The sequence below is a fragment of the Harpia harpyja genome, chromosome 18, assembly GCF_026419915.1.
Source record: "Harpia harpyja isolate bHarHar1 chromosome 18, bHarHar1 primary haplotype, whole genome shotgun sequence".
NCBI lineage: Eukaryota > Metazoa > Chordata > Aves > Accipitriformes > Accipitridae > Harpia > Harpia harpyja.
The window spans coordinates 13,791,029-13,926,201 of NC_068957.1; positions in this window are offsets into that span (position 1 = coordinate 13,791,029).

Below are 135,173 nucleotides of genomic sequence, written 5' to 3' on the forward strand. Positions count from 1 at the left end.
AGATGTTGCGTCTCTGGGAAAGCACAGATCCCCACTGCTGTTGTGCCTGTAGATAGGGCGCCAAGGCACCGTGAAGAGCAGCAAGAGCTTTCAGGGCTGGGCCCTTCCTTGTGGGAGAAGGAGCTGGACTTTTGCCTTTTCGGCAAGAGGCTCTGCCGCGGCCGAGCGCCATGAGATGTTGCGTCTCTGGGAAAGCACAGATCCCCACTGCTGTTGTGCCTGTAGATTGGGCGCCAAGGGTAGGTGAAGAGCAGCAAGAGCTTTCAGGGCTGGGCCCTTCCTTGTGGGAGAAGGAGCCGGACGTTTGCCTTTTCGGCAAGAGGCTCTGCCGCGGCCGAGCGTCATGAGATGTTGCGTCTCTGGGAAAGCACAGATCCCCACTGCTGTTGTGCCTGTAGATAGGGCGCCAAGGCACCGTGAAGAGCAGCAAGAGCTTTCAGGGCTGGGCCCTTCCTTGTGGGAGAAGGAGCCGGACGTTTGCCTGTTCGGCAAGAGGCTCTGCCGCGGCCGAGCGCCATGAGATGTTGCGTCTCTGGGAAAGCACAGATCCCCACTGCTGTTGTGCCTGTAGATAGGGCGCCAAGGGTAGGTGAAGAGCAGCAAGAGCTTTCAGGGCTGGGCCCTTCCTTGTGGGAGAAGGAGCCGGACGTTTGCCTTTTCGGCAAGAGGCTCTGCCGCGGCCGAGCGCCATGAGATGTTGCGTGTCTTGGAAAGCACAGATCCCCACTGCTGTTGTGCCTGTAGATAGGGCGCCAAGGCACCGTGAAGAGCAGCAAGAGCTTTCAGGGCTGGGCCCTTCCTTGTGGGAGAAGGAGCCGGACGTTTGCCTTTCGGCAAGAGGCTTGCTGCGGCCGAGCGCCATGAGATGTTGCGTCTCTGGGAAAGCACAGATCCCCAGTGCTGTTGTGCCTGTAGATAGGGCGCCAAGGCACCATGAAGAGCAGCAAGAGCTTTCAGGGCTGGGCCCTTCCTTGTGGGAGAAGGAGCCGGACGTTTGCCTTTTCGGCATGAGGCTCTGCCGCGGCCGAGCGCCATGAGATGTTGCGTCTCTGGGAAAGCACAGATCCCCACTGCTGTTGTGCCTGTAGGTAGGGCGCCAAGGCACCGTGAAGAGCAGCAAGAGCTTTCAGGGCTGGGCCCTTCCTTGTGGGAGAAGGAGCCGGACGTTTGCCTTTTCGGCAAGAGGCTCGCTGCGGCCGAGCGCCATGAGATGTTGAGTCTCTGGGAAAGCACAGATCCCCACTGCTGTTGTGCCTGTAGATAGGGCGCCAAGGCACCGTGAAGAGCAGCAAGAGCTTTCAGGGCTGGGCCCTTCCTTGTGGGAGAAGGAGCCGGACGTTTGCCTTTTCGGCAAGAGGCTGTGCCGCGGCCGAGCGCCATGAGATGTTGCGTCTCTGGGAAAGCACAGATCCCCACTGCTGTTGTGCCTGTAGATAGGGCGCCAAGGCACCGTGAAGAGCAGCAAGAGCTTTCAGGGCTGGGCTCTTCCTTGTGGGAGAAGGAGCCGGACGTTTGCCTTTTCGGCAAGAGGCTGTGCCGCGGCCGAGCGCCATGAGATGTTGCGTCTCTGGGAAAGCACAGATCCCCACTGCTGTTGTGCCTGTAGATAGGGCGCCAAGGCACCGTGAAGAGCAGCAAGAGCTTTCAGGGCTGGGCCCTTCCTTGTGGGAGAAGGAGCTGGACTTTTGCCTTTTCGGCAAGAGGCTTTGCCGCGGCCGAGCGCCATGAGATGTTGCGTCTCTGGGAAAGCACAGATCCCCACTGCTGTTGTGCCTGTAGATTGGGCGCCAAGGGTAGGTGAAGAGCAGCAAGAGCTTTCAGGGCTGGGCCCTTCCTTGTGGGAGAAGGAGCCGGACGTTTGCCTTTTCGGCAAGAGGCTCTGCCGCGGCCGAGCGCCATGAGATGTTGCGTCTCTGGGAAAGCACAGATCCCCACTGCTGTTGTGCCTGTAGATAGGGCGCCAAGGCACCGTGAAGAGCAGCAAGAGCTTTCAGGGCTGGGCCCTTCCTTGTGGGAGAAGGAGCCGGACGTTTGCCTTTTCGGCAAGAGGCTCTGCCGCGGCCGAGCGCCATGAGATGTTGCGTCTCTGGGAAAGCACAGATCCCCACTGCTGTTGTGCCTGTAGATAGGGCGCCAAGGGTAGGTGAAGAGCAGCAAGAGCTTTCAGGGCTGGGCCCTTCCTTGTGGGAGAAGGAGCCGGACGTTTGCCTTTTCGGCAAGAGGCTCTGCCGCGGCCGAGCGCCATGAGATGTTGCGTGTCTGGGAAAGCACAGATCCCCACTGCTGTTGTGCCTGTAGATAGGGCGCCAAGGCACCGTGAAGAGCAGCAAGAGCTTTCAGGGCTGGGCCCTTCCTTGTGGGAGAAGGAGCCGGACGTTTGCCTTTTCGGCAAGAGGCTCTGCCGCGGCCGAGCGCCATGAGATGTTGCGTCTCTGGGAAAGCACAGATCCCCACTGCTGTTGTGCCTGTAGATAGGGCGCCAAGGGTAGGTGAAGAGCAGCAAGAGCTTTCAGGGCTGGGCCCTTCCTTGTGGGAGAAGGAGCCGGACGTTTGCCTTTTCGGCAAGAGGCTCTGCCGCGGCCGAGCGCCATGAGATGTTGCGTCTCTGGGAAAGCACAGATCCCCAGTGCTGTTGTGCCTGTAGATAGGGCGCCAAGGCACCATGAAGAGCAGCAAGAGCTTTCAGGGCTGGGCCCTTCCTTGTGGGAGAAGGAGCCGGACGTTTGCCTTTTCGGCATGAGGCTCTGCCGCGGCCGAGCGCCATGAGATGTTGCGTCTCTGGGAAAGCACAGATCCCCACTGCTGTTGTGCCTGTAGATAGGGCGCCAAGGCACCGTGAAGAGCAGCAAGAGCTTTCAGGGCTGGGCCCTTCCTTGTGGGAGAAGGAGCCGGACGTTTGCCTTTTCGGCAAGAGGCTCTGCCGCGGCCGAGCGCCATGAGATGTTGCGTCTCTGGGAAAGCACAGATCCCCACTGCTGTTGTGCCTGTAGATAGGGCGCCAAGGCACCGTGAAGAGCAGCAAGAGCTTTCAGGGCTGGGCCCTTCCTTGTGGGAGAAGGAGCCGGACGTTTGCCTTTTCGGCAAGAGGCTCTGGCGCGGCCGAGCGCCATGAGATGTTGCGTCTCTGGGAAAGCACAGATCCCCACTGCTGTGGTGCCTGTAGGTAGGGCGCCAAGGGTAGGTGAAGAGCAGCAAGAGCTTTCAGGGCTGGGCCCTTCCTTGTGGGAGAAGGAGCCGGACGTTTGCCTTTTTGGCAAGAGGCTCTGCCGCGGCCGAGCGCCATGAGATGTTGCGTCTCTGGGAAAGCACAGATCCCCACTGCTGTTGTGCCTGTAGGTAGGGCGCCAAGGCACCGTGAAGAGCAGCAAGAGCTTTCAGGGCTGGGCCCTTCCTTGTGGGAGAAGGAGCCGGACGTTTGCCTTTTCGGCAAGAGGCTCGCTGCGGGCCGAGCGCCATGAGATGTTGAGTCTCTGGGAAAGCACAGATCCCCACTGCTGTTGTGCCTGTAGATAGGGCGCCAAGGCACCGTGAAGAGCAGCAAGAGCTTTCAGGGCTGGGCCCTTCCTTGTGGGAGAAGGAGCCGGACGTTTGCCTTTTCGGCAAGAGGCTGTGCCGCGGCCGAGCGCCATGAGATGTTGCGTCTCTGGGAAAGCACAGATCCCCACTGCTGTTGTGCCTGTAGATAGGGCGCCAAGGCACCGTGAAGAGCAGCAAGAGCTTTCAGGGCTGGGCCCTTCCTTGTGGGAGAAGGAGCTGGACTTTTGCCTTTTCGGCAAGAGGCTCTGCCGCGGCCGAGCGCCATGAGATGTTGCGTCTCTGGGAAAGCACAGATCCCCACTGCTGTTGTGCCTGTAGATTGGGCGCCAAGGCACCGTGAAGAGCAGCAAGAGCTTTCAGGGCTGGGCCCTTCCTTGTGGGAGAAGGAGCCGGACGTTTGCCTTTTCGGCAAGAGGCTCTGCCGCGGCCGAGCGCCATGAGATGTTGCGTCTCTGGGAAAGCACAGATCCCCACTGCTGTTGTGCCTGTAGATAGGGCGCCAAGGCACCGTGAAGAGCAGCAAGAGCTTTCAGGGCTGGGCCCTTCCTTGTGGGAGAAGGAGCCGGACGTTTGCCTTTTCGGCAAGAGGCTCTGCCGCGGCCGAGCGCCATGAGATGTTGCGTCTCTGGGAAAGCACAGATCCCCACTGCTGTTGTGCCTGTAGATAGGGCGCCAAGGGTAGGTGAAGAGCAGCAAGAGCTTTCAGGGCTGGGCCCTTCCTTGTGGGAGAAGGAGCCGGACGTTTGCCTTTTCGGCAAGAGGCTCTGCCGCGGCCGAGCGCCATGAGATGTTGCGTCTCTGGGAAAGCACAGATCCCCACTGCTGTTGTGCCTGTAGATAGGGCGCCAAGGCACCGTGAAGAGCAGCAAGAGCTTTCAGGGCTGGGCCCTTCCTTGTGGGAGAAGGAGCCGGACGTTTGCCTTTTCGGCAAGAGGCTCTGGCGCGGCCGAGCGCCATGAGATGTTGCGTCTCTGGGAAAGCACAGATCCCCACTGCTGTTGTGCCTGTAGATAGGGCGCCAAGGCACCGTGAAGAGCAGCAAGAGCTTTCAGGGCTGGGCCCTTCCTTGTGGGAGAAGGAGCCGGACGTTTGCCTTTCGGCATGAGGCTCTGCCGCGGCCGAGCGCCATGAGATGTTGCGTCTCTGGGAAAGCACAGATCCCCACTGCTGTTGTGCCTGTAGATAGGGCGCCAAGGCACCGTGAAGAGCAGCAAGAGCTTTCAGGGCTGGGCCCTTCCTTGTGGGAGAAGGAGCCGGACGTTTGCCTTTTCGGCAAGAGGCTGTGCCGCGGCCGAGCGCCATGAGATGTTGCGTCTCTGGGAAAGCACAGATCCCCACTGCTGTTGTGCCTGTAGATAGGGCGCCAAGGCACCGTGAAGAGCAGCAAGAGCTTTCAGGGCTGGGCCCTTCCTTGTGGGAGAAGGAGCCGGACGTTTGCCTTTTCGGCAAGAGGCTCTGGCGCGGGCCGAGCGCCATGAGATGTTGCGTCTCTGGGAAAGCACAGATCCCCACTGCTGTGGTGCCTGTAGGTAGGGCGCCAAGGGTAGGTGAAGAGCAGCAAGAGCTTTCAGGGCTGGGCCCTTCCTTGTGGGAGAAGGAGCCGGACGTTTGCCTTTTTGGCAAGAGGCTCTGCCGCGGCCGAGCGCCATGAGATGTTGCGTCTCTGGGAAAGCACAGATCCCCACTGCTGTTGTGCCTGTAGGTAGGGCGCCAAGGCACCGTGAAGAGCAGCAAGAGCTTTCAGGGCTGGGCCCTTCCTTGTGGGAGAAGGAGCCGGACGTTTGCCTTTTCGGCAAGAGGCTCGCTGCGGCCGAGCGCCATGAGATGTTGAGTCTCTGGGAAAGCACAGATCCCCACTGCTGTTGTGCCTGTAGATAGGGCGCCAAGGCACCGTGAAGAGCAGCAAGAGCTTTCAGGGCTGGGCCCTTCCTTGTGGGAGAAGGAGCCGGACGTTTGCCTTTTCGGCAAGAGGCTGTGCCGCGGCCGAGCGCCATGAGATGTTGCGTCTCTGGGAAAGCACAGATCCCCACTGCTGTTGTGCCTGTAGATAGGGCGCCAAGGCACCGTGAAGAGCAGCAAGAGCTTTCAGGGCTGGGCCCTTCCTTGTGGGAGAAGGAGCTGGACTTTTGCCTTTTCGGCAAGAGGCTCTGCCGCGGCCGAGCGCCATGAGATGTTGCGTCTCTGGGAAAGCACAGATCCCCACTGCTGTTGTGCCTGTAGATTGGGCGCCAAGGCACCGTGAAGAGCAGCAAGAGCTTTCAGGGCTGGGCCCTTCCTTGTGGGAGAAGGAGCCGGACGTTTGCCTTTTCGGCAAGAGGCTCTGCCGCGGCCGAGCGCCATGAGATGTTGCGTCTCTGGGAAAGCACAGATCCCCACTGCTGTTGTGCCTGTAGATAGGGCGCCAAGGCACCGTGAAGAGCAGCAAGAGCTTTCAGGGCTGGGCCCTTCCTTGTGGGAGAAGGAGCCGGACGTTTGCCTTTTCGGCAAGAGGCTCTGCCGCGGCCGAGCGCCATGAGATGTTGCGTCTCTGGGAAAGCACAGATCCCCACTGCTGTTGTGCCTGTAGATAGGGCGCCAAGGGTAGGTGAAGAGCAGCAAGAGCTTTCAGGGCTGGGCCCTTCCTTGTGGGAGAAGGAGCCGGACGTTTGCCTTTTCGGCAAGAGGCTCTGCCGCGGCCGAGCGCCATGAGATGTTGCGTCTCTGGGAAAGCACAGATCCCCACTGCTGTTGTGCCTGTAGATAGGGCGCCAAGGCACCGTGAAGAGCAGCAAGAGCTTTCAGGGCTGGGCCCTTCCTTGTGGGAGAAGGAGCCGGACGTTTGCCTTTTCGGCAAGAGGCTCTGCCGCGGCCGAGCGCCATGAGATGTTGCGTCTCTGGGAAAGCACAGATCCCCACTGCTGTTGTGCCTGTAGATAGGGCGCCAAGGCACCGTGAAGAGCAGCAAGAGCTTTCAGGGCTGGGCCCTTCCTTGTGGGAGAAGGAGCCGGACGTTTGCCTTTCGGCAAGAGGCTTGCTGCGGCCGAGCGCCATGAGATGTTGCGTCTCTGGGAAAGCACAGATCCCCAGTGCTGTTGTGCCTGTAGATAGGGCGCCAAGGCACCGTGAAGAGCAGCAAGAGCTTTCAGGGCTGGGCCCTTCCTTGTGGGAGAAGGAGCCGGACGTTTGCCTTTTCGGCAAGAGGCTCTGCCGCGGCCGAGCGCCATGAGATGTTGCGTCTCTGGGAAAGCACAGATCCCCACTGCTGTTGTGCCTGTAGATAGGGCGCCAAGGCACCGTGAAGAGCAGCAAGAGCTTTCAGGGCTGGGCCCTTCCTTGTGGGAGAAGGAGCCGGACGTTTGCCTTTTCGGCAAGAGGCTCTGCCGCGGCCGAGCGCCATGAGATGTTGCGTCTCTGGGAAAGCACAGATCCCCACTGCTGTTGTGCCTGTAGATAGGGCGCCAAGGCACCGTGAAGAGCAGCAAGAGCTTTCAGGGCTGGGCCCTTCCTTGTGGGAGAAGGAGCCGGACGTTTGCCTTTTCGGCAAGAGGCTCTGGCGCGGCCGAGCGCCATGAGATGTTGCGTCTCTGGGAAAGCACAGATCCCCAGTGCTGTTGTGCCTGTAGATAGGGCGCCAAGGCACCGTGAAGAGCAGCAAGAGCTTTCAGGGCTGGGCCCTTCCTTGTGGGAGAAGGAGCCGGACGTTTGCCTTTCGGCAAGAGGCTTGCTGCGGCCGAGCGCCATGAGATGTTGCGTCTCTGGGAAAGCACAGATCCCCAGTGCTGTTGTGCCTGTAGATAGGGCGCCAAGGCACCATGAAGAGCAGCAAGAGCTTTCAGGGCTGGGCCCTTCCTTGTGGGAGAAGGAGCCGGACGTTTGCCTTTTCGGCATGAGGCTCTGCCGCGGCCGAGCGCCATGAGATGTTGCGTCTCTGGGAAAGCACAGATCCCCACTGCTGTTGTGCCTGTAGATAGGGCGCCAAGGCACCGTGAAGAGCAGCAAGAGCTTTCAGGGCTGGGCCCTTCCTTGTGGGAGAAGGAGCCGGACGTTTGCCTTTTCGGCAAGAGGCTGTGCCGCGGCCGAGCGCCATGAGATGTTGCGTCTCTGGGAAAGCACAGATCCCCACTGCTGTTGTGCCTGTAGATAGGGCGCCAAGGCACTGTGAAGAGCAGCAAGAGCTTTCAGGGCTGGGCCCTTCCTTGTGGGAGAAGGAGCCGGACGTTTGCCTTTTCGGCAAGAGGCTCTGCCGCGGCCGAGCGCCATGAGATGTTGCGTCTCTGGGAAAGCACAGATCCCCATTGCTGTTGTGCCTGTAGATAGGGCGCCAAGGCACCGTGAAGAGCAGCAAGAGCTTTCAGGGCTGGGCCCTTCCTTGTGGGAGAAGGAGCCGGACGTTTGCCTTTTTGGCAAGAGGCTCTGCCGCGGCCGAGCGCCATGAGATGTTGCGTCTCTGGGAAAGCACAGATCCCCACTGCTGTTGTGCCTGTAGATAAGGCGCCAAGGGTAGGTGAAGAGCAGCAAGAGCTTTCAGGGCTGGGCCCTTCCTTGTGGGAGAAGGAGCCGGACGTTTGCCTTTTCGGCAAGAGGCTCTGGCGCGGCCGAGCGCCATGAGATGTTGCGTCTCTGGGAAAGCACAGATCCCCACTGCTGTTGTGCCTGTAGATAGGGCGCCAAGGGTAGGTGAAGAGCAGCAAGAGCTTTCAGGGCTGGGCCCTTCCTTGTGGGAGAAGGAGCCGGACGTTTGCCTTTTCGGCAAGAGGCTCTGCCGCGGCCGAGCGCCATGAGATGTTGCGTCTCTGGGAAAGCACAGATCCCCACTGCTGTTGTGCCTGTAGATAGGGCGCCAAGGGTAGGTGAAGAGCAGCAAGAGCTTTCAGGGCTGGGCCCTTCCTTGTGGGAGAAGGAGCCGGACATTTGCCTTTTCGGCAAGAGGCTCTGCCGCGGCCAAGTGCCATGAGATGTTGCGTCTCTGGGAAAGCACAGATCCCCACTGCTGTTGTGCCTGTAGATTGGGCGCCAAGGCACCGTGAAGAGCAGCAAGAGCTTTCAGGGCTGGGCCCTTCCTTGTGGGAGAAGGAGCCGGACGTTTGCCTTTTCGGCAAGAGGCTCTGGCGCGGCCGAGCGCCATGAGATGTTGCGTCTCTGGGAAAGCACAGATCCCCACTGCTGTTGTGCCTGTAGATAGGGCGCCAAGGCACCGTGAAGAGCAGCAAGAGCTTTCAGGGCTGGGCCCTTCCTTGTGGGAGAAGGAGCCGGACGTTTGCCTTTTCGGCAAGAGGCTGTGCCGCGGCCGAGCGCCATGAGATGTTGCGTCTCTGGGAAAGCACAGATCCCCACTGCTGTTGTGCCTGTAGATAGGGTGCCAAGGCACCGTGAAGAGCAGCAAGAGCTTTCAGGGCTGGGCCCTTCCTTGTGGGAGAAGGAGCCGGACGTTTGCCTTTTCGGCAAGAGGCTCTGCCGCGGCCGAGCGCCATGAGATGTTGCGTCTCTGGGAAAGCACAGATCCCCACTGCTGTTGTGCCTGTAGATAGGGCGCCAAGGCACCGTGAAGAGCAGCAAGAGCTTTCAGGGCTGGGCCCTTCCTTGTGGGAGAAGGAGCTGGACTTTTGCCTTTTCGGCAAGAGGCTCTGGCGCGGCCAAGTGCCATGAGATGTTGCGTCTCTGGGAAAGCACAGATCCCCACTGCTGTTGTGCCTGTAGATTGGGCGCCAAGGCACCGTGAAGAGCAGCAAGAGCTTTCAGGGCTGGGCCCTTCCTTGTGGGAGAAGGAGCCGGACCTTTGCCTTTTCGGCAAGAGGCTCTGCCGCGGCCGAGCGCCATGAGATGTTGCGTCTCTGGGAAAGCACAGATCCCCACTGCTGTTGTGCCTGTAGATAGGGCGCCAAGGCACCGTGAAGAGCAGCAAGAGCTTTCAGGGCTGAGCCCTTCCTTGTGGGAGAAGGAGCCGGACGTTTGCCTTTTCGGCAAGACGCTCTGCCGCGGCCGAGCGCCATGAGATGTTGCGTCTCTGGGAAAGCACAGATCCCCACTGCTGTTGTGCCTGTAGATAGGGCGCCAAGGCACCGTGAAGAGCAGCAAGAGCTTTCAGGGCTGGGCCCTTCCTTGTGGGAGAAGGAGCCGGACGTTTGCCTTTTCGGCAAGACGCTCTGCCGCGGCCGAGCGCCATGAGATGTTGCGTCTCTGGGAAAGCACAGATCCCCACTGCTGTTGTGCCTGTAGATAGGGCGCCAAGGCACCGTGAAGAGCAGCAAGAGCTTTCAGGGCTGGGCCCTTCCTTGTGGGAGAAGGAGCCGGACGTTTGCCTTTTCGGCAAGAGGCTCTGCCGCGGCCGAGCGCCATGAGATGTTGCGTCTCTGGGAAAGCACAGATCCCCACTGCTGTTGTGCCTGTAGATAGGGCGCCAAGGCACCGTGAAGAGCAGCAAGAGCTTTCAGGGCTGGGCCCTTCCTTGTGGGAGAAGGAGCCGGACGTTTGCCTTTTCCGCAAGAGGCTCTGGCGCGGCCGAGCGCCATGAGATGTTGCGTCTCTGGGAAAGCACAGATCCCCACTGCTGTTGTGCCTGTAGGTAGGGCGCCAAGGCACCGTGAAGAGCAGCAAGAGCTTTCAGGGCTGGGCCCTTCCTTGTGGGAGAAGGAGCCGGACGTTTGCCTTTTCGGCAAGAGGCTCTGCCGCGGCCGAGCGCCATGAGATGTTGCGTCTCTGGGAAAGCACAGATCCCCACTGCTGTTGTGCCTGTAGATAGGGCGCCAAGGCACCGTGAAGAGCAGCAAGAGCTTTCAGGGCTGGGCCCTTCCTTGTGGGAGAAGGAGCCGGACGTTTGCCTTTTCGGCAAGAGGCTCTTGCGCGGCCAAGTGCCATGAGATGTTGCGTCTCTGGGAAAGCACAGATCCCCACTGCTGTTGTGCCTGTAGATTGGGCGCCAAGGCACCGTGAAGAGCAGCAAGAGCTTTCAGGGCTGGGCCCTTCCTTGTGGGAGAAGGAGCCGGACGTTTGCCTTTTCGGCAAGAGGCTCTGCCGCGGCCGAGCGCCATGAGATGTTGCGTCTCTGGGAAAGCACAGATCCCAAGTGCTGTTGTGCCTGTAGATAGGGCGCCAAGGCACCGTGAAGAGCAGCAAGAGCTTTCAGGGCTGGGCCCTTCCTTGTGGGAGAAGGAGCCGGACGTTTGCCTTTTGGGCAAGAGGCTCTGGCGCGGCCGAGCGACATGAGATGTTGCGTCTCTGGGAAAGCACAGATCCCCACTGCTGTTGTGCCTGTAGATAGGGCGCCAAGGGTAGGTGAAGAGCAGCAAGAGCTTTCAGGGCTGGGCCCTTCCTTGTGGGAGAAGGAGCCGGACGTTTGCCTTTTCGGCAAGAGGCTCTGCCGCGGCCAAGTGCCATGAGATGTTGCGTCTCTGGGAAAGCACAGATCCCCACTGCTGTTGTGCCTGTAGATTGGGCGCCAAGGCACCGTGAAGAGCAGCAAGAGCTTTCAGGGCTGGGCCCTTCCTTGTGGGAGAAGGAGCCGGACGTTTGCCTTTTCGGCAAGAGGCTCTGGCGCGGCCGAGCGCCATGAGATGTTGCGTCTCTGGGAAAGCACAGATCCCCACTGCTGTTGTGCCTGTAGATAGGGCGCCAAGGCACCTGAAGAGCAGCAAGAGCTTTCAGGGCTGGGCCCTTCCTTGTGGGAGAAGGAGCCGGACGTTTGCCTTTTCGGCAAGAGGCTCTGCCGCGGCCGAGCGCCATGAGATGTTGCGTCTCTGGGAAAGCACAGATCCCCACTGCTATTGTGCCTGTAGATAGGGCGCCAAGGGTAGGTGAAGAGCAGCAAGAGCTTTCAGGGCTGGGCCCTTCCTTGTGGGAGAAGGAGCCGGACGTTTGCCTTTTCGGCAAGAGGCTCTGGCGCGGCCGAGCGCCATGAGATGTTGCGTCTCTGGGAAAGCACAGATCCCCACTGCTGTTGTGCCTGTAGATAGGGCGCCAAGGCACCGTGAAGAGCAGCAAGAGCTTTCAGGACTGGGCCATTCCTTGTGGGAGAAGGAGCCGGACGTTTGCCTTTTCGGCAAGAGGCTCTGCCGCGGCCGAGCGCCATGAGATGTTGCGTCTCTGGGAAAGCACAGATCCCCACTGCTGTTGTGCCTGTAGATAGGGCGCCAAGGCACCGTGAAGAGCAGCAAGAGCTTTCAGGGCTGGGCCCTTCCTTGTGGGAGAAGGAGCCGGACGTTTGCCTTTTCGGCAAGAGGCTCTGCCGCGGCCGAGCGCCATGAGATGTTGCGTCTCTGGGAAAGCACAGATCCCCACTGCTGTTGTGCCTGTAGATAGGGCGCCAAGGGTAGGTGAAGAGCAGCAAGAGCTTTCAGGGCTGGGCCCTTCCTTGTGGGAGAAGGAGCCGGACGTTTGCCTTTTCGGCAAGAGGCTCTGGCGCGGCCGAGCGCCATGAGATGTTGCGTGTCTGGGAAAGCACAGATCCCCACTGCTGTTGTGCCTGTAGATGGGGCACCAAGGCACCGTGAAGAGCAGCAAGAGCTTTCAGGGCTGGGCCCTTCCTTGTGGGAGAAGGAGCCGCACGTTTGCCTTTTCGGCAAGAGGCTGTGCCGCGGCCGAGCGCCATGAGATGTTGCGTCTCTGGGAAAGCACAGATCCCCACTGCTGTTGTGCCTGTAGATAGGGCGCCAAGGCACCGTGAAGAGCAGCAAGAGCTTTCAGGGCTGGGCCCTTCCTTCTGGGAGAAGGAGCCGGACGTTTGCCTTTTCGGCAAGAGGCTCTGCCGCGGCCGAGCGCCATGAGATGTTGCGTCTCTGGGAAAGCACAGGTCCCCACTGCTGTGGTGCCTGTAGGTAGGGCGCCAAGGGTAGGTGAAGAGCAGCAAGAGCTTTCAGGGCTGGGCCCTTCCTTGTGGGAGAAGGAGCCGGACGTTTGCCTTTTCGGCAAGAGGCTCTGCCGCGTCCGAGCGCCATGAGATGTTGCGTCTCTGGGAAAGCACAGATCCCCACTGCTGTTGTGCCTGTAGGTAGGGCGCCAAGGCACCGTGAAGAGCAGCAAGAGCTTTCAGGGCTGGGCCCTTCCTTGTGGGAGAAGGAGCCGGACGTTTGCCTTTTCGGCAAGAGGCTCGCTGCGGCCGAGCGCCATGAGATGTTGAGTCTCTGGGAAAGCACAGATCCCCACTGCTGTTGTGCCTGTAGATAGGGCGCCAAGGCACCGTGAAGAGCAGCAAGAGCTTTCAGGGCTGGGCCCTTCCTTGTGGGAGAAGGAGCCGGACGTTTGCCTTTTCGGCAAGAGGCTCTGCCGCGGCCGAGCGCCATGAGATGTTGCGTCTCTGGGAAATCACAGATCCCCACTGCTGTTGTGCCTGTAGATAGGGCGCCAAGGGTAGGTGAAGAGCAGCAAGAGCTTTCAGGGCTGGGCCCTTCCTTGTGGGAGAAGGAGCCGGACGTTTGCCTTTTGGGCAAGAGGCTGTGGCGCGGCCGAGCGCCATGAGATGTTGCGTCTCTGGGAAAGCACAGATCCCCACTGCTGTTGTGCCTGTAGATAGGGCGCCAAGGGTAGGTGAAGAGCAGCAAGAGCTTTCAGGGCTGGGCCCTTCCTTGTGGGAGAAGGAGCCGGACGTTTGCCTTTTCGGCAAGAGGCTCTGCCGCGGCCGAGCGCCATGAGATGTTGCGTCTCTGGGAAAGCACAGATCCCCACTGCTGTTGTGCCTGTAGATTGGGCGCCAAGGCACCGTGAAGAGCAGCAAGAGCTTTCAGGGCTGGGCCCTTCCTTGTGGGAGAAGGAGCCGGACGTTTGCCTTTTCGGCAAGAGGCTCTGCCGCGGCCGAGCGCCATGAGATGTTGCGTCTCTGGGAAAGCACAGATCCCCACTGCTGTTGTGCCTGTAGATAGGGCGCCAAGGCACCGTGAAGAGCAGCAAGAGCTTTCAGGGCTGGGCCCTTCCTTGTGGGAGAAGGAGCCGGACGTTTGCCTTTTCGGCAAGAGGCTCTGCCGCGGCCGAGCGCCATGAGGTCTTGCGTCTCTGGGAAAGCACAGATCCCCACTGCTGTTGTGCCTGTAGATAGGGCGCCAAGGCACCGTGAAGAGCAGCAAGAGCTTTCAGGGCTGGGCCCTTCCTTGTGGGAGAAGGAGCCGGACGTTTGCCTTTTCGGCAAGAGGCTGTGCCGCGGCCGAGCGCCATGAGATGTTGCGTCTCTGGGAAAGCACAGATCCCCACTGCTGTTGTGCCTGTAGATAGGGCGCCAAGGCACCGTGAAGAGCAGCAAGAGCTTTCAGGGCTGGGCCCTTCCTTGTGGGAGAAGGAGCCGGACGTTTGCCTTTTCGGCAAGAGGCTCTGCCGCGGCCGAGCGCCATGAGATGTTGCGTCTCTGGGAAAGCACAGATCCCCACTGCTGTGGTGCCTGTAGGTAGGGCGCCAAGGGTAGGTGAAGAGCAGCAAGAGCTTTCAGGGCTGGGCCCTTCCTTGTGGGAGAAGGAGCCGGACGTTTGCCTTTTCGGCAAGAGGCTCTGCCGCGGCCGAGCGCCATGAGATGTTGCGTCTCTGGGAAAGCACAGATCCCCACTGCTGTTGTGCCTGTAGGTAGGGCGCCAAGGCACCGTGAAGAGCAGCAAGAGCTTTCAGGGCTGGGCCCTTCCTTGTGGGAGAAGGAGCCGGACGTTTGCCTTTTCGGCAAGAGGCTCGCTGCGGCCGAGCGCCATGAGATGTTGAGTCTCTGGGAAAGCACAGATCCCCACTGCTGTTGTGCCTGTAGATAGGGCGCCAAGGCACCGTGAGAGCAGCAAGAGCTTTCAGGGCTGGGCCCTTCCTTGTGGGAGAAGGAGCCGGACGTTTGCCTTTTCGGCAAGAGGCTCTGCCGCGGCCGAGCGCCATGAGATGTTGCGTCTCTGGGAAAGCACAGATCCCCACTGCTGTTGTGCCTGTAGATAGGGCGCCAAGGCACCGTGAAGAGCAGCAAGAGCTTTCAGGGCTGGGCCCTTCCTTGTGGGAGAAGGAGCTGGACTTTTGCCTTTTCGGCAAGAGGCTCTGCCGCGGCCGAGCGCCATGAGATGTTGCGTCTCTGGGAAAGCACAGATCCCCACTGCTGTTGTGCCTGTAGATTGGGCGCCAAGGCACCGTGAAGAGCAGCAAGAGCTTTCAGGGCTGGGCCCTTCCTTGTGGGAGAAGGAGCCGGACGTTTGCCTTTTGGGCAAGAGGCTCTGCCGCGGCCGAGCGCCATGAGATGTTGCGTCTCTCTGGGAAAGCACAGATCCCCACTGCTGTTGTGCCTGTAGATAGGGCGCCAAGGCACCGTGAAGAGCAGCAAGAGCTTTCAGGGCTGGGCCCTTCCTTGTGGGAGAAGGAGCCGGACGTTTGCCTTTTCGGCAAGAGGCTCTGCCGCGGGCCGAGCGCCATGAGGTCTTGCGTCTCTGGGAAAGCACAGATCCCCACTGCTGTTTGTGCCTGTAGATAGGGCGCCAAGGCACCGTGAAGAGCAGCAAGAGCTTTCAGGGCTGGGCCCTTCCTTGTGGGAGAAGGAGCCGGACGTTTGCCTTTTCGGCAAGAGGCTGTGCCGCGGACCGAGCGCCATGAGATGTTGCGTCTCTGGAAAGCAAGATCCCCACTGCTGTTGTGCCTGTAGATAGGGCGCCAAGGCACGTGAAGAGCAGCAAGAGCTTTCAGGGCTGGGCCCTTCCTTGTGGGAGAAGGAGCCGGACGTTTGCCTTTTCGGCAAGAGGCTCTGCCGCGGCCGAGCGCCATGAGATGTTGCGTCTCTGGGAAAGCACAGATCCCCACTGCTGTGGTGCCTGTAGGTAGGGCGCCAAGGGTAGGTGAAGAGCAGCAAGAGCTTTCAGGGCTGGGCCCTTCCTTGTGGGAGAAGGAGCCGGACGTTGCCTTTTCGGCAAGAGGCTCTGCCGCGGCCGAGCGCCATGAGATGTTGCGTCTCTGGGAAAGCACAGATCCCCACTGCTGTTGTGCCTGTAGGTAGGGGCGCCAAGGCACCGTGAAGAGCAGCAAGAGCTTTCAGGGCTGGGCCCTTCCTTGTGGGAGAAGGAGCCGGACGTTTGCCTTTTCGGCAAGAGGCTCGCTGCGGCCGAGCGCCATGAGATGTTGAGTCTCTGGGAAAGCACAGATCCCCACTGCTGTTGTGCCTGTAGATAGGGCGCCAAGGCACCGTGAAGAGCAGCAAGAGCTTTCAGGGCTGGGCCCTTCCTTGTGGGAGAAGGAGCCGGACGTTTGCCTTTTCGGCAAGAGGCTCTGCCGCGGCCGAGCGCCATGAGATGTTGCGTCTCTGGGAAAGCACAGATCCCCACTGCTGTTGTGCCTGTAGATAGGGCGCCAAGGCACCGTGAAGAGCAGCAAGAGCTTTCAGGGCTGGGCCCTTCCTTGTGGGAGAAGGAGCTGGACTTTTGCCTTTTCGGCAAGAGGCTCTGGCGCGGCCAAGTGCCATGAGATGTTGCGTCTCTGGGAAAGCACAGATCCCCACTGCTGTTGTGCCTGTAGATTGGGCGCCAAGGCACCGTGAAGAGCAGCAAGAGCTTTCAGGGCTGGGCCCTTCCTTGTGGGAGAAGGAGCCGGACGTTTGCCTTTTGGGCAAGAGGCTCTGCCGCGGCCGAGCGCCATGAGATGTTGCGTCTCTGGGAAAGCACAGATCCCCACTGCTGTTGTGCCTGTAGATAGGGCGCCAAGGCACCGTGAAGAGCAGCAAGAGCTTTCAGGGCTGGGCCCTTCCTTGTGGGAGAAGGAGCCGACGTTTGCCTTTTCGGCAAGAGGCTCTGCCGCGGCCGAGCGCCATGAGATGTTGCGTCTCTGGGAAAGCACAGATCCCCACTGCTGTTGTGCCTGTAGATAGGGTGGTAAGGCACCATGAAGAGCAGCAAGAGCTTTCAGGGCTGGGCCCTTCCTTGTGGGAGAAGGAGCCGGACGTTTGCCATTCGGCAAGAGGCTCTGCCGCGGCCGAGCGCCATGAGATGTTGCGTCTCTGGGAAAGCACAGATCCCCACTGCTGTTGTGCCTGTAGATAGGGCGCCAAGGCACCGTGAAGAGCAGCAAGAGCTTTCAGGGCTGGGCCCTTCCTTGTGGGAGAAGGAGCCGGACGTTTGCCATTCGGCAAGAGGCTCTGCCGCGGCCGAGCGCCATGAGATGTTGCGTCTCTGGGAAAGCACAGATCCCCACTGCTGTTGTGCCTGTAGATAGGGCGCCAAGGCACCGTGAAGAGCAGCAAGAGCTTTCAGGGCTGGGCCCTTCCTTGTGGGAGAAGGAGCCGGACGTTTGCCTCTTCGGCACGAGGATCTGCCGCGGCCGAGCGCCATGAGATGTTGCGTCTCTGGGAAAGCACAGATCCCCACTGCTGTTGTGCCTGTAGATAGGGCGCCAAGGGTAGGTGAAGAGCAGCAAGAGCTTTCAGGGCTGGGCCCTTCCTTGTGGGAGAAGGAGCCGGACGGTTGCCTTTTCGGCAAGAGGCTCTGGCGCGGCCGAGCGCCATGAGATGTTGCGTCTCTGGGAAAGCACAGATCCCCACTGCTGTTGTGCCTGTAGATAGGGCGCCAAGGCACCGTGAAGAGCAGCAAGATCTTTCAGGACTGGGCCATTCCTTGTGGGAGAAGGAGCCGGACGTTTGCCTTTTCGGCAAGAGGCTCTGGCGCGGCCGAGCGCCATGAGATGTTGCGTGTCTGGGAAAGCACAGATCCCCACTGCTGTTGTGCCTGTAGATAGGGCGCCAAGGCACCGTGAAGAGCAGCAGAGCTTTCAGGGCTGGGCCCTTCCTTGTGGGAGAAGGAGCCGGACGTTTGCCTTTTCGGCAAGAGGCTCTGCCGCGGCCGAGCGCCATGAGATGTTGCGTCTCTGGGAAAGCACAGATCCCCACTGCTGTTGTGCCTGTAGGTAGGGCGCCAAGGGTAGGTGAAGAGCAGCAAGAGCTTTCAGGGCTGGGCCCTTCCTTGTGGGAGAAGGAGCCGGACGTTTGCCTTTCGGCAAGAGGCTCTGCCGCGGCCGAGCGCCATGAGATGTTGCGTCTCTGGGAAAGCACAGATCCCCAGTGCTGTTGTGCCTGTAGATAGGGCACCAAGGCACCGTGAAGAGCAGCAAGAGCTTTCAGGGCTGGGCCCTTCCTTGTGGGAGAAGGAGCCGGACGTTTGCCTTTTCGGCACGAGGATCTGCCGCGGCCGAGCGCCATGAGATGTTGCGTCTCTGGGAAAGCACAGATCCCCACTGCTGTTGTGCCTGTAGATAGGGCGCCAAGGGTAGGTGAAGAGCAGCAAGAGCTTTTCAGGGCTGGGCCCTTCCTTGTGGGAGAAGGAGCCGGACGTTTGCCTTTTCGGCAAGAGGCTCTGGCACGGCCCGAGCGCCATGAGATGTTGCGTCTCTGGGAAAGCACAGATCCCCACTGCTGTTGTGCCTGTAGATAGGGCGCCAAGGGTAGGTGGAAGAGCAGCAAGAGCTTTCAGGGCTGGGCCATTCCTTGTGGGAGAAGGAGCCGGACGTTTGCCTTTTCGGCAAGAGGCTGTGCCGCGGCCGAGCGCCATGAGATGTTGCGTGTCTGGGAAAGCACAGATCCCCACTGCTGTTGTGCCTGTAGATGGGGCACCAAGGCACCGTGAAGAGCAGCAAGAGCTTTCAGGGCTGGGCCCTTCCTTGTGGGAGAAGGAGCCGGACGTTTGCCTTTTCGGCAAGAGGCTGTGCCGCGGCCCGAGCGCCATGAGATGTTGCGTCTCTGGGAAAGCACAGATCCCCACTGCTGTTGTGCCTGTAGATAGGGCGGCAAGGCACCGTGAAGAGCAGCAAGAGCTTTCAGGGCTGGGCCCTTCCTTGTGGGAGAAGGAGCCGGACGTTTGCCTTTCGGCAAGAGGCTCTGCCGCGGCCGAGCGCCATGAGATGTTGCGTCTCTGGGAAAGCACAGATCCCCACTGCTGTTGTGCCTGTAGATAGGGCGCCAAGGCACCGTTAAGAGCAGCAAGAGCTTTCAGGGCTGGGCCCTCCTTGTGGGAGAAGGAGCCGGACGTTTGCCTTTTCGGCACGAGGATCTGCCGCGGCCGAGCGCCATGAGATGTTGCGTCTCTGGGAAAGCACAGATCCCCACTGCTGTTGTGCCTGTAGATAGGGCGCCAAGGGTAGGTGAAGAGCAGCAAGAGCTTTCAGGGCTGGGCCCTTCCTTGTGGGAGAAGGAGCCGGACGTTTGCCTTTTCGGCAAGAGGCTCTGGCGCGGCCGAGCGCCATGAGATGTTGCGTTCTCTGGGAAAGCACAGATCCCCACTGCTGTTGTGCCTGTAGATAGGGCGCCAAGGTAGGTGAAGAGAAGCAAGAGCTTTCAGGGCTGGGCCCTTCCTTGTGGGAGAAGGAGCCGGACCTTTGCCTTTTCGGCAAGAGGCTCTGCCGCGGTCGAGCGCCATGAGATGTTGCGTCTCTGGGAAAGCACAGATCCCACTGCTGTTGTGCCTGTAGATAGGGTGCCAAGGCACCGTGAAGAGCAGCAAGAGCTTTCAGGGCTGGGCCCTTCCTTGTGGGAGAAGGAGCCGGACGTTTGCCTTTTCGGCAAGAGGCTCTGCCGCGGCCGAGCGCCATGAGATGTTGCGTCTCTGGGAAAGCACAGATCCCCACTGCTGTTGTGCCTGTAGATAGGGCGCCAAGGCACCGTGAAGAGCAGCAAGAGCTTTCAGGGCTGGGCCCTTCCTTCTGGGAGAAGGAGCCGGACGTTTGCCTTTTCGGCAAGAGGCTCTGCCGCGGCCGAGCGCCATGAGATGTTGCGTCTCTGGGAAAGCACAGGTCCCCACTGCTGTGGTGCCTGTAGGTAGGGCGCCAAGGGTAGGTGAAGAGCAGCAAGAGCTTTCAGGGCTGGGCCCTTCCTTGTGGGAGAAGGAGCCGGACGTTTGCCTTTTCGGCAAGAGGCTCTGCCGCGTCCGAGCGCCATGAGATGTTGCGTCTCTGGGAAAGCACAGATCCCCACTGCTGTTGTGCCTGTAGGTAGGGCGCCAAGGCACCGTGAAGAGCAGCAAGAGCTTTCAGGGCTGGGCCCTTCCTTGTGGGAGAAGGAGCCGGACGTTTGCCTTTTCGGCAAGAGGCTCTGCCGCGGCCGAGCGCCATGAGGTCTTGCGTCTCTGGGAAAGCACAGATCCCCACTGCTGTTGTGCCTGTAGATAGGGCGCCAAGGCACCGTGAAGAGCAGCAAGAGCTTTCAGGGCTGGGCCCTTCCTTGTGGGAGAAGGAGCCGGACGTTTGCCTTTTCGGCAAGAGGCTGTGCCGCGGCCGAGCGCCATGAGATGTTGCGTCTCTGGGAAAGCACAGATCCCCACTGCTGTTGTGCCTGTAGATAGGGCGCCAAGGCACCGTGAAGAGCAGCAAGAGCTTTCAGGGCTGGGCCCTTCCTTGTGGGAGAAGGAGCCGGACGTTTGCCTTTTCGGCAAGAGGCTCTGCCGCGGCCGAGCGCCATGAGATGTTGCGTCTCTGGGAAAGCACAGATCCCCACTGCTGTGGTGCCTGTAGGTAGGGCGCCAAGGGTAGGTGAAGAGCAGCAAGAGCTTTCAGGGCTGGGCCCTTCCTTGTGGGAGAAGGAGCCGGACGTTTGCCTTTTCGGCAAGAGGCTCTGCCGCGGCCGAGCGCCATGAGATGTTGCGTCTCTGGGAAAGCACAGATCCCCACTGCTGTTGTGCCTGTAGGTAGGGCGCCAAGGCACCGTGAAGAGCAGCAAGAGCTTTCAGGGCTGGGCCCTTCCTTGTGGGAGAAGGAGCCGGACGTTTGCCTTTTCGGCAAGAGGCTCGCTGCGGCCGAGCGCCATGAGATGTTGAGTCTCTGGGAAAGCACAGATCCCCACTGCTGTTGTGCCTGTAGATAGGGCGCCAAGGCACCGTGAAGAGCAGCAAGAGCTTTCAGGGCTGGGCCCTTCCTTGTGGGAGAAGGAGCCGGACGTTTGCCTTTTCGGCAAGAGGCTCTGCCGCGGCCGAGCGCCATGAGATGTTGCGTCTCTGGGAAAGCACAGATCCCCACTGCTGTTGTGCCTGTAGATAGGGCGCCAAGGCACCGTGAAGAGCAGCAAGAGCTTTTCAGGGCTGGGCCCTTCCTTGTGGGAGAAGGAGCTGGACTTTTGCCTTTTCGGCAAGAGGCTCTGGCGCGGCCAAGTGCCATGAGATGTTGCGTCTCTGGGAAAGCACAGATCCCCACTGCTGTTGTGCCTGTAGATTGGGCGCCAAGGCACCGTGAAGAGCAGCAAGAGCTTTCAGGGCTGGGCCCTTCCTTGTGGGAGAAGGAGCCGGACGTTTGCCTTTTGGGCAAGAGGCTCTGGCGCGGCCGAGCGCCATGAGATGTTGCGTCTCTGGGAAAGCACAGATCCCCAGTGCTGTTGTGCCTGTAGATAGGGCGCCAAGGCAACCGTGAAGAGCAGCAAGAGCTTTCAGGGCTGGGCCCTTCCTTGTGGGAGAAGGAGCCGGACGTTTGCCTTTTCGCAAGAGGCTCTGCCGCGGCCGAGCGCCATGAGATGTTGCGTCTCTGGGAAAGCACAGATCCCCACTGCTGTTGTGCCTGTAGATAGGGTGGTAAGGCACCATGAAGAGCAGCAAGAGCTTTCAGGGCTGGGCCCTTCCTTGTGGGAGAAGGAGCCGGACGTTTGCCATTCGGCAAGAGGCTCTGCCGCGGCCGAGCGCCATGAGATGTTGCGTCTCTGGGAAAGCACAGATCCCCACTGCTGTTGTGCCTGTAGATAGGGCGCCAAGGCACCGTGAAGAGCAGCAAGAGCTTTCAGGGCTGGGCCCTTCCTTGTGGGAGAAGGAGCCGGACGTTTGCCATTCGGCAAGAGGCTCTGCCCGCGGCCCGAGCGCCATGAGATGTTGCGTCTCTGGGAAAGCACAGATCCCCACTGCTGTTGTGCCTGTAGATAGGGCGCCAAGGCACCGTGAAGAGCAGCAAGAGCTTTCAGGGCTGGGCCCTTCCTTGTGGGAGAAGGAGCCGGACGTTTGCCTCTTCGGCACGAGGATCTGCCGCGGCCGAGCGCCATGAGATGTTGCGTCTCTGGGAAAGCACAGATCCCCACTGCTGTTGTGCCTGTAGATAGGGCGCCAAGGGGTAGGTGAAGAGCAGCAAGAGCTTTCAGGGCTGGGCCCTTCCTTGTGGGAGAAGGAGCCGGACGGTTGCCTTTTCGGCAAGAGGCTCTGGCGCGGCCGAGCGCCATGAGATGTTGCGTCTCTGGGAAAGCACAGATCCCCACTGCTGTTGTGCCTGTAGATAGGGCGCCAAGGCACCGTGAAGAGCAGCAAGAGCTTTCAGGACTGGGCCATTCCTTGTGGGAGAAGGAGCCGGACGTTTGCCTTTTCGGCAAGAGGCTCTGGCGCGGCCGAGCGCCATGAGATGTTGCGTGTCTGGGAAAGCACAGATCCCCACTGCTGTTGTGCCTGTAGATAGGGCGCCAAGGCACCGTGAAGAGCAGCAAGAGCTTTCAGGGCTGGGCCCTTCCTTGTGGGAGAAGGAGCCGGACGTTTGCCTTTTCGGCAAGAGGCTCTGCCGCGGCCGAGCGCCATGAGATGTTGCGTCTCTGGGAAAGCACAGATCCCCACTGCTGTTGTGCCTGTAGGTAGGGCGCCAAGGGTAGGTGAAGAGCAGCAAGAGCTTTCAGGGCTGGGCCCTTCCTTGTGGGAGAAGGAGCCGGACGTTTGCCTTTCGGCAAGAGGCTCTGCCGCGGCCGAGCGCCATGAGATGTTGCGTCTCTGGGAAAGCACAGATCCCCAGTGCTGTTGTGCCTGTAGATAGGGCACCAAGGCACCGTGAAGAGCAGCAAGAGCTTTCAGGGCTGGGCCCTTCCTTGTGGGAGAAGGAGCCGGACGTTTGCCTTTTCGGCACGAGGATCTGCCGCGGCCGAGCGCCATGAGATGTTGCGTCTCTGGGAAAGCACAGATCCCCACTGCTGTTGTGCCTGTAGATAGGGCGCCAAGGGTAGGTGAAGAGCAGCAAGAGCTTTCAGGGCTGGGCCCTTCCTTGTGGGAGAAGGAGCCGGACGTTTGCCTTTTCGGCAAGAGGCTCTGGCACGGCCGAGCGCCATGAGATGTTGCGTCTCTGGGAAAGCACAGATCCCCACTGCTGTTGTGCCTGTAGATAGGGCGCCAAGGGTAGGTGAAGAGCAGCAAGAGCTTTCAGGGCTGGGCCATTCCTTGTGGGAGAAGGAGCCGGACGTTTGCCTTTTCGGCAAGAGGCTGTGCCGCGGCCGAGCGCCATGAGATGTTGCGTGTCTGGGAAAGCACAGATCCCCACTGCTGTTGTGCCTGTAGATGGGGCACCAAGGCACCGTGAAGAGCAGCAAGAGCTTTCAGGGCTGGGCCCTTCCTTGTGGGAGAAGGAGCCGGACGTTTGCCTTTTCGGCAAGAGGCTGTGCCGCGGCCGAGCGCCATGAGATGTTGCGTCTCTGGGAAAGCACAGATCCCCACTGCTGTTGTGCCTGTAGATAGGGCGGCAAGGCACCGTGAAGAGCAGCAAGAGCTTTCAGGGCTGGGCCCTTCCTTGTGGGAGAAGGAGCCGGACGTTTGCCTTTCGGCAAGAGGCTCTGCCGCGGCCGAGCGCCATGAGATGTTGCGTCTCTGGGAAAGCACAGATCCCCACTGCTGTTGTGCCTGTAGATAGGGCGCCAAGGCACCGTTAAGAGCAGCAAGAGCTTTCAGGGCTGGGCCCTCCTTGTGGGAGAAGGAGCCGGACGTTTGCCTTTTCGGCACGAGGATCTGCCGCGGCCGAGCGCCATGAGATGTTGCGTCTCTGGGAAAGCACAGATCCCCACTGCTGTTGTGCCTGTAGATAGGGCGCCAAGGGTAGGTGAAGAGCAGCAAGAGCTTTCAGGGCTGGGCCCTTCCTTGTGGGAGAAGGAGCCGGACGTTTGCCTTTTCGGCAAGAGGCTCTGGCGCGGCCGAGCGCCATGAGATGTTGCGTCTCTGGGAAAGCACAGATCCCCACTGCTGTTGTGCCTGTAGATAGGGCGCCAAGGGTAGGTGAAGAGAAGCAAGAGCTTTCAGGGCTGGGCCCTTCCTTGTGGGAGAAGGAGCCGGACCTTTGCCTTTTCGGCAAGAGGCTCTGCCGCGGTCGAGCGCCATGAGATGTTGCGTCTCTGGGAAAGCACAGATCCCCACTGCTGTTGTGCCTGTAGATAGGGTGCCAAGGCACCGTGAAGAGCAGCAAGAGCTTTCAGGGCTGGGCCCTTCCTTGTGGGAGAAGGAGCCGGACGTTTGCCTTTTCGGCAAGAGGCTCTGCCGCGGCCGAGCGCCATGAGATGTTGCGTCTCTGGGAAAGCACAGATCCCCACTGCTGTTGTGCCTGTAGATAGGGCGCCAAGGCACCGTGAAGAGCAGCAAGAGCTTTCAGGGCTGGGCCCTTCCTTGTGGGAGAAGGAGCCGGATGTTTGCCTTTTCGGCATGAGGCTCTGCCGCGGCCGAGCGCCATGAGATGTTGCGTCTCTGGGAAAGCACAGATCCCCACTGCTGTTGTGCCTGTAGATAGGGCGCCAAGGCACCGTGAAGAGCAGCAAGAGCTTTCAGGGCTGGGCCCTTCCTTGTGGGAGAAGGAGCCGGACGTTTGCCTTTTCGGCAAGAGGCTCTGCCGCGGCCGAGCGCTATGAGATGTTGCGTCTCTGGGAAAGCACAGATCCCCACTGCTGTTGTGCCTGTAGATAGGGCGCCAAGGCACCGTGAAGAGCAGCAAGAGCTTTCAGGGCTGGGCCCTTCCTTGTGGGAGAAGGAGCCGGACGTTTGCCTTTTCGGCAAGAGGCTCTGCCGCGGCCGAGCGCCATGAGATGTTGCGTCTCTGGGAAAGCACAGATCCCCACTGCTGTTGTGCCTGTAGATAGGGCGCCAAGGCACCGTGAAGAGCAGCAAGAGCTTTCAGGGCTGGGCCCTTCCTTGTGGGAGAAGGAGCCGGACGTTTGCCTTTTTGGCAAGAGGCTCTGCCGCGGCCGAGCGCCATGAGATGTTGCGTCTCTGGGAAAGCACAGATCCCCACTGCTGTTGTGCCTGTAGATAAGGCGCCAAGGGTAGGTGAAGAGCAGCAAGAGCTTTCAGGGCTGGGCCCTTCCTTGTGGGAGAAGGAGCCGGACGTTTGCCTTTTGGGCAAGAGGCTCTGGCGCGGCCGAGCGCCATGAGATGTTGCGTCTCTGGGAAAGCACAGATCCCCACTGCTGTTGTGCCTGTAGGTAGGGTGCCAAGGCACCGTGAAGAGCAGCAAGAGCTTTCAGGGCTGGGCCCTTCCTTGTGGGAGAAGGAGCCGGACGTTTGCCTTTTCGGCAAGAGGCTCTGCCGCGGCCGAGCGCCATGAGATGTTGCGTCTCCTGGAAAGCACAGATCCCCACTGCTGTTGTGCCTGTATATAGGGCGCCAAGGGTAGGTGAAGAGCAGCAAGAGCTTTCAGGGCTGGGCCCTTCCTTCTGGGAGAAGGAGCCGGACGTTTGCCTTTTCGGCAAGAGGCTCTGGCGCGGCCGAGTGCCATGAGATGTTGCGTCTCTGGGAAAGCACAGATCCCCACTGCTGTTGTGCCTGTAGATTTGGCGCCAAGGCACCGTGAAGAGCAGCAAGAGCTTTCAGGGCTGGGCCCTTCCTTCTGGGAGAAGGAGCCGGACGTTTGCCTTTTCGGCAAGAGGCTCTGCCGCGGCCGAGCGCCATGAGATGTTGCGTCTCTGGGAAAGCACAGATCCCCAGTGCTATTGTGCCTGTAGATAGGGCGCCAAGGCACCGTGAAGAGCAGCAAGAGCTTTCAGGGCTGGGCCCTTCCTTGTGGGAGAAGGAGCCGGACGTTTGCCTTTTCGGCAAGAGGCTCTGGCGCGGCCGAGCGCCATGAGATGTTGCGTGTCTGGGAAAGCACAGATCCCCACTGCTGTTGTGCCTGTAGATAGGGTGCCAAGGCACCGTGAAGAGCAGCAAGAGCTTTCAGGGCTGGGCCCTTCCTTGTGGGAGAAGGAGCCGGACGTTTGCCTTTTCGGCAAGAGGCTCTGGCGCGGCCGAGCGCCATGAGATGTTGCGTCTCTGGGAAAGCACAGATCCCCACTGCTGTTGTGCCTGTAGATAGGGCGCCAAGGGTAGGTGAAGAGCAGCAAGAGCTTTCAGGGCTGGGCCCTTCCTTGTGGGAGAAGGAGCCGGACTTTTGCCTTTTCGGCAAGAGGCTCTGCCGCGGCCAAGTGCCATGAGATGTTGCGTCTCTGGGAAAGCACAGATCCCCACTGCTGTTGTGCCTGTAGATTGGGCGCCAAGGCACCGTGAAGAGCAGCAAGAGCTTTCAGGGCTGGGCCCTTCCTTGTGGGAGAAGGAGCCGGACGTTTGCCTTTTTGGCAAGACGCTCTGCCGCGGCCGAGCGCCATGAGATGTTGCGTCTCTGGGAAAGCACAGATCCCCACTGCTGTTGTGCCTGTAGATAGGGCGCCAAGGCACCGTGAAGAGCAGCAAGAGCTTTCAGGGCTGGGCCCTTCCTTGTGGGAGAAGGAGCCGGACGTTTGCCTTTTGGGCAAGAGGCTCTGGCGCGGCCGAGCGCCATGAGATGTTGCGTCTCTGGGAAAGCACAGATCCCCACTGCTGTTGTGCCTGTAGATAGGGCGCCAAGGCACCGTGAAGAGCAGCAAGAGCTTTCAGGGCTGGGCCCTTCCTTGTGGGAGAAGGAGCCGGACGTTTGCCTTTTCGGCATGAGGCTCTGCCGCGGCCGAGCGCCATGAGATGTTGCGTCTCTGGGAAAGCACAGATCCCCACTGCTGTTGTGCCTGTAGATAGGGCGCCAAGGCACCGTGAAGAGCAGCAAGAGATTTCAGGGCTGGGCCCTTCCTTGTGGGAGAAGGAGCCGGACGTTTGCCTTTTCGGCAAGAGGCTGTGCCGCGGCCGAGCGCCATGAGATGTTGCGTCTCTGGGAAAGCACAGATCCCCACTGCTGTTGTGCCTGTAGATAGGGCGCCAAGGCACCGTGAAGAGCAGCAAGAGCTTTCAGGGCTGGGCCCTTCCTTGTGGGAGAAGGAGCCGGACGTTTGCCTTTTCGGCAAGAGGCTCTGCCGCGGCCGAGCGCCATGAGATGTTGCGTCTCTGGGAAAGCACAGATCCCCACTGCTGTTGTGCCTGTAGATAGGGCGCCAAGGCACCGTGAAGAGCAGCAAGAGCTTTCAGGGCTGGGCCCTTCCTTGTGGGAGAAGGAGCCGGACGTTTGCCTTTTTGGCAAGAGGCTCTGCCGCGGCCGAGCGCCATGAGATGTTGCGTGTCTGGGAAAGCACAGATCCCCACTGCTGTTGTGCCTGTAGATAAGGCGCCAAGGGTAGGTGAAGAGCAGCAAGAGCTTTCAGGGCTGGGCCCTTCCTTGTGGGAGAAGGAGCCGGACGTTTGCCTTTTGGGCAAGAGGCTCTGCCGCGGCCGAGCGCCATGAGATGTTGCGTCTCTGGGAAAGCACAGATCCCCACTGCTGTTGTGCCTGTAGGTAGGGCGCCAAGGCACCGTGAAGAGCAGCAAGAGATTTCAGGGCTGGGCCCTTCCTTGTGGGAGAAGGAGCCGGACGTTTGCCTTTTCGGCAAGAGGCTCTGCCGCGGCCGAGCGCCATGAGATGTTGCGTCTCTGGGAAAGCACAGATCCCCACTGCTGTTGTGCCTGTAGATAGGGCGCCAAGGCACCGTGAAGAGCAGCAAGAGCTTTCAGGGCTGGGCCCTTCCTTGTGGGAGAAGGAGCCGGACGTTTGCCTTTTGGGCAAGAGGCTCTGGCGCGGCCGAGCGCCATGAGATGTTGCGTCTCTGGGAAAGCACAGATCCCCACTGCTGTTGTGCCTGTAGATAGGGTGCCAAGGCACCGTGAAGAGCAGCAAGAGCTTTCAGGGCTGGGCCCTTCCTTGTGGGAGAAGGAGCCGGACGTTTGCCTTTTGGGCAAGAGGCTGTGGCGCGGCCGAGCGCCATGAGATGTTGCGTCTCTGGGAAAGCACAGATCCCCACTGCTGTTGTGCCTGTAGATAGGGCGCCAAGGGTAGGTGAAGAGCAGCAAGAGCTTTCAGGGCTGGGCCCTTCCTTGTGGGAGAAGGAGCCGGACGTTTGCCTTTTCGGCAAGAGGCTCTGCCGCGGCCGAGCGCCATGAGATGTTGCGTCTCTGGGAAAGCACAGATCCCCAGTGCTGTTGTGCCTGTAGATAGGGCGCCAAGGCACCGTGAAGAGCAGCAAGAGCTTTCAGGGCTGGGCCCTTCCTTGTGGGAGAAGGAGCCGGACGTTTGCCTTTTCGGCAAGAGGCTCTGGCGCGGCCGAGCGCCATGAGATGTTGCGTCTCTGGGAAAGCACAGATCCCCACTGCTGTTGTGCCTGTAGATAGGGCGCCAAGGGTAGGTGAAGAGCAGCACGAGCTTTCAGGGCTGGGCCCTTCCTTGTGGGAGAAGGAGCCGTACGTTTGCCTTTTCGGCAAGAGGCTCTGCCGCGGCCGAGCGCCATGAGATGTTGCGTCTCTGGGAAAGCACAGATCCCCACTGCTGTTGTGCCTGTAGATAGGGCGCCAAGGGTAGGTGAAGAGCAGCAAGAGCTTTCAGGGCTGGGCCCTTCCTTGTGGGAGAAGGAGCCGGACGTTTGCCTTTTCGGCAAGAGGCTCTGCCGCGGCCAAGTGCCATGAGATATTGCGTCTCTGGGAAAGCACAGATCCCCACTGCTGTTGTGCCTGTAGATTGGGCGCCAAGGCACCGTGAAGAGCAGCAAGAGCTTTCAGGGCTGGGCCCTTCCTTGTGGGAGAAGGAGCCGGACGTTTGCCTTTTCGGCAAGAGGCTCTGGCGCGGCCCGAGCGCCATGAGATGTTGCGTCTCTGGGAAAGCACAGATCCCCACTGCTGTTGTGCCTGTAGATAGGGCGCCAAGGCACCGTGAAGAGCAGCAAGAGCTTTCAGGACTGGGCCATTCCTTGTGGGAGAAGGAGCCGGACGTTTGCCTTTTTGGCAAGAGGCTCTGCCGCGGCCGAGCGCCATGAGATGTTGCGTGTCTGGGAAAGCACAGATCCCCACTGCTGTTGTGCCTGTAGATAAGGCGCCAAGGGTAGGTGAAGAGCAGCAAGAGCTTTCAGGGCTGGGCCCTTCCTTGTGGGAGAAGGAGCCGGACGTTTGCCTTTTCGGCAAGAGGCTCTGCCGCGGCCGAGCGCCATGAGATGTTGCGTCTCTGGGAAAGCACAGATCCCCACTGCTGTTGTGCCTGTAGATAGGGCGCCAAGGCACCGTGAAGAGCAGCAAGAGCTTTCAGGGCTGGGCCCTTCCTTGTGGGAGAAGGAGCCGGACCTTTGCCTTTTGGGCAAGAGGCTCTGGCGCGGCCGAGCGCCATGAGATGTTGCGTCTCTGGGAAAGCACAGATCCCCACTGCTGTTGTGCCTGTAGATAGGGTGCCAAGGCACCGTGAAGAGCAGCAAGAGCTTTCAGGGCTGGGCCCTTCCTTGTGGGAGAAGGAGCCGGACGTTTGCCTTTTCGGCAAGAGGCTCTGGCGCGGCCGAGCGCCATGAGATGTTGCGTCTCTGGGAAAGCACAGATCCCCAGTGCTGTTGTGCCTGTAGATAGGGCGCCAAGGGTAGGTGAAGAGCAGCAAGAGCTTTCAGGGCTGGGCCCTTCCTTGTGGGAGAAGGAGCCGGACGTTTGCCTTTTCGGCAAGAGGCTCTGGCGCGGCCGAGCGCCATGAGATGTTGCGTCTCTGGGAAAGCACAGATCCCCACTGCTGTTGTGCCTGTAGATAGGGCGCCAAGGCACCGTGAAGAGCAGCAAGAGCTTTCAGGGCTGGGCCCTTCCTTGTGGGAGAAGGAGCCGGACGTTTGCCTTTTCGGCAAGAGGCTCTGGCGCGGCCGAGCGCCATGAGATGTTGCGTCTCTGGGAAAGCACAGATCCCCACTGCTGTTGTGCCTGTAGATAGGGCGCCAAGGGTAGGTGAAGAGCAGCACGAGCTTTCAGGGCTGGGCCCTTCCTTGTGGGAGAAGGAGCCGGACGTTTTCCTTTTCGGCAAGAGGCTCTGCCGCGGCCGAGCGCCATGAGATGTTGCGTCTCTGGGAAAGCACAGATCCCCACTGCTGTTGTGCCTGTAGATAGGGCGCCAAGGCACCGTGAAGAGCAGCAAGAGCTTTCAGGGCTGGGCCCTTCCTTGTGGGAGAAGGAGCCGGACTTTTGCCTTTTCGGCAAGAGGCTCTGCCGCGGCCAAGTGCCATGAGATGTTGCGTCTCTGGGAAAGCACAGATCCCCACTGCTGTTGTGCCTGTAGATAGGGCGCCAAGGCACCGTGAAGAGCAGCAAGAGCTTTCAGGGCTGGGCCCTTCCTTGTGGGAGAAGGAGCCGGACGTTTGCCTTTTTGGCAAGAGGCTCTGCCGCGGCCGAGCGCCATGAGATGTTGCGTCTCTGGGAAAGCACAGATCCCCACTGCTGTTGTGCCTGTAGATAAGGCGCCAAGGGTAGGTGAAGAGCAGCAAGAGCTTTCAGGGCTGGGCCCTTCCTTGTGGGAGAAGGAGCCGGACGTTTGCCTTTTGGGCAAGAGGCTCTGGCGCGGCCGAGCGCCATGAGATGTTGCGTCTCTGGGAAAGCACAGATCCCCACTGCTGTTGTGCCTGTAGGTAGGGTGCCAAGGCACCGTGAAGAGCAGCAAGAGCTTTCAGGGCTGGGCCCTTCCTTGTGGGAGAAGGAGCCGGACGTTTGCCTTTTCGGCAAGAGGCTCTGCCGCGGCCGAGCGCCATGAGATGTTGCGTCTCCTGGAAAGCACAGATCCCCACTGCTGTTGTGCCTGTAGATAGGGCGCCAAGGGTAGGTGAAGAGCAGCAAGAGCTTTCAGGGCTGGGCCCTTCCTTCTGGGAGAAGGAGCCGGACGTTTGCCTTTTCGGCAAGAGGCTCTGGCGCGGCCGAGTGCCATGAGATGTTGCGTCTCTGGGAAAGCACAGATCCCCACTGCTGTTGTGCCTGTAGATTGGGCGCCAAGGCACCGTGAAGAGCAGCAAGAGCTTTCAGGGCTGGGCCCTTCCTTGTGGGAGAAGGAGCCGGACGTTTGCCTTTTCGGCAAGAGGCTCTGCCGCGGCCGAGCGCCATGAGATGTTGCGTCTCTGGGAAAGCACAGATCCCCACTGCTGTTGTGCCTGTAGATAGGGCGCCAAGGCACCGTGAAGAGCAGCAAGAGCTTTCAGGGCTGGGCCCTTCCTTGTGGGAGAAGGAGCCGGACGTTTGCCTTTTGGGCAAGAGGCTCTGCCGCGGCCGAGCGCCATGAGATGTTGCGTCTCTGGGAAAGCACAGATCCCCACTGCTGTTGTGCCTGTATATAGGGCGCCAAGGCACCGTGAAGAGCAGCAAGAGCTTTCAGGGCTGGGCCCTTCCTTGTGGGAGAAGGAGCCGGACGTTTGCCTTTTCGGCAAGAGGCTCTGCCGCGGCCGAGCGCCATGAGGTCTTGCGTCTCTGGGAAAGCACAGATCCCCACTGCTGTTGTGCCTGTAGATAGTGCGCCAAGGGTAGGTGAAGAGCAGCAAGAGCTTTCAGGGCTGGGCCCTTCCTTGTGGGAGAAGGAGCCGGACTTTTGCCTTTTCGGCAAGAGGCTCTGCCGCGGCCAAGTGCCATGAGATGTTGCGTCTCTGGGAAAGCACAGATCCCCAGTGCTGTTGTGCCTGTAGATTGGGCGCCAAGGCACCGTGAAGAGCAGCAAGAGCTTTCAGGGCTGGGCCCTTCCTTGTGGGAGAAGGAGCCGGACGTTTGCCTTTTCGGCAAGACGCTCTGCCGCGGCCGAGCGCCATGAGATGTTGCGTCTCTGGGAAAGCACAGATCCCCACTGCTGTTGTGCCTGTAGATAGGGCGCCAAGGCACCGTGAAGAGCAGCAAGAGCTTTCAGGGCTGGGCCCTTCCTTGTGGGAGAAGGAGCCGGACGTTTGCCTTTCGGCAAGAGGCTGTGCCGCGGCCGAGCGCCATGAGATGTTGCGTCTCTGGTAAAGCACAGATCCCCAGTGCTGTTGTGCCTGTAGATAGGGCGCCAAGGCACCGTGAAGAGCAGCAAGAGCTTTCAGGGCTGGGCCCTTCCTTGTGGGAGAAGGAGCCGGACGTTTGCCTTTTCGGCATGAGGCTCTGCCGCGGCCGAGCGCCATGAGATGTTGCGTCTCTGGGAAAGCACAGATCCCCACTGCTGTTGTGCCTGTAGATAGGGCGCCAAGGCACCGTGAAGAGCAGCAAGAGCTTTCAGGGCTGGGCCCTTCCTTGTGGGAGAAGGAGCCGGACGTTTGCCTTTTCGGCAAGAGGCTGTGCCGCGGCCGAGCGCCATGAGATGTTGCGTCTCTGGGAAAGCACAGATCCCCACTGCTGTTGTGCCTGTAGATAGGGCGCCAAGGCACCGTGAAGAGCAGCAAGAGCTTTCAGGGCTGGGCCCTTCCTTGTGGGAGAAGGAGCCGGACGTTTGCTTTTTCGGCAAGAGGCTCTGGCGCGGCCGAGCGCCATGAGATGTTGCGTCTCTGGGAAAGCACAGATCCCCACTGCTGTTGTGCCTGTAGATAGGGCGCCAAGGCACCGTGAAGAGCAGCAAGAGCTTTCAGGGCTGGGCCCTTCCTTGTGGGAGAAGGAGCCGGACGTTTGCCTTTTTGGCAAGAGGCTCTGCCGCGGCCGAGCGCCATGAGATGTTGCGTGTCTGGGAAAGCACAGATCCCCACTGCTGTTGTGCCTGTAGATAAGGCGCCAAGGGTAGGTGAAGAGCAGCAAGAGCTTTCAGGGCTGGGCCCTTCCTTGTGGGAGAAGGAGCCGGACGTTTGCCTTTTGGGCAAGAGGCTCTGCCGCGGCCGAGCGCCATGAGATGTTGCGTCTCTGGGAAAGCACAGATCCCCACTGCTGTTGGGCCTGTAGGTAGGGCGCCAAGGCACCGTGAAGAGCAGCAAGAGATTTCAGGGCTGGGCCCTTCCTTGTGGGAGAAGGAGCCGGACGTTTGCCTTTTCGGCAAGAGGCTCTGCCGCGGCCGAGCGCCATGAGATGTTGCGTCTCTGGGAAAGCACAGATCCCCACTGCTGTTGTGCCTGTAGATAGGGCGCCAAGGCACCGTGAAGAGCAGCAAGAGCTTTCAGGGCTGGGCCCTTCCTTGTGGGAGAAGGAGCCGGACTTTTGCCTTTTCGGCAAGAGGCTCTGCCGCGGCCAAGTGCCATGAGATGTTGCGTCTCTGGGAAAGCACAGATCCCCACTGCTGTTGTGCCTGTAGATTGGGCGCCAAGGCACCGTGAAGAGCAGCAAGAGCTTTCAGGGCTGGGCCCTTCCTTGTGGGAGAAGGAGCCGGACGTTTGCCTTTTCGGCAAGAGGCTCTGCCGCGGCCGAGCGCCATGAGATGTTGCGTCTCTGGGAAAGCACAGATCCCCACTGCTGTTGTGCCTGTAGATAGGGCGCCAAGGCACCGTGAAGAGCAGCAAGAGCTTTCAGGGCTGGGCCCTTCCTTGTGGGAGAAGGAGCCGGACGTTTGCCTTTCGGCAAGAGGCTGTGCCGCGGCCGAGCGCCATGAGATGTTGCGTCTCTGGTAAAGCACAGATCCCCAGTGCTGTTGTGCCTGTAGATAGGGCGCCAAGGCACCGTGAAGAGCAGCAAGAGCTTTCAGGGCTGGGCCCTTCCTTGTGGGAGAAGGAGCCGGACGTTTGCCTTTTCGGCATGAGGCTCTGCCGCGGCCGAGCGCCATGAGATGTTGCGTCTCTGGGAAAGCACAGATCCCCACTGCTGTTGTGCCTGTAGATAGGGCGCCAAGGCACCGTGAAGAGCAGCAAGAGCTTTCAGGGCTGGGCCCTTCCTTGTGGGAGAAGGAGCCGGACGTTTGCCTTTTCGGCAAGAGGCTGTGCCGCGGCCGAGCGCCATGAGATGTTGCGTCTCTGGGAAAGCACAGATCCCCACTGCTGTTGTGCCTGTAGATAGGGCGCCAAGGCACCGTGAAGAGCAGCAAGAGCTTTCAGGGCTGGGCCCTTCCTTGTGGGAGAAGGAGCCGGACGTTTGCCTTTTCGGCAAGAGGCTCTGGCGCGGCCGAGCGCCATGAGATGTTGCGTCTCTGGGAAAGCACAGATCCCCACTGCTGTTGTGCCTGTAGATAGGGCGCCAAGGCACCGTGAAGAGCAGCAAGAGCTTTCAGGGCTGGGCCCTTCCTTGTGGGAGAAGGAGCCGGACGTTTGCCTTTTTGGCAAGAGGCTCTGCCGCGGCCGAGCGCCATGAGATGTTGCGTGTCTGGGAAAGCACAGATCCCCACTGCTGTTGTGCCTGTAGATAAGGCGCCAAGGGTAGGTGAAGAGCAGCAAGAGCTTTCAGGGCTGGGCCCTTCCTTGTGGGAGAAGGAGCCGGACGTTTGCCTTTTGGGCAAGAGGCTCTGCCGCGGCCGAGCGCCATGAGATGTTGCGTCTCTGGGAAAGCACAGATCCCCACTGCTGTTGGGCCTGTAGGTAGGGCGCCAAGGCACCGTGAAGAGCAGCAAGAGATTTCAGGGCTGGGCCCTTCCTTGTGGGAGAAGGAGCCGGACGTTTGCCTTTTCGGCAAGAGGCTCTGCCGCGGCCGAGCGCCATGAGATGTTGCGTCTCTGGGAAAGCACAGATCCCCACTGCTGTTGTGCCTGTAGATAGGGCGCCAAGGCACCGTGAAGAGCAGCAAGAGCTTTCAGGGCTGGGCCCTTCCTTGTGGGAGAAGGAGCCGGACGTTTGCCTTTTCGGCAAGAGGCTCTGGCGCGGCCGAGCGCCATGAGATGTTGCGTCTCTGGGAAAGCACAGATCCCCACTGCTGTTGTGCCTGTAGATAGGGTGCCAAGGCACCGTGAAGAGCAGCAAGAGCTTTCAGGGCTGGGCCCTTCCTTGTGGGAGAAGGAGCCGGACGTTTGCCTTTTCGGCAAGAGGCTCTGCCGCGGCCGAGCGCCATGAGATGTTGCGTCTCTGGGAAAGCACAGATCCCCACTGCTGTTGTGCCTGTAGATAGGGCGCCAAGGGTAGGTGAAGAGCAGCAAGAGCTTTCAGGGCTGGGCCCTTCCTTGTGGGAGAAGGAGCCGGACGTTTGCCTTTTCAGCAAGAGGCTCTGGCGCTGCCGAGCGCCATGAGATGTTGCGTCTCTGGGAAAGCACAGATCCCCACTGCTGTTGTGCCTGTAGATAGGGCGCCAAGGCACCGTGAAGAGCAGCAAGAGCTTTCAGGGCTGGGCCCTTCCTTGTGGGAGAAGGAGCCGGACGTTTGCCTTTTCGGCAAGAGGCTCTGGCGCGGCCGAGCGCCATGAGATGTTGCGTCTCTGGGAAAGCACAGATCCCCACTGCTGTTGTGCCTGTAGATAGGGCGCCAAGGGTAGGTGAAGAGCAGCACGAGCTTTCAGGGCTGGGCCCTTCCTTGTGGGAGAAGGAGCCGGACGTTTGCCTTTTCGGCAAGAGGCTCTGCCGCGGCCGAGCGCCATGAGATGTTGCGTCTCTGGGAAAGCACAGATCCCCACTGCTGTTGTGCCTGTAGATAGGGTGCCAAGGGTAGGTGAAGAGCAGCAAGAGCTTTCAGGGCTGGGCCCTTCCTTGTGGGAGAAGGAGCCGGACGTTTGCCTTTTCGGCAAGAGGCTCTGGCGCGGCCGAGCGCCATGAGATGTTGCGTCTCTGGGAAAGCACAGATCCCCACTGCTGTTGTGCCTGTAGATAGGGCGCCAAGGCACCGTGAAGAGCAGCAAGAGCTTTCAGGACTGGGCCATTCCTTGTGGGAGAAGGAGCCGGACGTTTGCCTTTTTGGCAAGAGGCTCTGCCGCGGCCGAGCGCCATGAGATGTTGCGTGTCTGGGAAAGCACAGATCCCCACTGCTGTTGTGCCTGTAGATAAGGCGCCAAGGGTAGGTGAAGAGCAGCAAGAGCTTTCAGGGCTGGGCCCTTCCTTGTGGGAGAAGGAGCCGGACGTTTGCCTTTTGGGCAAGAGGCTCTGCCGCGGCCGAGCGCCATGAGATGTTGCGTCTCTGGGAAAGCACAGATCCCCACTGCTGTTGTGCCTGTAGGTAGGGCGCCAAGGCACCGTGAAGAGCAGCAAGAGCTTTCAGGGCTGGGCCCTTCCTTGTGGGAGAAGGAGCCGGACGTTTGCCTTTTCGGCAAGAGGCTCTGCCGCGGCCGAGCGCCATGAGATGTTGCGTCTCTGGGAAAGCACAGATCCCCACTGCTGTTGTGCCTGTAGATAGGGCGCCAAGGCACCGTGAAGAGCAGCAAGAGCTTTCAGGGCTGGGCCCTTCCTTGTGGGAGAAGGAGCCGGACGTTTGCCTTTTGGGCAAGAGGCTCTGGCGCGGCCGAGCGCCATGAGATGTTGCGTCTCTGGGAAAGCACAGATCCCCAGTGCTGTTGTGCCTGTAGATAGGGTGCCAAGGCACCGTGAAGAGCAGCAAGAGCTTTCAGGGCTGGGCCCTTCCTTGTGGGAGAAGGAGCCGGACGTTTGCCTTTTCGGCAAGAGGGTCTGCCGCGGCCGAGCGCCATGAGATGTTGCGTCTCTGGGAAAGCACAGATCCCCACTGCTGTTGTGCCTGTAGATAGGGCGCCAAGGGTAGGTGAAGAGCAGCAAGAGCTTTCAGGGCTGGGCCCTTCCTTGTGGGAGAAGGAGCCGGACGTTTGCCTTTTCGGCAAGAGGCTCTGGCGCGGCCGAGCGCCATGAGATGTTGCGTCTCTGGGAAAGCACAGATCCCCACTGCTGTTGTGCCTGTAGATAGGGCGCCAATGCACCGTGAAGAGCAGCAAGAGCTTTCAGGGCTGGGCCCTTCCTTGTGGGAGAAGGAGCCGGACGTTTGCCTTTTCGGCAAGAGGCTCTGGCGCGGCCGAGCGCCATGAGATGTTGCGTCTCTGGGAAAGCACAGATCCCCACTGCTGTTGTGCCTGTAGATAGGGCGCCAAGGGTAGGTGAAGAGCAGCACGAGCTTTCAGGGCTGGGCCCTTCCTTGTGGGAGAAGGAGCCGGACGTTTGCCTTTTCGGCAAGAGGCTCTGCCGCGGCCGAGCGCCATGAGATGTTGCGTCTCTGGGAAAGCACAGATCCCCACTGCTGTTGTGCCTGTAGATAGGGCGCCAAGGGTAGGTGAAGAGCAGCAAGAGCTTTCAGGGCTGGGCCCTTCCTTGTGGGAGAAGGAGCCGGACTTTTGCCTTTTCGGCAAGAGGCTCTGCCGCGGCCAAGTGCCATGAGATGTTGCGTCTCTGGGAAAGCACAGATCCCCACTGCTGTTGTGCCTGTAGATTGGGCGCCAAGGCACCGTGAAGAGCAGCAAGAGCTTTCAGGGCTGGGCCCTTCCTTGTGGGAGAAGGAGCCGGACGTTTGCCTTTTCGGCAAGACGCTCTGCCGCGGCCGAGCGCCATGAGATGTTGCGTCTCTGGGAAAGCACAGATCCCCACTGCTGTTGTGCCTGTAGATAGGGCGCCAAGGCACCGTGAAGAGCAGCAAGAGCTTTCAGGACTGGGCCATTCCTTGTGGGAGAAGGAGCCGGACGTTTGCCTTTTCGGCAAGAGACTCTGGCGCGGCCGAGCGCCATGAGATGTTGCGTCTCTGGGAAAGCACAGATCCCCACTGCTGTTGTGCCTGTAGATAGGGTGCCAAGGCACCGTGAAGAGCAGCAACAGCTTTCAGGGCTGGGCCCTTCCTTGTGGGAGAAGGAGCCGGACTTTTCCCTTTTCGGAAGAGGCTCTGCCGTGGCCAAGCGCCATGAGATGTTGCGTCTCTGGGAAAGCACAGATCCCCACTGCTGTTGTGCCTGTAGATAGGGCGCCAAGGCACCGTGAAGAGCAGCAAGAGCTTTCAGGGCTGGGCCCTTCCTTGTGGGAGAAGGAGCCGGACGTTTGCCTTTCGGCAAGAGTCTCTGCCGCGGCCGAGCGCCATGAGATGTTGCGTCTCTGGGAAAGCACAGATCCCCACTGCTGTTGTGCCTGTAGATAGGGCGCCAAGGCACCGTGAAGAGCAGCAAGAGCTTTCAGGGCTGGGCCCTTCCTTGTGGGAGAAGGAGCCGGACGTTTGCCTTTCGGCAAGAGTCTCTGCCGCGGCCGAGCGCCATGAGATGTTGCGTCTCTGGGAAAGCACAGATCCCCACTGCTGTTATGCCTGTAGATAGGGCGCCAAGGCACCGTGAAGAGCAGCAAGAGCTTTCAGGACTGGGCCATTCCTTGTGGGAGAAGGAGCCGGACGTTTGCCTTTTCGGCAAGAGGCTCTGGCGCGGCCGAGCGCAATGAGATGATGCGTGTCTGGGAAAGCACAGATCCCCACTGCTGTTGTGCCTGTAGATAGGGCACCAAGGCACCGTGAAGAGCAGCAAGAGCTTTCAGGGCTGGGCCCTTCCTTGTGGGAGAAGGAGCCGGACGTTTGCCTTTTCGGCAAGAGGCTCTGCCGCGGCCAAGTGCCATGAGATGTTGCGTCTCTGGGAAAGCACAGATCCCCACTGCTGTTGTGCCTGTAGATTGGGCGCCAAGGCACCGTGAAGAGCAGCAAGAGCTTTCAGGGCTGGGCCCTTCCTTGTGGGAGAAGGAGCCGGACGTTTGCCTTTTCGGCAAGAGGCTCTGCTGCGGCCGAGCGCCATGAGATGTTGCGTCTCTGGGAAAGCACAGATCCCCACTGCTGTTGTGCCTGTAGATAGGGCGCCAAGGCACCGTGAAGAGCAGCAAGAGCTTTCAGGGCTGGGCCCTTCCTTGTGGGAGAAGGAGCCGGACGTTTGCCTTTTCGGCAAGAGGCTCTGCCGCGGCCGAGCGCCATGAGATGTTGCGTCTCTGGGAAAGCACAGATCCCCACTGCTGTTGTGCCTGTAGATAGGGCGCCAAGGCACCGTGAAGAGCAGCAAGAGCTTTCAGGGCTGGGCCCTTCCTTGTGGGAGAAGGAGCCGGACGTTTGCCTTTTCGGCAAGAGGCTCTGCCGCGGCCGAGCGCCATGAGATGTTGCGTCTCTGGGAAAGCACAGATCCCCACTGCTGTTGTGCCTGTAGATAGGGCGCCAAGGCACCGTGAAGAGCAGCAAGAGCTTTCAGGGCTGGGCCCTTCCTTGTGGGAGAAGGAGCCGGACGTTTGCCTTTTTGGCAAGAGGCTCTGCCGCGGCCGAGCGCCATGAGATGTTGCGTCTCTGGGAAAGCACAGATCCCCACTGCTGTTGTGCCTGTAGATAAGGCGCCAAGGGTAGGTGAAGAGCAGCAAGAGCTTTCAGGGCTGGGCCCTTCCTTGTGGGAGAAGGAGCCGGACGTTTGCCTTTTGGGCAAGAGGCTCTGGCGCGGCCGAGCGCCATGAGATGTTGCGTCTCTGGGAAAGCACAGATCCCCACTGCTGTTGTGCCTGTAGGTAGGGTGCCAAGGCACCGTGAAGAGCAGCAAGAGCTTTCAGGGCTGGGCCCTTCCTTGTGGGAGAAGGAGCCGGACGTTTGCCTTTTCGGCAAGAGGCTCTGCCGCGGCCGAGCGCCATGAGATGTTGCGTCTCCTGGAAAGCACAGATCCCCACTGCTGTTGTGCCTGTAGATAGGGCGCCAAGGGTAGGTGAAGAGCAGCAAGAGCTTTCAGGGCTGGGCCCTTCCTTCTGGGAGAAGGAGCCGGACGTTTGCCTTTTCGGCAAGAGGCTCTGGCGCGGCCGAGTGCCATGAGATGTTGCGTCTCTGGGAAAGCACAGATCCCCACTGCTGTTGTGCCTGTAGATTGGGCGCCAAGGCACCGTGAAGAGCAGCAAGAGCTTTCAGGGCTGGGCCCTTCCTTGTGGGAGAAGGAGCCGGACGTTTGCCTTTTCGGCAAGAGGCTCTGCCGCGGCCGAGCGCCATGAGATGTTGCGTCTCTGGGAAAGCACAGATCCCCACTGCTGTTGTGCCTGTAGATAGGGCGCCAAGGCACCGTGAAGAGCAGCAAGAGCTTTCAGGGCTGGGCCCTTCCTTGTGGGAGAAGGAGCCGGACGTTTGCCTTTTGGGCAAGAGGCTCTGCCGCGGCCGAGCGCCATGAGATGTTGCGTCTCTGGGAAAGCACAGATCCCCACTGCTGTTGTGCCTGTATATAGGGCGCCAAGGCACCGTGAAGAGCAGCAAGAGCTTTCAGGGCTGGGCCCTTCCTTGTGGGAGAAGGAGCCGGACGTTTGCCTTTTCGGCAAGAGGCTGTGCCGCGGCCGAGCGCCATGAGATGTTGCGTCTCTGGGAAAGCACAGATCCCCACTGCTGTTGTGCCTGTAGATAGGGCGCCAAGGGTAGGTGAAGAGCAGCAAGAGCTTTCAGGGCTGGGCCCTTCCTTGTGGGAGAAGGAGCCGGACTTTTGCCTTTTCGGCAAGAGGCTCTGCCGCGGCCAAGTGCCATGAGATGTTGCGTCTCTGGGAAAGCACAGATCCCCACTGCTGTTGTGCCTGTAGATTGGGCGCCAAGGCACCGTGAAGAGCAGCAAGAGCTTTCAGGGCTGGGCCCTTCCTTGTGGGAGAAGGAGCCGGACGTTTGCCTTTTCGGCAAGACGCTCTGCCGCGGCCGAGCGCCATGAGATGTTGCGTCTCTGGGAAAGCACAGATCCCCACTGCTGTTGTGCCTGTAGATAGGGCGCCAAGGCACCGTGAAGAGCAGCAAGAGCTTTCAGGGCTGGGCCCTTCCTTGTGGGAGAAGGAGCCGGACGTTTGCCTTTCGGCAAGAGGCTGTGCCGCGGCCGAGCGCCATGAGATGTTGCGTCTCTGGGAAAGCACAGATCCCCACTGCTGTTGTGCCTGTAGATAGGGCGCCAAGGCACCGTGAAGAGCAGCAAGAGCTTTCAGGGCTGGGCCCTTCCTTGTGGGAGAAGGAGCCGGACGTTTGCCTTTTCGGCATGAGGCTCTGCCGCGGCCGAGCGCCATGAGATGTTGCGTCTCTGGGAAAGCACAGATCCCCACTGCTGTTGTGCCTGTAGATAGGGCGCCAAGGCACCGTGAAGAGCAGCAAGAGCTTTCAGGGCTGGGCCCTTCCTTGTGGGAGAAGGAGCCGGACGTTTGCCTTTTCGGCAAGAGGCTGTGCCGCGGCCGAGCGCCATGAGATGTTGCGTCTCTGGGAAAGCACAGATCCCCACTGCTGTTGTGCCTGTAGATAGGGCGCCAAGGCACCGTGAAGAGCAGCAAGAGCTTTCAGGGCTGGGCCCTTCCTTGTGGGAGAAGGAGCCGGACGTTTGCCTTTTCGGCAAGAGGCTCTGCCGCGGCCGAGCGCCATGAGATGTTGCGTCTCTGGGAAAGCACAGATCCCCAGTGCTGTTGTGCCTGTAGATAGGGCGCCAAGGCACCGTGAAGAGCAGCAAGAGCTTTCAGGGCTGGGCCCTTCCTTGTGGGAGAAGGAGCCGGACGTTTGCCTTTTTGGCAAGAGGCTCTGCCGCGGCCGAGCGCCATGAGATGTTGCGTGTCTGGGAAAGCACAGATCCCCACTGCTGTTGTGCCTGTAGATAAGGCGCCAAGGGTAGGTGAAGAGCAGCAAGAGCTTTGAGGGCTGGGCCCTTCCTTGTGGGAGAAGGAGCCGGACGTTTGCCTTTTGGGCAAGAGGCTCTGCCGCGGCCGAGCGCCATGAGATGTTGCGTCTCTGGGAAAGCACAGATCCCCACTGCTGTTGTGCCTGTAGGTAGGGCGCCAAGGCACCGTGAAGAGCAGCAAGAGATTTCAGGGCTGGGCCCTTCCTTGTGGGAGAAGGAGCCGGACGTTTGCCTTTTCGGCAAGAGGCTCTGCCGCGGCCGAGCGCCATGAGATGTTGCGTCTCTGGGAAAGCACAGATCCCCACTGCTGTTGTGCCTGTAGATAGGGCGCCAAGGCACCGTGAAGAGCAGCAAGAGCTTTCAGGGCTGGGCCCTTCCTTGTGGGAGAAGGAGCCGGACGTTTGCCTTTTGGGCAAGAGGCTCTGGCGCGGCCGAGCGCCATGAGATGTTGCGTCTCTGGGAAAGCACAGATCCCCACTGCTGTTGTGCCTGTAGATAGGGTGCCAAGGCACCGTGAAGAGCAGCAAGAGCTTTCAGGGCTGGGCCCTTCCTTGTGGGAGAAGGAGCCGGACGTTTGCCTTTTCGGCAAGAGGCTCTGCCGCGGCCGAGCGCCATGAGATGTTGCGTCTCTGGGAAAGCACAGATCCCCACTGCTGTTGTGCCTGTAGATAGGGCGCCAAGGGTAGGTGAAGAGCAGCAAGAGCTTTCAGGGCTGGGCCCTTCCTTGTGGGAGAAGGAGCCGGACGTTTGCCTTTTCAGCAAGAGGCTCTGGCGCGGCCGAGCGCCATGAGATGTTGCGTCTCTGGGAAAGCACAGATCCCCACTGCTGTTGTGCCTGTAGATAGGGCGCCAAGGCACCGTGAAGAGCAGCAAGAGCTTTCAGGGCTGGGCCCTTCCTTCTGGGAGAAGGAGCCGGACGTTTGCCTTTTCGGCAAGAGGCTCTGGCGCGGCCGAGCGCCATGAGATGTTGCGTCTCTGGGAAAGCACAGATCCCCACTGCTGTTGTGCCTGTAGATAGGGCGCCAAGGGTAGGTGAAGAGCAGCACGAGCTTTCAGGGCTGGGCCCTTCCTTGTGGGAGAAGGAGCCGGACGTTTGCCTTTTCGGCAAGAGGCTCTGCCGCGGCCGAGCGCCATGAGATGTTGCGTCTCTGGGAAAGCACAGATCCCCACTGCTGTTGTGCCTGTAGATAGGGCGCCAAGGGTAGGTGAAGAGCAGCAAGAGCTTTCAGGGCTGGGCCCTTCCTTGTGGGAGAAGGAGCCGGACTTTTGCCTTTTCGGCAAGAGGCTCTGCCGCGGCCAAGTGCCATGAGATGTTGCGTCTCTGGGAAAGCACAGATCCCCACTGCTGTTGTGCCTGTAGATAGGGCGCCAAGGCACCGTGAAGAGCAGCAAGAGCTTTCAGGACTGGGCCATTCCTTGTGGGAGAAGGAGCCGGACGTTTGCCTTTTTGGCAAGAGGCTCTGCCGCGGCCGAGCGCCATGAGATGTTGCGTGTCTGGGAAAGCACAGATCCCCACTGCTGTTGTGCCTGTAGATAAGGCGCCAAGGGTAGGTGAAGAGCAGCAAGAGCTTTCAGGGCTGGGCCCTTCCTTGTGGGAGAAGGAGCCGGACGTTTGCCTTTTGGGCAAGAGGCTCTGCCGCGGCCGAGCGCCATGAGATGTTGCGTCTCTGGGAAAGCACAGATCCCCACTGCTGTTGTGCCTGTAGGTAGGGCGCCAAGGCACCGTGAAGAGCAGCAAGAGATTTCAGGGCTGGGCCCTTCCTTGTGGGAGAAGGAGCCGGACGTTTGCCTTTTCGGCAAGAGGCTCTGCCGCGGCCGAGCGCCATGAGATGTTGCGTCTCTGGGAAAGCACAGATCCCCACTGCTGTTGTGCCTGTAGATAGGGCGCCAAGGCACCGTGAAGAGCAGCAAGAGCTTTCAGGGCTGGGCCCTTCCTTGTGGGAGAAGGAGCCGGACGTTTGCCTTTTCGGCAAGAGGCTCTGCCGCGGCCGAGCGCCATGAGATGTTGCGTCTCTGGGAAAGCACAGATCCCCACTGCTGTTGTGCCTGTAGATAGGGTGCCAAGGCACCGTGAAGAGCAGCAAGAGCTTTCAGGGCTGGGCCCTTCCTTGTGGGAGAAGGAGCCGGACGTTTGCCTTTTCGGCAAGAGGCTGTGCCGCGGCCGAGCGCCATGAGATGTTGCGTCTCTGGGAAAGCACAGATCCCCACTGCTGTTGTGCCTGTAGGTAGGGCGCCAAGGCACCGTGAAGAGCAGCAAGAGATTTCAGGGCTGGGCCCTTCCTTGTGGGAGAAGGAGCCGGACGTTTGCCTTTTCGGCAAGAGGCTCTGCCGCGGCCGAGCGCCATGAGATGTTGCGTCTCTGGGAAAGCACAGATCCCCACTGCTGTTGTGCCTGTAGATAGGGCGCCAAGGCACCGTGAAGAGCAGCAAGAGCTTTCAGGGCTGGGCCCTTCCTTGTGGGAGAAGGAGCCGGACGTTTGCCTTTTGGGCAAGAGGCTCTGGCGCGGCCGAGCGCCATGAGATGTTGCGTCTCTGGGAAAGCACAGATCCCCACTGCTGTTGTGCCTGTAGATAGGGTGCCAAGGCACCGTGAAGAGCAGCAAGAGCTTTCAGGGCTGGGCCCTTCCTTGTGGGAGAAGGAGCCGGACGTTTGCCTTTTCGGCAAGAGGCTGTGCCGCGGCCGAGCGCCATGAGATGTTGCGTCTCTGGGAAAGCACAGATCCCCACTGCTGTTGTGCCTGTAGATAGGGCGCCAAGGGTAGGTGAAGAGCAGCAAGAGCTTTCAGGGCTGGGCCCTTCCTTGTGGGAGAAGGAGCCGGACGTTTGCCTTTTCGGCAAGAGGCTCTGGCGCGGCCGAGCGCCATGAGATGTTGCGTCTCTGGGAAAGCACAGATCCCCACTGCTGTTGTGCCTGTAGATAGGGCGCCAAGGCACCGTGAAGAGCAGCAAGAGCTTTCAGGGCTGGGCCCTTCCTTGTGGGAGAAGGAGCCGGACGTTTGCCTTTTCGGCAAGAGGCTCTGCCGCGGCCGAGCGCCATGAGATGTTGCGTCTCTGGGAAAGCACAGATCCCCACTGCTGTTGTGCCTGTAGATAGGGCGCCAAGGGTAGGTGAAGAGCAGCACGAGCTTTCAGGGCTGGGCCCTTCCTTGTGGGAGAAGGAGCCGGACGTTTGCCTTTTCGGCAAGAGGCTCTGCCGCGGCCGAGCGCCATGAGATGTTGCGTCTCTGGGAAAGCACAGATCCCCACTGCTGTTGTGCCTGTAGATAGGGCGCCAAGGGTAGGTGAAGAGCAGCAAGAGCTTTCAGGGCTGGGCCCTTCCTTGTGGGAGAAGGAGCCGGACTTTTGCCTTTTCGGCAAGAGGCTCTGCCGCGGCCAAGTGCCATGAGATGTTGCGTCTCTGGGAAAGCACAGATCCCCACTGCTGTTGTGCCTGTAGATTGGGCGCCAAGGCACCGTGAAGAGCAGCAAGAGCTTTCAGGGCTGGGCCCTTCCTTGTGGGAGAAGGAGCCGGACGTTTGCCTTTTCGGCAAGAGGCTCTGGCGCGGCCGAGCGCCATGAGATGTTGCGTCTCTGGGAAAGCACAGATCCCCACTGCTGTTGTGCCTGTAGATAGGGCGCCAAGGCACCGTGAAGAGCAGCAAGAGCTTTCAGGACTGGGCCATTCCTTGTGGGAGAAGGAGCCGGACGTTTGCCTTTTCGGCAAGAGGCTCTGCCGCGGCCGAGCGCCATGAGATGTTGCGTCTCTGGGAAAGCACAGATCCCCACTGCTGTTGTGCCTGTAGATAGGGTGCCAAGGCACCGTGAAGAGCAGCAAGAGCTTTCAGGGCTGGGCCCTTCCTTGTGGGAGAAGGAGCCGGACGTTTGCCTTTTCGGAAAGAGGCTGTGCCGCGGCCGAGCGCCATGAGATGTTGCGTCTCTGGGAAAGCACAGATCCCCACTGCTGTTGTGCCTGTAGATAGGGCGCCAAGGCACCGTGAAGAGCAGCAAGAGCTTTCAGGGCTGGGCCCTTCCTTGTGGGAGAAGGAGCCGGACGTTTGCCTTTCGGCAAGAGTCTCTGCCGCGGCCGAGCGCCATGAGATGTTGCGTCTCTGGGAAAGCACAGATCCCCAGTGCTGTTGTGCCTGTAGATAGGGCGCCAAGGCACCGTGAAGAGCAGCAAGAGCTTTCAGGGCTGGGCCCTTCCTTGTGGGAGAAGGAGCCGGACGTTTGCCTTTTCGGCACGAGGATCTGCCGCGGCCGAGCGCCATGAGATGTTGCGTCTCTGGGAAAGCACAGATCCCCACTGCTGTTGTGCCTGTAGATAGGGCGCCAAGGCACCGTGAAGAGCAGCAAGAGCTTTCAGGGCTGGGCCCTTCCTTGTGGGAGAAGGAGCCGGACGTTTGCCTTTTCGGCAAGAGACTCTGCCGCGGCCGAGCGCCATGAGATGTTGCGTCTCTGGGAAAGCACAGATCCCCACTGCTGTTGTGCCTGTAGATAGGGCGCCAAGGCACCGTGAAGAGCAGCAAGAGCTTTCAGGACTGGGCCATTCCTTGTGGGAGAAGGAGCCGGACGTTTGCCTTTTCGGCAAGAGGCTCTGGCGCGGCCGAGCGCCATGAGATGTTGCGTCTCTGGGAAAGCACAGATCCCCACTGCTGTTGTGCCTGTAGATAGGGCACCAAGGCACCGTGAAGAGCAGCAAGAGCTTTCAGGGCTGGGCCCTTCCTTGTGGGAGAAGGAGCCGGACGTTTGCCTTTTCGGCAAGAGGCTGTGCCGCGGCCGAGCGCCATGAGATGTTGCGTCTCTGGGAAAGCACAGATCCCCAGTGCTGTTGTGCCTGTAGATAGGGCGCCAATGCACCGTGAAGAGCAGCAAGAGCTTTCAGGGCTGGGCCCTTCCTTGTGGGAGAAGGAGCCGGACGTTTGCCTTTTCGGCAAGAGGCTCTGGCGCGGCCGAGCGCCATGAGATGTTGCGTCTCTGGGAAAGCACAGATCCCCACTGCTGTTGTGCCTGTAGATAGGGCGCCAAGGCACCGTGAAGAGCAGCAAGAGCTTTCAGGGCTGGGCCCTTCCTTGTGGGAGAAGGAGCCGGACGTTTGCCTTTTCGGCAAGAGGCTCTGGCGCGGCCGAGCGCCATGAGATGTTGCGTCTCTGGGAAAGCACAGATCCCCACTGCTGTTGTGCCTGTAGATAGGGCGCCAAGGGTAGGTGAAGAGCAGCACGAGCTTTCAGGGCTGGGCCCTTCCTTGTGGGAGAAGGAGCCGGACGTTTGCCTTTTCGGCAAGAGGCTCTGCCGCGGCCGAGCGCCATGAGATGTTGCGTCTCTGGGAAAGCACAGATCCCCACTGCTGTTGTGCCTGTAGATAGGGCGCCAAGGGTAGGTGAAGAGCAGCAAGAGCTTTCAGGGCTGGGCCCTTCCTTGTGGGAGAAGGAGCCGGACTTTTGCCTTTTCGGCAAGAGGCTCTGCCGCGGCCAAGTGCCATGAGATGTTGCGTCTCTGGGAAAGCACAGATCCCCACTGCTGTTGTGCCTGTAGATTGGGCGCCAAGGCACCGTGAAGAGCAGCAAGAGCTTTCAGGGCTGGGCCCTTCCTTGTGGGAGAAGGAGCCGGACGTTTGCCTTTTCGGCAAGAGGCTCTGGCGCGGCCGAGCGCCATGAGATGTTGCGTCTCTGGGAAAGCACAGATCCCCACTGCTGTTGTGCCTGTAGATAGGGCGCCAAGGCACCGTGAAGAGCAGCAAGAGCTTTCAGGACTGGGCCATTCCTTGTGGGAGAAGGAGCCGGACGTTTGCCTTTTCGGCAAGAGGCTCTGGCGCGGCCGAGCGCCATGAGATGTTGCGTCTCTGGGAAAGCACAGATCCCCACTGCTGTTGTGCCTGTAGATAGGGTGCCAAGGCACCGTGAAGAGCAGCAAGAGCTTTCAGGGCTGGGCCCTTCCTTGTGGGAGAAGGAGCCGGACGTTTGCCTTTTCGGAAAGAGGCTGTGCCGCGGCCGAGCGCCATGAGATGTTGCGTCTCTGGGAAAGCACAGATCCCCACTGCTGTTGTGCCTGTAGATAGGGCGCCAGGGCACCGTGAAGAGCAGCAAGAGCTTTCAGGGCTGGGCCCTTCCTTGTGGGAGAAGGAGCCGGACGTTTGCCTTTCGGCAAGAGTCTCTGCCGCGGCCGAGCGCCATGAGATGTTGCGTCTCTGGGAAAGCACAGATCCCCAGTGCTGTTGTGCCTGTAGATAGGGCGCCAAGGCACCGTGAAGAGCAGCAAGAGCTTTCAGGGCTGGGCCCTTCCTTGTGGGAGAAGGAGCCGGACGTTTGCCTTTTGGGCAAGAGGCTCTGGCGCGGCCGAGCGCCATGAGATGTTGCGTCTCTGGGAAAGCACAGATCCCCACTGCTGTTGTGCCTGTAGGTAGGGCGCCAAGGCACCGTGAAGAGCAGCAAGAGATTTCAGGGCTGGGCCCTTCCTTGTGGGAGAAGGAGCCGGACGTTTGCCTTTTCGGCAAGAGGCTCTGCCGCGGCCGAGCGCCATGAGATGTTGCGTCTCTGGGAAAGCACAGATCCCCACTGCTGTTGTGCCTGTAGATAGGGCGCCAAGGCACCGTGAAGAGCAGCAAGAGCTTTCAGGGCTGGGCCCTTCCTTGTGGGAGAAGGAGCCGGACGTTTGCCTTTTGGGCAAGAGGCTCTGGCGCGGCCGAGCGCCATGAGATGTTGCGTCTCTGGGAAAGCACAGATCCCCACTGCTGTTGTGCCTGTAGATAGGGTGCCAAGGCACCGTGAAGAGCAGCAAGAGCTTTCAGGGCTGGGCCCTTCCTTGTGGGAGAAGGAGCCGGACGTTTGCCTTTTCGGCAAGAGGCTGTGCCGCGGCCGAGCGCCATGAGATGTTGCGTCTCTGGGAAAGCACAGATCCCCACTGCTGTTGTGCCTGTAGATAGGGCGCCAAGGGTAGGTGAAGAGCAGCAAGAGCTTTCAGGGCTGGGCCCTTCCTTGTGGGAGAAGGAGCCGGACGTTTGCCTTTTCGGCAAGAGGCTCTGGCGCGGCCGAGCGCCATGAGATGTTGCGTCTCTGGGAAAGCACAGATCCCCACTGCTGTTGTGCCTGTAGATAGGGCGCCAAGGCACCGTGAAGAGCAGCAAGAGCTTTCAGGGCTGGGCCCTTCCTTGTGGGAGAAGGAGCCGGACGTTTGCCTTTTCGGCAAGAGGCTCTGCCGCGGCCGAGCGCCATGAGATGTTGCGTCTCTGGGAAAGCACAGATCCCCACTGCTGTTGTGCCTGTAGATAGGGCGCCAAGGGTAGGTGAAGAGCAGCACGAGCTTTCAGGGCTGGGCCCTTCCTTGTGGGAGAAGGAGCCGGACGTTTGCCTTTTCGGCAAGAGGCTCTGCCGCGGCCGAGCGCCATGAGATGTTGCGTCTCTGGGAAAGCACAGATCCCCACTGCTGTTGTGCCTGTAGATAGGGCGCCAAGGGTAGGTGAAGAGCAGCAAGAGCTTTCAGGGCTGGGCCCTTCCTTGTGGGAGAAGGAGCCGGACTTTTGCCTTTTCGGCAAGAGGCTCTGCCGCGGCCAAGTGCCATGAGATGTTGCGTCTCTGGGAAAGCACAGATCCCCACTGCTGTTGTGCCTGTAGATTGGGCGCCAAGGCACCGTGAAGAGCAGCAAGAGCTTTCAGGGCTGGGCCCTTCCTTGTGGGAGAAGGAGCCGGACGTTTGCCTTTTCGGCAAGAGGCTCTGGCGCGGCCGAGCGCCATGAGATGTTGCGTCTCTGGGAAAGCACAGATCCCCACTGCTGTTGTGCCTGTAGATAGGGCGCCAAGGCACCGTGAAGAGCAGCAAGAGCTTTCAGGACTGGGCCATTCCTTGTGGGAGAAGGAGCCGGACGTTTGCCTTTTCGGCAAGAGGCTCTGCCGCGGCCGAGCGCCATGAGATGTTGCGTCTCTGGGAAAGCACAGATCCCCACTGCTGTTGTGCCTGTAGATAGGGTGCCAAGGCACCGTGAAGAGCAGCAAGAGCTTTCAGGGCTGGGCCCTTCCTTGTGGGAGAAGGAGCCGGACGTTTGCCTTTTCGGAAAGAGGCTGTGCCGCGGCCGAGCGCCATGAGATGTTGCGTCTCTGGGAAAGCACAGATCCCCACTGCTGTTGTGCCTGTAGATAGGGCGCCAAGGCACCGTGAAGAGCAGCAAGAGCTTTCAGGGCTGGGCCCTTCCTTGTGGGAGAAGGAGCCGGACGTTTGCCTTTCGGCAAGAGTCTCTGCCGCGGCCGAGCGCCATGAGATGTTGCGTCTCTGGGAAAGCACAGATCCCCAGTGCTGTTGTGCCTGTAGATAGGGCGCCAAGGCACCGTGAAGAGCAGCAAGAGCTTTCAGGGCTGGGCCCTTCCTTGTGGGAGAAGGAGCCGGACGTTTGCCTTTTCGGCACGAGGATCTGCCGCGGCCGAGCGCCATGAGATGTTGCGTCTCTGGGAAAGCACAGATCCCCACTGCTGTTGTGCCTGTAGATAGGGCGCCAAGGCACCGTGAAGAGCAGCAAGAGCTTTCAGGGCTGGGCCCTTCCTTGTGGGAGAAGGAGCCGGACGTTTGCCTTTTCGGCAAGAGACTCTGCCGCGGCCGAGCGCCATGAGATGTTGCGTCTCTGGGAAAGCACAGATCCCCACTGCTGTTGTGCCTGTAGATAGGGCGCCAAGGCACCGTGAAGAGCAGCAAGAGCTTTCAGGACTGGGCCATTCCTTGTGGGAGAAGGAGCCGGACGTTTGCCTTTTCGGCAAGAGGCTCTGGCGCGGCCGAGCGCCATGAGATGTTGCGTCTCTGGGAAAGCACAGATCCCCACTGCTGTTGTGCCTGTAGATAGGGCGCCAAGGCACCGTGAAGAGCAGCAAGAGCTTTCAGGGCTGGGCCCTTCCTTGTGGGAGAAGGAGCCGGACGTTTGCCTTTTCGGCAAGAGGCTCTGGCGCGGCCGAGCGCCATGAGATGTTGCGTCTCTGGGAAAGCACAGATCCCCACTGCTGTTGTGCCTGTAGATAGGGCGCCAAGGGTAGGTGAAGAGCAGCACGAGCTTTCAGGGCTGGGCCCTTCCTTGTGGGAGAAGGAGCCGGACGTTTGCCTTTTCGGCAAGAGGCTCTGCCGCGGCCGAGCGCCATGAGATGTTGCGTCTCTGGGAAAGCACAGATCCCCACTGCTGTTGTGCCTGTAGATAGGGCGCCAAGGGTAGGTGAAGAGCAGCAAGAGCTTTCAGGGCTGGGCCCTTCCTTGTGGGAGAAGGAGCCGGACTTTTGCCTTTTCGGCAAGAGGCTCTGCCGCGGCCAAGTGCCATGAGATGTTGCGTCTCTGGGAAAGCACAGATCCCCACTGCTGTTGTGCCTGTAGATTGGGCGCCAAGGCACCGTGAAGAGCAGCAAGAGCTTTCAGGGCTGGGCCCTTCCTTGTGGGAGAAGGAGCCGGACGTTTGCCTTTTCGGCAAGAGGCTCTGGCGCGGCCGAGCGCCATGAGATGTTGCGTCTCTGGGAAAGCACAGATCCCCACTGCTGTTGTGCCTGTAGATAGGGCGCCAAGGCACCGTGAAGAGCAGCAAGAGCTTTCAGGACTGGGCCATTCCTTGTGGGAGAAGGAGCCGGACGTTTGCCTTTTCGGCAAGAGGCTCTGGCGCGGCCGAGCGCCATGAGATGTTGCGTCTCTGGGAAAGCACAGATCCCCACTGCTGTTGTGCCTGTAGATAGGGTGCCAAGGCACCGTGAAGAGCAGCAAGAGCTTTCAGGGCTGGGCCCTTCCTTGTGGGAGAAGGAGCCGGACGTTTGCCTTTTCGGAAAGAGGCTGTGCCGCGGCCGAGCGCCATGAGATGTTGCGTCTCTGGGAAAGCACAGATCCCCACTGCTGTTGTGCCTGTAGATAGGGCGCCAGGGCACCGTGAAGAGCAGCAAGAGCTTTCAGGGCTGGGCCCTTCCTTGTGGGAGAAGGAGCCGGACGTTTGCCTTTCGGCAAGAGTCTCTGCCGCGGCCGAGCGCCATGAGATGTTGCGTCTCTGGGAAAGCACAGATCCCCAGTGCTGTTGTGCCTGTAGATAGGGCGCCAAGGCACCGTGAAGAGCAGCAAGAGCTTTCAGGGCTGGGCCCTTCCTTGTGGGAGAAGGAGCCGGACGTTTGCCTTTTGGGCAAGAGGCTCTGGCGCGGCCGAGCGCCATGAGATGTTGCGTCTCTGGGAAAGCACAGATCCCCACTGCTGTTGTGCCTGTAGGTAGGGCGCCAAGGCACCGTGAAGAGCAGCAAGAGATTTCAGGGCTGGGCCCTTCCTTGTGGGAGAAGGAGCCGGACGTTTGCCTTTTCGGCAAGAGGCTCTGCCGCGGCCGAGCGCCATGAGATGTTGCGTCTCTGGGAAAGCACAGATCCCCACTGCTGTTGTGCCTGTAGATAGGGCGCCAAGGCACCGTGAAGAGCAGCAAGAGCTTTCAGGGCTGGGCCCTTCCTTGTGGGAGAAGGAGCCGGACGTTTGCCTTTTGGGCAAGAGGCTCTGGCGCGGCCGAGCGCCATGAGATGTTGCGTCTCTGGGAAAGCACAGATCCCCACTGCTGTTGTGCCTGTAGATAGGGTGCCAAGGCACCGTGAAGAGCAGCAAGAGCTTTCAGGGCTGGGCCCTTCCTTGTGGGAGAAGGAGCCGGACGTTTGCCTTTTCGGCAAGAGGCTGTGCCGCGGCCGAGCGCCATGAGATGTTGCGTCTCTGGGAAAGCACAGATCCCCACTGCTGTTGTGCCTGTAGATAGGGCGCCAAGGGTAGGTGAAGAGCAGCAAGAGCTTTCAGGGCTGGGCCCTTCCTTGTGGGAGAAGGAGCCGGACGTTTGCCTTTTCGGCAAGAGGCTCTGGCGCGGCCGAGCGCCATGAGATGTTGCGTGTCTGGGAAAGCACAGATCCCCACTGCTGTTGTGCCTGTAGATAGGGCGCCAAGGCACCGTGAAGAGCAGCAAGAGCTTTCAGGGCTGGGCCCTTCCTTGTGGGAGAAGGAGCCGGACGTTTGCCTTTTCGGCAAGAGGCTCTGCCGCGGCCGAGCGCCATGAGATGTTGCGTCTCTGGGAAAGCACAGATCCCCACTGCTGTTGTGCCTGTAGATAGGGCGCCAAGGGTAGGTGAAGAGCAGCACGAGCTTTCAGGGCTGGGCCCTTCCTTGTGGGAGAAGGAGCCGGACGTTTGCCTTTTCGGCAAGAGGCTCTGCCGCGGCCGAGCGCCATGAGATGTTGCGTCTCTGGGAAAGCACAGATCCCCACTGCTGTTGTGCCTGTAGATAGGGCGCCAAGGGTAGGTGAAGAGCAGCAAGAGCTTTCAGGGCTGGGCCCTTCCTTGTGGGAGAAGGAGCCGGACTTTTGCCTTTTCGGCAAGAGGCTCTGCCGCGGCCAAGTGCCATGAGATGTTGCGTCTCTGGGAAAGCACAGATCCCCACTGCTGTTGTGCCTGTAGATTGGGCGCCAAGGCACCGTGAAGAGCAGCAAGAGCTTTCAGGGCTGGGCCCTTCCTTGTGGGAGAAGGAGCCGGACGTTTGCCTTTTCGGCAAGAGGCTCTGGCGCGGCCGAGCGCCATGAGATGTTGCGTCTCTGGGAAAGCACAGATCCCCACTGCTGTTGTGCCTGTAGATAGGGCGCCAAGGCACCGTGAAGAGCAGCAAGAGCTTTCAGGACTGGGCCATTCCTTGTGGGAGAAGGAGCCGGACGTTTGCCTTTTCGGCAAGAGGCTCTGCCGCGGCCGAGCGCCATGAGATGTTGCGTCTCTGGGAAAGCACAGATCCCCACTGCTGTTGTGCCTGTAGATAGGGTGCCAAGGCACCGTGAAGAGCAGCAAGAGCTTTCAGGGCTGGGCCCTTCCTTGTGGGAGAAGGAGCCGGACGTTTGCCTTTTCGGAAAGAGGCTGTGCCGCGGCCGAGCGCCATGAGATGTTGCGTCTCTGGGAAAGCACAGATCCCCACTGCTGTTGTGCCTGTAGATAGGGCGCCAAGGCACCGTGAAGAGCAGCAAGAGCTTTCAGGGCTGGGCCCTTCCTTGTGGGAGAAGGAGCCGGACGTTTGCCTTTCGGCAAGAGTCTCTGCCGCGGCCGAGCGCCATGAGATGTTGCGTCTCTGGGAAAGCACAGATCCCCAGTGCTGTTGTGCCTGTAGATAGGGCGCCAAGGCACCGTGAAGAGCAGCAAGAGCTTTCAGGGCTGGGCCCTTCCTTGTGGGAGAAGGAGCCGGACGTTTGCCTTTTCGGCACGAGGATCTGCCGCGGCCGAGCGCCATGAGATGTTGCGTCTCTGGGAAAGCACAGATCCCCACTGCTGTTGTGCCTGTAGATAGGGCGCCAAGGCACCGTGAAGAGCAGCAAGAGCTTTCAGGGCTGGGCCCTTCCTTGTGGGAGAAGGAGCCGGACGTTTGCCTTTTCGGCAAGAGACTCTGCCGCGGCCGAGCGCCATGAGATGTTGCGTCTCTGGGAAAGCACAGATCCCCACTGCTGTTGTGCCTGTAGATAGGGCGCCAAGGCACCGTGAAGAGCAGCAAGAGCTTTCAGGACTGGGCCATTCCTTGTGGGAGAAGGAGCCGGACGTTTGCCTTTTCGGCAAGAGGCTCTGGCGCGGCCGAGCGCAATGAGATGTTGCGTGTCTGGGAAAGCACAGATCCCCACTGCTGTTGTGCCTGTAGATAGGGCACCAAGGCACCGTGAAGAGCAGCAAGAGCTTTCAGGGCTGGGCCCTTCCTTGTGGGAGAAGGAGCCGGACGTTTGCCTTTTCGGCAAGAGGCTGTGCCGCGGCCGAGCGCCATGAGATGTTGCGTCTCTGGGAAAGCACAGATCCCCAGTGCTGTTGTGCCTGTAGATAGGGCGCCAATGCACCGTGAAGAGCAGCAAGAGCTTTCAGGGCTGGGCCCTTCCTTGTGGGAGAAGGAGCCGGACGTTTGCCTTTTCGGCAAGAGGCTCTGGCGCGGCCGAGCGCCATGAGATGTTGCGTCTCTGGGAAAGCACAGATCCCCACTGCTGTTGTGCCTGTAGATAGGGCGCCAAGGCACCGTGAAGAGCAGCAAGAGCTTTCAGGGCTGGGCCCTTCCTTGTGGGAGAAGGAGCCGGACGTTTGCCTTTTCGGCAAGAGGCTCTGGCGCGGCCGAGCGCCATGAGATGTTGCGTCTCTGGGAAAGCACAGATCCCCACTGCTGTTGTGCCTGTAGATAGGGCGCCAAGGGTAGGTGAAGAGCAGCACGAGCTTTCAGGGCTGGGCCCTTCCTTGTGGGAGAAGGAGCCGGACGTTTGCCTTTTCGGCAAGAGGCTCTGCCGCGGCCGAGCGCCATGAGATGTTGCGTCTCTGGGAAAGCACAGATCCCCACTGCTGTTGTGCCTGTAGATAGGGCGCCAAGGGTAGGTGAAGAGCAGCAAGAGCTTTCAGGGCTGGGCCCTTCCTTGTGGGAGAAGGAGCCGGACTTTTGCCTTTTCGGCAAGAGGCTCTGCCGCGGCCAAGTGCCATGAGATGTTGCGTCTCTGGGAAAGCACAGATCCCCACTGCTGTTGTGCCTGTAGATTGGGCGCCAAGGCACCGTGAAGAGCAGCAAGAGCTTTCAGGGCTGGGCCCTTCCTTGTGGGAGAAGGAGCCGGACGTTTGCCTTTTCGGCAAGAGGCTCTGGCGCGGCCGAGCGCCATGAGATGTTGCGTCTCTGGGAAAGCACAGATCCCCACTGCTGTTGTGCCTGTAGATAGGGCGCCAAGGCACCGTGAAGAGCAGCAAGAGCTTTCAGGACTGGGCCATTCCTTGTGGGAGAAGGAGCCGGACGTTTGCCTTTTCGGCAAGAGGCTCTGGCGCGGCCGAGCGCCATGAGATGTTGCGTCTCTGGGAAAGCACAGATCCCCACTGCTGTTGTGCCTGTAGATAGGGTGCCAAGGCACCGTGAAGAGCAGCAAGAGCTTTCAGGGCTGGGCCCTTCCTTGTGGGAGAAGGAGCCGGACGTTTGCCTTTTCGGAAAGAGGCTGTGCCGCGGCCGAGCGCCATGAGATGTTGCGTCTCTGGGAAAGCACAGATCCCCACTGCTGTTGTGCCTGTAGATAGGGCGCCAGGGCACCGTGAAGAGCAGCAAGAGCTTTCAGGGCTGGGCCCTTCCTTGTGGGAGAAGGAGCCGGACGTTTGCCTTTCGGCAAGAGTCTCTGCCGCGGCCGAGCGCCATGAGATGTTGCGTCTCTGGGAAAGCACAGATCCCCAGTGCTGTTGTGCCTGTAGATAGGGCGCCAAGGCACCGTGAAGAGCAGCAAGAGCTTTCAGGGCTGGGCCCTTCCTTGTGGGAGAAGGAGCCGGACGTTTGCCTTTTCGGCACGAGGATCTGCCGCGGCCGAGCGCCATGAGATGTTGCGTCTCTGGGAAAGCACAGATCCCCACTGCTGTTGTGCCTGTAGATAGGGCGCCAAGGGTAGGTGAAGAGCAGCAAGAGCTTTCAGGGCTGGGCCCTTCCCTCTGGGAGAAGGAGCCGGACGTTTGCCTTTTCGGCAAGAGACTCTGCCGCGGCCGAGCGCCATGAGATGTTGCGTCTCTGGGAAAGCACAGATCCCCACTGCTGTTGTGCCTGTAGATAGGGCGCCAAGGCACCGTGAAGAGCAGCAAGAGCTTTCAGGACTGGGCCATTCCTTGTGGGAGAAGGAGCCGGACGTTTGCCTTTTCGGCAAGAGGCTCTGGCGCGGCCGAGCGCCATGAGATGTTGCGTGTCTGGGAAAGCACAGATCCCCACTGCTGTTGTGCCTGTAGATAGGGCACCAAGGCACCGTGAAGAGCAGCAAGAGCTTTCAGGGCTGGGCCCTTCCTTGTGGGAGAAGGAGCCGGACGTTTGCCTTTTCGGCAAGAGGCTGTGCCGCGGCCGAGCGCCATGAGATGTTGCGTCTCTGGGAAAGCACAGATCCCCAGTGCTGTTGTGCCTGTAGATAGGGCGCCAAGGCACCGTGAAGAGCAGCAAGAGCTTTCAGGGCTGGGCCCTTCCTTGTGGGAGAAGGAGCCGGACGTTTGCCTTTTCGGCAAGAGGCTCTGGCGCGGCCGAGCGCCATGAGATGTTGCGTCTCTGGGAAAGCACAGATCCCCACTGCTGTTGTGCCTGTAGATAGGGCGCCAAGGCACCGTGAAGAGCAGCAAGAGCTTTCAGGGCTGGGCCCTTCCTTGTGGAAGAAGGAGCCGGACGTTTGCCTTTTCGGCAAGAGGCTCTGCCGCGGCCGAGCGCCATGAGATGTTGCGTCTCTGGGAAAGCACAGATCCCCACTGCTGTTGTGCCTGTAGGTAGGGCGCCAAGGCACCGTGAAGAGCAGCAAGAGCTTTCAGGGCTGGGCCCTTCCTTGTGGGAGAAGGAGCCGGACGTTTGCCTTTTCGGCAAGAGGCTCGCTGCGGCCGAGCGCCATGAGATGTTGAGTCTCTGGGAAAGCACAGATCCCCACTGCTGTTGTGCCTGTAGATAGGGCGCCAAGGCACCGTGAAGAGCAGCAAGAGCTTTCAGGGCTGGGCCCTTCCTTGTGGGAGAAGGAGCCGGACGTTTGCCTTTTCGGCAAGAGGCTCTGGCGCGGCCGAGCGCCATGAGATGTTGCGTGTCTGGGAAAGCACAGATCCCCACTGCTGTTGTGCCTGTAGATGGGGCACCAAGGCACCATGAAGAGCAGCAAGAGCTTTCAGGGCTGGGCCCTTCCTTGTGGGAGAAGGAGCCGCACGTTTGCCTTTTCGGCAAGAGGCTCTGGCGCGGCCGAGCGCCATGAGATGTTGCGTCTCTGGGAAAGCACAGATCCCCACTGCTGTTGTGCCTGTAGATAGGGCGCCAAGGCACCGTGAAGAGCAGCAAGAGCTTTCAGGGCTGGGCCCTTCCTTGTGGGAGAAGGAGCCGGACGTTTGCCTTTTCGGCAAGAGGCTCTGCCGCGGCCGAGCGCCATGAGATGTTGCGTCTCTGGGAAAGCACAGATCCCCACTGCTGTTGTGCCTGTAGGTAGGGCGCCAAGGCACCGTGAAGAGCAGCAAGAGCTTTCAGGGCTGGGCCCTTCCTTGTGGGAGAAGGAGCCGGACGTTTGCCTTTTCGGCAAGAGGCTCGCTGCGGCCGAGCGCCATGAGATGTTGAGTCTCTGGGAAAGCACAGATCCCCACTGCTGTTGTGCCTGTAGATAGGGCGCCAAGGCACCGTGAAGAGCAGCAAGAGCTTTCAGGGCTGGGCCCTTCCTTGTGGGAGAAGGAGCCGGACGTTTGCCTTTTCGGCAAGAGGCTCTGCCGCGGCCGAGCGCCATGAGATGTTGCGTCTCTGGGAAAGCACAGATCCCCACTGCTGTTGTGCCTGTAGATAGGGCGCCAAGGCACCGTGAAGAGCAGCAAGAGCTTTCAGGGCTGGGCCCTTCCTTGTGGGAGAAGGAGCTGGACTTTTGCCTTTTCGGCAAGAGACTCTGGCGCGGCCAAGTGCCATGAGATGTTGCGTCTCTGGGAAAGCACAGATCCCCACTGCTGTTGTGCCTGTAGATTGGGCGCCAAGGCACCGTGAAGAGCAGCAAGAGCTTTCAGGGCTGGGCCCTTCCTTGTGGGAGAAGGAGCCGGACCTTTGCCTTTTCGGCAAGAGGCTCTGGCGCGGCCGAGCGCCATGAGATGTTGCGTCTCTGGGAAAGCACAGATCCCCAGTGCTGTTGTGCCTGTAGATAGGGTGCCAAGGCACCGTGAAGAGCAGCAAGAGCTTTCAGGGCTGGGCCCTTCCTTGTGGGAGAAGGAGCCGGACGTTTGCCTTTTCGGCAAGAGGCTCTGCCGCGGCCGAGCGCCATGAGATGTTGCGTCTCTGGGAAAGCACAGATCCCCACTGCTGTTGTGCCTGTAGATAGGGCGCCAAGGGTAGGTGAAGAGCAGCACGAGCTTTCAGGGCTGGGCCCTTCCTTGTGGGAGAAGGAGCCGGACGTTTGCCTTTTCGGCAAGAGGCTCTGCCGCGGCCGAGCGCCATGAGATGTTGCGTCTCTGGGAAAGCACAGATCCCCACTGCTGTTGTGCCTGGAGATAGGGCGCCAAGGCACCGTGAAGAGCAGCAAGAGCTTTCAGGGCTGGGCCCTTCCTTGTGGGAGAAGGAGCCGGACGTTTGCCTTTTCGGCAAGAGGCTCTGCCGCGGCCGAGCGCCATGAGATGTTGCGTCTCTGGGAAAGCACAGATCCCCACTGCTGTTGTGCCTGTAGATAGGGCGCCAAGGCACCGTGAAGAGCAGCAAGAGCTTTCAGGGCTGAGCCCTTCCTTCTGGGAGAAGGAGCCGGACGTTTGCCTTTTCGGCAAGACGCTCTGCCGCGGCCGAGCGCCATGAGATGTTGCGTCTCTGGGAAAGCACAGATCCCCACTGCTGTTGTGCCTGGAGATAGGGCGCCAAGGCACCGTGAAGAGCAGCAAGAGCTTTCAGGGCTGGGCCCTTCCTTGTGGGAGAAGGAGCCGGACGTTTGCCTTTTCGGCAAGAGGCTCTGCCGCGGCCGAGCGCCATGAGATGTTGCGTCTCTGGGAAAGCACAGATCCCCACTGCTGTTGTGCCTGTAGGTAGGGCGCCAAGGGTAGGTGAAGAGCAGCAAGAGCTTTCAGGGCTGGGCCCTTCCTTGTGGGAGAAGGAGCCGGACGTTTGCCTTTTCGGCAAGAGGCTCGCTGCGGCCGAGCGCCATGAGATGTTGAGTCTCTGGGAAAGCACAGATCCCCACTGCTGTTGTGCCTGTAGATAGGGCGCCAAGGCACCGTGAAGAGCAGCAAGAGCTTTCAGGGCTGGGCCCTTCCTTGTGGGAGAAGGAGCCGGACGTTTGCCTTTTCGGCAAGAGGCTCTGCCGCGGCCGAGCGCCATGAGATGTTGCGTCTCTGGGAAAGCACAGATCCCCACTGCTGTTGTGCCTGTAGATAGGGCGCCAAGGCACCGTGAAGAGCAGCAAGAGCTTTCAGGGCTGGGCCCTTCCTTGTGGGAGAAGGAGCTGGACTTTTGCCTTTTCGGCAAGAGGCTCTGGCGCGGCCAAGTGCCATGAGATGTTGCGTCTCTGGGAAAGCACAGATCCCCACTGCTGTTGTGCCTGTAGATTGGGCGCCAAGGCACCGTGAAGAGCAGCAAGAGCTTTCAGGGCTGGGCCCTTCCTTGTGGGAGAAGGAGCCGGACCTTTGCCTTTTCGGCAAGAGGCTCTGGCGCGGCCGAGCGCCATGAGATGTTGCGTCTCTGGGAAAGCACAGATCCCCAGTGCTGTTGTGCCTGTAGATAGGGTGCCAAGGCACCGTAAAGAGCAGCAAGAGCTTTCAGGGCTGGGCCCTTCCTTGTGGGAGAAGGAGCCGGACGTTTGCCTTTTCGGCAAGAGGCTCTGCCGCGGCCGAGCGCCATGAGATGTTGCGTCTCTGGGAAAGCACAGATCCCCACTGCTGTTGTGCCTGTAGATAGGGCGCCAAGGGTAGGTGAAGAGCAGCACGAGCTTTCAGGGCTGGGCCCTTCCTTGTGGGAGAAGGAGCCGGACGTTTGCCTTTTCGGCAAGAGGCTCTGCCGCGGCCGAGCGCCATGAGATGTTGCGTCTCTGGGAAAGCACAGATCCCCACTGCTGTTGTGCCTGTAGATAGGGCGCCAAGGCACCGTGAAGAGCAGCAAGAGCTTTCAGGGCTGGGCCCTTCCTTGTGGGAGAAGGAGCCGGACGTTTGCCTTTCGGCAAGAGGCTCTGCTGCGGCCGAGCGCCATGAGATGTTGCGTCTCTGGGAAAGCACAGATCCCCAGTGCTGTTGTGCCTGTAGATAGGGCGCCAAGGCACCGTGAAGAGCAGCAAGAGCTTTCAGGGCTGGGCCCTTCCTTGTGGGAGAAGGAGCCGGACGTTTGCCTTTTCGGCAAGAGGCTCTGCCGCGGCCGAGCGCCATGAGATGTTGCGTCTCTGGGAAAGCACAGATCCCCACTGCTGTTGTGCCTGTAGATAGGGCGCCAAGGCACCGTGAAGAGCAGCAAGAGCTTTCAGGGCTGGGCCCTTCCTTGTGGGAGAAGGAGCCGGACGTTTGCCTTTTCGGCAAGAGGCTGTGCCGCGGCCGAGCGCCATGAGATGTTGCGTCTCTGGGAAAGCACAGATCCCCACTGCTGTTGTGCCTGTAGATAGGGCGCCAAGGCACCGTGAAGAGCAGCAAGAGCTTTCAGGGCTGGGCCCTTCCTTGTGGGAGAAGGAGCCGGACGTTTGCCTTTTCGGCAAGAGGCTCTGCCGCGGCCGAGCGCCATGAGATGTTGCGTCTCTGGGAAAGCACAGATCCCCACTGCTGTTGTGCCTGTAGATAGGGCGCCAAGGCACCGTGAAGAGCAGCAAGAGCTTTCAGGGCTGGGCCCTTCCTTGTGGGAGAAGGAGCCGGACGTTTGCCTTTTTGGCAAGAGGCTCTGCCGCGGCCGAGCGCCATGAGATGTTGCGTCTCTGGGAAAGCACAGATCCCCACTGCTGTTGTGCCTGTAGATAAGGCGCCAAGGGTAGGTGAAGAGCAGCAAGAGCTTTCAGGGCTGGGCCCTTCCTTGTGGGAGAAGGAGCCGGACGTTTGCCTTTTCGGCAAGAGGCTCTGCCGCGGCCGAGCGCCATGAGATGTTGCGTCTCTGGGAAAGCACAGATCCCCACTGCTGTTGTGCCTGTAGATAGGGCGCCAAGGGTAGGTGAAGAGCAGCAAGAGCTTTCAGGGCTAGGCCCTTCCTTGTGGGAGAAGGAGCCGGACGTTTGCCTTTTCGGCAAGAGGCTCTGCCGCGGCCGAGCGCCATGAGATGTTGCGTCTCTGGGAAAGCACAGATCCCCACTGCTGTTGTGCCTGTAGATAGGGCGCCAAGGGTAGGTGAAGAGCAGCAAGAGCTTTCAGGGCTGGGCCCTTCCTTGTGGGAGAAGGAGCCGGACGTTTGCCTTTTGGGCAAGAGGCTCTGCCGCGGCCGAGCGCCATGAGATGTTGCGTCTCTGGGAAAGCACAGATCCCCACTGCTGTGGTGCCTGTAGGTAGGGCGCCAAGGGTAGGTGAAGAGCAGCAAGAGCTTTCAGGGCTGGGCCCTTCCTTGTGGGAGAAGGAGCCGGACGTTTGCCTTTTCGGCAAGAGGCTCTGCCGCGGCCGAGCGCCATGAGATGTTGCGTCTCTGGGAAAGCACAGATCCCCACTGCTGTTGTGCCTGTAGGTAGGGCGCCAAGGCACCGTGAAGAGCAGCAAGAGCTTTCAGGGCTGGGCCCTTCCTTCTGGGAGAAGGAGCCGGACGTTTGCCTTTTCGGCAAGAGGCTCGCTGCGGCCGAGCGCCATGAGATGTTGAGTCTCTGGGAAAGCACAGATCCCCACTGCTGTTGTGCCTGTAGATAGGGCGCCAAGGCACCGTGAAGAGCAGCAAGAGCTTTCAGGGCTGGGCCCTTCCTTGTGGGAGAAGGAGCCGGACGTTTGCCTTTTCGGCAAGAGGCTCTGCCGCGGCCGAGCGCCATGAGATGTTGCGTCTCTGGGAAAGCACAGATCCCCACTGCTGTTGTGCCTGTAGATAGGGCGCCAAGGCACCGTGAAGAGCAGCACGAGCTTTCAGGGCTGGGCCCTTCCTTGTGGGAGAAGGAGCTGGACTTTTGCCTTTTCGGCAAGAGGCTCTGGCGCGGCCAAGTGCCATGAGATGTTGCGTCTCTGGGAAAGCACAGATCCCCACTGCTGTTGTGCCTGTAGATAGGGCGCCAAGGCACCGTGAAGAGCAGCAAGAGCTTTCAGGGCTGGGCCCTTCCTTGTGGGAGAAGGAGCCGGACGTTTGCCTTTTCGGCAAGAGGCTCTGCCGCGGCCGAGCGCCATGAGATGTTGCGTGTCTGGGAAAGCACAGATCCCCACTGCTGTTGTGCCTGTAGATAGGGCGCCAGGCACCGTGAAGAGCAGCAAGAGCTTTCAGGGCTGGGCCCTTCCTTGTGGGAGAAGGAGCCGGACGTTTGCCTTTCGGCAAGAGGCTCTGCTGCGGCCGAGCGCCATGAGATGTTGCGTCTCTGGGAAAGCACAGATCCCCACTGCTGTTGTGCCTGTAGATAGGGCGCCAAGGCACCGTGAAGAGCAGCAAGAGCTTTCAGGGCTGGGCCCTTCCTTGTGGGAGAAGCAGCCGGACGTTTGCCTTTTCGGCATGAGGCTCTGCCGCGGCCGAGCGCCATGAGATGTTGCGTCTCTGGGAAAGCACAGATCCCCACTGCTGTTGTGCCTGTAGATAGGGCGCCAAGGCACCGTGAAGAGCAGCAAGAGCTTTCAGGGCTGGGCCCTTCCTTGTGGGAGAAGGAGCCGGACGTTTGCCTTTTCGGCAAGAGGCTGTGCCGCGGCCGAGCGCCATGAGATGTTGCGTCTCTGGGAAGCACAGATCCCCACTGCTGTTGTGCCTGTAGATAGGGCGCCAAGGCACCGTGAAGAGCAGCAAGAGCTTTCAGGGCTGGGCCCTTCCTTGTGGGAGAAGGAGCCGGACGTTTGCCTTTTCGGCAAGAGGCTCTGGCGCGGCCGAGCGCCATGAGATGTTGCGTCTCTGGGAAAGCACAGATCCCCACTGCTGTTGTGCCTGTAGATAGGGCGCCAAGGCACCGTGAAGAGCAGCAAGAGCTTTCAGGGCTGGGCCCTTCCTTGTGGGAGAAGGAGCCGGACGTTTGCCTTTTTGGCAAGAGGCTCTGCCGCGGCCGAGCGCCATGAGATGTTGCGTCTCTGGGAAAGCACAGATCCCCACTGCTGTTGTGCCTGTAGATAAGGCGCCAAGGGTAGGTGAAGAGCAGCAAGAGCTTTCAGGGCTGGGCCCTTCCTTGTGGGAGAAGGAGCCGGACGCTTGCCTTTTCGGCAAGAGGCTCTGCCGCGGCCGAGCGCCATGAGATGTTGCGTCTCTGGGAAAGCACAGATCCCCACTGCTGTTGTGCCTGTAGATAGGGCGCCAAGGCACCGTGAAGAGCAGCAAGAGCTTTCAGGGCTGGGCCCTTCCTTGTGGGAGAAGGAGCCGGACGTTTGCCTTTTCGGCAAGAGGCTCTGCCGCGGCCGAGCGCCATGAGATGTTGCGTCTCTGGGAAAGCACAGATCCCCAGTGCTGTTGTGCCTGTAGATAGGGTGCCAAGGCACCGTGAAGAGCAGCAAGAGCTTTCAGGGCTGGGCCCTTCCTTGTGGGAGAAGGAGCCGGACGTTTGCCTTTTCGGCAAGAGGCTCTGCCGCGGCCGAGCGCCATGAGATGTTGCGTCTCTGGGAAAGCACAGATCCCCACTGCTGTTGTGCCTGTAGATAGGGCACCAAGGGTAGGTGAAGAGCAGCAAGAGCTTTCAGGGCTGGGCCCTTCCTTGTGGGAGAAGGAGCCGGACTTTTGCCTTTTCGGCAAGAGGCTCTGGCGCGGCCAAGTGCCATGAGATGTTGCGTCTCTGGGAAAGCACAGATCCCCACTGCTGTTGTGCCTGTAGATTGGGCGCCAAGGCACCGTGAAGAGCAGCAAGAGCTTTCAGGGCTGGGCCCTTCCTTGTGGGAGAAGGAGCCGGACGTTTGCCTTTTCGGCAAGAGGCTCTGGCGCGGCCGAGCGCCATGAGATGTTGCGTCTCTGGGAAAGCACAGATCCCCAGTGCTGTTGTGCCTGTAGATAGGGCGCCAAGGCACCGTGAAGAGCAGCAAGAGCTTTTAGGGCTGGGCCCTTCCTTGTGGGAGAAGGAGCCGGACGTTTGCCTTTTCGGCAAGAGGCTCTGCCGCGGCCGAGCTCCATGAGATGTTGCGTCTCTGGGAAAGCACAGATCCCCACTGCTGTTGTGCCTGTAGATAGGGTGCCAAGGCACCGTGAAGAGCAGCAAGAGCTTTCAGGGCTGGGCCCTTCCTTGTGGGAGAAGGAGCCGGACGTTTGCCTTTTCGGCACGAGGCTCTGCCGCGGCCGAGCGCCATGAGATGTTGCGTCTCTGGGAAAGCACAGATCCCCACTGCTGTTGTGCCTGTAGATAGGGCGCCAAGGCACCGTGAAGAGCAGCAAGAGCTTTCAGGGCTGGGCCCTTCCTTCTGGGAGAAGGAGCCGGACCTTTGCCTTTTCGGCAAGAGGCTCTGGCGCGGCCGAGCGCCATGAGATGTTGCGTCTCTGGGAAAGCACAGATCCCCACTGCTGTTGTGCCTGTAGATAGGGCGCCAAGGCACCGTGAAGAGCAGCAAGAGCTTTCAGGGCTGGGCCCTTCCCTCTGGGAGAAGGAGCCGGACCTTTGCCTTTTCGGCAAGAGGCTCTGCCGCGGCCGAGCGCCATGAGATGTTGCGTCTCTGGGAAAGCACAGATCCCCACTGCTGTTGTGCCTGTAGATAGGGCGCCAAGGCACCGTGAAGAGCAGCAAGAGCTTTCAGGGCTGGGCCCTTCCTTGTGGGAGAAGGAGCCGGACATTTGCCTTTTCGGCAAGAGGCTCGCTGCGGCCGAGCGCCATGAGATGTTGAGTCTCTGGGAAAGCACAGATCCCCACTGCTGTTGTGCCTGTAGATAGGGCGCCAAGGCACCGTGAAGAGCAGCAAGAGCTTTCAGGGCTGGGCCCTTCCTTGTGGGAGAAGGAGCCGGACGTTTGCCTTTTCGGCAAGAGGCTCTGGCGCGGCCGAGCGCCATGAGATGTTGCGTCTCTGGGAAAGCACAGATCCCCACTGCTGTTGTGCCTGTAGATAGGGCGCCAAGGCACCGTGAAGAGCAGCAAGAGCTTTCAGGTCTGGGCCCTTCCTTGTGGGAGAAGGAGCCGGACGTTTGCCTTTTTGGCAAGAGGCTCTGCCGCGGCCGAGCGCCATGAGATGTTGCGTCTCTGGGAAAGCACAGATCCCCACTGCTGTTGTGCCTGTAGATAGGGCGCCAAGGCACCGTGAAGAGCAGCAAGAGCTTTCAGGGCTGGGCCCTTCCTTGTGGGAGAAGGAGCCGGACGTTTGCCTTTTCGGCACGAGGCTCTGCCGCGGCCGAGCGCCATGAGATGTTGCGTCTCTGGGAAAGCACAGATCCCCACTGCTGTTGTGCCTGTAGATAGGGCGCCAAGGCACCGTGAAGAGCAGCAAGAGCTTTCAGGGCTGGGCCCTTCCTTGTGGGAGAAGGAGCCGGACCTTTGCCTTTTCGGCAAGAGGCTCTGGCGCGGCCGAGCGCCATGAGATGTTGCGTCTCTGGGAAAGCACAGATCCCCACTGCTGTTGTGCCTGTAGATAGGGCGCCAAGGCACCGTGAAGAGCAGCAAGAGCTTTCAGGGCTGGGCCCTTCCCTCTAGGAGAAGGAGCCGGACCTTTGCCTTTTCGGCAAGAGGCTCTGCCGCGGCCGAGCGCCATGAGATGTTGCGTCTCTGGGAAAGCACAGATCCCCACTGCTGTGGTGCCTGTAGATAGGGCGCCAAGGCACCGTGAAGAGCAGCAAGAGCTTTCAGGGCTGGACCCTTCCTTGTGGGAGAAGGAGCCGGACATTTGCCTTTTCGGCAAGAGGCTCTCTGCGGCCGAGCGCCATGAGATGTTGAGTCTCTGGGAAAGCACAGATCCCCACTGCTGTTGTGCCTGTAGATAGGGCGCCAAGGCACCGTGAAGAGCAGCAAGAGCTTTCAGGGCTGGGCCCTTCCTTGTGGGAGAAGGAGCCGGACGTTTGCCTTTTCGGCAAGAGGCTCTGCCGCGGCCGAGCGCCATGAGATGTTGCGTCTCTGGGAAAGCACAGATCCCCACTGCTGTTGTGCCTGTAGATAGGGCGCCAAGGCACCGTGAAGAGCAGCAAGAGCTTTCAGGGCTGGGCCCTTCCTTGTGGGAGAAGGAGCCGGACGTTTGCCTTTTTGGCAAGAGGCTCTGCCGCGGCCGAGCGCCATGAGATGTTGCGTCTCTGGGAAAGCACAGATCCCCACTGCTGTTGTGCCTGTAGATAGGGCGCCAAGGCACCGTGAAGAGCAGCAAGAGCTTTCAGGGCTGGGCCCTTCCTTGTGGGAGAAGGAGCCGGACGTTTGCCTTTTCGGCAAGAGGCTCTGCCGCGGCCGAGCGCCATGAGATGTTGCGTCTCTGGGAAAGCACAGATCCCCACTGCTGTTGTGCCTGTAGATAGGGCGCCAAGGCACCGTGAAGAGCAGCAAGAGCTTTCAGGGCTGGGCCCTTCCTTGTGGGAGAAGGAGCCGGACGTTCGCCTTTTCGGCAAGAGGCTGTGCCGCGGCCGAGCGCCATGAGATGTTGCGTCTCTGGGAAAGCACAGATCCCCACTGCTGTTGTGCCTGTAGATAGGGCGCCAAGGCACCGTGAAGAGCAGCAAGAGCTTTCAGGGCTGGGCCCTTCCTTGTGGGAGAAGGAGCCGGACGTTTGCCTTTTCGGCAAGAGGCTCTGCTGCGCCCGAGCACCATGAGATGTTGCGTCTCTGGGAAAGCACAGATCCCCACTGCTGTGGTGCCTGTAGATAGGGCGCCAAGGGTAGGTGAAGAGCAGCAAGAGCTTTCAGGGCTGGGCCCTTCCTTGTGGGAGAAGGAGCCGGACGTTTGCCTTTTCGGCAAGAGGCTCTGGCGCGGCCGAGCGCCATGAGATGTTGCGTCTCTGGGAAAGCACAGATCCCCACTGCTCTTGTGCCTGTAGATAGGGCGCCAAGGGTAGGTGAAGAGCAGCAAGAGCTTTCAGGGCTGGGCCCTTCCTTGTGGGAGAAGGAGCCGGACGTTTGCCTTTTCGGCAAGAGGCTGTGCCGCGGCCGAGCGCCATGAGATGTTGCGTGTCTGGGAAAGCACAGATCCCCACTGCTGTTGTGCCTGTAGATAGGGCGCCAAGGCACCGTGAAGAGCAGCAAGAGCTTTCAGGGCTGGGCCCTTCCTTGTGGGAGAAGGAGCCGGACGTTTGCCTTTTCGGCAAGAGGCTGTGCCGCGGCCGAGCGCCATGAGATGTTGCGTCTCTGGGAAAGCACAGATCCCCAGTGCTGTTGTGCCTGTAGATAGGGCGCCAAGGCACCGTGAAGAGCAGCAAGAGCTTTCAGGGCTGGGCCCTTCCTTGTGGGAGAAGGAGCCGGACGTTTGCCTTTCGGCAAGAGGCTCTGCCGCGGCCGAGCGCCATGAGATGTTGCGTCTCTGGGAAAGCACAGATCCCCACTGCTGTTGTGCCTGTAGATAGGGCGCCAAGGCACCGTGAAGAGCAGCAAGAGCTTTCAGGGCTGGGCCCTTCCTTGTGGGAGAAGGAGCCGGACGTTTGCCTTTTCGGCAAGAGGCTGTGCCGCGGCCGAGCGCCATGAGATGTTGCATGTCTGGGAAAGCACAGATCCCCACTTGCTGTTGTGCCTGTAGATAGGGCGCCAAGGCACCGTGAAGAGCAGCAAGAGCTTTCAGGGCTGGGCCCTTCCTTGTGGGAGAAGGAGCCGGACGTTTGCCTTTTCGGCAAGAGGCTGTCCCTCGGCCGAGCGCCATGAGATGTTGCGTCCCTGGGAAAGCACAGATCCCCACTGCTGTTGTGCCTGTAGATAGGGCGCCAAGGCACCGTGAAGAGCAGCAAGAGCTTTCAGGGCTGGGCCCTTCCTTGTGGGAGAAGGAGCCGGACGTTTGCCTTTTCGGCAAGAGGCTCTGGCGCGGCCGAGCGCCATGAGATGTTGCGTCTCTGGGAAAGCACAGATCCCCACTGCTGTTGTGCCTGTAGATAGGGCGCCAAGGCACCGTGAAGAGCAGCAAGAGCTTTCAGGGCTGGGCCCTTCCTTGTGGGAGAAGGAGCCGGACGTTTTGCCTTTTCGGCAAGAGGCTCTGGCGCGGCCGAGCGCCATGAGATGTTGCGTCTCTGGGAAAGCACAGATCCCCACTGCTGTTGTGCCTGTAGATAGGGCGCCAAGGCACCGTGAAGAGCAGCAAGAGCTTTCAGGGCTGGGCCCTTCCTTGTGGGAGAAGGAGCCGGACGTTTGACTTTTCGGCAAGAGGCTCTGCCGCGGCCGAGCGCCATGAGATGTTGCGTCTCTGGGAAAGCACAGATCCCCACTGCTGTTGTGCCTGTAGATAAGGCGCCAAGGGTAGGTGAAGAGCAGCAAGAGCTTTCAGGGCTGGGCCCTTCCTTGTGGGAGAAGGAGCCGGACGTTTGCCTTTTCGGCAAGAGGCTCTGCCGCGGCCGAGCGCCATGAGATGTTGCGTCTCTGGGAAAGCACAGATCCCCACTGCTGTTGTGCCTGTAGATAGGGCGCCAAGGCACCGTGAAGAGCAGCAAGAGCTTTCAGGGCTGGGCCCTTCCTTGTGGGAGAAGGAGCCGGACGTTTGCCTTTTCGGCAAGAGGCTCTGCCGCGGCCGAGCGCCATGAGATGTTGCGTCTCTGGGAAAGCACAGATCCCCACTGCTGTTGTGCCTGTAGATAGGGTGCCAAGGCACCGTGAAGAGCAGCAAGAGCTTTCAGGGCTGGGCCTTCCTTGTGGGAGAAGGAGCCGGACGTTTGCCTTTTCGGCAAGAGGCTCTGCCGCGGCCGAGCGCCATGAGATGTTGCGTCTCTGGGAAAGCACAGATCCCCACTGCTGTTGTGCCTGTAGATAGGGCGCCAAGGGTAGGTGAAGAGCAGCAAGAGCTTTCAGGGCTGGGCCCTTCCTTGTGGGAGAAGGAGCCGGACTTTTGCCTTTTCGGCAAGAGGCTCTGGCGCGGCCAAGTGCCATGAGATGTTGCGTCTCTGGGAAAGCACAGATCCCCACTGCTGTTGTGCCTGTAGATTGGGCGCCAAGGCACCGTGAAGAGCAGCAAGAGCTTTCAGGGCTGGGCCCTTCCTTGTGGGAGAAGGAGCCGGACGTTTGCCTTTTCGGCAAGAGGCTCTGCCGCGGCCGAGCGCCATGAGATGTTGCGTCTCTGGGAAAGCACAGATCCCCACTGCTGTTGTGCCTGTAGATAGGGCGCCAAGGCACCGTGAAGAGCAGCAAGAGCTTTCAGGGCTGGGCCCTTCCTTGTGGGAGAAGGAGCCGGACGTTTGCCTTTTCGGCAAGAGGCTCTGCCGCGGCCGAGCTCCATGAGATGTTGCGTCTCTGGGAAAGCACAGATCCCCACTGCTGTTGTGCCTGTAGATAGGGTGCCAAGGCACCGTGAAGAGCAGCAAGAGCTTTCAGGGCTGGGCCCTTCCTTGTGGGAGAAGGAGCCGGACGTTTGCCTTTTCGGCACGAGGCTCTGCCGCGGCCGAGCGCCATGAGATGTTGCGTCTCTGGGAAAGCACAGATCCCCACTGCTGTTGTGCCTGTAGATAGGGCGCCAAGGCACCGTGAAGAGCAGCAAGAGCTTTCAGGGCTGGGCCCTTCCTTGTGGGAGAAGGAGCCGGACCTTTGCCTTTTCGGCAAGAGGCTCTGGCGCGGCCGAGCGCCATGAGATGTTGCGTCTCTGGGAAAGCACAGATCCCCACTGCTGTTGTGCCTGTAGATAGGGCGCCAAGGCACCGTGAAGAGCAGCAAGAGCTTTCAGGGCTGGGCCCTTCCCTCTGGGAGAAGGAGCCGGACCTTTGCCTTTTCGGCAAGAGGCTCTGCCGCGGCCGAGCGCCATGAGATGTTGCGTCTCTGGGAAAGCACAGATCCCCACTGCTGTGGTGCCTGTAGATAGGGCGCCAAGGCACCGTGAAGAGCAGCAAGAGCTTTCAGGGCTGGGCCCTTCCTTGTGGGAGAAGGAGCCGGACATTTGCCTTTTCGGCAACAGGCTCGCTGCGGCCGAGCGCCATGAGATGTTGAGTCTCTGGGAAAGCACAGATCCCCACTGCTGTTGTGCCTGTAGATAGGGCGCCAAGGCACCGTGAAGAGCAGCAAGAGCTTTCAGGGCTGGGCCCTTCCTTCTGGGAGAAGGAGCCGGACGTTTGCCTTTTCGGCAAGAGGCTGTGCCGCGGCCGAGCGCCATGAGATGTTGCGTCTCTGGGAAAGCACAGATCCCCACTGCTGTTGTGCCTGTAGATAGGGCGCCAAGGCACCGTGAAGAGCAGCAAGAGCTTTCAGGGCTGGGCCCTTCCTTGTGGGAGAAGGAGCCGGACGTTTGCCTTTTTGGCAAGAGGCTCTGCCGCGGCCGAGCGCCATGAGATGTTGCGTCTCTGGGAAAGCACAGATCCCCACTGCTGTTGTGCCTGTAGATAGGGCGCCAAGGCACCGTGAAGAGCAGCAAGAGCTTTCAGGGCTGGGCCCTTCCTTGTGGGAGAAGGAGCCGGACGTTTGCCTTTTCGGCAAGAGGCTCTGCCGCGGCCGAGCGCCATGAGATGTTGCGTCTCTGGGAAAGCACAGATCCCCACTGCTGTTGTGCCTGTAGATAGGGTGCCAAGGGTAAGTGAAGAGCAGCAAGAGCTTTCAGGGCTGGGCCCTTCCTTGTGGGAGAAGGAGCCGGACGTTCGCCTTTTCGGCAAGAGGCTGTGCCGCGGCCGAGCGCCATGAGATGTTGCGTCTCTGGGAAAGCACAGATCCCCACTGCTGTTGTGCCTGTAGATAGGGCGCCAAGGCACCGTGAAGAGCAGCAAGAGCTTTCAGGGCTGGGCCCTTCCTTGTGGGAGAAGGAGCCGGACGTTTGCCTTTTCGGCAAGAGGCTCTGCTGCGCCCGAGCACCATGAGATGTTGCGTCTCTGGGAAAGCACAGATCCCCACTGCTGTGGTGCCTGTAGATAGGGCGCCAAGGGTAGGTGAAGAGCAGCAAGAGCTTTCAGGGCTGGGCCCTTCCTTGTGGGAGAAGGAGCCGGACGTTTGCCTTTTCGGCAAGAGGCTCTGCCGCGGCCGAGCGCCATGAGATGTTGCGTCTCTGGGAAAGCACAGATCCCCACTGCTGTTGTGCCTGTCGATAGGGCGCCAAGGCACCGTGAAGAGCAGCAAGAGCTTTCAGGGCTGGGCCCTTCCTTGTGGGAGAAGGAGCCGGACGTTTGCCTTTCGGCAAGAGGCTCTGCCGCGGCCGAGCGCCATGAGATGTTGCGTCTCTGGGAAAGCACAGATCCCCACTGCTGTTGTGCCTGTAGATAGGGCGCCAAGGCACCGTGAAGAGCAGCAAGAGCTTTCAGGGCTGGGCCCTTCCTTGTGGGAGAAGGAGCCGGACGTTTGCCTTTTCGGCAAGAGGCTGTGCCGCGGCCGAGCGCCATGAGATGTTGCATGTCTGGGAAAGCACAGATCCCCACTGCTGTTGTGCCTGTAGATAGGGCGCCAAGGCACCGTGAAGAGCAGCAAGAGCTTTCAGGGCTGGGCCCTTCCTTGTGGGAGAAGGAGCCGGACGTTTGCCTTTTCGGCAAGAGGCTGTCCCTCGGCCGAGCGCCATGAGATGTTGCGTCCCTGGGAAAGCACAGATCCCCACTGCTGTTGTGCCTGTAGATAGGGCGCCAAGGCACCGTGAAGAGCAGCAAGAGCTTTCAGGGCTGGGCCCTTCCTTGTGGGAGAAGGAGCCGGACGTTTGCCTTTTCGGCAAGAGGCTCTGGCGCGGCCGAGCGCCATGAGATGTTGCGTCTCTGGGAAAGCACAGATCCCCACTGCTGTTGTGCCTGTAGATAGGGCGCCAAGGCACCGTGAAGAGCAGCAAGAGCTTTCAGGGCTGGGCCCTTCCTTGTGGGAGAAGGAGCCGGACGTTTGCCTTTTCGGCAAGAGGCTCTGGCGCGGGCCGAGCGCCATGAGATGTTGCGTCTCTGGGAAAGCACAGATCCCCACTGCTGTTGTGCCTGTAGATAGGGCGCCAAGGCACCGTGAAGAGCAGCAAGAGCTTTCAGGGCTGGGCCCTTCCTTGTGGGAGAAGGAGCCGGACGTTTGACTTTTCGGCAAGAGGCTCTGCCGCGGCCGAGCGCCATGAGATGTTGCGTCTCTGGGAAAGCACAGATCCCCACTGCTGTTGTGCCTGTAGATAAGGCGCCAAGGGTAGGTGAAGAGCAGCAAGAGCTTTCAGGGCTGGGCCCTTCCTTGTGGGAGAAGGAGCCGGACGTTTGCCTTTTCGGCAAGAGGCTCTGCCGCGGCCGAGCGCCATGAGATGTTGCGTCTCTGGGAAAGCACAGATCCCCACTGCTGTTGTGCCTGTAGATAGGGCGCCAAGGCACCGTGAAGAGCAGCAAGAGCTTTCAGGGCTGGGCCCTTCCTTGTGGGAGAAGGAGCCGGACGTTTGCCTTTTCGGCAAGAGGCTCTGCCGCGGCCGAGCGCCATGAGATGTTGCGTCTCTGGGAAAGCACAGATCCCCACTGCTGTTGTGCCTGTAGATAGGGTGCCAAGGCACCGTGAAGAGCAGCAAGAGCTTTCAGGGCTGGGCCCTTCCTTGTGGGAGAAGGAGCCGGACGTTTGCCTTTTCGGCAAGAGGCTCTGCCGCGGCCGAGCGCCATGAGATGTTGCGTCTCTGGGAAAGCACAGATCCCCACTGCTGTTGTGCCTGTAGATAGGGCGCCAAGGGTAGGTGAAGAGCAGCAAGAGCTTTCAGGGCTGGGCCCTTCCTTGTGGGAGAAGGAGCCGGACTTTTGCCTTTTCGGCAAGAGGCTCTGGCGCGGCCAAGTGCCATGAGATGTTGCGTCTCTGGGAAAGCACAGATCCCCACTGCTGTTGTGCCTGTAGATTGGGCGCCAAGGCACCGTGAAGAGCAGCAAGAGCTTTCAGGGCTGGGCCCTTCCTTGTGGGAGAAGGAGCCGGACGTTTGCCTTTTCGGCAAGAGGCTCTGCCGCGGCCGAGCGCCATGAGATGTTGCGTCTCTGGGAAAGCACAGATCCCCACTGCTGTTGTGCCTGTAGATAGGGCGCCAAGGCACCGTGAAGAGCAGCAAGAGCTTTCAGGGCTGGGCCCTTCCTTGTGGGAGAAGGAGCCGGACGTTTGCCTTTTCGGCAAGAGGCTCTGCCGCGGCCGAGCTCCATGAGATGTTGCGTCTCTGGGAAAGCACAGATCCCCACTGCTGTTGTGCCTGTAGATAGGGTGCCAAGGCACCGTGAAGAGCAGCAAGAGCTTTCAGGGCTGGGCCCTTCCTTGTGGGAGAAGGAGCCGGACGTTTGCCTTTTCGGCACGAGGCTCTGCCGCGGCCGAGCGCCATGAGATGTTGCGTCTCTGGGAAAGCACAGATCCCCACTGCTGTTGTGCCTGTAGATAGGGCGCCAAGGCACCGTGAAGAGCAGCAAGAGCTTTCAGGGCTGGGCCCTTCCTTGTGGGAGAAGGAGCCGGACCTTTGCCTTTTCGGCAAGAGGCTCTGGCGCGGCCGAGCGCCATGAGATGTTGCGTCTCTGGGAAAGCACAGATCCCCACTGCTGTTGTGCCTGTAGATAGGGCGCCAAGGCACCGTGAAGAGCAGCAAGAGCTTTCAGGGCTGGGCCCTTCCCTCTGGGAGAAGGAGCCGGACCTTTGCCTTTTCGGCAAGAGGCTCTGCCGCGGCCGAGCGCCATGAGATGTTGCGTCTCTGGGAAAGCACAGATCCCCACTGCTGTGGTGCCTGTAGATAGGGCGCCAAGGCACCGTGAAGAGCAGCAAGAGCTTTCAGGGCTGGGCCCTTCCTTGTGGGAGAAGGAGCCGGACATTTGCCTTTTCGGCAACAGGCTCGCTGCGGCCGAGCGCCATGAGATGTTGAGTCTCTGGGAAAGCACAGATCCCCACTGCTGTTGTGCCTGTAGATAGGGCGCCAAGGCACCGTGAAGAGCAGCAAGAGCTTTCAGGGCTGGGCCCTTCCTTCTGGGAGAAGGAGCCGGACGTTTGCCTTTTCGGCAAGAGGCTGTGCCGCGGCCGAGCGCCATGAGATGTTGCGTCTCTGGGAAAGCACAGATCCCCACTGCTGTTGTGCCTGTAGATAGGGCGCCAAGGCACCGTGAAGAGCAGCAAGAGCTTTCAGGGCTGGGCCCTTCCTTGTGGGAGAAGGAGCCGGACGTTTGCCTTTTTGGCAAGAGGCTCTGCCGCGGCCGAGCGCCATGAGATGTTGCGTCTCTGGGAAAGCACAGATCCCCACTGCTGTTGTGCCTGTAGATAGGGCGCCAAGGCACCGTGAAGAGCAGCAAGAGCTTTCAGGGCTGGGCCCTTCCTTGTGGGAGAAGGAGCCGGACGTTTGCCTTTTCGGCAAGAGGCTCTGCCGCGGCCGAGCGCCATGAGATGTTGCGTCTCTGGGAAAGCACAGATCCCCACTGCTGTTGTGCCTGTAGATAGGGTGCCAAGGGTAAGTGAAGAGCAGCAAGAGCTTTCAGGGCTGGGCCCTTCCTTGTGGGAGAAGGAGCCGGACGTTCGCCTTTTCGGCAAGAGGCTGTGCCGCGGCCGAGCGCCATGAGATGTTGCGTCTCTGGGAAAGCACAGATCCCCACTGCTGTTGTGCCTGTAGATAGGGCGCCAAGGCACCGTGAAGAGCAGCAAGAGCTTTCAGGGCTGGGCCCTTCCTTGTGGGAGAAGGAGCCGGACGTTTGCCTTTTCGGCAAGAGGCTCTGCTGCGCCCGAGCACCATGAGATGTTGCGTCTCTGGGAAAGCACAGATCCCCACTGCTGTGGTGCCTGTAGATAGGGCGCCAAGGGTAGGTGAAGAGCAGCAAGAGCTTTCAGGGCTGGGCCCTTCCTTGTGGGAGAAGGAGCCGGACGTTTGCCTTTTCGGCAAGAGGCTCTGCCGCGGCCGAGCGCCATGAGATGTTGCGTCTCTGGGAAAGCACAGATCCCCACTGCTGTTGTGCCTGTCGATAGGGCGCCAAGGCACCGTGAAGAGCAGCAAGAGCTTTCAGGGCTGGGCCCTTCCTTGTGGGAGAAGGAGCCGGACGTTTGCCTTTTCGGCAAGAGGCTCGCTGCGGCAGAGCGCCATGAGATGTTGAGTCTCTGGGAAAGCACAGATCCCCACTGCTGTTGTGCCTGTAGATAGGGCGCCAAGGCACCGTGAAGAGCAGCAAGAGCTTTCAGGGCTGGGCCCTTCCTTGTGGGAGAAGGAGCCGGACGTTTGCCTTTTCGGCAAGAGGCTCTGGCGCGGCCGAGCGCCATGAGATGTTGCGTCTCTGGGAAAGCACAGATCCCCACTGCTGTTGTGCCTGTAGATAGGGCGCCAAGGCACCGTGAAGAGCAGCAAGAGCTTTCAGGGCTGGGCCCTTCCTTGTGGGAGAAGGAGCCGGACGTTTGCCTTTTCGGCAAGAGGCTCTGCCGCGGCCGAGCGCCATGAGATGTTGCGTCTCTGGGAAAGCACAGATCCCCACTGCTGTTGTGCCTGTAGATAGGGCGCCAAGGCACCGTGAAGAGCAGCAAGAGCTTTCAGGGCTGGGCCCTTCCTTGTGGGAGAAGGAGCCGGACGTTTGCCTTTTCGGCAAGAGGCTCTGCCGCGGCCGAGCGCCATGAGATGTTGCGTCTCTGGGAAAGCACAGATCCCCACTGCTGTTGTGCCTGTAGATAGGGCGCCAAGGCACCGTGAAGAGCAGCAAGAGCTTTCAGGGCTGGGCCCTTCCTTGTGGGAGAAGGAGCCGGACGTTTGCCTTTTCGGCAAGAGGCTCTGCCGCGGCCGAGCGCCATGAGATGTTGCGTCTCTGGGAAAGCACAGATCCCCCACTGCTGTTGTGCCTGTAGATAGGGCGCCAAGGCACCGTGAAGAGCAGCAAGAGCTTTCAGGGCTGGGCCCTTCCTTGTGGGAGAAGGAGCCGGACGTTCGCCTTTTCGGCAAGAGGCTGTGCCGCGGCCGAGCGCCATGAGATGTTGCGTCTCTGGGAAAGCACAGATCCCCACTGCTGTTGTGCCTGTAGATAGGGCGCCAAGGCACCGTGAAGAGCAGCAAGAGCTTTCAGGGCTGGGCCCTTCCTTGTGGGAGAAGGAGCCGGACGTTTGCCTTTTCGGCAAGAGGCTCTGCTGCGCCCGAGCACCATGAGATGTTGCGTCTCTGGGAAAGCACAGATCCCCACTGCTGTGGTGCCTGTAGATAGGGCGCCAAGGGTAGGTGAAGAGCAGCAAGAGCTTTCAGGGCTGGGCCCTTCCTTGTGGGAGAAGGAGCCGGACGTTTGCCTTTTCGGCAAGAGGCTCTGGCGCGGCCGAGCGCCATGAGATGTTGCGTCTCTGGGAAAGCACAGATCCCCACTGCTCTTGTGCCTGTAGATAGGGCGCCAAGGGTAGGTGAAGAGCAGCAAGAGCTTTCAGGGCTGGGCCCTTCCTTGTGGGAGAAGGAGCCGGACGTTTGCCTTTTCGGCAAGAGGCTGTGCCGCGGCCGAGCGCCATGAGATGTTGCGTGTCTGGGAAAGCACAGATCCCCACTGCTGTTGTGCCTGTAGATAGGGCGCCAAGGCACCGTGAAGAGCAGCAAGAGCTTTCAGGGCTGGGCCCTTCCTTGTGGGAGAAGGAGCCGGACGTTTGCCTTTTCGGCAAGAGGCTGTGCCGCGGCCCGAGCGCCATGAGATGTTGCGTCTCTGGGAAAGCACAGATCCCCAGTGCTGTTGTGCCTGTAGATAGGGCGCCAAGGCACCGTGAAGAGCAGCAAGAGCTTTCAGGGCTGGGCCCTTCCTTGTGGGAGAAGGAGCCGGACGTTTGCCTTTCGGCAAGAGGCTCTGCCGCGGCCGAGCGCCATGAGATGTTGCGTCTCTGGGAAAGCACAGATCCCCACTGCTGTTGTGCCTGTAGATAGGGCGCCAAGGCACCGTGAAGAGCAGCAAGAGCTTTCAGGGCTGGGCCCTTCCTTGTGGGAGAAGGAGCCGGACGTTTGCCTTTTCGGCAAGAGGCTGTGCCGCGGCCGAGCGCCATGAGATGTTGCATGTCTGGGAAAGCACAGATCCCCACTGCTGTTGTGCCTGTAGATAGGGCGCCAAGGCACCGTGAAGAGCAGCAAGAGCTTTCAGGGCTGGGCCCTTCCTTGTGGGAGAAGGAGCCGGACGTTTGCCTTTTCGGCAAGAGGCTGTGCCTCGGCCGAGCGCCATGAGATGTTGCGTCTCTGGGAAAGCACAGATCCCCACTGCTGTTGTGCCTGTAGATAGGGCGCCAAGGCACCGTGAAGAGCAGCAAGAGCTTTCAGGGCTGGGCCCTTCCTTGTGGGAGAAGGAGCCGGACGTTTGCCTTTTCGGCAAGAGGCTCTGGCGCGGCCGAGCGCCATGAGATGTTGCGTCTCTGGGAAAGCACAGATCCCCACTGCTGTTGTGCCTGTAGATAGGGCGCCAAGGCACCGTGAAGAGCAGCAAGAGCTTTCAGGGCTGGGCCCTTCCTTGTGGGAGAAGGAGCCGGACGTTTGCCTTTTCGGCAAGAGGCTCTGGCGCGGCCGAGCGCCATGAGATGTTGCGTCTCTGGGAAAGCACAGATCCCCACTGCTGTTGTGCCTGTAGATAGGGCGCCAAGGCACCGTGAAGAGCAGCAAGAGCTTTCAGGGCTGGGCCCTTCCTTGTGGGAGAAGGAGCCGGACGTTTGACTTTTCGGCAAGAGGCTCTGCCGCGGCCGAGCGCCATGAGATGTTGCGTCTCTGGGAAAGCACAGATCCCCACTGCTGTTGTGCCTGTAGATAAGGCGCCAAGGGTAGGTGAAGAGCAGCAAGAGCTTTCAGGGCTGGGCCCTTCCTTGTGGGAGAAGGAGCCGGACGTTTGCCTTTTCGGCAAGAGGCTCTGCCGCGGCCGAGCGCCATGAGATGTTGCGTCTCTGGGAAAGCACAGATCCCCACTGCTGTTGTGCCTGTAGATAGGGCGCCAAGGCACCGTGAAGAGCAGCAAGAGCTTTCAGGGCTGGGCCCTTCCTTGTGGGAGAAGGAGCCGGACGTTTGCCTTTTCGGCAAGAGGCTCTGCCGCGGCCGAGCGCCATGAGATGTTGCGTCTCTGGGAAAGCACAGATCCCCACTGCTGTTGTGCCTGTAGATAGGGCGCCAAGGCACCGTGAAGAGCAGCAAGAGCTTTCAGGGCTGGGCCCTTCCTTGTGGGAGAAGGAGCCGGACGTTTGCCTTTTCGGCAAGAGGCTCTGCCGCGGCCGAGCGCCATGAGATGTTGCGTCTCTGGGAAAGCACAGATCCCCACTGCTCTTGTGCCTGTAGATAGGGCGCCAAGGGTAGGTGAAGAGCAGCAAGAGCTTTCAGGGCTGGGCCCTTCCTTGTGGGAGAAGGAGCCGGACGTTTGCCTTTTCGGCAAGAGGCTGTGCCGCGGCCGAGCGCCATGAGATGTTGCGTGTCTGGGAAAGCACAGATCCCCACTGCTGTTGTGCCTGTAGATAGGGCGCCAAGGCACCGTGAAGAGCAGCAAGAGCTTTCAGGGCTGGGCCCTTCCTTGTGGGAGAAGGAGCCGGACGTTTGCCTTTTCGGCAAGAGGCTGTGCCTCGGCCGAGCGCCATGAGATGTTGCGTCTCTGGGAAAGCACAGATCCCCACTGCTGTTGTGCCTGTAGATAGGGCGCCAAGGCACCGTGAAGAGCAGCAAGAGCTTTCAGGGCTGGGCCCTTCCTTGTGGGAGAAGGAGCCGGACGTTTGCCTTTTCGGCAAGAGGCTCTGGCGCGGCCGAGCGCCATGAGATGTTGCGTCTCTGGGAAAGCACAGATCCCCACTGCTGTTGTGCCTGTAGATAGGGCGCCAAGGCACCGTGAAGAGCAGCAAGAGCTTTCAGGGCTGGGCCCTTCCTTGTGGGAGAAGGAGCCGGACGTTTGCCTTTGCGGCAAGAGGCTCTGCCGCGCCCAAGCACCATGAGATGTTGCGTCTCTGGGAAAGCACAGATCCCCAGTGCTGTTGTGCCTGTAGATAGGGCGCCAAGGCACCGTGAAGAGCAGCAAGAGCTTTCAGGGCTGGGCCCTTCCCTTGTGGGAGAAGGAGCCGGACGTTTGCCTTTTTGGCAAGAGGCTCTGGCGCGGCCGAGCGCCATGAGATGTTGCGTCTCTGGGAAAGCACACATCCCCACTGCTGTTGTGCCTGTAGATAGGGCGCCAAGGCACCGTGAAGAGCAGCAAGAGCTTTCAGGGCTGGGCCCTTCCTGTGGGAGAAGGAGCCGGACGTTTGCCTTTTCGGCAAGAGGCTCTGCCGCGGCCGAGCGCCATGTGATGTTGCGTCTCTGGGAAAGCACAGATCCCCACTGCTGTTGTGCCTGTAGATAGGGCGCCAAGGCACCGTGAAGAGCAGCAAGAGCTTTCAGGGCTGGGCCCTTCCTTGTGGGAGAAGGAGCCGGACGTTTGCCTTTGCGGCAAGAGGCTCTGCCGCGCCCGAGCACCATGAGATGTTGCGTCTCTGGGAAAGCACAGATCCCCACTGCTGTTGTGCCTGTAGATAGGGCGCCAAGGGTAGGTGAAGAGCAGCAAGAGCTTTCAGGGCTGGGCCCTTCCTTGTGGGAGAAGGAGCCAGACGTTTGCCTTTTCGGCAAGAGGCTCTGCCGCGGCCGAGCGCCATGAGATGTTGCGTCTCTGGGAAAGCACAGATCCCCACTGCTGTTGTGCCTGTAGATAGGGCGCCAAGGCACCGTGAAGAGCAGCAAGAGCTTTCAGGGCTGGGCCCTTCCTTGTGGGAGAAGGAGCCGGACATTTGCCTTTTCGGCAAGAGGCTCGCTGCGGCCGAGCGCCATGAGATGTTGAGTCTCTGGGAAAGCACAGATCCCCACTGCTGTTGTGCCTGTAGATAGGGCGCCAAGGCACCGTGAAGAGCAGCAAGAGCTTTCAGGGCTGGGCCCTTCCTTGTGGGAGAAGGAGCCGGACGTTTGCCTTTTCGGCAAGAGGCTGTGCCGCGGCCGAGCGCCATGAGATGTTGCGTCTCTGGGAAAGCACAGATCCCCAGTGCTGTTGTGCCTGTAGATAGGGCGCCAAGGCACCGTGAAGAGCAGCAAGAGCTTTCAGGGCTGGGCCCTTCCTTGTGGGAGAAGGAGCCGGACGTTTGCCTTTTTCGGCAAGAGGCTCTGCCGCGGCCGAGCGCCATGAGATGTTGCGTCTCTGGGAAAGCACACATCCCCACTGCTGTTGTGCCTGTAGATAGGGCGCCAAGGCACCGTGAAGAGCAGCAAGAGCTTTCAGGGCTGGGCCCTTCCTTGTGGGAGAAGGAGCCGGACGTTTGCCTTTTCGGCAAGAGGCTCTGCCGCGGCCGAGCGCCATGAGATGTTGCGTCTCTGGGAAAGCACAGATCCCCACTGCTGTTGTGCCTGTAGATAGGGCGCCAAGGCACCGTGAAGAGCAGCAAGAGCTTTCAGGGCTGGGCCCTCTCCTTGTGGGAGAAGGAGCCGGACGTTTGCCTTTTCGGCAAGAGGCTCGCTGCGGCCGAGCGCCATGAGATGTTGAGTCTCTGGGAAAGCACAGATCCCCACTGCTGTTGTGCCTGTAGATAGGGCGCCAAGGCACCGTGAAGAGCAGCAAGAGCTTTCAGGGCTGGGCCCTTCCTTGTGGGAGAAGGAGCCGGACGTTTGCCTTTTCGGCAAGAGGCTCTGCCGCGGCCGAGCGCCATGAGATGTTGCGTCTCTGGGAAAGCACAGATCCCCACTGCTGTTGTGCCTGTAGATAGGGCGCCAAGGCACCGTGAAGAGCAGCAAGAGCTTTCAGGGCTGGGCCCTTCCTTGTGGGAGAAGGAGCCGGACGTTTGCCTTTTCGGCAAGAGGCTCTGCCGCGGCCGAGTGCCATGAGATGTTGCGTCTCTGGGAAAGCACAGATCCCCACTGCTCTTGTGCCTGTAGATAGGGCGCCAAGGCACCGTGAAGAGCAGCAAGAGCTTTCAGGGCTGGGCCCTTCCTTGTGGGAGAAGGAGCCGGACGTTTGCCTTTTGGGCAAGAGGCTCTGCCGCGGCCGAGCGCCATGAGATGTTGCGTCTCTGGGAAAGCACAGATCCCCACTGCTGTTGTGCCTGTAGATAGGGCGCCAAGGCACCGTGAAGAGCAGCAAGAGCTTTCAGGGCTGGGCCCTTCCTTGTGGGAGAAGGAGCCGGACGCTTGCCTTTTCGGCAAGAGGCTCTGCTGCGGCCGAGCGCCATGAGATCTTGTGTCTCTGGGAAAGCACAGATCCCCACTGCTGTTGTGCCTGTAGATAGGGCGCAAAGGCACCGTGAAGAGCAGCAAGAGCTTTCAGGGCTGGGCCCTTCCTTGTGGGAGAAGGAGCCGGACGTTTGCCTTTTCGGCAAGAGGCTCTGCCGCGGCCGAGTGCCATGAGATGTTGCGTCTCTGGGAAAGCACAGATCCCCACTGCTCTTGTGCCTGTAGATAGGGCGCCAAGGCACCGTGAAGAGCAGCAAGAGCTTTCAGGGCTGGGCCCTTCCTTGTGGGAGAAGGAGCCGGACGTTTGCCTTTTCGGCAAGAGGCTCTGCCGCGGCCGAGCGCCATGAGATGTTGCGTCTCTGGGAAAGCACAGATCCCCACTGCTGTTGTGCCTGTAGATAGGGCGCCAAGGCACCGTGAAGAGCAGCAAGAGCTTTCAGGGCTGGGCCCTTCCTTGTGGGAGAAGGAGCCGGACGCTTGCCTTTTCGGCAAGAGGCTCTGCTGCGGCCGAGCGCCATGAGATCTTGTGTCTCTGGGAAAGCACAGATCCCCACTGCTGTTGTGCCTGTAGATAGGGCGCAAAGGCACCGTGAAGAGCAGCAAGAGCTTTCAGGGCTGGGCCCTTCCTTGTGGGAGAAGGAGCCGGACGTTTGCCTTTGCGGCAAGAGGCTCTGCCGCGGCCGAGCGCCATGAGATGTTGCGTCTCTGGGAAAGCACAGATCCCCACTGCTGTTGTGCCTGTAGGTAGGGCGCCAAGGCACCGTGAAGAGCAGCAAGAGCTTTCAGGGCTGGGCCCTTCCTTGTGGGAGAAGGAGCCGGACGTTTGCCTTTTCGGCAAGAGGCTCTGCCGCGGCCGAGCGCCATGAGATGTTGCGTGTCTGGGAAAGCACAGATCCCCACTGCTGTTGTGCCTGTAGATAGGGCGCCAAGGCACCGTGAAGAGCAGCAAGAGCTTTCAGGGCTGGGCCCTTCCTTGTGGGAGAAGGAGCCGGACGTTTGCCTTTTCGGCAAGAGGCTGTGCCACGGCCGAGCGCCATGAGATGTTGCGTCTCTGGGAAAGCACAGATCCCCACTGCTGTTGTGCCTGTAGGTAGGGCGCCAAGGCACCGTGAAGAGCAGCAAGAGCTTTCAGGGCTGGGCCCTTCTTTGTGGGAAAAGGAGCCGGACGTTTGCCTTTTCGGCAAGAGGCTCTGCTGCGGCCGAGCGCCATGAGATGTTGCGTCTCTGGGAAAGCACAGATCCCCAGTGCTGTTGTGCCTGTAGATAGGGAGCCAAGGCACCGTGAAGAGCAGCAAGAGCTTTCAGGGCTGGGCCCTTCCTTGTGGGAGAAGGAGCCGGACGTTTGCCTTTTCGGCAAAAGGCTCTGCCGCGGCTGAGCGCCATGAGATGTTGCGTCTCTGGGAAAGCACAGATCCCCACTGCTGTTTTGTGTGTAGGTAGGGCGCCAAGGCACCGTGAAGAGCAGCAAGAGCTTTCAGGGCTGGGCCCTTCCTTGTGGGAGAAGGAGCCGGACGTTTGCCTTTTCGGCAAGAGGCTCTGCCGCGGCCGAGCGCCATGAGATGTTGAGTCTCTGGGAAAGCACAGATCCCCACTGCTGTTGTGCCTGTAGATAGGGCGCCAAGGCACCGTGAAGAGCAGCAAGAGCTATCAGGGCTGGGCCCTTCCTTGTGGGAGAAGGAGCCGGACGTTTGCCTTTTCGGCAAGAGGCTCTGCCGCGGCCGAGCGCCATGAGATGTTGCGTCTCTGGGAAAGCACAGATCCCCACTGCTGTTGTGCCTGTAGGTAGGGCGCCAAGGCACCGTGAAGAGCAGCAAGAGCTTTCAGGGCTGGGCCCTTCCTTCTGGGAGAAGGAGCCGGACGTTTGCCTTTTCGGCATGAGGCTCTGCCGCGCCCGAGCGCCATGAGATGTTGCGTCTCTGGGAAAGCACAGATCCCCACTGCTGTTGGGCCTGGAGATAGGGCGCCAAGGCACCGTGAAGAGCAGCAAGAGCTTTCAGGGCTGGGCCCTTCCTTGTGGGAGAAGGAGCCGGACGTTTGCCTTTTCGGCAAGAGGCTCTGCCGCGGCCGAGCGCCATGAGATGTTGCGTCTCTGGGAAAGCACAGATCCCCACTGCTGTTGTGCCTGTAGATAGGGCGCCAAGGCACCGTGAAGAGCAGCAAGAGCTTTCAGGGCTGGGCCCTTCCTTGTGGGAGAAGGAGCCGGACGTTTGCCTTTGCGGCAAGAGTCTCTGCCGCGGCCGAGCGCCATGAGATGTTGCGTCTCTGGGAAAGCACAGATCCCCACTGCTGTTGTGCCTGTAGATAGGGCGCCAAGGCACCGTGAAGAGCAGCAAGAGCTTTCAGGGCTGGGCCCTTCCTTGTGGGAGAAGGAGCCGGACGTTTGCCTTTGCGGCAAGAGGCTGTGCCGCGGCCGAGCGCCATGAGATGTTGCGTCTCTGGGAAAGCACAGATCCCCACTGCTGTTGTGCCTGTAGGTAGGGCGCCAAGGCACCGTGAAGAGCAGCAAGAGCTTTCAGGGCTGGGCCCTTCCTTGTGGGAGAAGGAGCCGGACGTTTGCCTTTTCGGCAAGAGGCTCTGCCGCGGCTGAGCGCCATGAGATGTTGCGTCTCTGGGAAAGCACAGATCCCCACTGCTGTTTTGTGTGTAGGTAGGGCGCCAAGGCACCGTGAAGAGCAGCAAGAGCTTTCAGGGCTGGGCCCTTCCTTGTGGGAGAAGGAGCCGGACGTTTGCCTTTTCGGCAAGAGGCTCTGCTGCGGCCGAGCGCCATGAGATCTTGTGTCTCTGGGAAAGCACAGATCCCCACTGCTGTTGTGCCTGTAGATAGGGCGCCAAGGCACCGTGAAGAGCAGCAAGAGCTTTCAGGGCTGGGCCCTTCCTTGTGGGAGAAGGAGCCGGACGTTTGCCTTTTTGGCAAGAGGCTCTGCCGCGGCCGAGCGCCATGAGATGTTGCGTCTCTGGGAAAGCACAGATCCCCACTGCTGTTGTGCCTGTAGATAGGGCGCCAAGGCACCGTGAAGAGCAGCAAGAGCTTTCAGGGCTGGGCCCTTCCTTGTGGGAGAAGGAGCCGGACGTTTGCCTTTGCGGCAAGAGTCTCTGCCGCGGCCGAGCGCCATGAGATGTTGCGTCTCTGGGAAAGCACAGATCCCCACTGCTGTTGTGCCTGTAGATAGGGCGCCAAGGCACCGTGAAGAGCAGCAAGAGCTTTCAGGGCTGGGCCCTTCCTTGTGGGAGAAGGAGCCGGACGTTTGCCTTTGCGGCAAGAGGCTGTGCCGCGGCCGAGCGCCATGAGATGTTGCGTCTCTGGGAAAGCACAGATCCCCACTGCTGTTGTGCCTGTAGGTAGGGCGCCAAGGCACCGTGAAGAGCAGCAAGAGCTTTCAGGGCTGGGCCCTTCCTTGTGGGAGAAGGAGCCGGACGTTTGCCTTTTCGGCAAGAGGCTCTGCCGCGGCTGAGCGCCATGAGATGTTGCGTCTCTGGGAAAGCACAGATCCCCACTGCTGTTTTGTGTGTAGGTAGGGCGCCAAGGCACCGTGAAGAGCAGCAAGAGCTTTCAGGGCTGGGCCCTTCCTTGTGGGAGAAGGAGCCGGACGTTTGCCTTTTCGGCAAGAGGCTCTGCTGCGGCCGAGCGCCATGAGATCTTGTGTCTCTGGGAAAGCACAGATCCCCACTGCTGTTGTGCCTGTAGATAGGGCGCCAAGGCACCGTGAAGAGCAGCAAGAGCTTTCAGGGCTGGGCCCTTCCTTGTGGGAGAAGGAGCCGGACGTTTGCCTTTTTGGCAAGAGGCTCTGCCGCGGCCGAGCGCCATGAGATGTTGCGTCTCTGGGAAAGCACAGATCCCCACTGCTGTTGTGCCTGTAGATAGGGCGCCAAGGCACCGTGAAGAGCAGCAAGAGCTTTCAGGGCTGGGCCCTTCCTTGTGGGAGAAGGAGCCGGACGTTTGCCTTTTCGGCAAGAGGCTCTGCCGCGCCCGAGCGCCATGAGATGTTGCGTCTCTGGGAAAGCACAGATCCCCACTGCTGTTGTGCCTGTAGATAGGGCGCCAAGGGTAGGTGAAGAGCAGCAAGAGCTTTCAGGGCTGGGCCCTTCCTTGTGGGAGAAGGAGCCGGACGTTTGCCTTTTCGGCAAGAGTCTCTGCCGCGGCCGAGCGCCATGAGATGTTGCGTCTCTGGGAAAGCACAGATCCCCACTGCTGTTGTGCCTGTAGATAGGGCGCCAAGGCACCGTGAAGAGCAGCAAGAGCTTTCAGGGCTGGGCCCTTCCTTGTGGGAGAAGGAGCCGGACGTTTGCCTTTTCGGCAAGAGGCTCTGCCGCGGCCGAGTGCCATGAGATGTTGCGTCTCTGGGAAAGCACAGATCCCCACTGCTCTTGTGCCTGTAGATAGGGCGCCAAGGCACCGTGAAGAGCAGCAAGAGCTTTTAGGGCTGGGCCCTTCCTTGTGGAAGAAGGAGCCGGACGTTTGCCTTTTCGGCAAGAGGCTCTGCGCGTCTGAGCGCCATGAGATGTTGCGTCTCTGGGAAAGCACAGATCCCCACTGCTGTTGTGCCTGTAGATAGGGCGCCAAGGCACCGTGAAGAGCAGCAAGAGCTTTCAGGGCTGGGCCCTTCCTTGTGGGAGAAGGAGCCGGACGTTTGCCTTTTCGGCAAGATACTCTGGCGCGGCCGAGCACCATGAGATGTTGCGTCTCTGGGAAAGCACAGATCCCCACTGCTGTTGTGCCTGTAGATAGGGCGCCAAGGCACTGTGAAGAGCAGCAAGAGCTTTCAGGGCTGGGCCCTTCCTTGTGGGAGAAGGAGCCGGACGTTTGCCTTTTCGGCAAGAGGCTCTGCCGCGGCCGAGCGCCATGAGATGTTGCGTGTCTGGGAAAGCACAGATCCCCACTGCTGTTTTGTGTGTAGGTAGGGCGCCAAGGCACCGTGAAGAGCAGCAAGAGCTTTCAGGGCTGGGCCCTTCCTTGTGGGAGAAGGAGCCGGACGTTTGCCTTTTCGGCAAGAGGCTCTGCCGCGGCCGAGCGCCATGAGATGTTGCGTCTCTGGGAAAGCACAGATCCCCACTGCTGTTGTGCCTGTAGATATGGCGCCAAGGCACCGTGAAGAGCAGCAAGAGCTTTCAGGGCTGGGCCCTTCCTTGTGGGAGAAGGAGCCGGATGTTTGCCTTTTCGGCAAGAGGCTCTGCCGCGGCCGAGCGCCATGAGATCTTGCGTCTCTGGGAAAGCACAGATCCCCACTGCTGTTGTGCCTGTAGATAGGGCGCCAAGGCACCGTGAAGAGCAGCAAGAGCTTTCAGGGCTGGGCCCTTCCTTGTGGGAGAAGGAGCCGGACCTTTGCCTTTTCGGCAAGAGGCTCTGCCGCGGCCAAGCGCCATGAGATGTTGCGTCTCTGGGAAAGCACAGATCCCCAGTGCTGTTGTGCCTGTAGATAGTGCTCCCAGGCACCGTGAAGAGCAGCAAGAGCTTTCAGGGCTGGGCCCTTCTTTGTGGGAAAAGGAGCCTGACGTTTGCGTTTTCGGCAAGAGGCTCTGCTGCGGCCGAGCGCCATGAGATGTTGCGTCTCTGGGAAAGCACAGATCCCCACTGCTGTTGTGCCTGTAGATAGGGCGCCAAGGCACCATGAAGAGCAGCAAGAGCTTTCAGGGCTGGGCCCTTCCTTGTGGGAGAAGGAGCCGGACGTTTGCCTTTTCGGCAAGAGTCTCTGCCGCGGCCGAGCGCCATGAGATGTTGCGTCTCTGGGAAAGCACAGATCCCCACTGCTCTTGTGCCTGTAGATAGGGCGCCAATGGTAGGTGAAGAGCAGCAAGAGCTTTCAGGGCTGGGCCCTTCCTTGTGGGAGAAGGAGCCGGACGTTTGCCTTTTTGGCAAGAGGCTCTGCCGCGGCCGAGCGCCATGAGATGTTGCGTCTCTGGGAAAGCACAGATCCCCACTGCTCTTGTGCCTGTAGATAGGGCGCCAAGGCACCGTGAAGAGCAGCAAGAGCTTTCAGGGCTGGGCCCTTCCTTGTGGGAGAAGGAGCCGGACCTTTGCCTTTTCGGCAAGAGGCTCTGCCGCGCCCGAGCGCCATGAGATGTTGCGTCTCTGGGAAAGCACAGATCCCCACTGCTGTTGTGCCTGTAGATAGGGCGCCAAGGCACCGTGAAGAGCAGCAAGAGCTTTCAGGGCTGGGCCCTTCCTTGTGGGAGAAGGAGCCGGACGTTTGCTTTTTCGGCAAGAGGCTCTGCCGCGGCCAAGCGCCATGAGATGTTGCGTCTCTGGGAAAGCACAGATCCCCACTGCTGTTGTGCCTGTAGATAGGGCGCCAAGGCACCGTGAAGAGCAGCAAGAGCTTTCAGGGCTGGGCCCTTCCTTGTGGGAGAAGGAGCCTGACGTTTGCCTTTTCGGCAAGAGACTCTGCTGCGGCCGAGCGCCATGAGATCTTGCGTCTTTGGGAAAGCACAGATCCCCAGTGCTGTTGTGCCTGTAGATAGGGCGCCAAGGCACCATGAAGAGCAGCAAGAGCTTTCAGGGCTGGGCCCTTCCTTCTGGGAGAAGGAGCCGGACGTTTGCCTTTTCGGCAAGAGTCTCTGCCGCGGCCGAGCGCCATGAGATGTTGCGTCTCTGGGAAAGCACAGATCCCCACTGCTGTTGTGCCTGTAGATAGGGCGCCAATGGTAGGTGAAGAGCAGCAAGAGCTTTCAGGGCTGGGCCCTTCCTTGTGGGAGAAGGAGCCGGACGTTTGCCTTTTCGGCAAGAGGCTGTGCCGCGGCCGAGCGCCATGAGATGTTGCGTCTCTGGGAAAGCACAGATCCCCAGTGCTGTTGTGCCTGTAGATAGGGTGCCAAGGCACCGTGAAGAGCAGCAAGAGCTTTCAGGGCTGGGCCCTTCCTTGTGGGAGAAGGAGCCGGACCTTTGCCTTTTCGGCAAGAGGCTCTGCCGCGCCCGAGCGCCATGAGATGTTGCGTCTCTGGGAAAGCACAGATCCCCAGTGCTGTTGTGCCTGTAGATTGGGTGCCAAGGCACCGTGAAGAGCAGCAAGAGCTTTCAGGGCTGGGCCCTTCCTTGTGGGAGAAGGAGCCGGACGTTTGCCTTTTTGGCAAGAGGCTCTGCCGCGGCCGAGCGCCATGAGATGTTGCGTCTCTGGGAAAGCACAGATCCCCACTGCTGTTGTGCCTGTAGATAAGGCGCCAAGGGTAGGTGAAGAGCAGCAAGAGCTTTCAGGGCTGGGCCCTTCATTGTGGGAGAAGGAGCCGGACGTTTGCCTTTTCGGCAAGAGGCTCTGGCGCGGCCCGAGCGCCATGAGATGTTGCGTCTCTGGGAAAGCACAGATCCCCACTGCTGTTGTGCCTGTAGATTGGGCGCCAAGGGTAGGTGAAGAGCAGCAAGAGCTTTCAGGGCTGGGCCCTTCCTTGTGGGAGAAGGAGCCGGACGTTTGCCTTTTCGGCAAGAGGCTCTGCCGCGGCCGAGCGCCATGAGATGTTGCGTCTCTGGGAAAGCACAGATCCCCACTGCTGTTGTGCCTGTAGATAGGGCGCCAAGGCACCGTGAAGAGCAGCAAGAGCTTTCAGGGCTGGGCCCTTCCTTGTGGGAGAAGGAGCCGGACGTTTGCCTTTTCGGCAAGAGGCTCTGCCGCGGCCGAGCGCCATGAGATCTTGCGTCTGTGAGAAAGCACAGATCCCCACTGCTGTTGTGCCTGTAGATAGGGCGCCAAGGCACCGTGAAGAGCAGCAAGAGCTTTCAGGGCTGGGCCCTTCCTTGTGGGAGAAGGAGCCGGACGTTTGCCTTTTCGGCAAGAGGCTGTGCCGCGGCCGAGCGCCATGAGATGTTGCGTCTCTGGGAAAGCACAGATCCCCACTGCTGTTGTGCCTGTAGATAGGGCGCCAAGGCACCGTGAAGAGCAGCAAGAGCTTTCAGGGCTGGGCCCTTCCTTGTGGGAGAAGGAGCCGGACGTTTGCCTTTTCGGCAAGAGGCTCTGCCGCGCCCGAGCGCCATGAGATGTTGCGTCTCTGGGAAAGCACAGATCCCCACTGCTGTTGTGCCTGTAGATAGGGCGCCAAGGGTAGGTGAAGAGCAGCAAGAGCTTTCAGGGCTGGGCCCTTCCTTGTGGGAGAAGGAGCCGGACGTTTGCCTTTTCGGCAAGAGGCTCTGCCGCGGCCGAGCGCCATGAGATGTTGCGTCTCTGGGAAAGCACAGATCCCCACTGCTGTTGTGCCTGTAGATAGGGCGCCAAGGCACCGTGAAGAGCAGCAAGAGCTTTCAGGGCTGGGCCCTTCCTTGTGGGAGAAGGAGCCGGACGTTTGCCTTTTCGGCAAGAGGCTCTGCCGCGGCCGAGCGCCATGAGATGTTGCGTCTCTGGGAAAGCACAGATCCCCACTGCTCTTGTGCCTGTAGATAGGGCGCCAAGGCACCGTGAAGAGCAGCAAGAGCTTTCAGGGCTGGGCCCTTCCTTGTGGGAGAAGGAGCCGGACGTTTGCCTTTTCGGCAAGAGGCTCAGGCACGGCCGAGCGCCATGAGATGTTGCGTCTCTGGGAAAGCACAGATCCCCACTGCTGTTGTGCCTGTAGATAGGGCGCCAAGGCACCGTGAAGAGCAGCAAGAGCTTTCAGGGCTGGGCCCTTCCTTGTGGGAGAAGGAGCCGGACGTTTGCCTTTTCGGCAAGAGGCTCTGCCGCGGCCAAGCGCCATGAGATGTTGCGTCTCTGGGAAAGCACAGATCCCCACTGCTGTTGTGCCTGTAGATAGGGCGCCAAGGCACCGTGAAGAGCAGCAAGAGCTTTCAGGGCTGGGCCCTTCCTTGTGGGAGAAGGAGGCGGACGTTTGCCTTTTCGGCAAGAGGCTCTGCCGCGGCCGAGCGCCATGAGATGTTGCGTCTCTGGGAAAGCACAGATCCCCACTGCTGTTGTGCCTGTAGGTAGGGCGCCAAGGCACCGTGAAGAGCAGCAAGAGCTTTCAGGGCTGGGCCCTTCCTTGTGGGAGAAGGAGCCGGACGTTTGCCTTTTCGGCAAGAGGCTCTGCCGCGGCCGAGCGCCATGAGATCTTGCGTCTCTGGGAAAGCACAGATCCCCACTGCTCTTGTGCCTGTAGATAGGGCGCCAAGGCACCGTGAAGAGCAGCAAGAGCTTTCAGGGCTGGGCCCTTCCTTGTGGGAGAAGGAGCCGGACGTTTGCCTTTTCGGCAAGAGGCTCAGGCACGGCCGAGCGCCATGAGATGTTGCGTCTCTGGGAAAGCACAGATCCCCACTGCTGTTGTGCCTGTAGATAGGGCGCCAAGGCACCGTGAAGAGCAGCAAGAGCTTTCAGGGCTGGGCCCTTCCTTGTGGGAGAAGGAGCCGGACGTTTGCCTTTTCGGCAAGAGGCTCTGCCGCGGCCAAGCGCCATGAGATGTTGCGTCTCTGGGAAAGCACAGATCCCCACTGCTGTTGTGCCTGTAGATAGGGCGCCAAGGCACCGTGAAGAGCAGCAAGAGCTTTCAGGGCTGGGCCCTTCCTTGTGGGAGAAGGAGGCGGACGTTTGCCTTTTCGGCAAGAGGCTCTGCCGCGGCCGAGCGCCATGAGATGTTGCGTCTCTGGGAAAGCACAGATCCCCACTGCTGTTGTGCCTGTAGATAGGGCGCCAAGGCACCGTGAAGAGCAGCAAGAGCTTTCAGGGCTGGGCCCTTCCTTGTGGGAGAAGGAGCCGGAAGCTTGCCTTTTCGGCAAGAGGCTCTGCCGCGGCCGAGCGCCATGAGATGTTGCGTCTCTGGGAAAGCACAGATCCCCCACTGCTGTTGTGCCTGGAGATAGGGCGCCCAGGCACCGTGAAGAGCAGCAAGAGCTTTCAGGGCTGGGCCCTTCCTTGTGGGAGAAGGAGCCGGACGTTTGCCTTTTCGGCAAGAGGCTCTGCCGCGGCCGAGCGCCATGAGATGTTGCGTCTCTGGGAAAGCACAGATCCCCACTGCTGTTGTGCCTGTAGATAGGGCGCCAAGGCACCGTGAAGAGCAGCAAGAGCTTTCAGGGCTGGGCCCTTCCTTGTGGGAGAAGGAGCCGGACGTTTGCCTTTTCGGCAAGAGGCTCTGCCGCGGCCGAGCGCCATGAGATCTTGCGTCTCTGAGAAAGCACAGATCCCCACTGCTGTTGTGCCTGTAGATAGGGCGCCAAGGCACCGTGAAGAGCAGCAAGAGCTTTCAGGGCTGGGCCCTTCCTTGTGGGAGAAGGAGCCGGACGTTTGCCTTTTCGGCAAGAGGCTGTGCCGCGGCCGAGCGCCATGAGATGTTGCGTCTCTGGGAAAGCACAGATCCCCACTGCTGTTGTGCCTGTAGATAGGGCGCCAAGGCACCGTGAAGAGCAGCAAGAGCTTTCAGGGCTGGGCCCTTCCTTGTGGGAGAAGGAGCCGGACCTTTGCCTTTTCGGCAAGAGGCTCTGCCGCGGCCGAGCGCCATGAGATGTTGCGTCTCTGGGAAAGCACAGATCCCCACTGCTGTTGTGCCTGTAGATAGGGCGCCAAGGCACCGTGAAGAGCAGCAAGAGCTTTCAGGGCTGGGCCTTCCTTGTGGGAGAAGGAGCCGGACGTTTGCCTTTTCGGCAAGAGGCTCTGCCGCGCCCCGAGCGCCATGAGATGTTGCGTCTCTGGGAAAGCACAGATCCCCACTGCTGTTGTGCCTGTAGATAGGGCGCCAAGGGTAGGTGAAGAGCAGCAAGAGCTTTCAGGGCTGGGCCCTTCCTTGTGGGAGAAGGAGCCGGACGTTTGCCTTTTCGGCAAGAGGCTCTGCCGCGGCCGAGCGCCATGAGATGTTGCGTCTCTGGGAAAGCACAGATCCCCACTGCTGTTGTGCCTGTAGATAGGGCGCCCAGGCACCGTGAAGAGCAGCAAGAGCTTTCAGGGCTGGGCCCTTCCTTGTGGGAGAAGGAGCCGGACGTTTGCCTTTGCGGCAAGAGGCTCTGCCGCGGCCGAGCGCCATGAGATGTTGCGTCTCTGGGAAAGCACAGATCCCCACTGCTCTTGTGCCTGTAGATAGGGCGCCAAGGCACCGTGAAGAGCAGCAAGAGCTTTCAGGGCTGGGCCCTTCCTTGTGGGAGAAGGAGCCGGACGTTTGCCTTTGCGGCAAGAGGCTCAGGCACGGCCGAGCGCCATGAGATGTTGCGTCTCTGGGAAAGCACAGATCCCCACTGCTGTTGTGCCTGTAGATAGGGCGCCCAGGCACCGTGAAGAGCAGCAAGAGCTTTCAGGGCTGGGCCCTTCCTTGTGGGAGAAGGAGCCGGACGTTTGCCTTTGCGGCAAGAGGCTCAGGCGCGGCCGAGCGCCATGAGATGTTGCGTCTCTGGGAAAGCACAGATCCCCACTGCTGTTGTGCCTGTAGATTGGGCGCCAAGGGTAGGTGAAGAGCAGCAAGAGCTTTCAGGCTGGGCCCTTCCTTGTGGGAGAAGGAGCCGGACGTTTGCCTTTGGGCAAGAGGCTCTGCCGCGGCCGAGCGCCATGAGATGTTGCGTCTCTGGGAAAGCACAGATCCCCACTGCTGTTGTGCCTGTAGGTAGGGCGCCCAGGCACCGTGAAGAGCAGCAAGAGCTTTCAGGGCTGGGCCCTTCCTTGTGGGAGAAGGAGCCGGACGTTTGCCTTTGCGGCAAGAGGCTCAGGCGCGGCCGAGCGCCATGAGATGTTGCGTCTCTGGGAAAGCACAGATCCCCACTGCTGTTGTGCCTGTAGATTGGGCGCCAAGGGTAGGTGAAGAGCAGCAAGAGCTTTCAGGGCTGGGCCCTTCCTTGTGGGAGAAGGAGCCGGACGTTTGCCTTTTCGGCAAGAGGCTCTGCCGCGGCCGAGCGCCATGAGATGTTGCGTCTCTGGGAAAGCACAGATCCCCACTGCTGTTGTGCCTGTAGATAGGGCGCCAAGGCACCGTGAAGAGCAGCAAGAGCTTTCAGGGCTGGGCCCTTCCTTGTGGGAGAAGGAGCCGGACGTTTGCCTTTTCGGCAAGAGGCTCTGCCGCGGCCGAGCGCCATGAGATCTTGCGTCTGTGAGAAAGCACAGATCCCCACTGCTGTTGTGCCTGTAGATAGGGCGCCAAGGCACCGTGAAGAGCAGCAAGAGCTTTCAGGGCTGGGCCCTTCCTTGTGGGAGAAGGAGCCGGACGTTTGCCTTTTCGGCAAGAGGCTGTGCCGCGGCCGAGCGCCATGAGATGTTGCGTCTCTGGGAAAGCACAGATCCCCACTGCTGTTGTGCCTGTAGATAGGGCGCCAAGGCACCGTGAAGAGCAGCAAGAGCTTTCAGGGCTGGGCCCTTCCTTGTGGGAGAAGGAGCCGGACGTTTGCCTTTTCGGCAAGAGGCTCTGCCGCGGCCGAGCGCCATGAGATGTTGCGTCTCTGGGAAAGCACAGATCCCCACTGCTGTTGTGCCTGTAGATAGGGCGCCAAGGCACCGTGAAGAGCAGCAAGAGCTTTCAGGGCTGGGCCCTTCCTTGTGGGAGAAGGAGCCGGACGTTTGCCTTTTCGGCAAGAGGCTCAGGCACGGCCGAGCGCCATGAGATGTTGCGTCTCTGGGAAAGCACAGATCCCCACTGCTGTTGTGCCTGTAGATAGGGCGCCAAGGCACCGTGAAGAGCAGCAAGAGCTTTCAGGGCTGGGCCCTTCCTTGTGGGAGAAGGAGCCGGACGTTTGCCTTTTCGGCAAGAGGCTCTGCCGCGGCCAAGCGCCATGAGATGTTGCGTCTCTGGGAAAGCACAGATCCCCACTGCTGTTGTGCCTGTAGATAGGGCGCCAAGGCACCGTGAAGAGCAGCAAGAGCTTTCAGGGCTGGGCCCTTCCTTGTGGGAGAAGGAGCCGGACGTTTGCCTTTTCGGCAAGAGGCTCTGCCGCGGCCGAGCGCCATGAGATGTTGCGTCTCTGGGAAAGCACAGATCCCCAGTGCTGTTGTGCCTGTAGATAGGGCGCCAAGGCACCGTGAAGAGCAGCAAGAGCTTTCAGGGCTGGGCCCTTCCTTGTGGGAGAAGGAGCCGGACGCTTGCCTTTTCGGCAAGAGTCTCTGCCGCGGCCGAGCGCCATGAGATGTTGCGTCTCTGGGAAAGCACAGATCCCCACTGCTGTTGTGCCTGTAGATAGGGCGCCCAGGCACCGTGAAGAGCAGCAAGAGCTTTCAGGGCTGGGCCCTTCCTTGTGGGAGAAGAGCCGGACGTTTGCCTTTTCGGCAAGAGGCTCTGCCGCGGCCGAGCGCCATGAGATGTTGCGTCTCTGGGAAAGCACAGATCCCCACTGCTGTTGTGCCTGTAGATAGGGCGCCAAGGCACCGTGAAGAGCAGCAAGAGCTTTCAGGGCTGGGCCCTTCCTTGTGGGAGAAGGAGCCGGACCTTTGCCTTTTCGGCAAGAGGCTCTGCCGCGGCCGAGCGCCATGAGATCTTGCGTCTCTGAGAAAGCACAGATCCCCAATGCTGTTGTGCCTGTAGATTGGGCGCCAAGGCACCGTGAAGAGCAGCAAGAGCTTTCAGGGCTGGGCCCTTCCTTGTGGGAGAAGGAGCCGGACGTTTGCCTTTTCGGCAAGAGGCTGTGCCGCGGCCGAGCGCCATGAGATGTTGCGTCTCTGGGAAAGCACAGATCCCCACTGCTGTTGTGCCTGTAGATAGGGCGCCAAGGCACCGTGAAGAGCATCCTTGTGGGAGAAGGAGCCGGACGTTTGCCTTTTCGGCAAGAGGCTCTGCCGCGGTGCCGAGCGCCATGAGATGTTGCGTCTCTGGGAAAGCACAGATCCCCACTGCTGTTGTGCCTGTAGATAGGGCGCCAAGGCACCGTGAAGAGCAGCAAGAGCTTTCAGGGCTGGGCCCTTCCTTGTGGGAGAAGGAGCCGGACGTTTGCCTTTTCGGCAAGAGGCTCTGCCGCGCCCGAGCGCCATGAGATGTTGCGTCTCTGGGAAAGCACAGATCCCCACTGCTCTTGTGCCTGTAGATAGGGGCGCCAAGGGTAGTGAAGAGCAGCAAGAGCTTTTCAGGGCTGGGCCCTTCCTTGTGGGAGAAGGAGCCGGACGTTTGCCTTTTCGGCAAGAGGCTCTGCCGCGCCCGAGCGCCATGAGATGTTGCGTCTCTGGGAAAGCACAGATCCCCACTGCTGTTGTGCCTGTAGATAGGGCGCCAGGCACCGTGAAGAGCAGCAAGAGCTTTCAGGGCTGGGCCCTTCCTTGTGGGAGAAGGAGCCGGACGTTTGCCTTTTCGGCAAGAGGCTCTGCCGCGGCTCGAGCGCCATGAGATGTTGCGTCTCTGGGAAAGCACAGATCCCCACTGCTCTTGTGCCTGTAGATAGGGCGCCAAGGCACCGTGAAGAGCAGCAAGAGCTTTCAGGGCTGGGCCCTTCCTTGTGGGAGAAGGAGCCGGACCTTTGCCTTTTCGGCAAGAGGCTCTGTCCGCGGCCGAGCGCTCATGAGATCTTGCGTCTCTGAGAAAGCACAGATCCCCAATGCTGTTGTGCCTGTAGATTGGGCGCCAAGGCACCGTGAAGAGCAGCAAGAGCTTTCAGGGCTGGGCCCTTCCTTGTGGGAGAAGGAGGCCGGACGTTTGCCTTTTCGGCAAGAGGCTGTGCCGCGGCCGAGCGCCATGAGATGTTGCGTCTCTGGGAAAGCACAGATCCCCACTGCTGTTGTGCCTGTAGATAGGGCGCCAAGGCACCGTGAAGAGCAGCAAGAGCTTTTCAGGGCTGGGCCCTTCCTTGTGGGAGAAGGAGCCGGACGTTTGCCTTTTCGGCAAGAGGCTGTGCCGCGGCCGAGCGCCATGAGATGTTGCGTCTCTGGGAAAGCACAGATCCCCACTGCTGTTGTGCCTGTAGATAGGGCGCCAAGGCACCGTGAAGAGCAGCAAGAGCTTTCAGGGCTGGGCCCTTCCTTGTGGGAGAAGGAGCCGGACGTTTGCCTTTTCGGCAAGAGGCTCTGCCGGCGCCCGAGCGCCATGAGATGTTGCGTCTCTGGGAAAGCACAGATCCCCACTGCTCTTGTGCCTGTAGATAGGGCGCCAAGGGTAGGTGAAGAGCAGCAAGAGCTTTCAGGGCTGGGCCCTTCCTTGTGGGAGAAGGAGCCGGACGTTTGCCTTTTCGGCAAGAGGCTCTGCCAGCGCGCCCGAGCGCCATGAGATGTTGCGTCTCTGGGAAAGCACAGATCCCCACTGCTGTTGTGCCTGTAGATAGGGCGCCCAGGCACCGTGAAGAGCAGCAAGAGCTTTCAGGGCTGGGCCCTTCCTTGTGGGAGAAAGGAGCCGGACGTTTGCCTTTTCGGCAAAGAGGCTCTGCCGCGGCCGAGCGCCATGAGATGTTGCGTCTCTGGGAAAGCACAGATCCCCACTGCTCTTGTGCCTGTAGATAGGGCCCAAGGCACCGTGAAGAGCAGCAAGAGCTTTCAGGGCTGGGCCCCTTCCTTGTGGGAGAAGGAGCCGGACGTTTGCCTTTTCGGCAAGAGGCTCTATGCCGCGGCCGAAGGCGCCATGAGATGTTGCGTCTCTGGGAAAAGCACAGATCCCCACTGCTGTTGTGCCTGTAGATAGGGCGCCAAGGCACCGTGAAGAGCAGCAAGAGCTTTCAGGGCTGGGCCCTTCCTTGTGGGAGAAGGAGCCCGGACGTTTGCCTTTTCGGCAAGAGGCTCTGCCTGCGGCCAAGCGCCATGAGATGTTGCGTCTCTGGGAAAGCACAGATCCCCACTGCTGTTGTGCCTGTAGATAGGGCGCCAAGGCACCGTGAAGAGCAGCAAGAGCTTTCAGGGCTGGGCCCTTCCTTGTGGGAGAAGGAGCCGGACGTTTGCCTTTTCGGCAAGAGGCTCTGCCGCGGGCCAAGCGCCATGAGATGTTGCGTCTCTGGGAAAGCACAGATCCCCACTGCTCTTGTGCCTGTAGGTAGGGCGCCAAGGCACCGTGAAGAGCAGCAAGAGCTTTCAGGGCTGGGCCCTTCCTTGTGGGAGAAGGAGCCGGACGTTTGCCTTTTCGGCAAGAGGCTCTGCCGCGGGCCGAGCGCCATGAGATGTTGCGTCTCTGGGAAAGCACAGATCCCCACTGCTGTTGTGCCTGTAGATAGGGCGCCAAGGCACCGTGAAGAGCAGCAAGAGCTTTCAGGGCTGGGCCCTTCCTTGTGGGAGAAGGAGCCGGACGTTTGCCTTTTCGGCAAGAGGCTCTGCTGCGGCCGAGCGCCATGAGATCTTGTGTCTCTGGGAAAGCACAGATCCCCACTGCTGTTGTGCCTGTAGATAGGGCGCAAAGGCACCGTGAAGAGCAGCAAGAGCTTTCAGGGCTGGGCCCTTCCTTGTGGGAGAAGGAGCCGGACGTTTGCCTTTGCGGCAAGAGGCTCTGCCGCGGCCGAGCGCCATGAGATGTTGCGTCTCTGGGAAAGCACAGATCCCCACTGCTGTTGTGCCTGTAGAGTAGGGGCGCCAAGGCACCGTGAAGAGCAGCAAGAGCTTTCAGGGCTGGGCCCTTCCTTGTGGGAGAAGGAGCCGGACGTTTGCCTTTTCGGCAAGAGGCTCTGCCGCGGCCCGAGCGCCATGAGATGTTGCGTCTCTGGGAAAGCACAGATCCCCACTGCTGTTGTGCCTGTAGATAGGGCGCCAAGGCACCGTGAAGAGCAGCAAGAGCTTTCAGGGCTGGGCCCTTCCTTGTGGGAGAAGGAGCCGGATGTTTGCCTTTTCGGCAAGAGGCTCTGCCGCGGCCGAGCGCCATGAGATGTTGCGTCTCTGGGAAAGCACAGATCCCCACTGCTGTTGTGCCTGTAGGTAGGGCGCCAAGGCACTGTGAAGAGCAGCAAGAGCTTTCAGGGCTGGGCCCTTCTTTGTGGGGAAAAGGAGCCGGACGTTTGCCTTTTCGGGCAAGAGGCACTGCTGCGGCCGAGCGCCATGAGATGTTGCGTCTCTGGGAAAGCACAGATCCCCACTGCTGTTGTGCCTGTAGATAGGGCGCCAAGGGCACCGTGAAGAGCAGCAAGAGCTTTCAGGGCTGGGCCCCTTCCTTGTGGGAGAAGGAGCCGGACGTTTGCCTTTTCGGCAAGAGGCTCTGCCGCGGCTGAGCGCCATGAGATGTTGCGTCTCTGGGAAAGCACAGATCCCCACTGCTGTTGTGCCTGTAGATAGGGCGCCAAGGCACCGTGAAGAGCAGCAAGAGCTTTCAGGGCTGGGCCCTTCCTTGTGGGAGAAGGAGCCGGACGTTTGCCTTTTCGGCAAGAGGCTCTGCCGCGGCTGAGCGCCATGAGATGTTGCGTCTCTGGGAAAGCACAGATCCCCACTGCTGTTTTGTGTGTAGATAGGGCGCCAAGGCACCGTGAAGAGCAGCAAGAGCTTTCAGGGCTGGGCCCTTCCTTGTGGGAGAAGGAGCCGGACGTTTGCCTTTTCGGCAAGAGGCTCTGCTGCGGCCGAGCGCCATGAGATGTTGCGTCTCTGGGAAAGCACAGATCCCCACTGCTGTTGTGCCTGTAGATAGGGCGCCAAGGCACCGTGAAGAGCAGCAAGAGCTATCAGGGCTGGGCCCTTCCTTGTGGGAGAAGGAGCCGGACGTTTGCCTTTTCGGCAAGAGGCTCTGCCGCGGCCGAGCGCCATGAGATGTTGCGTCTCTGGGAAAGCACAGATCCCCACTGCTGTTGTGCCTGTAGGTAGGGCGCCAAGGCACCGTGAAGAGCAGCAAGAGCTTTCAGGGCTGGGCCCTTCCTTGTGGGAGAAGGAGCCGGACGTTTGCCTTTTCGGCATGAGGCTCTGCCGCGGCCGAGCGCCATGAGATGTTGTGTCTCTGGGAAAGCACAGATCCCCACTGCTGTTGTGCCTGTAGATAGGGCGCCAAGGCACCGTGAAGAGCAGCAAGAGCTTTCAGGGCTGGGCCCTTCCTTGTGGGAGAAGGAGCCGGACGTTTGCCTTTTCGGCAAGAGGCTGTGCCGCGGCCGAGCGCCATGAGATGTTGCGTCTCTGGGAAAGCACAGATCCCCACTGCTGTTGTGCCTGTAGATAGGGCGCCAAGGCACCGTGAAGAGCAGCAAGAGCTTTCAGGGCTGGGCCCTTCCTTGTGGGAGAAGGAGCCGGACGTTTGCCTTTTCGGCAAGAGGCTCTGCCGCGCCCGAGCGCCATGAGATGTTGCGTCTCTGGGAAAGCACAGATCCCCACTGCTGTTGTGCCTGTAGATAGGGCGCCAAGGCACCGTGAAGAGCAGCAAGAGCTTTCAGGGCTGGGCCCTTCCTTGTGGGAGAAGGAGCCGGACGTTTGCCTTTACGGCAAGAGGCTGTGCCGCGGCCGAGCGCCATGAGATGTTGCGTCTCTGGGAAAGCACAGATCCCCACTGCTGTTGTGCCTGTAGATAGGGCGCCAAGGCACCGTGAAGAGCAGCAAGAGCTTTCAGGGCTGGGCCCTTCCTTGTGGGAGAAGGAGCCGGACGTTTGCCTTTTCGGCAAGAGGCTCTGCCGCGGCCGAGTGCCATGAGATGTTGCGTCTCTGGGAAAGCACAGATCCCCACTGCTCTTGTGCCTGTAGATAGGGCGCCAAGGCACCGTGAAGAGCAGCAAGAGCTTTTAGGGCTGGGCCCTTCCTTGTGGAAGAAGGAGCCGGACGTTTGCCTTTTCGGCAAGAGGCTCTGCCGCGGCCGAGCGCCATGAGATGTTGCGTCTCTGGGAAAGCACAGATCCCCACTGCTGTTGTGCCTGTAGATAGGGCGCCAAGGCACCGTGAAGAGCAGCAAGAGCTTTCAGGGCTGGGCCCTTCCTTGTGGGAGAAGGAGCCGGACGTTTGCCTTTTCGGCAAGAGGCTCTGCCGCGGCCGAGCGCCATGAGATGTTGCGTCTCTGGGAAAGCACAGATCCCCACTGCTGTTGTGCCTGTAGATAGTGCTCCCAGGCACCGTGAAGAGCAGCAAGAGCTTTCAGGGCTGGGCCCTTCTTTGTGGGAAAAGGAGCCTGACATTTGCCTTTTTGGCAAGAGGCTCTGCTGCGGCCGAGCGCCATGAGATGTTGCGTCTCTGGGAAAGCACAGATCCCCACTGCTGTTGTGCCTGTAGATAGGGCGACAAGGCACCATGAAGAGCAGCAAGAGCTTTCAGGGCTGGGCCCTTCCTTGTGGGAGAAGGAGCCGGACGTTTGCCTTTTCGGCAAGAGTCTCTGCCGCGGCCGAGCGCCATGAGATGTTGCGTCTCTGGGAAAGCACAGATCCCCACTGCTGTTGTGCCTGTAGATAGGGTGCCAATGGTAGGTGAAGAGCAGCAAGAGCTTTCAGGGCTGGGCCCTTCCTTGTGGGAGAAGGAGCCGGACGTTTGCCTTTTCGGCAAGAGGCTCTGCCGCGGCCGAGCGCCATGAGATGTTGCGTCTCTGGGAAAGCACAGATCCCCACTGCTCTTGTGCCTGTAGATAGGGCGCCAAGGCACCGTGAAGAGCAGCAAGAGCTTTCAGGGCTGGGCCCTTCCTTGTGGGAGAAGGAGCCGGACGTTTGCCTTTTCGGCAAGAGGCTGTGCCGCGGCCGAGCGCCATGAGATGTTGCGTCTCTGGGAAAGCACAGATCCCCACTGCTGTTGTGCCTGTAGATAGGGCGCCAATGGTAGGTGAAGAGCAGCAAGAGCTTTCAGGGCTGGGCCCTTCCATGTGGGAGAAGGAGCCGGACGTTTGCCTTTTCGGCAAGAGGCTCTGCCGCGGCCGAGCGCCATGAGATGTTGCGTCTCTGGGAAAGCACAGATCCCCACTGCTGTTGTGCCTGTAGATAGGGCGCCAAGGCACCGTGAAGAGCAGCAAGAGCTTTCAGGGCTGGGCCCTTCTTTGTGGGAAAAGGAGCCTGACGTTTGCCTTTTCGGCAAGAGGCTCTGCTGCGGCCGAGCGCCATGAGATGTTGCGTCTCTGGGAAAGCACAGATCCCGAGTGCTGTTGTGCCTGTAGATAGGGCGCCAAGGCACCATGAAGAGCAGCAAGAGTTTTCAGGGCTGGGCCCTTCCTTGTGGGAGAAGGAGCCGGACGTTTGCCTTTTCGGCAAGAGGCTCTGCCGCGGCCGAGCGCCATGAGATGTTGCGTCTCTGGGAAAGCACAGATCCCCACTGCTGTTGTGCCTGTAGATAGGGCGTCAATGGTATGTGAAGAGCAGCAAGAGCTTTCAGGGCTGGGCCCTTCCTTGTGGGAGAAGGAGCCGGACGTTTGCCTTTTCGGCAAGAGGCTCTGCCGCGGCCGAGCGCCATGAGATGTTGCGTCTCTGGGAAAGCACAGATCCCCAGTGCTGTTGTGCCTGTAGATAGGGCGCCAAGGCACCGTGAAGAGCAGCAAGAGCTTTCAGGGCTGGGCCCTTCCTTGTGGGAGAGGGAGCCGGACGTTTGCCTTTTCGGCAAGAGGCTCTGCCGCGCCCGAGCGCCATGAGATGTTGCGTCTCTGGGAAAGCACAGATCCCCACTGCTGTTGTGCCTGTAGATAGGGCGCCAAGGCAACGTGAAGAGCAGCAAGAGCTTTCAGGGCTGGGCCCTTCCCTGTGGGAGAAGGAGCCGGACGTTCGCCTTTTCGGCAAGAGGCTCTGCCGCGGCCGAGCGCCATGAGATGTTGCGTCTCTGGGAAAGCACAGATCCCCACTGCTGTTGTGCCTGTAGATAGGGCACCAAGGCACCGTGAAGAGCAGCAAGAGCTTTAAGGGCTGGGCCCTTCCTTGTGGGAGAAGGAGCCGGATGTTTGCCTTTTTGGAAAGAGGCTCTGCCGCGGGCCGAGCGCCATGAGATGTTGCGTCTCTGGGAAAGCACAGATCCCCACTGCTGTTGTGCCTGTAGATAAGGCGCCAAGGGTAGGTGAAGAGCAGCAAGAGCTTTCAGGGCTGGGCCCTTCTTTGTGGGAAAAGGAGCCGGACGTTTGCCTTTTCGGCAAGAGGCTCTGCCGCGGCCGAGCGCCATGAGATGTTGCGTCTCTGGGAAAGCACAGATCCCCACTGCTGTTGTGCCTGTAGATAGGGCGCCAAGGCACCGTGAAGAGCAGCAAGAGCTTTCAGGGCTGGGCCCTTCCTTGTGGGAGAAGGAGCCGGACGTTTGCCTTTTCGGCAAGAGGCTCTGCCGCGGCCGAGCGCCATGAGATGTTGCGTCTCTGGGAAAGCACAGATCCCCACTGCTCTTGTGCCTGTAGATAGGGCGCCAATGGTAGGTGAAGAGCAGCAAGAGCTTTCAGGGCTGGGCCCTTCCTTGTGGGAGAAGGAGCCGGACCTTTGCCTTTTCGGCAAGAGGCTCTGCCGCGGCCGAGCGCCATGAGATGTTGCGTCTCTGGGAAAGCACAGATCCCCACTGCTCTTGTGCCTGTAGATAGGGCGCCAAGGCACCGTGAAGAGCAGCAAGAGCTTTCAGGGCTGGGCCCTTCCTTGTGGGAGAAGGAGCCGGACGTTTGCCTTTACGGCAAGAGGCTCTGCGCGGACGAGCGCCATGAGATGTTGCGTCTCTGGGAAAGCACAGATCCCCACTGCTGTTGTGCCTGTAGATAGGGCGCCAAGGCACCGTGAAGAGCAGCAAGAGCTTTCAGGGCTGGGCCCTTCCTTGTGGGAGAAGGAGCCGGACGTTTGCCTTTTCGGCAAGATACTCTGGCACGGCCGAGCACCATGAGATGTTGCGTCTCTGGGAAAGCACAGATCCCCACTGCTGTTGTGCCTGTAGATAGGGCGCCAAGGCACTGTGAAGAGCAGCAAGAGCTTTCAGGGCTGGGCCCTTCCTTGTGGGAGAAGGAGCCGGACGTTTGCCTTTGCGGCAAGAGGCTGTGCCGCGGCCGAGCGCCATGAGATGTTGCGTCTCTGGGAAAGCACAGATCCCCACTGCTGTTGTGCCTGTAGGTAGGGCGCCAAGGCACCGTGAAGAGCAGCAAGAGCTTTCAGGGCTGGGCCCTTCCTTGTGGGAGAAGGAGCCGGACGTTTGCCTTTTCGGCAAGAGGCTCTGCTGCGGCCGAGCGCCATGAGATCTTGTGTCTCTGGGAAAGCACAGATCCCCACTGCTGTTGTGCCTGTAGATAGGGCGCCAAGGCACCGTGAAGAGCAGGAACAGCTATCAGGGCTGGGCCCTTCCTTGTGGGAGAAGGAGCCGGACGTTTGCCTTTTCGGCAAGAGGCTCTGCCGCGGCCGAGCGCCATGAGATGTTGCGTCTCTGGGAAAGCACAGATCCCCACTGCTGTTGTGCCTGTAGATATGGCGCCAAGGGTAGGTGAAGAGCAGCAAGAGCTTTCAGGGCTGGGCCCTTCCTTGTGGGAGAAGGAGCCGGACCTTTGCCTTTTCGGCAAGAGGCTCTGCCGCGGCCGAGCGCCATGAGATGTTGCGTCTCTGGGAAAGCACAGATCCCCACTGCTGTTGTGCCTGTAGATAGGGCGCAAAGGCACCGTGAAGAGCAGCAAGAGCTTTCAGGGCTGGGCCCTTCCTTGTGGGAGAAGGAGCCGGACGTTTGCCTTTTCGGCAAGAGGCTCTGCCGCGGCCGAGCGCCATGAGATCTTGCGTCTCTGGGAAAGCACAGATCCCCACTGCTGTTGTGCCTGTAGATAGGGTGCCAAGGCACCGTGAAGAGCAGCAAGAGCTTTCAGGGCTGGGCCCTTCCTTGTGGGAGAAGGAGCCGGACGTTTGCCTTTTCGGCAAGAGGCTCTGCCGCGGCCGAGCGCCATGAGATGTTGCGTCTCTGGGAAAGCACAGATCCCCACTGCTGTTGTGCCTGTAGATAGTGCTCCCAGGCACCGTGAAGAGCAGCAAGAGCTTTCAGGGCTGGGCCCTTCTTTGTGGGAAAAGGAGCCTGACATTTGCCTTTTTGGCAAGAGGCTCTGCTGCGGCCGAGCGCCATGAGATGTTGCGTCTCTGGGAAAGCACAGATCCCCAGTGCTGTTGTGCCTGTAGATAGGGCGCCAAGGCACCATGAAGAGCAGCAAGAGCTTTCAGGGCTGGGCCCTTCCTTGTGGGAGAAGGAGCCGGACGTTTGCCTTTTCGGCAAGAGTCTCTGCCGCGGCCGAGCGCCATGAGATGTTGCGTCTCTGGGAAAGCACAGATCCCCACTGCTGTTGTGCCTGTAGATAGGGTGCCAATGGTAGGTGAAGAGCAGCAAGAGCTTTCAGGGCTGGGCCCTTCCTTGTGGGAGAAGGAGCCGGACGTTTGCCTTTTCGGCAAGAGGCTCTGCCGCGGCCGAGCGCCATGAGATGTTGCGTCTCTGGGAAAGCACAGATCCCCACTGCTCTTGTGCCTGTAGATAGGGCGCCAAGGCACCGTGAAGAGCAGCAAGAGCTTTCAGGGCTGGGCCCTTCCTTGTGGGAGAAGGAGCCGGACGTTTGCCTTTTCGGCAAGAGGCTCTGCCGCGGCCGAGCGCCATGAGATGTTGCGTCTCTGGGAAAGCACAGATCCCCACTGCTGTTGTGCCTGTAGATAGGGCGCCAATGGTAGGTGAAGAGCAGCAAGAGCTTTCAGGGCTGGGCCCTTCCATGTGGGAGAAGGAGCCGGACGTTTGCCTTTTCGGCAAGAGGCTCTGCCGCGGCCGAGCGCCATGAGATGTTGCGTCTCTGGGAAAGCACAGATCCCCACTGCTGTTGTGCCTGTAGATAGGGCGCCAAGGCACCGTGAAGAGCAGCAAGAGCTTTCAGGGCTGGGCCCTTCCTTGTGGAAGAAGGAGCCGGACGTTTGCCTTTTCGGAAAGAGGCTCTGCCGCGGCCGAGCGCCATGAGATGTTGCGTCTCTGGGAAAGCACAGATCCCCACTGCTGTTGTGCCTGTCGATAGGGCGCCAAGGCACCGTGAAGAGCAGCAAGAGCTTTCAGGGCTGGGCCCTTCCTTGTGGGAGAAGGAGCCGGACGTTTGCCTTTTCGGCAAGAGGCTCTGCCGCGGCCGAGCGCCATGAGATGTTGCGTCTCTGGGAAAGCACAGATCCCCACTGCTCTTGTGCCTGTAGATAGGGCGCCAATGGTAGGTGAAGAGCAGCAAGAGCTTTCAGGGCTGGGCCCTTCCTTGTGGGAGAAGGAGCCGGACGTTTGCCTTTTCGGCAAGAGGCTCTGCCGCGGCCGAGCGCCATGAGATGTTGCGTCTCTGGGAAAGCACAGATCCCCACTGCTGTTGTGCCTGTAGATAGGGCACCAAGGCACCGTGAAGAGCAGCAAGAGCTTTCAGGGCTGGGCCCTTCCTTGTGGGAGAAGGAGCCGGACGTTTGCCTTTTCGGCAAGAGGCTCTGCCGCGCCCGAGCGCCATGAGATGTTGCGTCTCTGGGAAAGCACAGATCCCCACTGCTGTTGTGCCTGTAGATAGGGTGCCAAGGCACCGTGAAGAGCAGCAAGAGCTTTCAGGGCTGGGCCCTTCCTTGTGGGAGAAGGAGCCGGACGTTTGCCTTTTCGGCAAGAGTCTCTGCCGCGGCCGAGCGCCATGAGATGTTGCGTCTCTGGGAAAGCACAGATCCCCAGTGCTGTTGTGCCTGTAGATAGGGTGCCAATGGTAGGTGAAGAGCAGCAAGAGCTTTCAGGGCTGGGCCCTTCCTTGTGGGAGAAGGAGCCGGACGTTTGCCTTTTCGGCAAGAGGCTCTGCCGCGGCCGAGCGCCATGAGATGTTGCGTCTCTGGGAAAGCACAGATCCCCACTGCTCTTGTGCCTGTAGATAGGGCGCCAAGGCACCGTGAAGAGCAGCAAGAGCTTTCAGGGCTGGGCCCTTCCTTGTGGGAGAAGGAGCCGGACGTTTGCCTTTTCGGCAAGAGGCTGTGCCGCGGCCGAGCGCCATGAGATGTTGCGTCTCTGGGAAAGCACAGATCCCCACTGCTGTTGTGCCTGTAGATAGGGCGCCAATGGTAGGTGAAGAGCAGCAAGAGCTTTCAGGGCTGGGCCCTTCCATGTGGGAGAAGGAGCCGGACGTTTGCCTTTTCGGCAAGAGGCTCTGCCGCGGCCGAGCGCCATGAGATGTTGCGTCTCTGGGAAAGCACAGATCCCCACTGCTGTTGTGCCTGTAGATAGGGCGCCAAGGCACCGTGAAGAGCAGCAAGAGCTTTCAGGGCTGGGCCCTTCCTTGTGGAAGAAGGAGCCGGACGTTTGCCTTTTCGGAAAGAGGCTCTGCCGCGGCCGAGCGCCATGAGATGTTGCGTCTCTGGGAAAGCACAGATCCCCACTGCTGTTGTGCCTGTAGATAGGGCGCCAAGGCACCGTGAAGAGCAGCAAGAGCTTTCAGGGCTGGGCCCTTCCTTGTGGGAGAAGGAGCCGGACGTTTGCCTTTTCGGCAAGAGGCTCTGCCGCGGCCGAGCGCCATGAGATGTTGCGTCTCTGGGAAAGCACAGATCCCCACTGCTCTTGTGCCTGTAGATAGGGCGCCAATGGTAGGTGAAGAGCAGCAAGAGCTTTCAGGGCTGGGCCCTTCCTTGTGGGAGAAGGAGCCGGACGTTTGCCTTTTCGGCAAGAGGCTCTGCCGCGGCCGAGCGCCATGAGATGTTGCGTCTCTGGGAAAGCACAGATCCCCACTGCTGTTGTGCCTGTAGATAGGGCACCAAGGCACCGTGAAGAGCAGCAAGAGCTTTCAGGGCTGGGCCCTTCCTTGTGGGAGAAGGAGCCGGACGTTTGCCTTTTCGGCAAGAGGCTCTGCCGCGCCCGAGCGCCATGAGATGTTGCGTCTCTGGGAAAGCACAGATCCCCAGTGCTGTTGTGCCTGTAGATAGGGCGCCAAGGCACCGTGAAGAGCAGCAAGAGCTTTCAGGGCTGGGCCCTTCCCTGTGGGAGAAGGAGCCGGACGTTTGCCTTTTCGGCAAGAGGCTCTGCCGCGGCCGAGCGCCATGAGATGTTGCGTGTCTGGGAAAGCACAGATCCCCACTGCTGTTGTGCCTGTAGATAGGGCACCAAGGCACCGTGAAGAGCAGCAAGAGCTTTCAGGGCTGGGCCCTTCCTTGTGGGAGAAGGAGCCGGACGTTTGCCTTTTCGGCAAGAGGCTCTGCCGCGGCCGAGCGCCTTGAGATGTTGCGTCTCTGGGAAAGCACAAATCCCCACTGCTCTTGTGCCTGTAGATAAGGCGCCAAGGGTAGGTGAAGAGCAGCAAGAGCTTTCAGGGCTGGGCCCTTCTTTGTGGGAGAAGGAGCCGGACGTTTGCCTTTTCGGCAAGAGGCTCTGCTGCGGCCGAGCGCCATGAGATGTTGCGTCTCTGGGAAAGCACAGATCCCCAGTGCTGTTGTGCCTGTAGATAGGGCGCCAAGGCACCGTGAAGAGCAGCAAGAGCTTTCAGGGCTGGGCCCTTCCTTGTGGGAGAAGGAGCCGGACGTTTGCCTTTTCGGCAAGAGGCTCTGCCGCGGCCGAGCGCCATGAGATCTTGCGTCTCTGGGAAAGCACAGATCCCCACTGCTGTTGTGCCTGTAGATAGGGTGCCAAGGCACCGTGAAGAGCAGCAAGAGCTTTCAGGGCTGGGCCCTTCCTTGTGGGAGAAGGAGCCGGACGTTTGCCTTTTCGGCAAGAGGCTCTGCCGCGGCCGAGCGCCATGAGATGTTGCGTCTCTGGGAAAGCACAGATCCCCACTGCTGTTGTGCCTGTAGATAGTGCTCCCAGGCACCGTGAAGAGCAGCAAGAGCTTTCAGGGCTGGGCCCTTCTTTGTGGGAAAAGGAGCCTGACATTTGCCTTTTTGGCAAGAGGCTCTGCTGCGGGCCGAGCGCCATGAGATGTTGCGTCTCTGGGAAAGCACAGATCCCCAGTGCTGTTGTGCCTGTAGATAGGGCGACAAGGCACCATGAAGAGCAGCAAGAGCTTTCAGGGCTGGGCCCTTCCTTGTGGGAGAAGGAGCCGGACGTTTGCCTTTTCAGCAAGAGTCTCTGCCGCGGCCGAGCGCCATGAGATGTTGCGTCTCTGGGAAAGCACAGATCCCCAGTGCTGTTGTGCCTGTAGATAGGGTGCCAATGGTAGGTGAAGAGCAGCAAGAGCTTTCAGGGCTGGGCCCTTCCTTGTGGGAGAAGGAGCCGGACGTTTGCCTTTTCGGCAAGAGGCTCTGCCGCGGCCGAGCGGCATGAGATGTTGCGTCTCTGGGAAAGCACAGATCCCCAGTGCTGTTGTGCCTGTAGATAGGGCGCCAAGGCACCGTGAAGAGCAGCAAGAGCTTTCAGGGCTGGGCCCTTCCTTGTGGGAGAAGGAGCCGGACGTTTGCCTTTTCGGCAAGAGGCTGTGCCGCGGGCCGAGCGCCATGAGATGTTGCGTCTCTGGGAAAGCACAGATCCCCACTGCTGTTGTGCCTGTAGATAGGGCGCCAATGGTAGGTGAAGAGCAGCAAGAGCTTTCAGGGCTGGGCCCTTCCATGTGGGAGAAGGAGCCGGACGTTTGCCTTTTCGGCAAGAGGCTCTGCCGCGGCCGAGCGCCATGAGATGTTGCGTCTCTGGGAAAGCACAGATCCCCACTGCTGTTGTGCCTGTAGATAGGGCGCCAAGGCACCGTGAAGAGCAGCAAGAGCTTTCAGGGCTGGGCCCTTCCTTGTGGAAGAAGGAGCCGGACGTTTGCCTTTTCGGAAAGAGGCTCTGCCGCGGCCGAGCGCCATGAGATGTTGCGTCTCTGGGAAAGCACAGATCCCCACTGCTGTTGTGCCTGTAGATAGGGCGCCAAGGCACCGTGAAGAGCAGCAAGAGCTTTCAGGGCTGGGCCCTTCCTTGTGGGAGAAGGAGCCGGACGTTTGCCTTTTCGGCAAGAGGCTCTGCCGCGGCCGAGCGCCATGAGATGTTGCGTCTCTGGGAAAGCACAGATCCCCACTGCTGTTGTGCCTGTAGATAGGGCGCCAATGGTAGGTGAAGAGCAGCAAGAGCTTTCAGGGCTGGGCCCTTCCTTGTGGGAGAAGGAGCCGGATGTTTGCCTTTTCGGCAAGAGGCTCTGCCGCGGCCGAGCGCCATGAGATGTTGCGTCTCTGGGAAAGCACAGATCCCCACTGCTGTTGTGCCTGTAGATAGGGCACCAAGGCACCGTGAAGAGCAGCAAGAGCTTTCAGGGCTGGGCCCTTCCTTGTGGGAGAAGGAGCCGGACGTTTGCCTTTTCGGCAAGAGGCTCTGCCGCGCCCGAGCGCCATGAGATGTTGCGTCTCTGGGAAAGCACAGATCCCCAGTGCTGTTGTGCCTGTAGATAGGGCGCCAAGGCACCGTGAAGAGCAGCAAGAGCTTTCAGGGCTGGGCCCTTCCCTGTGGGAGAAGGAGCCGGACGTTTGCCTTTTCGGCAAGAGGCTCTGCCGCGGCCGAGCGCCATGAGATGTTGCGTGTCTGGGAAAGCACAGATCCCCACTGCTGTTGTGCCTGTAGATAGGGCACCAAGGCACCGTGAAGAGCAGCAAGAGCTTTCAGGGCTGGGCCCTTCCTTGTGGGAGAAGGAGCCGGACGTTTGCCTTTTCGGCAAGAGGCTCTGCCGCGGCCGAGCGCCTTGAGATGTTGCGTCTCTGGGAAAGCACAAATCCCCACTGCTCTTGTGCCTGTAGATAAGGCGCCAAGGGTAGGTGAAGAGCAGCAAGAGCTTTCAGGGCTGGGCCCTTCTTTGTGGGAGAAGGAGCCGGACGTTTGCCTTTTCGGCAAGAGGCTCTGCTGCGGCCGAGCGCCATGAGATGTTGCGTCTCTGGGAAAGCACAGATCCCCAGTGCTGTTGTGCCTGTAGATAGGGCGCCAAGGCACCGTGAAGAGCAGCAAGAGCTTTCAGCGCTGGGCCCTTCCTTGTGGAAGAAGGAGCCGGACGTTTGCCTTTTCGGCAAGAGGCTCTGCCGCGGCCGAGCGCCATGAGATGTTGCGTCTCTGGGAAAGCACAGATCCCCACTGCTGTTGTGCCTGTAGATAGGGCGCCAAGGCACCGTGAAGAGCAGCAAGAGCTTTCAGGGCTGGGCCCTTCCTTGTGGGAGAAGGAGCCGGACGTTTGCCTTTTCGGCAAGAGGCTCTGCCGCGGCCGAGCGCCATGAGATGTTGCGTCTCTGGGAAAGCACAGATCCCCACTGCTGTTGTGCCTGTAGATAGGGCGCCAATGGTAGGTGAAGAGCAGCAAGAGCTTTCAGGGCTGGGCCCTTCCTTGTGGGAGAAGGAGCCGGACGTTTGCCTTTTCGGCAAGAGGCTCTGCCGCGGCCGAGCGCCATGAGATGTTGCGTCTCTGGGAAAGCACAGATCCCCACTGCTCTTGTGCCTGTAGATAGGGCGCCAAGGCACCGTGAAGAGCAGCAAGAGCTTTCAGGGCTGGGCCCTTCCTTGTGGAAGAAGGAGCCGGACGTTTGCCTTTTCGGCAAGAGGCTCTGCCGCGGCCGAGCGCCATGAGATGTTGCGTCTCTGGGAAAGCACAGATCCCCACTGCTCTTGTGCCTGTAGATAGGGCGCCAAGGCACCGTGAAGAGCAGCAAGAGCTTTCAGGGCTGGGCCCTTCCTTGTGGGAGAAGGAGCCGGACGTTTGTCTTTTCGGCAAGAGGCTCTGCCGCGGCCGAGCGCCATGAGATGTTGCGTCTCTGGGAAAGCACAAATCCCCACTGCTGTTGTGCCTGTAGTTAGGGCGCCAAGGCACCGTGAAGAGCAGCAAGAGCTTTCAGGGCTGGGCCCTTCCTTGTGGGAGAAGGAGCCGGACGTTTGCCTTTTCGGCAAGAGGCTCTGCCGCGGCCGAGCGGCATGAGATGTTGCGTCTCTGGGAAAGCACAGATCCCCACTGCTGTTGTGCCTGTAGATAGGGCGCCAAGGCACCGTGAAGAGCAGCAAGAGCTTTCAGGGCTGGGCCCTTCCTTGTGGGAGAAGGAGCCGGACCTTTGCCTTTTCGGCAAGAGGCTGTGCCGCGGCCGAGCGCCATGAGATCTTGCGTCTCTGGGAAAGCACAGATCCCCACTGCTGTTGTGCCTGTAGATAGGGCGCCAAGGCACCGTGAAGAGCAGCAAGAGCTTTCAGGGCTGGGCCCTTCCTTGTGGGAGAAGGAGCCGGACGTTTGCCTTTTCGGCAAGATACTCTGGCACGGCCGAGCACCATGAGATGTTGCGTCTCTGGGAAAGCACAGATCCCCACTGCTGTTGTGCCTGTAGATAGGGCGCCAAGGCACTGTGAAGAGCAGCAAGAGCTTTCAGGGCTGGGCCCTTCCTTGTGGGAGAAGGAGCCGGACGTTTGCCTTTTCGGCAAGAGGCTCTGCCGCGCCCGAGCGCCATGAGATGTTGCGTCTCTGGGAAAGCACAGATCCCCACTGCTGTTGTGCCTGTAGGTAGGGCGCCAAGGCACCGTGAAGAGCAGCAAGAGCTTTCAGGGCTGGGCCCTTCCTTGTGGGAGAAGGAGCCGGACGTTTGCCTTTTCGGCAAGAGGCTCTGCTGCGGCCGAGCGCCATGAGATCTTGTGTCTCTGGGAAAGCACAGATCCCCACTGCTGTTGTGCCTGTAGATAGGGCGTCAAGGCACCGTGAAGAGCAGGAACAGCTATCAGGGCTGGGCCCTTCCTTGTGGGAGAGGGAGCCGGACGTTTTCCTTTTCGGCAAGAGGCTCTGCCGCGGCCGAGCGCCATGAGATGTTGCGTCTCTGGGAAAGCACAGATCCCCACTGCTGTTGTGCCTGTAGATATGGCGCCAAGGGTAGGTGAAGAGCAGCAAGAGCTTTCAGGGCTGGGCCCTTCCTTGTGGGAGAAGGAGCCGGACCTTTGCCTTTGCGGCAAGAGGCTCTGCCGCGGCCGAGCGCCATGAGATCTTGCGTCTCTGGGAAAGCACAGATCCCCACTGCTGTTGTGCCTGTAGATAGGGCGCCAAGGCACCGTGAAGAGCAGCAAGAGCTTTCAGGGCTGGGCCCTTCCTTGTGGGAGAAGGAGCCGGACGTTTGCCTTTTCGGCAAGAGGCTCTGCCGCGGCCGAGCGCCATGAGATGTTGCGTCTCTGGGAAAGCACAGATCCCCACTGCTGTTGTGCCTGTAGATAGGGCGCCAAGGCACCGTGAAGAGCAGCAAGAGCTTTCAGGGCTGGGCCCTTCCTTGTGGGAGAAGGAGCCGGACGTTTGCCTTTTCGGCAAGAGGCTCTGCCGCGGCCAAGCGCCATGATATGTTGCGTCTCTGGGAAAGCACAGATCCCCACTGCTCTTGTGCCTGTAGATAGTGCACCCAGGCACCGTGAAGAGCAGCAAGAGCTTTCAGGGCTGGGCCCTTCTTTGTGGGAAAAGGAGCCTGACGTTTGCCTTTTCGGCAAGAGGCTCTGCTGCGGCCGAGCGCCATGAGATGTTGCGTGTCTGGGAAAGCACAGATCCCCACTGCTGTTGTGCCTGTAGATAGGGCGCCAATGGTAGGTGAAGAGCAGCAAGAGCTTTCAGGGCTGGGCCCTTCCTTGTGGGAGAAGGAGCCGGACGTTTGCCTTTTCGGCAAGAGGCTCTGCCGCGCCCGAGCGCCATGAGATGTTGCGTCTCTGGGAAAGCACAGATCCCCACTGCTCTTGTGCCTGTAGATAGGGCGCCAATGGTAGGTGAAGAGCAGCAAGAGCTTTCAGGGCTGGGCCCTTCCTTGTGGGAGAAGGAGCCGGACCTTTGCCTTTTCGGCAAGAGGCTCTGCCGCGGCTGAGCGCCATGAGATGTTGCGTCTCTGGGAAAGCACAGATCCCCACTGCTCTTGTGCCTGTAGATAGGGCGCCAAGGCACCGTGAAGAGCAGCAAGAGCTTTCAGGGCTGGGCCCTTCCTTGTGGGAGAAGGAGCCGGACGTTTGCCTTTACGGCAAGAGGCTCTGCGCGGACAAGCGCCATGAGATGTTGCGTCTCTGGGAAAGCACAGATCCCCACTGCTGTTGTGCCTGTAGATAGGGCGCCAAGGCACCGTGAAGAGCAGCAAGAGCTTTCAGGGCTGGGCCCTTCCTTGTGGGAGAAGGAGCCGGACGTTTGCCTTTTCGGCAAGAGGCTCTGCTGCGGCCGAGCGCCATGAGATCTTGTGTCTCTGGGAAAGCACAGATCCCCACTGCTGTTGTGCCTGTAGATAGGGCGTCAAGGCACCGTGAAGAGCAGGAACAGCTATCAGGGCTGGGCCCTTCCTTGTGGGAGAGGGAGCCGGACGTTTTCCTTTTCGGCAAGAGGCTCTGCCGCGGCCGAGCGCCATGAGATGTTGCGTCTCTGGGAAAGCACAGATCCCCACTGCTGTTGTGCCTGTAGATATGGCGCCAAGGGTAGGTGAAGAGCAGCAAGAGCTTTCAGGGCTGGGCCCTTCCTTGTGGGAGAAGGAGCCGGACCTTTGCCTTTGCGGCAAGAGGCTCTGCCGCGGCCGAGCGCCATGAGATCTTGCGTCTCTGGGAAAGCACAGATCCCCACTGCTGTTGTGCCTGTAGATAGGGCGCCAAGGCACCGTGAAGAGCAGCAAGAGCTTTCAGGGCTGGGCCCTTCCTTGTGGGAGAAGGAGCCGGACGTTTGCCTTTTCGGCAAGAGGCTCTGCCGCGGCCGAGCGCCATGAGATGTTGCGTCTCTGGGAAAGCACAGATCCCCACTGCTGTTGTGCCTGTAGATAGGGCGCCAAGGCACCGTGAAGAGCAGCAAGAGCTTTCAGGGCTGGGCCCTTCCTTGTGGGAGAAGGAGCCGGACGTTTGCCTTTTCGGCAAGAGGCTCTGCCGCGGCCAAGCGCCATGAGATGTTGCGTCTCTGGGAAAGCACAGATCCCCACTGCTCTTGTGCCTGTAGATAGTGCACCCAGGCACCGTGAAGAGCAGCAAGAGCTTTCAGGGCTGGGCCCTTCTTTGTGGGAAAAGGAGCCTGACGTTTGCCTTTTCGGCAAGAGGCTCTGCTGCGGCCGAGCGCCATGAGATGTTGCGTGTCTGGGAAAGCACAGATCCCCACTGCTGTTGTGCCTGTAGATAGGGCGCCAATGGTAGGTGAAGAGCAGCAAGAGCTTTCAGGGCTGGGCCCTTCCTTGTGGGAGAAGGAGCCGGACGTTTGCCTTTTCGGCAAGAGGCTCTGCCGCGCCCGAGCGCCATGAGATGTTGCGTCTCTGGGAAAGCACAGATCCCCACTGCTCTTGTGCCTGTAGATAGGGCGCCAATGGTAGGTGAAGAGCAGCAAGAGCTTTCAGGGCTGGGCCCTTCCTTGTGGGAGAAGGAGCCGGACCTTTGCCTTTTCGGCAAGAGGCTCTGCCGCGGCTGAGCGCCATGAGATGTTGCGTCTCTGGGAAAGCACAGATCCCCACTGCTCTTGTGCCTGTAGATAGGGCGCCAAGGCACCGTGAAGAGCAGCAAGAGCTTTCAGGGCTGGGCCCTTCCTTGTGGGAGAAGGAGCCGGACGTTTGCCTTTACGGCAAGAGGCTCTGCGCGGACAAGCGCCATGAGATGTTGCGTCTCTGGGAAAGCACAGATCCCCACTGCTGTTGTGCCTGTAGATAGGGCGCCAAGGCACCGTGAAGAGCAGCAAGAGCTTTCAGGGCTGGGCCCTTCCTTGTGGGAGAAGGAGCCGGACGTTTGCCTTTTCGGCAAGATACTCTGGCACGGCCGAGCACCATGAGATGTTGCGTCTCTGGGAAAGCACAGATCCCCACTGCTGTTGTGCCTGTAGATAGGGCGCCAAGGCACTGTGAAGAGCAGCAAGAGCTTTCAGGGCTGGGCCCTTCCAAGTGGGAGAAGGAGCCGGACGTTTGCCTTTGCGGCAAGAGGCTGTGCCGCGGCCGAGCGCCATGAGATGTTGCGTCTCTGGGAAAGCACAGATCCCCACTGCTGTTGTGCCTGTAGGTAGGGCGCCAAGGCACCGTGAAGAGCAGCAAGAGCTTTCAGGGCTGGGCCCTTCCTTGTGGGAGAAGGAGCCGGACGTTTGCCTTTTCGGCAAGAGGCTCTGCTGCGGCCGAGCGCCATGAGATCTTGTGTCTCTGGGAAAGCAAAGATCCCCACTGCTGTTGTGCCTGTAGATAGGGCGCCAAGGCACCGTGAAGAGCAGGAACAGCTATCAGGGCTGGGCCCTTCCTTGTGGGAGAAGGAGCCGGACGTTTGCCTTTTCGGCAAGAGGCTCTGCCGCGGCCGAGCGCCATGAGATGTTGCGTCTCTGGGAAAGCACAGATCCCCACTGCTGTTGTGCCTGTAGATAGGGCGCAAAGGCACCGTGAAGAGCAGCAAGAGCTTTCAGGGCTGGGCCCTTCCTTGTGGGAGAAGGAGCCGGACGTTTGCCTTTTCGGCAAGAGGCTCTGCCGCGGCCGAGCGCCATGAGATCTTGCGTCTCTGGGAAAGCACAGATCCCCACTGCTGTTGTGCCTGTAGATAGGGTGCCAAGGCACCGTGAAGAGCAGCAAGAGCTTTCAGGGCTGGGCCCTTCCTTGTGGGAGAAGGAGCCGGACGTTTGCCTTTTCGGCAAGAGGCTCTGCCGCGGCCAAGCGCCATGAGATGTTGCGTCTCTGGGAAAGCACAGATCCCCACTGCTGTTGTGCCTGTAGATAGTGCTCCCAGGCACCGTGAAGAGCAGCAAGAGCTTTCAGGGCTGGGCCCTTCTTTGTGGGAAAAGGAGCCTGACATTTGCCTTTTTGGCAAGAGGCTCTGCTGCGGCCGAGCGCCATGAGATGTTGCGTCTCTGGGAAAGCACAGATCCCCACTGCTGTTGTGCCTGTAGATAGGGCGACAAGGCACCATGAAGAGCAGCAAGAGCTTTCAGGGCTGGGCCCTTCCTTGTGGGAGAAGGAGCCGGACGTTTGCCTTTTCGGCAAGAGTCTCTGCCGCGGCCGAGCGCCATGAGATGTTGCGTCTCTGGGAAAGCACAGATCCCCAGTGCTGTTGTGCCTGTAGATTGGGCGCCAATGGTAGGTGAAGAGCAGCAAGAGCTTTCAGGGCTGGGCCCTTCCTTGTGGGAGAAGGAGCCGGACGTTTGCCTTTTCGGCAAGAGGCTCTGCCGCGGCCGAGCGCCATGAGATGTTGCGTCTCTGGGAAAGCACAGATCCCCACTGCTCTTGTGCCTGTAGATAGGGCGCCAAGGCACCGTGAAGAGCAGCAAGAGCTTTCAGGGCTGGGCCCTTCCTTGTGGGAGAAGGAGCCGGACGTTTGCCTTTTCGGCAAGAGGCTCTGCCGCGGCTGAGCGCCATGAGATGTTGCGTCTCTGGGAAAGCACAGATCCCCACTGCTGTTGTGCCTGTAGATAGGGCGCCAATGGTAGGTGAAGAGCAGCAAGAGCTTTCAGGGCTGGGCCCTTCCTTGTGGGAGAAGGAGCCGGACGTTTGCCTTTTCGGCAAGAGGCTCTGCCGCGGCCGAGCGCCATGAGATGTTGCGTCTCTGGGAAAGCACAGATCCCCACTGCTCTTGTGCCTGTAGATAGGGCGCCAAGGCACCGTGAAGAGCAGCAAGAGCTTTCAGGGCTGGGCCCTTCGTTGTGGAAGAAGGAGCCGGACGTTTGCCTTTTCGGCAAGAGGCTCTGCCGCGGCCGAGCGCCATGAGATGTTGCGTCTCTGGGAAAGCACAGATCCCCACTGCTGTTGTGCCTGTAGATAGGGCGCCAAGGCACCGTGAAGAGCAGCAAGAGCTTTCAGGGCTGGGCCCTTCCTTGTGGGAGAAGGAGCCGGACGTTTGCCTTTTCGGCAAGAGGCTCTGCCGCGGCCGAGCGCCATGAGATCTTGCGTCTCTGGGAAAGCACAGATCCCCACTGCTCTTGTGCCTGTAGATAGGGCGCCAATGGTAGGTGAAGAGCAGCAAGAGCTTTCAGGGCTGGGCCCTTCCTTGTGGGAGAAGGAGCCGGACGTTTGCCTTTTCGGCAAGAGGCTCTGCCGCGGCCGAGCGCCATGAGATGTTGCGTCTCTGGGAAAGCACAGATCCCCACTGCTGTTGTGCCTGTAGATAGGGCACCAAGGCACCGTGAAGAGCAGCAAGAGCTTTCAGGGCTGGGCCCTTCCTTGTGGGAGAAGGAGCCGGACGTTTGCCTTTTCGGCAAGAGGCTCTGCCGCGCCCGAGCGCCATGAGATGTTGCGTCTCTGGGAAAGCACAGATCCCCACTGCTGTTGTGCCTGTAGATAGGGCGCCAAGGCACCGTGAAGAGCAGCAAGAGCTTTCAGGGCTGGGCCCTTCCCTGTGGGAGAAGGAGCCGGACGTTTGCCTTTTCGGCAAGAGGCTCTGCCGCGGCCGAGCGCCATGAGATGTTGCGTGTCTGGGAAAGCACAGATCCCCACTGCTGTTGTGCCTGTAGATAGGGCACCAAGGCACCGTGAAGAGCAGCAAGAGCTTTCAGGGCTGGGCCCTTCCTTGTGGGAGAAGGAGCCGGACGTTTGCCTTTTCGGCAAGAGGCTCTGCCGCGGCCGAGCGCCTTGAGATGTTGCGTCTCTGGGAAAGCACAGATCCCCACTGCTGTTGTGCCTGTAGATAGTGCTCCCAGGCACCGTGAAGAGCAGCAAGAGCTTTCAGGGCTGGGCCCTTCTTTGTGGGAAAAGGAGCCTGACATTTGCCTTTTTGGCAAGAGGCTCTGCTGCGGCCGAGCGCCATGAGATGTTGCGTCTCTGGGAAAGCACAGATCCCCACTGCTGTTGTGCCTGTAGATAGGGCGACAAGGCACCATGAAGAGCAGCAAGAGCTTTCAGGGCTGGGCCCTTCCTTGTGGGAGAAGGAGCCGGACGTTTGCCTTTTCGGCAAGAGTCTCTGCCGCGGCCGAGCGCCATGAGATGTTGCGTCTCTGGGAAAGCACAGATCCCCAGTGCTGTTGTGCCTGTAGATTGGGCGCCAATGGTAGGTGAAGAGCAGCAAGAGCTTTCAGGGCTGGGCCCTTCCTTGTGGGAGAAGGAGCCGGACGTTTGCCTTTTCGGCAAGAGGCTCTGCCGCGGCCGAGCGCCATGAGATGTTGCGTCTCTGGGAAAGCACAGATCCCCACTGCTCTTGTGCCTGTAGATAGGGCGCCAAGGCACCGTGAAGAGCAGCAAGAGCTTTCAGGGCTGGGCCCTTCCTTGTGGGAGAAGGAGCCGGACGTTTGCCTTTTCGGCAAGAGGCTCTGCCGCGGCCGAGCGCCATGAGATGTTGCGTCTCTGGGAAAGCACAGATCCCCACTGCTGTTGTGCCTGTAGATAGGGCGCCAATGGTAGGTGAAGAGCAGCAAGAGCTTTCAGGGCTGGGCCCTTCCTTGTGGGAGAAGGAGCCGGACGTTTGCCTTTTCGGCAAGAGGCTCTGCCGCGGCCGAGCGCCATGAGATGTTGCGTCTCTGGGAAAGCACAGATCCCCACTGCTCTTGTGCCTGTAGATAGGGCGCCAAGGCACCGTGAAGAGCAGCAAGAGCTTTCAGGGCTGGGCCCTTCCTTGTGGAAGAAGGAGCCGGACGTTTGCCTTTTCGGCAAGAGGCTCTGCCGCGGCCGAGCGCCATGAGATGTTGCGTCTCTGGGAAAGCACAGATCCCCACTGCTGTTGTGCCTGTAGATAGGGCGCCAAGGCACCGTGAAGAGCAGCAAGAGCTTTCAGGGCTGGGCCCTTCCTTGTGGAAGAAGGAGCCGGACGTTTGCCTTTTCGGCAAGAGGCTCTGCCGCGCCCGAGCGCCATGAGATCTTGCGTCTCTGGGAAAGCACAGATCCCCACTGCTCTTGTGCCTGTAGATAGGGCGCCAATGGTAGGTGAAGAGCAGCAAGAGCTTTCAGGGCTGGGCCCTTCCTTGTGGGAGAAGGAGCCGGACGTTTGCCTTTTCGGCAAGAGGCTCTGCCGCGGCCGAGCGCCATGAGATGTTGCGTCTCTGGGAAAGCACAAATCCCCACTGCTGTTGTGCCTGTAGATAAGGTGCCAAGGGTAGGTGAAGAGCAGCAAGAGCTTTCAGGGCTGGGCCCTTCTTTGTGGGAAAAGGAGCCGGACGTTTGCCTTTTCGGCAAGAGGCTCTGCTGCGGCCGAGCGCCATGAGATGTTGCGTCTCTGGGAAAGCACAGATCCCCACTGCTGTTGTGCCTGTAGATAGGGCGCCAAGGCACCGTGAAGAGCAGCAAGAGCTTTCAGCGCTGGGCCCTTCCTTGTGGAAGAAGGAGCCGGACGTTTGCCTTTTCGGCAAGAGGCTCTGCCGCGGCCGAGCGCCATGAGATGTTGCGTCTCTGGGAAAGCACAGATCCCCACTGCTGTTGTGCCTGTAGATAGGGCGCCAAGGCACCGTGAAGAGCAGCAAGAGCTTTCAGGGCTGGGCCCTTCCTTGTGGGAGAAGGAGCCGGACGTTTGCCTTTTCGGCAAGAGTCTCTGCCGCGGCCGAGCGCCATGAGATGTTGCGTCTCTGGGAAAGCACAGATCCCCACTGCTGTTGTGCCTGTAGATAGGGCGCCAATGGTAGGTGAAGAGCAGCAAGAGCTTTCAGGGCTGGGCCCTTCCTTGTGGGAGAAGGAGCCGGACGTTTGCCTTTTCGGCAAGAGGCTCTGCCGCGGCCGAGCGCCATGAGATGTTGCGTCTCTGGGAAAGCACAGATCCCCACTGCTGTTGTGCCTGTAGATAGGGCGCCAAGGCACCGTGAAGAGCAGCAAGAGCTTTCAGGGCTGGGCCCTTCCTTGTGGAAGAAGGAGCCGGACGTTTGCCTTTTCGGCAAGAGGCTCTGCCGCGCCCGAGCGCCATGAGATGTTGCGTCTCTGGGAAAGCACAGATCCCCACTGCTGTTGTGCCTGTAGATAGGGCGCCAAGGCACCGTGAAGAGCAGCAAGAGCTTTCAGGGCTGGGCCCTTCCTTGTGGGAGAAGGAGCCGGACGTTTGCCTTTTCGGCAAGAGGCTCTGCCGCGGCCAAGCGCCATGAGATGTTGCGTCTCTGGGAAAGCACAGATCCCCACTGCTCTTGTGCCTGTAGATAGGGCGCCAAGGCACCGTGAAGAGCAGCAAGAGCTTTCAGGGCTGGGCCCTTCCTTGTGGGAGAAGGAGCCGGACGTTTGTCTTTTCGGCAAGAGGCTCTGCCGCGGCCGAGCGCCATGAGATGTTGCGTCTCTGGGAAAGCACAAATCCCCAGTGCTGTTGTGCCTGTAGTTAGGGCGCCAAGGCACCGTGAAGAGCAGCAAGAGCTTTCAGGGCTGGGCCCTTCCTTGTGGGAGAAGGAGCCGGACGTTTGCCTTTTCGGCAAGAGGCTCTGCCGCGGCCGAGCGCCATGAGATGTTGCGTCTCTGGGAAAGCCCAGATCCCCACTGCTGTTGTGCCTGTAGATAGGGCGCCAAGGCACCGTGAAGAGCAGCAAGAGCTTTCAGGGCTGGGCCCTTCCTTGTGGGAGAAGGAGCCGGACGTTTGCCTTTTCGGCAAGAGGCTGTGCCGCGGCCGAGCGCCATGAGATCTTGCGTCTCTGGGAAAGCACAGATCCCCACTGCTGTTGTGCCTGTAGATAGGGCGCCAAGGCACCGTGAAGAGCAGCAAGAGCTTTCAGGGCTGGGCCCTTCCTTGTGGGAGAAGGAGCCGGACGTTTGCCTTTTCGGCAAGATACTCTGGCACGGCCGAGCACCATGAGATGTTGCGTCTCTGGGAAAGCACAGATCCCCACTGCTGTTGTGCCTGTAGATAGGGCGCCAAGGCACTGTGAAGAGCAGCAAGAGCTTTCAGGGCTGGGCCCTTCCTTGTGGGAGAAGGAGCCGGACGTTTGCCTTTTCGGCAAGAGGCTCTGCCGCGGCCGAGCGCCATGAGATGTTGCGTCTCTGGGAAAGCACAGATCCCCATTGCTGTTGTGCCTGTAGGTAGGGCGCCAAGGCACCGTGAAGAGCAGCAAGAGCTTTCAGGGCTGGGCCCTTCCTTGTGGGAGAAGGAGCCGGACGTTTGCCTTTTCGGCAAGAGGCTCTGCTGCGGCCGAGCGCCATGAGATCTTGTGTCTCTGGGAAAGCACAGATCCCCACTGCTGTTGTGCCTGTAGATAGGGCGTCAAGGCACCGTGAAGAGCAGGAACAGCTATCAGGGCTGGGCCCTTCCTTGTGGGAGAAGGAGCCGGACGTTTTCCTTTTCGGCAAGAGGCTCTGCCGCGGCCGAGCGCCATGAGATGTTGCGTCTCTGGGAAAGCACAGATCCCCACTGCTGTTGTGCCTGTAGATATGGCGCCAAGGGTAGGTGAAGAGCAGCAAGAGCTTTCAGGGCTGGGCCCTTCCTTGTGGGAGAAGGAGCCGGACCTTTGCCTTTGCGGCAAGAGGCTCTGCCGCGGCCGAGCGCCATGAGATGTTGCGTCTCTGGGAAAGCACAGATCCCCACTGCTGTTGTGCCTGTAGATAGGGCGCCAAGGCACCGTGAAGAGCAGCAAGAGCTTTCAGGGCTGGGCCCTTCCTTGTGGGAGAAGGAGCCGGACCTTTGCCTTTTCGGCAAGAGGCTCTGCCGCGGCCGAGCGCCATGAGATGTTGCGTCTCTGGGAAAGCACAGATCCCCACTGCTGTTGTGCCTGTAGATAGGGCGCCAAGGCACCGTGAAGAGCAGCAAGAGCTTTCAGGGCTGGGCCCTTCCTTGTGGGAGAAGGAGCCGGACGTTTGCCTTTTCGGCAAGAGGCTCTGCCGCGGCCAAGCGCCATGAGATGTTGCGTCTCTGGGAAAGCACAGATCCCCACTGCTGTTGTGCCTGTAGATAGTGCACCCAGGCACCGTGAAGAGCAGCAAGAGCTTTCAGGGCTGGGCCCTTCTTTGTGGGAAAAGGAGCCTGACGTTTGCCTTTTCGGCAAGAGGCTCTGCTGCGGCCGAGCGCCATGAGATGTTGCGTGTCTGGGAAAGCACAGATCCCCACTGCTGTTGTGCCTGTAGATAGGGCGCCAATGGTAGGTGAAGAGCAGCAAGAGCTTTCAGGGCTGGGCCCTTCCTTGTGGGAGAAGGAGCCGGACGTTTGCCTTTTCGGCAAGAGTCTCTGCCGCGGCCGAGCGCCATGAGATGTTGCGTCTCTGGGAAAGCACAGATCCCCACTGCTGTTGTGCCTGTAGATAGGGAGCCAATGGTAGGTGAAGAGCAGCAAGAGCTTTCAGGGCTGGGCCCTTCCTTGTGGGAGAAGGAGCCGGACGTTTGCCTTTTCGGCAAGAGGCTCTGCCGCGGCCGAGCGCCATGAGATGTTGCGTCTCTGGGAAAGCACAGATCCCCACTGCTCTTGTGCCTGTAGATAGGGCGCCAAGGCACCGTGAAGAGCAGCAAGAGCTTTCAGGGCTGGGCCCTTCCTTGTGGGAGAAGGAGCCGGACGTTTGTCTTTACGGCAAGAGGCTCTGCGCGGCCGAGCGCCATGAGATGTTGCGTCTCTGGGAAAGCACAGATCCCCACTGCTGTTGTGCCTGTAGATAGGGCGCCAAGGCACCGTGAAGAGCAGCAAGAGCTTTCAGGGCTGGGCCCTTCCTTGTGGGAGAAGGAGCCGGACGTTTGCCTTTTCGGCAAGATACTCTGGCACGGCCGAGCACCATGAGATGTTGCGTCTCTGGGAAAGCACAGATCCCCACTGCTGTTGTGCCTGTAGATAGGGCGCCAAGGCACTGTGAAGAGCAGCAAGAGCTTTCAGGGCTGGGCCCTTCCTTGTGGGAGAAGGAGCCGGACGTTTGCCTTTGCGGCAAGAGGCTGTGCCGCGGCCGAGCGCCATGAGATGTTGCGTCTCTGGGAAAGCACAGATCCCCACTGCTGTTGTGCCTGTAGGTAGGGCGCCAAGGCACCGTGAAGAGCAGCAAGAGCTTTCAGGGCTGGGCCCTTCCTTGTGGGAGAAGGAGCCGGACGTTTGCCTTTTCGGCAAGAGTCTCTGCCGCGGCCGAGCGCCATGAGATGTTGCGTCTCTGGGAAAGCACAGATCCCCACTGCTGTTGTGCCTGTAGATAGGGCGCCAATGGTAGGTGAAGAGCAGCAAGAGCTTTCAGGGCTGGGCCCTTCCTTGTGGGAGAAGGAGCCGGACGTTTGCCTTTTCGGCAAGAGGCTCTGCCGCGGCCGAGCGCCATGAGATCTTGCGTCTCTGGGAAAGCACAGATCCCCACTGCTCTTGTGCCTGTAGATAGGGCGCCAAGGCACCGTGAAGAGCAGCAAGAGCTTTCAGGGCTGGGCCCTTCCTTGTGGAAGAAGGAGCCGGACATTTGCCTTTTCGGCAAGAGGCTCTGCCGCGGCCTGAGCGCCATGAGATGTTGCGTCTCTGGAAAGCACAGATCCCCACTGCTGTTGTGCCTGTAGATAGGGCGCCAAGGCACCGTGAAGAGCAGGCAAGAGCTTTCAGGGCTGGGCCCTTCCTTGTGGAAGAAGGAGCCGGACGTTTGCCTTTTCGGCAAGAGGCTCTGCCGCGGCCGAGCGCCATGAGATGTTGGCGTCTCTGGGAAAGCACAGATCCCCACTGCTGTTGTAGCCTGTAGATAGGGCGCCAAGGCACCGTGAAGAGCAGCAAGAGCTTTCAGGGCTGGGCCCTTCCTTGTGGGAGAAGGAGCCGGACGTTTGCCTTTTCGGCAAGAGGCTCTGCCGCGCCGAGCGCCAATGAGATGTTGCGTCTCTGGGAAAGCACAGATCCCCAGTGCTGTGTGCCTGTAGATAGGGCGCCAAGGCACCGTGAAGAGCAGCAAGAGCTTTCAGGGCTGGGCCCTTCCCTGTGGGAGAAGGAGCCGGACGTTTGCCTTTTCGGCAAGAGGCTCTGCCGCGGCCGAGCGCCATGAGATGTTGCGTGTCTGGGAAAGCACAGATCCCCACTGCTGTTGTGCCTGTAGATAGGGCACCAAGGCACCGTGAAGAGCAGCAAGAGCTTTCAGGGCTGGGCCCTTCCTTGTGGGAGAAGGAGCCGGACGTTTGCCTTTTCGGCAAGAGGCTCTGCCGCGGCCGAGCGCCTTGAGATGTTGCGTCTCTGGGAAAGCACAAATCCCCACTGCTGTTGTGCCTGTAGTTAGGGCGCCAAGGCACCGTGAAGAGCAGCAAGAGCTTTCAGGGCTGGGCCCTTCCTTGTGGGAGAAGGAGCCGGACGTTTGCCTTTTCGGCAAGAGGCTCTGCCGCGGCCGAGCGCCATGAGATGTTGCGTCTCTGGGAAAGCACAGATCCCCACTGCTGTTGTGCCTGTAGATAGGGCGCCAAGGCACCGTGAAGAGCAGCAAGAGCTTTCAGGGCTGGGCCCTTCCTTGTGGGAGAAGGAGCCGGACGTTTGCCTTTTCGGCAAGAGGCTGTGCCGCGGCCGAGCGCCATGAGATCTTGCGTCTCTGGGGAAAGCACAGATCCCCACTGCTGTTGTGTCTGTAGATAGGGCGCCAAGGCACCGTGAAGAGCAGCAAGAGCTTTCAGGGCTGGGCCCTTCCTTGTGGGAGAAGGAGCCGGACGTTTGCCTTTTCGGCAAGATACTCTGGCACGGCCGAGCACCATGAGATGTTGCGTCTCTGGGAAAGCACAGATCCCCACTGCTGTTGTGCCTGTAGATAGGGCGCCAAGGCACTGTGAAGAGCAGCAAGAGCTTTCAGGGCTGGGCCCTTCCTTGTGGGAGAAGGAGCCGGACGTTTGCCTTTTCGGCAAGAGGCTCTGCCGCGGGCCGAGCGCCATGAGATGTTGCGTCTCTGGGAAAGCACAGATCCCCACTGCTGTTGTGCCTGTAGGTAGGGCGCCAAGGCACCGTGAAGAGCAGCAAGAGCTTTCAGGGCTGGGCCCTTCCTTGTGGGAGAAGGAGCCGGACGTTTGCCTTTTCGGCAAGAGGCTCTGCTGCGGCCGAGCGCCATGAGATCTTGTGTCTCTGGAAAGCACAGATCCCCAGTGCTGTTGTGCCTGTAGATAGGGCGTCAAGGCACCGTGAAGAGCAGGAACAGCTATCAGGGCTGGGCCCTTCCTTGTGGGAGAAGGAGCCGGACGTTTGCCTTTTCGCAAGAGGCTCTGCCGCGGCCGAGCGCCATGAGATGTTGCGTCTCTGGGAAAGCACAGATCCCCACTGCTGTTGTGCCTGTAGATATGGCGCCAAGGGTAGGTGAAGAGCAGCAAGAGATTTCAGGGCTGGGCCCTTCCTTGTGGAGAAGGAGCCGGACCTTTGCCTTTGCGGCAAGAGGCTCTGCCGCGCCCGAGCGCCATGAGATCTTGCTTCTCTGGGAAAGCACAGATCCCCACTGCTGTTGTGCCTGTAGATAGGGCGCCAAGGCACCGTGAAGAGCAGCAAGAGCTTTCAGGGCTGGGCCCTTTCTTGTGGGAGAAGGAGCCGGACGTTTGCCTTTTCGGCAAGAGGCTCTGCCGCGGCCGAGCGCCATGAGATGTTGCGTCTCTGGGAAAGCACAGATCCCCACTGCTCTTGTGCCTGTAGATAGGGCGCCAAGGCACCGTGAAGAGCAGCAAGAGCTTTCAGGGCTGGGCCCTTCCTTGTGGGAGAAGGAGCCGGACGTTTGCCTTTTCGGCAAGAGGCTCTGCCGCGGCCAAGCGCCATGAGATGTTGCGTCTCTGGGAAAGCACAGATCCCCACTGCTGTTGTGCCTGTAGATAGTGCAACCAGGCACCGTGAAGAGCAGCAAGAGCTTTCAGGGCTGGGCCCTTCTTTGTGGGAAAAAGGAGCCTGACGTTTGCCTTTTCGGCAAGAGGCTCTGCTGCGGCCGAGCGCCATGAGATGTTGCGTGTCTGGGAAAGCACAGATCCCACTGCTGTTGTGCCTGTAGATAGGGCGCCAATGGTAGGTGAAGAGCAGCAAGAGCTTTCAGGGCTGGGCCCTTCCTTGTGGGAGAAGGAGCCGGACGTTTGCCTTTTCGGCAAGAGTCTCTGCCGCGGCCGAGCGCCATGAGATGTTGCGTCTCTGGGAAAGCACAGATCCCCACTGCTGTTGTGCCTGTAGATAGGGAGCCAATGGTAGGTGAAGAGCAGCAAGAGCTTTCAGGGCTGGGCCCTTCCTTGTGGGAGAAGGAGCCGGACGTTTGCCTTTTCGGCAAGAGGCTCTGCCGCGGCCGAGCGCCATGAGATGTTGCGTCTCTGGGAAAGCACAGATCCCCACTGCTGTTGTGCCTGTAGATAGGGCGCCAAGGCACCGTGAAGAGCAGCAAGAGCTTTCAGGGCTGGGCCCTTCTTTGTGGGAAAGGAGCCGGACGTTTGCCTTTTCGGCAAGAGGCTCTGCCGCGGCCGAGCGCCATGAGATGTTGCGTCTCTGGGAAAGCACAGATCCCCACTGCTGTTGTGCCTGTAGATTAGGGCGCCAAGGCACCGTGAAGAGCAGCAAGAGCTTTCAGCGCTGGGCCCTTCCTTGTGGGAGAAGGAGCCGGACGTTTGCCTTTGCGGCAAGAGGCTGTGCCGCGGCCGAGCGCCATGAGATGTTGCGTCTCTGGGAAAGCACAGATCCCCACTGCTGTTGTGCCTGTAGATAGGGCGCCAAGGCACTGTGAAGAGCAGCAAGAGCTTTCAGGGCTGGGCCCTTCCTTGTGGGAGAAGGAGCCGGACGTTTGCCTTTGCGGCAAGAGGCTGTGCCGCGGCCGAGCGCCATGAGATGTTGCGTCTCTGGGAAAGCACAGATCCCCACTGCTGTTGTGCCTGTAGGTAGGGCGCCAAGGCACCGTGAAGAGCAGCAAGAGCTTTCAGGGCTGGGCCCTTCCTTGTGGGAGAAGGAGCCGGACGTTTGCCTTTTCGGCAAGAGTCTCTGCCGCGGCCGAGCGCCATGAGATGTTGCGTCTCTGGGAAAGCACAGATCCCCACTGCTGTTGTGCCTGTAGATAGGGCGCCAATGGTAGGTGAAGAGCAGCAAGAGCTTTCAGGGCTGGGCCCTTCCTTGTGGGAGAAGGAGCCGGACGTTTGCCTTTTCGGCAAGAGGCTCTGCCGCGGCCGAGCGCCATGAGATCTTGCGTCTCTGGGAAAGCACAGATCCCCACTGCTCTTGTGCCTGTAGATAGGGCGCCAAGGCACCGTGAAGAGCAGCAAGAGCTTTCAGGGCTGGGCCCTTCCTTGTGGAAGAAGGAGCCGGACATTTGCCTTTTCGGCAAGAGGCTCTGCCGCGGCCGAGCGCCATGAGATGTTGCGTCTCTGGGAAAGCACAGATCCCCACTGCTGTTGTGCCTGTAGATAGGGCGCCAAGGCACCGTGAAGAGCAGCAAGAGCTTTCAGGGCTGGGCCCTTCCTTGTGGAAGAAGGAGCCGGACGTTTGCCTTTTCGGCAAGAGGCTCTGCCGCGCCGAGCGCCATGAGATGTTGCGTCTCTGGGAAAGCACAGATCCCCACTGCTGTTGTGCCTGTAGATAGGGCGCCAAGGCACCGTGAAGAGCAGCAAGAGCTTTCAGGGCTGGGCCCATCCTTGTGGGAGAAGGAGCCGGACGTTTGCCTTTTCGGCAAGAGGCTCTGCCGCGCCCGAGCGCCATGAGATGTTGCGTCTCTGGGAAAGCACAGATCCCCAGTGCTGTTGTGCCTGTAGATAGGGCGCCAAGGCACCGTGAAGAGCAGCAAGAGCTTTCAGGGCTGGGCCCTTCCCTGTGGGAGAAGGAGCCGGACGTTTGCCTTTTCGGCAAGAGGCTCTGCCGCGGCCGAGCGCCATGAGATGTTGCGTGTCTGGGAAAGCACAGATCCCCACTGCTGTTGTGCCTGTAGATAGGGCACCAAGGCACCGTGAAGAGCAGCAAGAGCTTTCAGGGCTGGGCCCTTCCTTGTGGAGAAGGAGCCGGACGTTTGCCTTTTCGGCAAGAGGCTCTGCCGCGGCCGAGCGCCTTGAGATGTTGCGTCTCTGGGAAAGCACAAATCCCCACTGCTGTTGTGCCTGTAGTTAGGGCGCCAAGGCACCGTGAAGAGCAGCAAGAGCTTTCAGGGCTGGGCCCTTCCTTGTGGGAGAAGGAGCCGGACGTTTGCCTTTTCGGCAAGAGGCTCTGCCGCGGCCGAGCGCCATGAGATGTTGCGTCTCTGGGAAAGCACAGATCCCCACTGCTGTTGTGCCTGTAGATAGGGCGCCAAGGCAACCGTGAAGAGCAGCAAGAGCTTTCAGGGCTGGGCCCTTCCTTGTGGGAGAAGGAGCCGGACGTTTGCCTTTTCGGCAAGAGGCTGTGCCGCGGCCGAGCGCCATGAGATCTTGCGTCTCTGGGAAAGCACAGATCCCCACTGCTGTTGTGTCTGTAGATAGGGCGCCAAGGCACCGTGAAGAGCAGCAAGAGCTTTCAGGGCTGGGCCCTTCCTTGTGGGAGAAGGAGCCGGACGTTTGCCTTTTCGGCAAGATACTCTGGCACGGCCGAGCACCATGAGATGTTGCGTCTCTGGGAAAGCACAGATCCCCACTGCTGTTGTGCCTGTAGATAGGGCGCCAAGGCACTGTGAAGAGCAGCAAGAGCTTTCAGGGCTGGGCCCTTCCTTGTGGGAGAAGGAGCCGGACGTTTGCCTTTTCGGCAAGAGGCTCTGCCGCGGCCGAGCGCCATGAGATGTTGCGTCTCTGGGAAAGCACAGATCCCCACTGCTGTTGTGCCTGTAGGTAGGGCGCCAAGGCACCGTGAAGAGCAGCAAGAGCTTTCAGGGCTGGGCCCTTCCTTGTGGGAGAAGGAGCCGGACGTTTGCCTTTTCGGCAAGAGGCTCTGCTGCGGCCGAGCGCCATGAGATCTTGTGTCTCTGGGAAAGCACAGATCCCCAGTGCTGTTGTGCCTGTAGATAGGGCGTCAAGGCACCGTGAAGAGCAGGAACAGCTATCAGGGCTGGGCCCTTCCTTGTGGGAGAAGGAGCCGGACGTTTGCCTTTTCGGCAAGAGGCTCTGCCGCGGCCGAGCGCCATGAGATGTTGCGTCTCTGGGAAAGCACAGATCCCCACTGCTGTTGTGCCTGTAGATATGGCGCCAAGGGTAGGTGAAGAGCAGCAAGAGATTTCAGGGCTGGGCCCTTCCTTGTGGGAGAAGGAGCCGGACCTTTGCCTTTGCGGCAAGAGGCTCTGCCGCGCCCGAGCGCCATGAGATCTTGCGTCTCTGGGAAAGCACAGATCCCCACTGCTGTTGTGCCTGTAGATAGGGCGCCAAGGCACCGTGAAGAGCAGCAAGAGCTTTCAGGGCTGGGCCCTTTCTTGTGGGAGAAGGAGCCGGACGTTTGCCTTTTCGGCAAGAGGCTCTGCCAGCGGCCGAGCGCCATGAGATGTTGCGTCTCTGGGAAAGCACAGATCCCCACTGCTCTTGTGCCTGTAGATAGGGCGCCAAGGCACCGTGAAGAGCAGCAAGAGCTTTCAGGGCTGGGCCCTTCCTTGTGGGAGAAGGAGCCGGACGTTTGCCTTTTCGGCAAGAGGCTCTGCCGCGGCCAAGCGCCATGAGATGTTGCGTCTCTGGGAAAGCACAGATCCCCACTGCTGTTGTGCCTGTAGATAGTGCACCCAGGCACCGTGAAGAGCAGCAAGAGCTTTCAGGGCTGGGCCCTTCTTTGTGGGAAAAGGAGCCTGACGTTTGCCTTTTCGGCAAGAGGCTCTGCTGCGGCCGAGCGCCATGAGATGTTGCGTGTCTGGAAAGCACAGATCCCCACTGCTGTTGTGCCTGTAGATAGGGCGCCAATGGTAGGTGAAGAGCAGCAAGAGCTTTCAGGGCTGGGCCCTTCCTTGTGGGAGAAGGAGCCGGACGTTTGCCTTTTCGGCAAGAGTCTCTGCCGCGGCCGAGCGCCATGAGATGTTGCGTCTCTGGGAAAGCACAGATCCCCACTGCTGTTGTGCCTGTAGATAGGGAGCCAATGGTAGGTGAAGAGCAGCAAGAGCTTTCAGGGCTGGGCCCTTCCTTGTGGGAGAAGGAGCCGGACGTTTGCCTTTTCGGCAAGAGGCTCTGCCGCGGCCGAGCGCCATGAGATGTTGCGTCTCTGGGAAAGCACAGATCCCCACTGCTGTTGTGCCTGTAGATAGGGCGCCAAGGCACCGTGAAGAGCAGCAAGAGCTTTCAGGGCTGGGCCCTTCTTTGTGGGAAAAGGAGCCGGACGTTTGCCTTTTCGGCAAGAGGCTCTGCCGCGGCCGAGCGCCATGAGATGTTGCGTCTCTGGGAAAGCACAGATCCCCACTGCTGTTGTGCCTGTAGATAGGGCGCCAAGGCACCGTGAAGAGCAGCAAGAGCTTTCAGCGCTGGGCCCTTCCTTGTGGGAGAAGGAGCCGGACGTTTGCCTTTTCGGCAAGAGGCTCTGCCGCGGCCAAGCGCCATGAGATGTTGCGTCTCTGGGAAAGCACAGATCCCAGTGCTGTTGTGCCTGTAGATAGGGCGCCAAGGCACCGTGAAGAGCAGCAAGAGCTTTCAGGGCTGGGCCCTTCCTTGTGGGAGAAGGAGCCGGACGTTTGTCTTTTCGGCGAGGCTCTGCCGCGGCCGAGCGCCATGAGATGTTGCGTCTCTGGGAAAGCACAGATCCCCACTGCTGTTGTGCCTGTAGTTAGGGCGCCAAGGCACCGTGAAGAGCAGCAAGAGCTTTCAGGGCTGGGCCCTTCCTTGTGGGAGAAGGAGCCGGACGTTTGCCTTTTCGGAAAGAGGCTCTGCCGCGGCCGAGCGGCATGAGATGTTGCGTCTCTGGGAAAGCACAGATCCCCACTGCTGTTGTGCCTGTAGATAGGGCGCCAAGGCACCGTGAAGAGCAGCAAGAGCTTTCAGGGCTGGGCCCTTCCTTGTGGGAGAAGGAGCCGGACGTTTGCCTTTTCGGCAAGAGGCTGTGCCGCGGCCGAGCGCCATGAGATGTTGCGTCTCTGGGAAAGCACAGATCCCCACTGCTGTTGTGCCTGTAGATATGGCGCCAAGGGTAGGTGAAGAGCAGCAAGAGCTTTCAGGGCTGGGCCCTTCCTTGTGGGAGAAGGAGCCGGACCTTTCCCTTTGCGACAAGAGGCTCTGCCGCGGCCGAGCGCCATGAGATGTTGCGTCTCTGGGAAAGCACAGATCCCCACTGCTGTTGTGCCTGTAGATAGGGCGCCAAGGCACCGTGAAGAGCAGCAAGAGCTTTCAGGGCTGGGCCCTTCCTTGTGGGAGAAGGAGCCGGACGTTTGCCTTTTCGGCAAGAGGCTCTGCCGCGGCCGAGCGCCATGAGATGTTGCGTCTCTGGGAAAGCACAGATCCCCACTGCTGTTGTGCCTGTAGATAGGGCGCCAAGGCACCGTGAAGAGCAGCAAGAGCTTTCAGGGCTGGGCCCTTCCTTGTGGGAGAAGGAGCCGGACCTTTGCCTGTTCGGCAAGAGGCTCTGCCGCGCCCGAGCGCCATGAGATGTTGCGTCTCTGGGAAAGCACAGATCCCCACTGCTGTTGTGCCTGTAGATAGGGCGCCAAGGCACCGTGAAGAGCAGCAAGAGCTTTCAGGGCTGGGCCCTTCCCTGTGGGAGAAGGAGCCGGACGTTTGCCTTTTCGGCAAGAGGCTCTGCCGCGGCCGAGCGCCATGAGATGTTGCGTCTCTGGGAAAGCACAGATCCCCACTGCTGTTGTGCCTGTAGATAGGGCGCCAATGGTAGGTGAAGAGCAGCAAGAGCTTTCAGGGCTGGGCCCTTCCTTGTGGGAGAAGGAGCCGGACGTTTGCCTTTTCGGCAAGAGGCTCTGCCGCGGCCGAGCGCCATGAGATGTTGCGTCTCTGGGAAAGCACAGATCCCCACTGCTGTTGTGCCTGTAGATAGGGCGCCAAGGCACCGTGAAGAGCAGCAAGAGCTTTCAGGGCTGGGCCCTTCCTTGTGGGAGAAGGAGCCGGACCTTTGCCTTTTCGGCAAGAGGCTCTGCCGCGCCCGAGCGCCATGAGATGTTGCGTCTCTGGGAAAGCACAGATCCCCAGTGCTGTTGTGCCTGTAGATAGGGCGCCAAGGCACCGTGAAGAGCAGCAAGAGCTTTCAGGGCTGGGCCCTTCCCTGTGGGAGAAGGAGCCGGACGTTTGCCTTTTCGGCAAGAGGCTCTGCCAAGGCCGAGCGCCATGAGATGTTGCGTGTCTGGGAAAGCACAGATCCCCACTGCTGTTGTGCCTGTAGATAGGGCACCAAGGCACCGTGAAGAGCAGCAAGAGCTTTCAGGGCTGGGCCCTTCCTTGTGGGAGAAGGAGCCGGACGTTTGCCTTTTCGGCAAGAGGCTCTGCCGCGGCCGAGCGCCGTGAGATGTTGCGTCTCTGGGAAAGCACAGATCCCCACTGCTGTTGTGCCTGTAGATAAGGCGCCAAGGGTAGGTGAAGAGCAGCAAGAGCTTTCAGGGCTGGGCCCTTCTTTGTGGGAAAAGGAGCCGGACGTTTGCCTTTTCGGCAAGAGGCTCTGCTGCGGCCGAGCGCCATGAGATGTTGCGTCTCTGGGAAAGCACAGATCCCCACTGCTGTGTTGCCTGTAGATAGGGCGCCAAGGCACCGTGAAGAGCAGCAAGAGCTTTCAGCGCTGGGCCCTTCCTTGTGGGAGAAGGAGCCGGACGTTTGCCTTTTCGGCAAGAGTCTCTGCCGCGGCCGAGCGCCATGAGATGTTGCGTCTCTGGGAAAGCACAGATCCCCACTGCTGTTGTGCCTGTAGATAGGGCGCCAATGGTAGGTGAAGAGCAGCAAGAGCTTTCAGGGCTGGGCCCTTCCTTGTGGGAGAAGGAGCCGGACGTTTGCCTTTTCGGCAAGAGGCTCTGCCGCGGGCCGAGCGCCATGAGATGTTGCGTCTCTGGGAAAGCACAGATCCCCACTGCTCTTGTGCCTGTAGATAGGGCGCCAAGGCACCGTGAAGAGCAGCAAGAGCTTTTAGGGCTGGGCCCTTCCTTGTGGAAGAAGGAGCCGGACGTTTGCCTTTACGGCAAGAGGCTCTGCCGCGCGCCGAGCGCCATGAGATGTTGCGTCTCTGGGAAAGCACAGATCCCCACTGCTGTTGTGCCTGTAGATAGGGCGCCAAGGCACCGTGAAGAGCAGCAAGAGCTTTCAGGGCTGGGCCCTTCCTTGTGGGAGAAGGAGCCGGACGTTTGCCTTTTCGGCAAGAGGCTCTGCCGCGGCCAAGCGCCATGAGATATTGCGTGTCTGGGAAAGCACAGATCCCCAGTGCTGTTGTGCCTGTAGATAGGGCGCCCAGGCACCGTGAAGAGCAGCAAGAGCTTTCAGGGCTGGGCCCTTCCTTGTGGGAGAAGGAGCCGGACGTTTGTCTTTTCGGCAAGAGGCTCTGCCGCGGCCGAGCGCCATGAGATGTTGCGTCTCTGGGAAAGCACAAATCCCCACTGCTGTTGTGCCTGTAGTTAGGGCGCCAAGGCACCGTGAAGAGCAGCAAGAGCTTTCAGGGCTGGGCCCTTCCTTGTGGGAGAAGGAGCCGGACGTTTGCCTTTTCGGCAAGAGTCTCTGCCGCGGCCGAGCGCCATGAGATGTTGCGTCTCTGGGAAAGCACAGATCCCCACTGCTGTTGTGCCTGTAGATAGGGCGCCAATGGTAGGTGAAGAGCAGCAAGAGCTTTCAGGGCTGGGCCCTTCCTTGTGGGAGAAGGAGCCGGACGTTTGCCTTTTCGGCAAGAGGCTGTGCCGCGGCCGAGCGCCATGAGATGTTGCGTCTCTGGGAAAGCACAGATCCCCACTGCTGTTGTGCCTGTAGATAGGGCGCCAAGGCACCGTGAAGAGCAGCAAGAGCTTTCAGGGCTGGGCCCTTCCTTGTGGGAGAAGGAGCCGGACCTTTGCCTGTTCGGCAAGAGGCTCTGCCGCGCACCGAGCGCCATGAGATGTTGCGTCTCTGGGAAAGCACAGATCCCCACTGCTGTTGTGCCTGTAGATAGGGCGCCAAGGCACCGTGAAGAGCAGCAAGAGCTTTCAGGGCTGGGCCCTTCCTTGTGGGAGAAGGAGCCGGACGTTTGCCTTTTCGGCAAGAGGCTCTGCCGCGGCCAAGCGCCATGAGATGTTGCGTCTCTGGGAAAGCACAGATCCCCACTGCTCTTGTGCCTGTAGATAGGGCGCCAAGGCACCGTGAAGAGCAGCAAGAGCTTTCAGGGCTGGGCCCTTCCTTGTGGGAGAAGGAGCCGGACCTTTGCCTTTTCGGCAAGAGGCTCTGCCGCGGCCGAGCGCCATGAGATGTTGCGTCTCTGGGAAAGCACAGATCCCCACTGCTGTTGTGCCTGTAGATAGGGCGCCAAGGCACCGTGAAGAGCAGCAAGAGCTTTCAGGGCTGGGCCCTTCCTTGTGGGAGAAGGAGCCGGACCTTTGCCTTTTCGGCAAGAGGCTCTGCCGCGCCCGAGCGCCATGAGATGTTGCGTCTCTGGGAAAGCACAGATCCCCAGTGCTGTTGTGCCTGTAGATAGGGCGCCAAGGCACCGTGAAGAGCAGCAAGAGCTTTCAGGGCTGGGCCCTTCCCTGTGGGAGAAGGAGCCGGACGTTTGCCTTTTCGGCAAGAGGCTCTGCCAAGGCCGAGCGCCATGAGATGTTGCGTGTCTGGGAAAGCACAGATCCCCACTGCTGTTGTGCCTGTAGATAGGGCACCAAGGCACCGTGAAGAGCAGCAAGAGCTTTCAGGGCTGGGCCCTTCCTTGTGGGAGAAGGAGCCGGACGTTTGCCTTTTCGGCAAGAGGCTGTGCCGCGGCCGAGCGCCGTGAGATGTTGCGTCTCTGGGAAAGCACAGATCCCCACTGCTGTTGTGCCTGTAGATAAGGCGCCAAGGGTAGGTGAAGAGCAGCAAGAGCTTTCAGGGCTGGGCCCTTCTTTGTGGGAAAAGGAGCCGGACGTTTGCCTTTTCGGCAAGAGGCTCTGCTGCGGCCGAGCGCCATGAGATGTTGCGTCTCTGGGAAAGCACAGATCCCCACTGCTGTGTTGCCTGTAGATAGGGCGCCAAGGCACCGTGAAGAGCAGCAAGAGCTTTCAGGGCTGGGCCCTTCCTTGTGGGAGAAGGAGCCGGACGTTTGCCTTTTCGGCAAGAGTCTCTGCCGCGGCCGAGCGCCATGAGATGTTGCGTCTCTGGGAAAGCACAGATCCCCACTGCTGTTGTGCCTGTAGATAGGGCGCCAATGGTAGGTGAAGAGCAGCAAGAGCTTTCAGGGCTGGGCCCTTCCTTGTGGGAGAAGGAGCCGGACGTTTGCCTTTTCGGCAAGAGGCTCTGCCGCGGCCGAGCGCCATGAGATGTTGCGTCTCTGGGAAAGCACAGATCCCCACTGCTCTTGTGCCTGTAGATAGGGCGCCAAGGCACCGTGAAGAGCAGCAAGAGCTTTTAGGGCTGGGCCCTTCCTTGTGGAAGAAGGAGCCGGACGTTTGCCTTTACGGCAAGAGGCTCTGCCGCGGCCGAGCGCCATGAGATGTTGCGTCTCTGGGAAAGCACAGATCCCCACTGCTGTTGTGCCTGTAGATAGGGCGCCAAGGCACCGTGAAGAGCAGCAAGAGCTTTCAGGGCTGGGCCCTTCCTTGTGGGAGAAGGAGCCGGACGTTTGCCTTTTCGGCAAGAGGCTCTGCCGCGGCCAAGCGCCATGAGATGTTGCGTGTCTGGGAAAGCACAGATCCCCAGTGCTGTTGTGCCTGTAGATAGGGCGCCCAGGCACCGTGAAGAGCAGCAAGAGCTTTCAGGGCTGGGCCCTTCCTTGTGGGAGAAGGAGCCGGACGTTTGTCTTTTCGGCAAGAGGCTCTGCCGCGGCCGAGCGCCATGAGATGTTGCGTCTCTGGGAAAGCACAAATCCCCACTGCTGTTGTGCCTGTAGTTAGGGCGCCAAGGCACCGTGAAGAGCAGCAAGAGCTTTCAGGGCTGGGCCCTTCCTTGTGGGAGAAGGAGCCGGACGTTTGCCTTTTCGGCAAGAGGCTCTGCCGCGGCCGAGCGGCATGAGATGTTGCGTCTCTGGGAAAGCACAGATCCCCACTGCTGTTGTGCCTGTAGATAGGGCGCCAAGGCACCGTGAAGAGCAGCAAGAGCTTTCAGGGCTGGGCCCTTTCTTGTGGGAGAAGGAGCCGGACGTTTGCCTTTTCGGCAAGAGGCTGTGCCGCGGCCGAGCGCCATGAGATCTTGCGTCTCTGGGAAAGCACAGATCCCCACTGCTGTTGTGCCTGTAGATAGGGCGCCAAGGCACCGTGAAGAGCAGCAAGAGCTTTCAGGGCTGGGCCCTTCCTTGTGGGAGAAGGAGCCAGACGTTTGCCTTTTCGGCAAGATACTCTGGCACGGCCGAGCGCCATGAGATGTTGCGTCTCTGGGAAAGCACAGATCCCCACTGCTGTTGTGCCTGTAGGTAGGGCGCCAAGGCACCGTGAAGAGCAGCAAGAGCTTTCAGGGCTGGGCCCTTCCTTGTGGGAGAAGGAGCCGGACGTTTGCCTTTTCGGCAAGAGGCTCTGCTGCGGCCGAGCGCCATGAGATCTTGTGTCTCTGGGAAAGCACAGATCCCCACTGCTGTTGTGCCTGTAGATAGGGCGCCAAGGGTAGGTGAAGAGCAGCAAGAGCTTTCAGGGCTGGGCCCTTCCTTGTGGGAGAAGGAGCCGGACGTTTTCCTTTTCGGCAAGAGGCTCTGCCGCGGCCGAGCGCCATGAGATGTTGCGTCTCTGGGAAAGCACAGATCCCCACTGCTGTTGTGCCTGTAGATATGGCGCCAAGGGTAGGTGAAGAGCAGCAAGAGCTTTCAGGGCTG